Source organism: Engystomops pustulosus, chromosome 5, assembly GCF_040894005.1.
Source record: "Engystomops pustulosus chromosome 5, aEngPut4.maternal, whole genome shotgun sequence".
NCBI lineage: Eukaryota > Metazoa > Chordata > Amphibia > Anura > Leptodactylidae > Engystomops > Engystomops pustulosus.
This window is the reverse complement of record NC_092415.1, coordinates 57,669,239-57,778,817: the sequence shown is the minus strand read 5'-3', so window position 1 is coordinate 57,778,817 and position 109,579 is coordinate 57,669,239. Positions and strand designations below refer to the sequence as shown.

At 41.1% G+C, this 109,579-nt stretch overlaps 5 protein-coding genes across 5 annotated transcripts; all 5 read right to left on the bottom strand.

The window, feature by feature from the left end:
• Positions 1-21,733: 21,733 nt before the first annotated feature.
• Positions 21,734-32,938, bottom strand: LOC140134113 (histamine H3 receptor-like). Its single transcript, XM_072154745.1, has 3 exons — positions 32,695-32,938; positions 24,947-25,113; positions 21,734-22,465 (listed from the first exon to the last, which is right to left on the bottom strand). The coding sequence occupies exons 1-3, from the start codon at positions 32,936-32,938 to the stop codon at positions 21,734-21,736; spliced, it is 1,143 nt and encodes a 380-aa protein (XP_072010846.1).
• LOC140134112 (histamine H3 receptor-like) lies at positions 32,938-44,575 on the bottom strand. The gene is made up of 4 exons (XM_072154744.1): positions 44,338-44,575; positions 43,012-43,178; positions 40,391-40,834; positions 32,938-33,018 (listed from the first exon to the last, which is right to left on the bottom strand). The coding sequence occupies exons 1-4, from the start codon at positions 44,573-44,575 to the stop codon at positions 32,938-32,940; spliced, it is 930 nt and encodes a 309-aa protein (XP_072010845.1).
• A 6,115-nt stretch (positions 44,576-50,690) lies between these two features.
• Positions 50,691-58,243, bottom strand: LOC140134111 (histamine H3 receptor-like). Its single transcript, XM_072154743.1, has 4 exons — positions 58,000-58,243; positions 57,221-57,387; positions 54,505-55,065; positions 50,691-50,726 (listed from the first exon to the last, which is right to left on the bottom strand). The coding sequence occupies exons 1-4, from the start codon at positions 58,241-58,243 to the stop codon at positions 50,691-50,693; spliced, it is 1,008 nt and encodes a 335-aa protein (XP_072010844.1).
• A 9,774-nt stretch (positions 58,244-68,017) lies between these two features.
• On the bottom strand, positions 68,018-75,282 carry LOC140134110 (histamine H3 receptor-like). The gene is made up of 3 exons (XM_072154742.1): positions 72,462-75,282; positions 71,785-71,951; positions 68,018-68,659 (listed from the first exon to the last, which is right to left on the bottom strand). The coding sequence occupies exons 1-3, from the start codon at positions 72,721-72,723 to the stop codon at positions 68,018-68,020; spliced, it is 1,071 nt and encodes a 356-aa protein (XP_072010843.1). The 5' UTR covers positions 72,724-75,282.
• A 335-nt stretch (positions 75,283-75,617) lies between these two features.
• On the bottom strand, positions 75,618-105,040 carry IMPACT (impact RWD domain protein). The gene is given in 12 exon segments (XM_072152066.1): positions 75,618-79,724; positions 79,726-79,758; positions 81,070-81,204; positions 81,981-82,071; positions 85,402-85,475; positions 87,078-87,178; positions 90,173-90,292; positions 95,355-95,440; positions 97,958-98,020; positions 100,218-100,270; positions 102,710-102,838; positions 104,901-105,040. Coding segments are annotated over 12 exon segments (1,032 nt in total). The 5' UTR covers positions 105,012-105,040; the 3' UTR covers positions 75,618-79,688.
• Between the last annotated feature and the right edge of the window lie 4,539 nt (positions 105,041-109,579).

Sequence of the window (109,579 nt, the reverse complement as noted above, 5' to 3'; positions counted from 1 at the left end):
TCATATAAAGCTGTTTAGGTATTGTTACTTATATGAGTAGTAGTACTGTGCTGTGCTCATATATACAGGGTAAGAGTAAAAATACTAATCTGTGCCCATATATACCGGATAGGAGTAGTAGTACTGTGCCCATATATACAGGATAGGAGTAGTAGTACTATGCAGTGCCCATATATACAGGATAGGAGTATTAGTACTGAGCCCATATATACAGAATAGGAGTATTAGTACTGATCTGTGATCATATATACAGGATAGGAGTAGTAGTAGTACTGTGCCATAAATATCGGATAGGAGTAGGAGTACTGTGCTGTGCCCATATATTCAGGATAGGAGTAGTAGTACTTTTCTGTGCTCATATATACAGGACAGGAGTAATAGTACTTATCGGTGCTCATATATACAGGATAGGTGCAGTAGTACTGTGCTGTTCTCAAATATACATAATAGGAGTAGTAGTCCTGTGTTGTGTCCATATATACTGGAAAGGAGTAGTAGCACTGATCTGTGCTCAGATGTACAGGATAGGAGAAGTAGTATTGATCTGTGCCCATATATATCAGTATGGGAGAGATAGAGGGGGGGGGAGAGAAAGAGATCGTGCAATGCTGCGCCCAAGTATTAGTGCAGTGCCCATATATATAGAGGAAAAGAGTAATAGTACAGTACAGTGCTCATGTAAATGCAGGGTGCCAGTAGTAATGCGGTGCTGTGCCCATATATATACAGGATAGAAATAGTAGCACAGTGCTTTGCCCATATAAATGCAGGGTAGTAGTAATAATGTAATGCTGTGCCAGGATGGGATGGGAGTAGTAGTACAGTGCCGATATATATAGAGGATGGGAGTAGTACTGCAGTGTTGTGTCCATATATACAGGATAGGAGTAGTAGTTGCAAGTGGATTAGCCTATGCATATTGAAGTGGGAGTTATGTCACCTCAACAATGCAGGGATCTCCATAAGAGGAACCCCCTGTGCTTCCATTGTAGAAACAACAGTCATTTCATTCAGTCCTGTCCTATCAGACCTCCAGTGAAGAATCATCAGCACCTAGGTGGTGATCAAAGAGGTCGCTTAGGTGCCCAGGTTTTTCAAAAACCTCAGATGAGGTCACCTGTTGTTGGTTCCTTGACAGAGAATAAGATCTCTGATAAGGCCACTCTGGGCTCTGGGTCCAAGGATATTAAGTCCATCAGTCTTAATGTATGTGCTTTGCAAAGTTCTGAACCTATGTCTGTTTTGACTCCTAAGGTTGATGTGGAGGAATTTGTTGCAGCATGTAATCACCTGCTCCTCTGCCTGTTCCGTCTGAGCCATGGACAAATTTATGAAATTTGTCATGAATTTGTCTTCTTCCCAGGGAATGACAATAATTTGGGTGGTTGTCATCCTCATATATAAAATGTGTGATTTCTTTTTGCAAAGTTGCCCAATGAATTTGCCACTCTGTTCATTGACAATGTTCTTAAAGGGATATTCCCACAAAGATGAGATTATTAAATATACTCGGGAGAACAAAATAAAACATTCTCTACTTCACTGTAATTAACAAAAATACGGCATTTCAGATATAATTACAATCTGTCTCTACATAAATCATAAATCAGAAGTCTATGGTTTTGCAGGACATTTTATTCTCCTGTCTGAGGCTGCACTGGACTTCTCCCTGTCTCCAGCTACACCCTTGCATTCCAAGACGAGCTCACACAGAGACTTCCTGCCAGCAAGCAGCATGCAGTGATTGGACACTGCCCCAATAGTTGATTGGTGCAACACTCTATCACTCTGATCGGACCATATGCACACACATTAACAGGGAAAGGCTTCTTACTTGTCAATTAAGCATCCCTGGGTGTTGTAATTTAGCCAGGAAAACTCAAATTGCTAACCTAGGTTCTACAGGTGTTCTGATACACAGCTAAAAGTGAAAATTGATTTTTTTTTTCCCCCCAGGAATACACCATTTCAGTGCCCAATGTGTATTGCCAGGATTATTTCCATAAACTGTTGACTCTGAGCAGCAGTCTTATATCTGGTATTTGGATCTGATACATCCAGAGCTTCAACCTCTACCATTACATAGTCTCACATGACAGCAGCTCTGGATGTGACTGAAGTATCAATTTGCCTTTAAATCATCTATGATACTCCAGTGAAATACAGAGCTGCAGTCTTATATCTTCTTGAATTTTATCCCACAATCCCTTGCTCTATGAGATACGAAGAAGACATTTACTATTTAGTGGGGGAGGGGGAACAATCAGCACATATGGGTGTAAAACATATACATGGCACCCCTCTGCAATGGGAATGTGTACATTAATACCCTTCCACTGAGCAGGGGACACATTTCTGGAATAACTTGGTGTACACATGGTGGAATAAACATCACACAACTGCAGGGCCATCTTCTAATGACCCCAATCAGGACCGGAGAAGTTACAGATACAGGAGCAGAGCAAATTCCTGTCTTTGGTTTTGAATTTTTGTGTACTAAATATATTTTGTCAACTAATTCTATTTTGTTAGCTATTTAATATCCCAGGCAACTCTAGAAACACAACTATTTCCCGCAGCAACAAATATTTTTTGTTTTTTTTTGTTTATGTGGACAAATAAAGGGTTATTTTTTGGGAGATTAGATGCACTTTTCAGGTACATCATTTTGAGGTATCTACAGTTTATTGATTTGATCTTATTAACTTTTTCTGGGTAGAAGAAAAGGAAACATCAATTTGTGTTTTTGATTTTTTTTTGGGGTGTTCACATTACAATAAAAATATGTTATCTAGGATTATGGCAATACCTCATTAATTTATTTTTTTCTATTCACTGAATTTTGCTGCATAAAAACAACATTGGAGTAAATCTTATTAGTTCTTGAGATCTTTTTAGATATATAACTTTGTATTTTTCACTGACAGCGCTGAAAAAATAAGGTTTTTTTTTAGTGAGAATTGTACCATTTTGGTGCACATACCTCGTTCTTATAACTTTTAAGAATATTTCTTTTAAGAGATTGGTTAACTTCAATCTCATGTGTTTATGATTTTTACATTTGGTCACTGGTATTGGAGGAGGGTATCAGCTGTAATATACAGCTTACACCTGCAGTTTATGCCACTGGCTCTGCTTGTGAGCTGGTGCCATAAACTTTACTTAATAATAATGCAAGGTGCTGGAAGTCACCTCCTGCCATGCAGGAATATTACATAATGCAATGCTAAATGGTTAAAAATTAGGAAACAATCAAGGGGTAATAATAATTTTGCAAGTTGCTTTGGCTATTATCTAGACCACAGAGCATATGTAGACCTATATTCTTCTATGATAGTACATTACAAAGAAACCCTTTATGAAGTCTTACCATCGATACTTTAGATGCTGGTATGACATAGGGAATATTACCTACATTTTCATAATATGTACCAAAACACAGGTAAATAAAGCCAACAAACAGGAGACGCAAAATCTAGTCTAGTTAAATAGTTTCTCCGGGATTAGACAAACAGTGTATACTTACCTCACTCCGATGCCATCCGTCACCACAAGACACTGTTTGCATACAGTATCAGACATGGTCTGTCTGTCTATCTTTGCAACTTTAAGACACTTTTGAAAAACATGCCCAACGTCGCGCTGTTTTAGTAAATCAAAATATCCACAGCTGAAACTTCTAAACTAGAAATTGTGTCTTACTTTGACTTACTTTGTCTGTATATTATATCTATGTGAATAAACAAATAGTTTTTAATATTGTTTTTTTTAATAGAGGACTATAATAAATATACAACACAATATTCTACAGTGATAAATTTCTGTATTCAATATGAAATGTAAAGTAAAAATACATTGTTAGAAAGCATTGCCTGATGATTCCAAGAGACATAAGTTAATGTGTGTTCAATATATATGTTTATTAACATGTCCAAATCTGACGCCTTGTGGGTTGAGTTGGGGTATGAGTTCATCTAGATGGAAGTTTAAGGCGAGAAGGTTCAAAAATCACAAGATTTCAAGTGAATTCTTTGAAAAACAAGGTCATTTTGTCTCTGGCTTTAAGCTTCTAAGAAAAGGCATCCTATAAAAACAACAGGGCACATCTGCCATCTTTAGGGTTTGGGACAAGTTGCAGGGGTTGTAGGTCTTAAACAATCAGGATCAATTCATTATTTGCTTCAACTATGGTTTTCTCATACAGATTAACTGTAAAAAGGTTTTCTTAAATGCAGGGTGGCAAAAAGGATACAGAAAGGGATTAATTAAAGAGTTAAAGAATACCAGCCAACATGTGATGTCATACGCAACCGGTGGCACACATAAAACACAAAATGCCTCTGAGATGATAGTTAATATAGCATTCGGAGCCCAACAAATGCAAAAAGTACATACAAGAATAGCTAAAGATTTAGCAATTTTCTTATCTCTAGCCAAAGCTGAATGTTGGTTTAGATCAAGTGTTCCCGTAGCATTTGACACTTCATTTCTTAATTTTTTATGTTTTCCTGCTCCAGGCCCTTGGATACATTGTGCTGAAACTATCGAAGAGCTGGAGTGATCATCTGCACAGTCTACTACAAATATGTCATGTCTCCTGTTATACAAATCAATAGGGTTTAGTACTTTACTTTTCAAACGACCTCTTATATTGCAGTAAATGCTAACGTTAAAAAATGCTATTGCCGACATTGGTGTAAAAAAGTCAAAAATAGATGAATAGAGTAAGTAATGGCTACCATAGCGAAATTCTGCACTACAGGCACCTTCTTGCAACAAACTGTAACCGAGCACATACTCCCAAAGAATAATTGCTGGGCCAAACGTTAAAAATGCTAAAATCCAGACCGCTGCCATCTTCATAAAAGCTGGTTTCAGTTTATGTTGCTGATCCCTATATTTTACTTACAAAATAAAAAGCAACTATTAAATGGAAACTAAAAATTTTTCATCATCTACAAAATTGCCACTTAAAAGGAATCAGCAAAACTCCCAAATCTCCATACAAGTAAAATCAGTATTGCAAAGGTCACTTTCCAGACATAAATCTTCCTGTTTCATATTGATCTGTAGCTTTCGAGAAAATTTTTATATAATATTATATAGTATATATTTTTTTGTAACAGCTTCCAGGAGTGCTGGGGGCAAGGGCATGGGGCAAACATGAAGAAATGCAGTTGCAGTGTAAAGTGGCACTGCTGGGTAGTAATGAGCAGCACACAATGAAGAAAGCAGCGGGCAGAGATTTGCCACAGACATTCCTTTGCATAAAATTTTCGAAATAACAGATTGAAAGGTAAGTTAAGGACATGGGAACTTGGCCTTATTGTGCTGGGAGGATGCAAATTTCTTGATTAAAAAGAAGCTACAATAAATACAGATTCACACTTAAAAATCTGGATTCTCCATAAAGCACCCACAGCACATTAGAATAAATATTATATTCATAAGTAAGGAATTTATTAACTTAATTTTTAAACTATTTTATATTGTTCCCTTATAAAGAATGGCTGGACCATTATACAACCTCTTGTGTCAACACCCTCATCCTCATAGTCTGTAAGCTCTTGTGAGGTCCCTCACTCCTATTGTTCCATATGACTGTTTGGTCTGTGTAATGTAATATTATATTTATATATGTCCCCTATGATTTGTAAAGCGCAACAGAATTTGATGGCGCTATATAAATAAATATTTTCTGCTTATGGTAAATGCATTTACAGGCCACATTTTTAGGCTTACAAAATCTTTAAGGGAACCTGTCACCAGATTTTTACTAATAAACTGACAGGTTCACCAAGCACTTACTTGTACTCACACTGTTTTTAGATAAAAAATGCATAGTTCCTATCCCCAGAAAATTAACTTTGTTAGTGTATCTGGCACCCTTCCATAAGGAGCATTTAGTTCCAAAGGCATGTGTTATTCATGTGTGGGTGTCTCTCAGCCCATGTCTCTAACATTTTTATCAGGGAGAGGGAATGAGAGATATTTCGGGAGACATGAGCCGAGATACACAGTGGGTCTTATTTACTAAGGATCCCTCGGACGCATTTTCGTCGGGTTTCCCGACTTTTCGGGGATTGTGCCAGGGCTTGTGTCGCATGCAATCGGATTTTATGCAACAGAAATCGTGGGGCAGACCGTCGGATTATCCGAAGGATTCGGACTGAGCGCAGGATTTAACATTTAAATTTGTGTCACATCCAATGCACTTACATACACCAGGAGGAAGATGGTGAACTCCGGCGGACCTGATTGGGGAAGCGACACAGGCAGATAATCGAGTGCACAACCTTCTTGAATCGCGGCAGGGTGCATTCCGGCGGACATTCCGGAACGGGGATCGCGCAGGGACCGGGTAAGTAAATGTGCCCCAGTGATTATAGGTTTATTAGTGAAAATCTGATGACTGGTTCAATTTAAAGGCCATGTATGCACCAAGACAAATTTTTTGATAAGAGCACCTATGATCTAGACTAGGGTTTTTTTAACATGTAGGTTTTTACTTTTCTTCTATTAAATACATTGCAATAGTGAATTACAATAAACAACTAAAAAGTATAGACAAGTTCTCTGAATGTTATATCTTTTGTGATACATCCATCATAGCTTCCATTGATAAGGAGAATTGGAGGCCCACAAGTACATCTGAGTGGTCTGTATGAATATAAATCAATACATGGAGAGGAAATCCTTAAACAGAGAGACATTCTAATAAAAATGCTCTTATAGGTCTATGGTGTCTCTATAACAGTTCCCTCTCCACAAATGTATTTGACGAATACTTGTATAAATAAAATATCATTATTGACTGTTATAAATATACAGTTCAGTACATGAATGTAATATTTCATACTTACAGCTTTGGTGACAGCTAAGAAACGGTCTGAGCTGATGAGAACAATATTATATATTGTACACTGGCACAATGTACAATCAACAGTAAGCCAAAATTTACAGAAACTTTTTCCCATAACCCATTTGTTATTCATAATGAAATTTTTCAAGAAGAGTGGGAGACAGAAAGTACCTAAAAGAAAGGAATACATTATTTTTTATGTTGGACTATTCTGTTTCTATAAGTCTACAAGTGGCTGTTAGGGCAAGTGTCTCAAATCTGGTCCCCCCTTTTATGAGGTAATCAATTAGGTACTCAGCTGTCCTTTGGACATTGTCTATTGCAGTGATGGGTATTTCGGCTCTTTTCAGTGAGCTGTCTCATTAAACTCCGCTCACTGAAAAGAGCCGGCTCTTCTGGCTCCTGAACGGCTCTCTATTAAATATAATAGAGGGAATCTCTGTTCAGGGGCGGAGTCAGCCAGTAAGGGGCTCCCTGCCCAGAGCTGACTAGTGCAGGGTGATTTTATTAGAAATAGTCAGAGGGACAGGTCAGGTGGAGGAGGAGGAGAGACCCTGATAAACATCAGATGTCCTGTCCTCCTAGTTGGTCCGACCCTCTTTACTATAATCTGACAGATATGGCTCACTGGATCAGCTCTCAGGAGGGAGCCGGCTCACCTTGTTCAGTCAAAGAGTGCTGGCTCGATCACGAACAACCTATCACTAGTCTATTGTTACATTATAATTGGTTATACTTGTGGGGAACAATGAGCTTATGATAGAGCACTACCATAAGAAAAGTGATGGGGCCCGTGGAGTGTAGGTTTAAGATATTTTATTGATGAGGCTATGCGCTTCATGATTTCAATGGGCATCTTCTAAATAAGGATTGTTATTTTTATTAAACTGAGCAACCACTCTATAAGACTTATAATGCATATAAAGAATACAATATCATTAATCCATACTTTGGCACAACTCTACATTTATTGACACTTTTTATAAAGAAAGCTGTACAAGGTTCCTTATTGTTGAAAATAGATTTATATTACAGGCAGTCCCCGGATTACATAAGTTGAATTTGTATGTAAGTCAGAATTGTATATTTTATAATTGTCGCCCCAGACTAATTTTTTTGGTCTCTGTGACAATTGGATTTTAAAAATGGTGGATTGTCTCAAGGACCAGGATTAACCATAAAGCTTAATTGCAGAAACCTTTAATAACTGTTACAGCTGTTTATTGTAGCCTAAGGCTAAAGTAGAGTAAATTACCAAAATCCAGAGGTTGGTTTGTAACTAGGGGTCGTCTATAAGTCAGGTGTTCTTATGTAGGGGACCACCTGTACTGTTATCAAACTGTTTTTTTTTTAATTTTGACATATTTAACCTATATTATAACGATAGGCTACACAATTTATTAGCAGCAGCTAGATGCACCTAGGTATTGAAATTTGATGGTTACTCTTCCAATCTCAGAATTTGTTCCAGACGGTAAACATACATATCATATGGAAAAATGTAATGCACGTCAGACATGCCTTCAGAAGCTATTTTCCCTTTTTGGACCCATTCCTAACACAAATTATGTACTGCACTTAATCATAATTAAAAAAATGTGCCATAAAACACCAAAACACACTTCCTCAGGGGCCACTAGGAAGCAGCATATAATTTGTGTCAGGATTGAGGTTACTTTTATACCTGCCACTTTCTTATACCGTAGTCACTTGATATGCTAGAATACTATGAGGAACATTTACTAAAAACACTGCAGTTTGCCTGTGTAGTGTGCAGAGGGCACTAAATTCATGAATTGTGACACCCTTTCTTCATGAATCTGGTGCTCCCTGTACTGTCCCGGCAGAGTGCACCAACTTTTTTTGGTGCAAATATGGGGCGTGCAACACACTTCTGACTTTGCATGTTAAATGTGGTGCACGGTCTGACTGAGCACCGGAGCGCCCATTTTGAAAATGAAATTAAAGGATTAAAGCGAGATACAGAGCAGATTGGCAAAAACATTTTATACCCTTGAAACTAATTAGGTCTGTGGCATTAAGAGTAAGGAAAGTAAAATGATTAAAATTGTGTGACATACTCCAAGTAATGTAGTAATTTTATTAATTTACCTTCATGTATATAAAAAATAGATTTACCAGTTTAGTGAAACTTAAAAGCAATGGGAATAAAGTTAGTAACACTGGATCACTGCCTATGTAGCCTCAGGTACACAATCAACTTCTTTCCATAAAGTGATCATGCAAAAAAAAAGAATATATATATATATATGTAATCAGAGAATATTTTTTACCTGTTAAAAAATCGCTGATGGCTAAGTTTAAGAGAAAATAGTTGCTTGGAGTTCTGAGTTTTTTGTTGGTGATGAACCCAAGTATGACTAATGACTAATAAAATGGATTAATGCTTATTTTGACAAATACACATATTCAATGGACCTTACAATCCTCTTGCTCTAGGCAGCCAGAATTGGTGAATAATTTCTGGCAAGGGCTTTGCTTATCAGGTTTATATAAACTGAAGGTTCCAATAGGGAGATTTCCCTCTGAGACATATCCAACAATCAAAGGTAATGACCTGGCAGGATTTGCTTATTGCTCCCTGATTGATGTTAGTAGATTAAAATTACTTACAAAAAATTATAATCACTTACAATTTATTCTGCATCATATAAATGAACTTTTCATAACAGTTTACTACAGACCATTTATTAACACCAGTTATAACCCTTATTTGGATAACATAAGTATATATACTGATTTCATTTTCTACAGCTTGTTTATAAAAGTTTAAGATCCATTTTGATAATGCCACAAATTATTGCAGGATAACACTATTAAAATGGGTGAAGACCCTGAAAGAAACCATAATTGCAAAGAAATAGTTCTTCAACAAGAATTATTATATTTATTATTATTATACTTTAGTATACTTATGTATTCAATTTAAGTGAAGGGACAAAGGAAAGAGAGCATTAACAGTAGAGACCCCCACAGATAGCAAAAACGAAGGGTCAGTCGGACCCCTGGCAGCCACGTCAGACTAACGGAGCAGACAGCTGGCAATTTCCGTCAGCTCCATAGAGATTAATGGAGCAGAACGGTTATGCGCGGCTGTCTGCTCCATTAGTCTCCATTAGTCTGACGGAGCATCAAGGGGTCCAAGGTCCGAGATTGTTTTCTCGATCTGTGGGGGTCTCAGCACTGAGACTTGCTGATCAGCAAATAAGGCCCTCGTGGATAGGACCTAACTTTAGTTTGTGGGAAATCCCCTTTAAAATCAAGCATCATAAACCAGGGACACTTACTCATATATTTGTTATCCATGGCCCTCTTCCTTCTAAAATCAACTTTTACAATTATGCTAATGAGCCAGATGGCCTATGGCAGTGATGGCAAACCTTTTAGACACCGAGTCTACTGTATACTGTATGGCAGTATATGGTAGGATCAATCAGACAACCTAGGGTTAAAGTACCCTCTGGAGTCTGAAAAATAGGGGAAAAAAAAAAAAAAGTTAAAAATTAAATTTAAATATATAAATTTAAATTATAATAAAAAAACCAAAAAAATTAAATCACCCACCCTTTCCCTAGAACTGATATAAATCTAAATAAACAGTAAAAACCATAAACACATTAGGTATCGCCACGTCCGAAAATGCCCAATCTATCAAAATATAACAGTTTTTCACAGCGTTTAACCACGTAACTGAAAATTGCGCCCTAAGTAAAAAATAACACTTTTTTGTCATTTAAAAAAAAATTAAAAATTCTATAAAAAGTGATCAAAAGTTCATAGAAACTAAATAACGAAAATAATATAATTGAAAACAGTATCGAAAGTCTCAAAAAATTACAACCCACAGCTCCGTACCACGAAGTATGAAAAAGTTATTAGCGCAAGAAGACGGCAAAATAAAAAAAAAAATTGTTCAGGAGGTTTTAATTTTTGTAAATGTATGAAAACATTATAAAACCTATTCAAATTTGGTATCCCTGTAATCGTACTGACCCAAAGAATAAAGTAGACATGTCATTTGGGGCGTGAAGTGAAAGCCGTAAAATCCAAGCCCACAAGAAAACAGCGCAAATGCGGTTTTTCACCATTTTCACTGCATTTGGAATTTTTTTCCCATTTCCCAGTACACAGCAGGGAATATTATGAAGTGCAATTTGTTACGCAGAAAACAAGCCGTCACACATGTTACACTTGTGTAACAATAAAAAAGTTATATATTTTTGAAGGTGGGGAGTGAAAAATGGAAATGAAAAAACAGGAAAGGGCTCGGTTAATATATAGTAAGAAGATTTTGGCTTTTGCTCACAAGGACCTGCCTGTCACAATGTCTCTGTAGAGTTTTCTGCCCATTTCATAAGTTCCCCTACCATTCCCCACCATGTGGAATCAGGCAGAAATGGACAGTCTGGTAGGAGGAGGGTGCTGGCTATGGTGTCTTGCTGGTGAGGTCCTGGACACTGCTGTATCCATCTGGGATGGAGAAGAAATTGAAAGGAAGATTTGAAAAAAGTGTTATGGACAGACGAATCTAAGTTTCAGGTGTTTGGATCACATAGAAGAGCATTAGTAAAACGCAACAACTGAAAAGATTCTGTAAGATGCTTGACGCCATCTGCCAAGCATGGTGGAGGTAATGTGATGGTCTGGGGTTACTTTGGTGCTGGTAAAGTTGCAGATTTGTACAAGGTCAAAGGGATTTTAAATAAGGAAGGCTATCACTCCATTTTGCAATGCCTTTCCATACCCTGTAGACACCGCTTGATTGGAGACAATTTCATCCTACAAAGGGACAATGACCCAAAGCACACCTACCTCCAAATTATGCATGAACTATTTAGGGAAGAAGCAGGCAGATGATATCTATCTGTAATGGAGTGGCCAGCCCAGTCACCAGTGGCCACACCACTCAACCTTATTGAGCTGTTGTGGGAGCAGCATGACCGCAACAAGTGCTCATCAAGCCAATCCAACTTGTGGGAGGGGCTTCTGGAAGCATGGGGTAAAATTTCACCAGATTACCTCAGCAAATTAACTGCTAGAATGCCAAAGGTCTGGAATGCTGTAATTGCAGCATAGGGAGCATTCTTTCATGAAAGCAAAGTTTGAAGGAGAAAATTATTATTTCAAATGGCAACAAAATATTCAATCCTGACGTTTAGCTTAAAGGAAAATTGATGGGCCCTGCGCGGCTCAGAAGTGATTGCTTGATGTACATTACTAGATATGTCTCAGCTCCCTTCATATTGTAAATGTCTGTTTACATACTCTTTATTAAACAAAAAAAGTAAGTTGGAAAAAAAAAATAATATTCAATCCTTGTCAGTGTCGGGACTATATTTTCTTTCATTTTGAAACTTTTTTGAAAAATAAAAGTATGATTTTTCCTCGAAAACACTAAATTGTTTGGATGACCCCAAACTTTTGGGTGGTAGTGTATTTGTATGAATCTGTGTATATACACATGAAAAAAATTGTTGGTACCCCTCAAACCTACTATGGTCACAGCAATAACTTGAATCTGACAAAAGTAAAAATACATTTCTAAAAAAATGAACAAGGCTGACATTGATTTACAACCATGCTTCAACAGAATTTTAAAAAAAATTAAAACTCATGAAATGGGCCTGGTCTGAAATGTTGGTTCCCTTAACTTAATATTTTGCTGCACAATCTTTTGAGACGATCACTGCAATCAAACGATTTCTGTAACTGTCAATAACACTTCTGCACCTCTTAGCAGGTAGTTTGGTCCACTCCTTATGAGCAGACTATTCCAGCTGTTTAGGGTTTGAAGGGCCTTTTCCAGATGCATGTTTCAGCTCCTTTCAAATATGCTCAATAAGATTTACATCAGGGCTCATTCAAGGCCACTTCAGAATAGTCCAGTGTTTCCTCTTAGCCATTCTTGGGTGTTTTTATATCTGTGTTTTGAGTCATTATCCTGTTGGAAGACCCTTGAGCTGCAACTGTAACCAAGATTTCTGACACTGTGTGCCACTTTTTTCTCTAGAATCCCTTGATATTCTTGATGTTTTCTGTTGAAGTTTTTCTGGGCTCTTTTGTTACTATTTTTATTATTTGTCACTTTGATTTGTCATCAATTCTCCATTTTCCAGGGCTGGGCCGTGCACATGGACCTGTTGCTGACCTGGAGCTGGCGTCACGCACATGAAGTAAGAAGAGGAGCGGCCCAGGGTGTCGTAAAGGTGAGTACTCAGTATAAGCCGAGTGGGGAATTTTCAGAACAAAAATTACTGCTCACCTGATTAAGGCAGAAGGCACGTCCTACCATCCTTCAGTGGGGGCCATCTTAGAACTGTTTGCCTATGCATTAGCTATTTTAGCACCACATTAGGAATGTGATTTCTCAAATCTTTGAAGCTAATTGCTTATGACTTTACTCTATTGGCAGCTATAGAAGGTTGGTTGAGGATAATAAACAGTACGTTTTGGAAATTCAAGAGTAGGAAATGTCAGTGATGTTGATGAGGGTAAGAGTTATGTAGAAATGATGAAGAAGTCCAAAGATGACATGATGGTACATAAAGGCTGGCTGCGACAGGGGGAGAAGCGGGGCTAAAGAAGCTGCGTTCTGAGACAAGACAGGGATGTGCAACATCCCCCACCGGGGCCTAGCCTTAAAGGTGAGGCCTGGAGACAGCCGGGGCCCGTGGTACCGGAGTGGCTGGCGGTTGCGGCCTAAGCACGCTACTGTCACGGTGCTTGGTACGGGGGAACCGGAGGGCTGTCCTACAGCCTGGCAGGTCTCCAGCAGGGTGGTGTTGGCAAGAAATGATGAGGGAGAGGCTGCTATAGCGGATCTCCCTGGGGCAACCCCTTAATGTCCCGAGTGTGAGTCTCTGGGTGATGGACAGGGTGCCGGTGATGAGGGCAGTCGTAGTAGCAGGGACCAGACGGAGACAGAGGTTGAAGAAAACAACTTACAGTTTGTTTATTGCAACCGGCAGGAACTGCAGAAAACGTGTCTTTAACAGGTGGAGTACTGGAGAGGTATTTGGAGGGAGCCACAGGATGTAGTTCACCAGCCTGGATGTGGAGGGCAGGCTGGGAGGCAGCTGTGTCCTTAGAGGAGGCTTCAGCTTGGTCCTGGATCTCTTCAGGTATCACCCTTGAAGGTAGGATGATACCCCTTTCCTCACTACACTAACTCTAGTCTTATCTTCCACTTCAGGCAGGGGCTAGGCTCTTCCTGCACTGGTCTGGTATGCTAGAGTCTCTGAGCTGCTGCTCAGCTAACTACTCTCTGCTTGCGTCCTGCAGACCCAGAGGGCCTGACTAGGACCGGTCTCTTCTCCCTTCTGGGAGAGACTGCTCTCTTCTCTCTCTGGGGAGAGACTCCTCTAGAACATTCTGGGCCAGAGGTTTTATTACCTTCCCTTGGTCAGGTGGTGGCTGCTCCTCCAATTACCTCTCAGTGCACAGAGACAGGATGTAACACAGACATTGGTCAATAGCATCTTGCATTATATAAAATACTTAACCTCTGCCTTGCCAGGCAGGATTAACCACTGCAATTTCCCCTTGATCCTATAAGGACCATGTAGTGTAATGTGGTGTTACCTACAGGTGGGACGTATTCGCAAGCACTACCTCGCCATTGCATCGGCGAGGGTGTTGCATACCCCGGGGGCAATTGAAAGAGCCGCCCTCGGCTCGACTACAGTTGTTTTGGGGCACAGAGGGGGCTAAGGGCACTTCTGGGAAGTGCAGGCTGTGTGAGGTGTAGGGACAAACCGCCCATGGTCCTGGAAACAGGCACCTGGGTTGGTGTCGGACTAAGACAGAAACAACATGTAGCTGTATGACAGTTGGTCGCTGACGCCATTAAACCGAACTGTACAGTAGGAAAGGTGTGGTGTCATGTCCTGTAATCCACTCCTTGCACCAAGGCCTGTATATTTGTTTGATCAACGCTTCTTCCCTGGCGGCAATTAAATGGTGTCTATATGCATACATTGGCATATGTGACACAAGTACCTCCTGACTGGTATCCTTACCCATGTATGGGTGGCATCCAGGTGCTAGCTGTGTAACACCCCCGGTCCCCTAAAGACCCGCAGTTTACGGACTACCCCCATGTGCAAACCTCAGTTTGAGGGATCAGGTAGCGGTCAGTGTTTTACACAAAAAGACGGTCCGACACAGCCACACTACAACCTGAAAAGCCTATAAAAGGGTTAATGCAGACTACTGGCAGATATGACAGTGTGCAACAGGTTAGCAAAATCACATTGGCTTAGGAGCCCAATGGGTACACATCTTATAACATAACGTTACAGATAGATAGGCTACTCAGAGTAGCAGGGTAGCAAATGTCTCTTTTCCTGCAAAGAAAAGGCATAAAAAGTGCAAACAGAATGTCCATACCTAAAAAGGAAGGCATTAAGTGCAGAATAATAGTCAATAGCAATAGCAACTTTTCCCTGGAGTATCTGGCAAAAGTCTCACAGAAGGTCTCTACTGACAAAGTCCATCTTCTGGGTACAGCCCTTGAGGTGGGGAAAAGTGCACTGAGAAGCAAAGGGTCTCCTCTATGTGTAGAGGGACAGGGTCCTTTGAAGAGATCTCTGCTGTGGCAGAGGAAGGGTGCTATCATAGCACATGACAGTAATCAGTTCAAGGTATGTCTCTTGACTGAGATAAATAAGGGTGAGAGTCTCAGGAAAGTCTCTGGCTCTTTGGGGTAAATGGAGATAAATACACATATATTTACAATGGACAAAGTACCTGGAGAGGGCTACAGCCCTTCAGGGATTAGTCAGTATCGCTGGGTTCAGCAAAGACAGGATCCAGCTCCTGCAGGGAATCCTGTACATCCTCAGCGGGAGTAGGTGCCGGCTGGGGACACCCGGTGGCAGCAGTGGGTACTGCAGGTGCAGCAACATCCTCCGGACCTTCAGGGGGAGGAGCGCTGTCGCCCGGGGTGTCGGCTGTTCCAGCCGGAGGCTCAACTGAGCCAGGGACCACAGAGGGGTCCAGGAAAAAGTAAACGGAGTCCAGCGGCCGCGCCGCGGCTCCTTCCAGCTCCGGTTCTTCCGGGGCCGGGTCATCACCCCATTGGTAACCGGCAAGGGGAGATGTGGGCCTAGATGGGACCTCCGGACAGGGCTCACTAGACGGGATGTCCTCAGCCACAGAGGAGCCGCGGGACCTGACAATGCTCCCAGCAGGGGAGCCGGTGGGGGTGGCGCCCTGTATCATGCCCGGCCCATGGATGGCAATGGGACCCGTACTCACGATTACCGTGGATGGGGCATTCACATGGGTCACCGCCCGGGGACTCGCAGCCGAGGAAGAGGAGGTGTTCGGGGACTCCGGCCACTCGTCGTCCTCATACCAGTCATCATGCGGGTAGTAGCGGTCCTCATCGGAGTCGGGGATCCGGATCACACCAGCCGCCCAGGGTCCACGCGGTCCTTCCTGCAGGGAGAACTCTATGCACTCGCCTGGCTTGAGGTTGTGCTGGCTCTCCGGCAGATCAGGCCTCTTGACGGACCGGCGGGGTATAAATACTTCCCGTCCGGTATAGTCCTGGGTAGCGAAGCCATAGCCCTTCCGCTTGTCGAAGAACCGGACCATGCCGGTGGTGCGATTCTTCTCGACCCAAGCTCCAGCTGTAGATCGACCGGCCATGTACCGCTGGGCCTCCTTTTCTCGGCATCGCTGGTCCGAGACAGCGTCTCGGAGTCGCCGGCGGGCGGCCTCACCTCGGCCTTGAGGCTGCGGAGGTTTCGGTGCTGGGGCTCGTGGCTCCGGTTCGGGTTCGGATCTCCTCGGACGACAGGTAGGTGCCGGAACAGGAGCAGGAACCACCGGAGGGTCAGGAACCACTACAGCGGGGCTAGCAGGCCGCGCAGCAGGAGGAGCAGGCCTCGGAGCAGGTGGAGCGGCAACCCTAGGCCCAGGCGTTGGCTCCGCAGGAGTCGGGGCCTCCCCACGTGGCGCCTCCACGTGGACCCGCGGTACCGGGATGGTAGCCGGGATAGGGACGAGGAACCGCCCGGGTGGAATTTGATACTGCGTCACCGTTTGGTAGCATGTCCTGGTGACGAAGGCCCGAGTCAATCCTCGGTGCAGCCGATGTCCAGCGGAGGGTCTTCGGACAGGCTGCGCAGAGACCACCACCATAGTCTCCAATACCTCATAGAACTCTGGACGCTCCACAGGAGGGAAAGGCGGAGGACCCCACATGGCGTTGTCCTCGCTGCTCAACATCCACTTGAGATCTGGCGCTTCTCTGAGGCAGGGCCGGAAGTCCGCCTCGAACCAGTGGGAGGAGTCCGAGTCCTTCCCGCCAAGAGCTGTGGCGGGCTCTAATTTTTCCTGCGCCACAGGAGGCGGGGTTCGCGCGCTTCGCGCGTGGGTGGAGCTTGATGCGTCATCTGGGTTTCCCGCCAGTGAAGGTTTTGGCGGGCTGGAATTATTTGCTGCGCCACAGTTTCTGAGGTAAAAATCTTCGGGCGCGGCAGCGCCGGATGTAGCAGAGCTGGTACAGTTCTTGCCAGGATTAACCTCTGGAGTGCGGGAGCGGCGCTCGACCGCACGTGGCAGCAGTATAACACAGTTCATTCCAGAAACGTACAAGTCCTTAGGCCTAAACCCGGATGGCAGCAGGGTTAGGCAGCACAGTCTTTTAATAAAGGACAGTCTTTAATGCCGTAATAAGGCACAGAAGTCTATATCCTGTTCGTGACGCCACTTGCAACATCCCCCACCGGGGCCTAGCCTTAAAGGTGAGGCCTGGAGACAGCCGGGGCCCGCGGTACCGGAGTGGCTGGCGGTTGCGGCCTAAGCACGCTACTGTCACGGTGCTTGGTACGGGGGAACCGGAGGGCTGTCCTACAGCCTGGCAGGTCTCCAGCAGGGTGGTGTTGGCAAGAAATGATGAGGGAGAGGCTGCTATAGCGGATCTCCCTGGGGCAACCCCTTAATGTCCCGAGTGTGAGTCTCTGGGTGATGGACAGGGTGCCGGTGATGAGGGCAGTCGTAGTAGCAGGGACCAGACGGAGACAGAGGTTGAAGAAAACAACTTACAGTTCGTTTATTGCAACCGGCAGGAACTGCAGAAAACGTGTCTTTAACAGGTGGAGTACTGGAGAGGTATTTGGAGGGAGCCACAGGATGTAGTTCACCAGCCTGGATGTGGAGGGCAGGCTGGGAGGCAGCTGTGTCCTTAGAGGAGGCTTCAGCTCGGTCCTGGATCTCTTCAGGTATCACCCTTGAAGGTAGGATGATACCCCTTTCCTCACTACACTAACTCTAGTCTTATCTTCCACTTCAGGCAGGGGCTAGGCTCTTCCTGCACTGGTCTGGTATGCTAGAGTCTCTGAGCTGCTGCTCAGCTAACTACTCTCTGCTTGCGTCCTGCAGACCCAGAGGGCCTGACTAGGACCGGTCTCTTCTCCCTTCTGGGAGAGACTGCTCTCTTCTCTCTCTGGGGAGAGACTCCTCTAGAACATTCTGGGCCAGAGGTTTTATTACCTTCCCTTGGTCAGGTGGTGGCTGCTCCTCCAATTACCTCTCAGTGCACAGAGACAGGATGTAACACAGACATTGGTCAATAGCATCTTGCATTATATAAAATACTTAACCTCTGCCTTGCCAGGCAGGATTAACCACTGCAATTTCCCCTTGATCCTATAAGGACCATGTAGTGTAATGTGGTGTTACCTACAGGTGGGACGTATTCGCAAGCACTACCTCGCCATTGCATCGGCGAGGGTGTTGCAGATGGCAGCATCTAGCCCAAAGCCCATAGCACATTGTTACATTGTCTTGTCAGACAGAAGATTACAGGGGGAGGCTGTGGGATTCTCTCCCCACCCAAGCAGCAGAAAAGAGAAAAACTCTACATTTTAGATTTCTAAAGTTATAAGTCATTAACATTGGTAACCAGTGACATTACAAACTATTTTAGCTAACTTGTTGGAGATTCATTTGTTTTAATTTGTGGGCAAGTACTCAGTTCTAAGAAAGTGTATCTCTCGAGATTAAGTATTTTCTGTTTAGTAGTCTCCCATTATTTTTGAGCAAGCAGTTGCAGCTTGTGTCTAGAACACAAACTTGTTGTCTTAAATGCGGTGTTTTTGCATCCAGATTATTGGGCTTTTTATTTGTTTTATTAAGGGAAGTAATCTGGTGGCCAGATTTCTTGAAGTATACATGCTCTAAAAGGGTGGAACAGAGGTCCATATGTTCTGTTGTTATATATTCATGACCTTTCATCTTGTTCTAAACTTATATTGTCCCTTTTGTGTTTTCTAGCCCAGAAAGCTTGTGCGACTTCAAGATCACAGTTCTAATTTTGATGTATAACCAGTGATTTTCCCTAGGGTAATGTATGTCTACTTGATACTTAATTCTGGAGAAAGTTTAGAAATCAGAAGTCCCCTAAGAACTTCCCAGGATTAGTTTATGTTTTAAAAGTTATATCTTTTGAGATGATTGAAGAAACTGTTCTAAATTTCTATACACAGAAATAGATAATTCCAAACAGTGAGCCTAGGTCCCCAGCAATGAGAAGTACTGGCTCTAACCCAAGCAAAGGGAATAGATAAGGGCTCATGGCTCATTATTTAGTAAGATAAGACCCTCTAGTGTTTGAGCAAACAGGGGCAGCTCATTCAAGCTTTTCGGTTAGAGCCTCTAAAATTGTTCAAAGTTAGCAAATTAGAGTTCCCCACAAGTGCAGCCCAAACACTTATCAACAGCCAGGTACTAATGTTAACACTGCCTTTGGAACAAGGAAGATCCAGGTATTTAATTAAATGTCTTCCTTTCTTGGAAGACATGATCGTGTGACCCATATGGCGGTGGGATTTTCTTATGTCAAAGATTCAGTACCCTAACCTTGTACTCTTTGTGGAATGTTTCAGGTAATATTGTGAAGATAAATGTTATGTTATATGCTGTCATTGCACAACATAAATAGGTACCAAGTATTAGAAACAGAAGCACTGCCATTACACACTAGCACAAGGAGTGGAACAGATCTGAAAGTATTGGAAGAAGTATGTCACTTAGCTTAGGGTAAGACAGATATAATAGTAACACAGATTTAAGGTTTGCTTTGGAACAACTCGGATAACGGCCCTACGTGAAAAGCCAGAGCGTTCATCACACCAGCGGCAGGCGCCTAGTGAAACATGCAGACCTGATTAAGATACTTATGGAGAGGCTACTAGAGGTTACAGTAGTAGCTATTGTTAAGAGCAAGGCACACACCAAGGTAAACAGAAACAGAAGGGAATGACTTAGCAGATATAGCAACCAAGGACGTTGTCAGGACGTCTGTACCCTTAGTCAGAACCATGACTGTGTTACCAATTGAGGAAATCTCTACCTCAGTGGGCCAGTGATGTCTATATATAGACAGGTGCGTGCATTTCCTAATCAAGTCCAATCAGTTTCAATAAAAACTGCTGGACTCCAATGAAAGAGTAGAACCATCTCAAGGAGGATCAGAAGGAAATGGACAGCATGTGAGTTAAATATGAGTGTCACAGCAAAGGGTCGGAATGCTTATGACCATATGATATTTAAGTTTTTCTTATTTAATAAATGAGCAAAAATATCTATATTTCTGTATTTTACAGTATATATAGTTGTTTGTTGTTTTTCTATTTAGTTATTTTCTTGTTTATATAGTGCCAAGATATTCAGCAGTATTTTAAAGGAATTATCATTACACATTGAAACCAGTAGATCTCTCACTTACTGGGGGTTATTTACCATTAGGCAGTGGCTTTGGCCCTCTTAGCATGGTCTGTTTTTTTTTTAAACAATATTTTATTTAATTTTCCAACATAAAAAGTCAAAATACAGAACAAAAAACAATATGTATAGTTTACATACATGTTCATTGGTTTGGAACATTACATTTCCAGAAAAAGGGGAATTTTCATAACATGAAAGTACATCTTACAAGCAATTTGAGTGTCGCTAAGTGTTTTGTGAAAAGGTAGGAGGTAGGATTTGATAGCGGCTCTATCCCGTTGCTAGTGCTAGTGGAGGGGTGTTGGCGTGTATCCTTGAGTTCCCCAATGTCCCTTTTAGTTCTTCTTGGTTATACCATTGTGTGTATCAGAAGGGGGTCACCAGCTCCACAATTGCAGTTCTGGACATGTGTGTCATAACAAATTTCCTCCATTTTTGGGATTTTTTTTTTTAATGATAGCAAAGAATCAGAAGAAGAGTAAAATAATCGCAAATTAATTTACATGTTTCTGATTATCCTATTTTTGTCTAAAGAAACTCAATAAATCAATTAAAGGGAAAAAAAACTAAATATTTTTCACTTCCCAAAAAAACTGTTTATTTTTTTGAATGATGGCATAAATGAGGGCAAAAGCTTTCCTGAAATGCTTGTGAAACAGTGGATACAATACAGGCAGTTTCCGGGTAATGTACAAAATAGGTTCTTTAGGTTTGTTCTTCGGCTGAATTTGTATATAAGTCAGAACACATGAAACACATCACAAGAAGTCGTAATAAGAAGTACATATAAGGACAGCTGGAAAAACCCCATGCCCCTGCTGCAAAAACCCTGGGCATTAGGAGGTTAAACTCCCAGGGCTGTAATTTAGTTCTTATAGTCATGAAGCCAAAAACTGATAAAGTGCTGAGGTATTTAGATGTGTAGCAACAAATATCCCAGCCAATAAAGAAATACATGCAGTATTGTCAGATATAATTTTTTTCATTTGTTCAAAATTACATGTTTATGATTGTCCTATCGTTGTCTAAAAAACATGATTAATTCAAATAAAGGGAACAAGATTATAAACAATTGCATGAATCTAATTTTTTTAATGCTACCTAAAAAACTGTTTACTTTCTTAGATGAAAAATGATGGCGAAAGCTTTCCTGAAACGCCTGTGACACAGTGGATACAATACAGGGTTGATAGCTGAATTTAAATATAAAATCCAGACTGTGATATCGTACCAATAATACGGTATACAGTATCCACGGCAGGCAGTTCGGATACTAATAAGGAAAGTGTATGGAGCCCAACAAATAGCAAAAATGCAAACAAGTATTGCAAGAGATTTGGCCACTTTTTTATCCCTAGAGAGTTTAATGACTTGAATGTTGTAAGTATTGGAAACATTCTCCATTTTTGAACAGTCTTTTGTTTGAAAACATTTTTTCACTCTCTTCCTTAGCGCCAATGAAATATTCGTCATCTGATTGGCTGACAGATTCAGAGAGGTTGTTGGGCTGTGTGGTTTAACATGGATTTCTCCGATAGTAAATGGTGGAGGAGAAGACTGTTGTCTTTTCTTCCTGCTGCGTTTATTGATGTTCCAATAGATGCTCAGATTAAAGAATGAAATGCTTATTAATGGCAATATAAAATCAAAAGTAGATGTCCCCAAGTGAAAATACCAGGTGTCATAAAAGGCGGCCATGCATTCACTATCAGCCATTTCTTTATTGCCAAAAATTGCTTCCCAAAAAAGAATAGCTGGACCATAGAGTAAAAATGAAATTACCCAGATTGAAGTCATCTTGAGGGCGGTCTGACTGTGCCTTTTTTGTATAGAACGATATAGGACCTGCCAAATATAAAGATTATAGTTCACAAATATAAAAATAAGTACCGTAAGCTAAGTTATTTATTTTAACCAGTAAATCTAATTTTGCTGATATACGGCTTAGCCCTCTCCATAGCCGGTAAGTCTTTGTTGCATATTGCAGCAAACACTTACCAGTAACACCCGTGATCGGAGCTAGTACCTATCAGGGATGTTATCCCGTCGATCGCTGCAGGCAAAGCTACCGGCAGCTTCAAAAAGATGGAGGCGCCCATTGAAGATCGTCGCTCCCCGTGACGTCATTGGGGAGCGGCGATTGGATGTCATGACCAAAGACCCGGGGCTGTCTCGTTTTAACCCATTCCCCCAGCCCCCGATTTGCACATTGTAATGAATGAGGAGGAAAAGTATATGGTCGGATAAAGTAGTTAAAGCCCTAGGGGGGGTCTGAAAAATAGTAAAAAGTTTTTAAAAAATCATAATAAAAAACCTAAAAATTCAAATCACCCTCCTTTCTCTAGAAGTCATATAATTATAAATAAACAGTAAAAATCATAAACACATTAGGTTTTGAAAATGCCTGTAATATCTAAATATAATAACGGGTTTTCACTGCGTTTAACCCTGAAATGAAAAATAGCGCCAGAAGTCGAAAATGGCACTTTTTTGCCATTTTGAAAAATGTACAGTCCTAGAAATGGTAGCATTGAAAACATCATCAAAAGTCACAAAAAATTACACTACCCACAGCTCCATACACCAAAGCGCCAGAATTTGTCAAAATCAAAAAAAGTTTTGAATGTAAAAAAAAGTAAAAAGGAGGATTTAATTTATGTGAGATTTATGGGAAACAATTCTATATAACATAACCATCAATGTTATTTAGGTGTAAAAGGGCATCTAGTCCCTTCTTGAAGCTCGCTGCTGTCCGTGCTGTGACCAGCGCCTGAGGCAGGCTATTCCACAGATTGACAGCTCTCATAGTAAAAAAACCCTGTCACCTCTGGTGATTAAACCCTAAGAGGTCTGATGGAGCCATATACTGCAATATTAATGTATTGCAGTATAAGGGGATTTTCATGATGATCTATAACAGTGTGCCTGCCTCAGAAAAGGGCAGAAAACCCTACATGTTAAAAGACCAACCCAGAACACTTGCAGAGCTGCACAACTGGATCAAAAGATAACTTTTCACATGCTTGCTGGTACTGAATACTACTACCACCAGTTTTGCAGAATTAAAACTGCTGACAGATTCTGCAAATGTACAATTGCTTTTAACAACAGGAAAAATAAAAGCATTTCCAAAGTAATAAACTCATATACATGTGTACAACATTTCATATACATTTATACATATTTAATTTTAAACACATTAACCCTTTAACGCTCTGCGCCGTGGTTCGGAATGTATGAAGAGGGCTCACGGGCTGAGTCCTCTTCATACAAGGGTGGGAGTCATTGCATATTGCAGCAAACCCCCACTGCTAATAACCGCGGTCGGTGCTTACACCGATCGCGGCTATTAACCCGTCCTGCGGCATTTAAAAGACGGTGGCGCGTCTTTGATCGTCGATTGTCGCGGCAATCGGTTGCCATGGTAACCTTGGGTCTCCGTTTGACCCAAGGCTACATGGCTTCTGTAGATTCGTTACAATGAGCCAGTGGCTCATTGTAATGAATGACCTGCAAAAATGAAATATTATTGCAATACAGAAGTATTGCAGTATATGGTAGGACCGATCTGACTATCTAGGGTTAATGTACCCTAGATGGTCTAAGAAATAGTGAAAAAAAAGAAAAAGTTTAAAAAATAATAAAATATTAAAAATTCAAATCACCCCCCTTTCCCTAGAACTGATATAAAACATAATAAACAGTAAAAATCACAGACACATTAGGTATCGCCGCGTCCCAAAATGCCAGATCTATCAAAATGTAAAAACGGTTACGGCCGGCGTTGACCTCCGAGACGGGAAATGGCGCCCAAATGTCCGAAATGCGACTTTTACACCTTTTTACATCACATAAAAAATGGAATAAAAAGTGATCAAAATGTCGCACAGACCTCAAAATGATAGCAATGAAACACAGCTTTTTTTCTTTTTTGTACACATTCGATTAATTTTTGAAAATGTATTAAAACACAATAGAACCTGTATAAATTTGGTATCACCGCGTACCGAACCAAAGAATAAAGCTGAGGTGTTATTTGGAGCGCACAGTCAAAGTCGCAAAAACTGAGCCCACAAGAACGCGACCACGGTTTTTTTTTCAATTTTTCCACATTTGGAATTTTTTTCCAGCTTCGCAGTACACGGCATGTTAAAATAAATAACATCACAGGAAAGTAAAATTTGTTACGCACAAAATAAGCCCTCACACAGGTCTGTACACGGAAAACTGAAAAAGTTAGGGATTTTTGAAGGTGCAGAGCGAGAAATTAGCGAAAAAACCCTGCATCCTTAAGGGGTTAAACAAGATGTGTTGTCATTTACTTACTGCTTGTGTTACACACAGGAATCTATCATAACTGATTAGGACAATATTAAACGCAGAGGCTGTGCACATTGTATAATCCGCTATTAACCACAGTTTGCAGATGCTTTTTCCAAGCATCCATTTCCCAGAGAGTAAATACATTGTATACAGAGGAGTGACAAATGCACCTGAAGAAAAACATAAAATATATCACATTATACATAAAGGAAATATTATATCAAGGATAGAAAATTGTACTAAAGTGCAAATTTACAGGGAATGATAACAGAAAAGCCTAATCAGTGGTTGTTTATTACATTCATTATTAATTATTTTAATTAACAAAGACCATATTGTTATCTGTAAGACATGAGCATGGCTCCCCTCATTTGCTTAATGTGTTTTTTAATGACTAATGCTTCACAACTTGTGAGGCTGGCTAAAAGAATGGACACTTTTGTTTCCATTTATTGCAGTTACTGTCTTTTTTTTATTTGTTCATTCATTTTTCAGCTGCCTTTTTTATTCATATTATTGTTTATTTTCAGACCCTGCTCATTACCCATGCTAATAGTATGTTGTGCCTTCATTATGGAGGTATAGGAAAGGATCATCTAACCACAAGTTCAAAATGGTAAAGTGCAAACTTTGGAGAGGTTGGAAATGGAGACAAATTCTCAAATCTGTAGAATCCGTAGATTAACATACAAACAACTAAGCAGTGCACAATGTGGAGTCTCACATAAACAGGGTTTACACACAAATAAATTGTGAAGTTTCAAGGTAATAGTAAGGGTAGGATGTCAAAAATGTATAAGAAATTATAAGCTGAAGTTGCACTTAAACACAAGGAGGTGTTTACACAAAAATGGGAAAAATATAAAGGTTATAAATTAATAGTCTATTGGGACAAAATTATCAGTTAATATTAATTCATGGGCACAAAAAATATTAATTTAAGGGCACACAGAATGACAGGATATATAATTAACCCCATAAACTATGGAAGATGGATTTAAAAGAGTTAGCGACTTGTCAGAAATGTTCCCACAAGAAGGTGAGATTAGAACATGAATGGTGGGAGTATGTGATACTACAGGAATACAGAAAAAATATCTTTGATTTAATAGGGCAAATTTATAACATTTCATGGAATGTTAACTTCAAGTGTGCCATAGTAGGGGAGATATAGAAAGGAAAACAATGGGGAACATTTACTTAGGAAGTAGCACTAAAAGTCCTATTGCCGTGTATAATGCTGGCGACTCACTAAGATCGTGCGCCAGAAATCATGAATCTGTCACTTCCCCGCACTGGCCTGATAGAGTTCACCATCTTTTTTGTGGTGCTCCTTTAACATAGGACGTGCAACACAATTTTCAAGTTAAATACGTCACAGAGAAGACGGATTTTGTTGAGAATATTGGAACATATATTTGTCTGTGTTGTAAAAAGCACAAAGAGGTAGCGGTGCACCTTCTGATACATGTGTGCCACCTTCTTGGCCAAGATTGTCACCCCTCTGAGTCTCTGTGAGACTCCATAGCTCAGTGGTGGCGAACCTATGGCACGGGTGCCAGAGGTGGCACTCGGAGCCATTTCTGTGGGCACTCAGACCATCACCCCAGGACAGAGCTCACTAAATAGAACCAAATCCACCAAGTCCCAGGCAACTTAAGAGATGCTGCTCTCAGCATTATTTTAAAGCAGCGCTTCATTGGCTGTTAGGAACTGCGGGAAAAGTGAGAAGTGGTGACAGAACTGCAATATCTCTGGAGGTCATCCTGCTGGACCAACCATTTTTCCTCTACAGAGCGACCCTTGAGAGAAGCTACAACGAGAGTCTGAATTTGCTCTCCTTTCAACTGTATTGGTTGCCTCAGGGGACCAATACAATTGAAAGATTGGAAGAACAGGTAGCAATAAGTTACTGCTTAAAATGCCATGTTGGTACTTCACGGGAAAATAAGTGGATTTTGGTTGTAGTTTGGGCACTCTGTCTCCAAAAGGTTCGCCATCACTGCCATAGCTGCTCCATTAGGTGGATCTGTAATTATCTGCCAGTTACAGACCATTATACAGTAGATCTTCTGTAAAAAGCCAATATACTGCAATAAAGAAGTATTGCAGTATAAGTTGAGCATATTTTCAAAAATATAAAAAAAATAAAAATGTGTTCTTTCAAATCAGCCCCTAGAACTGATACAAAAAAAATAATCAGATAAACTCATTAACATGCTAGTTATTTCTGTAACGCAAAATACCCAATGCCCAATACTACAATTGCAAATTTTTTGCCATTTCGCAACATATAAAAATTTGAATAAAAAGTGATCAGAAGGTCATACAATCCTCAAAATGGTCAGCTCATTCTACAAAATATATTACAGCAATAAAATAAAATAAAATAAATCTGAAATAACTCCGGTATCCCTTTGATCATACCAACCCAAAGGATAAAGGAGAAATGTCATTAAGGCCTGTGTAGTGAAAGCTGTATAAACAGAGACCACAAGAAAATGGTTCAAATGAATTTTTTCTTCAATTTCATCCTATTCAGGTTTTATTTAAATACTGCCAGGAATTAAAATTTGTTACGCAGAAAACAATCCCTCAGGTAGTTCAGGGTAACAAAAGGATATGGCAAATACCATTAGATATACCTCTGCATTCACTTTAATGCTAAAAAGTATACCTGTCTTCTGTCATGCTTTTGCTATTTTAAATGTAAAAAAACGGTTGCATCCGCCTTCGTGTTGCCATGAAAGGGATTTTCTGAGAATTTTCCATTTCCAGCATTTCTCTGCCAATTGTTTTGCCAAAACTCTGAGCTAACAGAATCCACTACAACCAATCACTACCCCCAGTGGGTGCTGCAATGTTGCAGACGGACAACAGAGCAGGGTAAGTACCCATTCTCCTGGCCCCCATGAGAAACTGGGTCTTACACATAGCAGCTAACACACTTCAGCACAATTGCGGATCCCACTAAATCATGCGGCTGCTGATATCAGTCCTCATTCTGGAACTGAACACAGATTTGTTAATTGTTAATTCTTGGTCACAATCATTTTACATAACGATTTAAACGTTATCTTTATTTTCAGTTAAGTCAAAAACTTTACAGATCTCTGTTTCTCTCTATTTATTTTTTTTAAAAGTATTTATTTTTGCAGTTTTTTGAAATTTTATACAATTATAATAAACAAAACCGAAGAACAAGATTGTCTGTCACATATTTCCTTCCCCCCCATTACAGGATTATACAACAGCCATGGTAACAGTCAGGTTCTTGCTGCGTTCCAAAATTAACTGAGGGATATTACACAGTAAATGACAGCAGGATAATGCAGACAGACATCTTGATACAACACAAATAACTATTGACACATAGACAATCAGTCACACACACACACATACCAGCACGCTCAGTCTCCTTCATCATGGAGAGGAGTATATATCACACGTGATTATAAGGCTGTATGGGGAGTCGCGCACCATCTGGACCAGATGCGGTCAAACTTTTGGGGACACTTCCTGTTGGCATACAGGGACCGGTAGTGAGGAATGACACTGTTAATAAGTAATATCCATCTTTTTAATGGAGGGGGCTCCTGGTCCTTACAGGTCATCACCACCACTTTCCGGGCGTAGTATATGACAAACCTAAAGAAAATTTTATCATAGTGGCCATTGATAACTTCATTTATGATGCCGAGGAGACACACAGAGGGAGACAGTAAGCGTGGGAAGTCAAAGTGTAGATTTAGGAACTCCAGCACTTCGGACCAGAAGACATGAACCCTAGGGCAGGACCAGACACAATGCAGGAAGGATCCGACTTCAGCCTGACAGCGAAAGCATAGGTCATTGGGCATTGCTCCCATTCGGAATAATCTAGCAGGGGTGAAGTATACTCGATGGAGGAATTTAGATTGTATCAGGAAGTCCCTCGCACTCACTACAGATGTGAAGTAGGACAGTTCGACTTCCCTCCAGTCATCATCTGACAGGTCAGGGATATCCTGTCTCCAGCGTTCACAGGCTCTATCAAACGGTCTGGACTTTTGCTCTTGTAGGAGAGCATAGCACTGAGTGAGTGGCTTAGGGAGGTCCGGGGTACTCATCAGAGTCTCTAGTTTGGAGAATTTCACTGTCAGGCTAAAGGAGCCAAATTGGGCTTTGAATGCGTGTCGCAGTTGCGTGTAGTGGAAGCTGGCCGTGTTGGGAATAGTATGTCTCTCCCTTATCTCATTGAAGCTGAGTAATTCTGCTTCAGGAGATAATAGCTGGCCTACAAATTTCACCCCCGCCGCCCCCCACATTGTCCAGCCCGGGAGGGAGAGGAAGTGAGAGAGCCACGGATTGAGCCACAATGGAGTCCTGGGCGAGAGAGGGGGAGGGAAGCCTGTTTCTACCAGGGATTGCGCCCTACGCCAGCACACCGCTACCGTACGTAGGGGAAGTGGGGTATCAGATGGGGACTTATACCTGTACAGCAGGTTTGTAAGGGCCTCGTAGGAACCTACCAGGGCCCCAGCCAGTGCAGTAGCTGCATTACCCATGTCTATATCTATCCACCACTGAGCGTATACTAGCTGGGAAGCCAGGTAATAAAGATACAGATCCGCGGCAGCCAGTCCACCCCTAGACTTGGGAGCTTGAAGCAGCGCTAAACTGAATCGCGGGGCACTACTCTGCCAGTAGAAGGACCTGAGAATGCCGTCTATGCGTTTAAACAGGCTCTTAGGAAGTAGTATAGGACAAGCATGAAAAAGGTATAGAAATTTTGGGAGAAAAATCATTTTAAATATGTTAATATGCCCGTACAGAGACAAGGGGAGAGTGGACCAGGCTTTTAGACGCGATTCAGTTGCAGTTATCAGGGGTGTAATGTTTAACTCCGTAAATGCCTGGACCTTGCGTGACACCTGGACTCCCAGATATTTAAAGGTGGACACCACCCGGACTGGGACGGGGAGGGAGTGTACCCCTACATCAGATAAGGGAAAGAGGACCGATTTGTCCCAGTTAACCCGAAGGCCTGAGAACCCCCCATAACGTTCTATCAGGGACAGAAGGGATTCCAGAGAGGGGCCCACATCTCCAAGGTATACAAGTGTATCATCAGCATAGAGAGATACCTTTTCAATAATAGTTCCTCTAGTAATGCCCCTAATGCCCTCAGAGTGGCGGATCGCCACAGCAAGGGGTTCAATGGCGAGTGCAAAGAGAAGGGGAGATAGTGGGCAACCCTGCCTAGTGCCCCTGGCCATAGGGAGAGTAGGTGAGATATTAAGATTAGTCCGTACCCTAGCCTTAGGCTCGTTATACAGTAGCTTAACCAATGCTGTAAATCGAGGGCCAAAACCCATTCTAGGCAATAGGGTCCACAGATATGTCCATTCCACAGAGTCAAACGCCTTACAATTGTCTAAGGATAATATAAACCCAGGGTCTGGAGACCGCTCTGCCTCTGCTATGTTCAGGTGTAGTCTTTGTATATTTATGTCAGTTCCCCTCCCAGGCATAAAGCCTGTCTGGTCCGGGTGAACCAAGGATAATATTACTTTGTTAAGACTTGTTGCCAGAATTTTTGCTAGTATTTGAACATCTGAGTTTAGGAGGGAAATTGGACGGTATGAGTCGGGAAGCAGAGGGTCCTTGCCAGGCTTAGGAAGAACTACAATAAGGGCCTCTCGCATAGAATCAGGGAGGGAACCGCTGTCAAGCGCATCGGAGTACAGGCTAAGGAGATGGGGGACCAGAGTCTCACAGTTATCCCTATACCACTCACCTCCCAGCCCATCAAGTCCAGGTGTCTTACCGGGGGGCAACGATTGGATGGCCAGTTCCACCTCCTCCGCCGAGAGTGGGGCATCAAGCTCCGATGACTGTGCCGGTGTGAGCCTCCATAGTGGAAGACTGTCAAGGAATCCGGAGATCTCGACGGAAGAGGCGGACAATCTGGAGCTGTAAAGAGAAGAGTAGTATTCGTGAAATACCATGTTAATGGCCCGGGGTTCTGTGAGCAATGCTCCGTTACCATCGATAATAGAGGGAACGGAAGCACAGGGGCGTTCAGCCCGCGATAGATACGCAAGCAGCTTCCCGTTTTTATCTCCGAATTCAAAGATGGACGCTTCCCTGGCTAGCAGGCGCTTGCTGGTGCGCTCCTTCACTACAGCTAGATGGTTCCTCTGCGCCTGAGCCCAAGTCTTTTTATTCCCCGGAGTAGGTTTCTCTAGATAATCCTTTTCTGCAGTCACCAGTACAGCCGTCAGCCTTTCCTCCTGGGCATTTAAGGACTTCCTATGGCCATCTACCCCCGACATGAATGCCCCCCGCACCGAGGACTTATACGAGTCCCAGACTAGAAGAGGATCAGGATGGGTTAAGTGTACATCCCAGAACTCGCTGTGCGCTGCCCTAACAGTACTCTGGACCGCTGGGGATAGGAGCCAGGCCGGGTGCAGGCGCCATAAGCGGGAGTCGCTGGGGGGGCCTATAAGGAGACTGATGAGCAAGGCGGAGTGGTCTGATGCACTGCGCGGGCAATAGGATACTTGATCAACGTGCTGCAGCATGTCAGGGGAGACAAAGGCCAGGTCAATCCGAGGGAAGCTCTTATGAACAGAGGAATAGAATGAATATTCTCTCTCCTGAGGGTGCTTACAACGCCAAACATCGGCGAGGTCCAGAGAAGTGAGCCACTCATTCAGACGGACCGAGCCTGTGTCCAGGCCGCTTGTGCGATCTAGGGAGGGATTAGGGACTGCATTGAAGTCACCAATACAGAGTATCGGACTTGGAGGCATAGCAGCCAGCTTACTGGATATTAGGTACAATACAGCTGGATCAAAGAGAGGAGGGACATAAATAGACGCTATAGTAAAGGCAAAGCCCCACAAGGCGCAATGTACGATCACATACCGGCCAAAGTGATCCGGTGCTACCTGTATGACCTCTATGGGAAGCGCTTTGGATATGAGTATGGATACTCCCCTGGCGTAAACAGAGTAAGAGGAATGATAACCTCTAGCCACCCATGCCCGCTTCAGAGACAGGACTTTCTGACCCGTAAGGTGTGTCTCTTGGATACATACAATATGGGGGGCCTGACGCTTAATGACATCTAACATCAGGGCCCTCTTGAATTTGGAGTTAAGTCCCCTCACATTCCAGCTCATTACCTTAAGTGAAGACATCTTAGCGGAAGGGAAAGGGGTGTGGGGAAGGAGACGTGAGCAACCAAGCATTCATCCTTTCATACCACAAAGACATAGACAGACGGACAACAGTGAGCATAACAAATATAACCAGAACTGTACTAACAATCCCAAGAATACAAACCCCCTGTCTAACACCCTAACAGCAGTAGTGTAGACCTATACCCACTAACAGTCAAATAGTAGAACAGTGGTCCCTAACTCAAGACAAACCTACACCATTTGTCCCGGGACCTTCAACCCTTAGTTTCTCTCTATTTATATGCCTGTTAAAAATTTACTATGTCAATCCATCATTTTTTCCCATGTCTTTTTTCTACATTATGGATCACCCTAGAATACCTGCACTTACATATCTGCATAACCCTGATATACGCATCCTGTTCAAAAGCAAACAACCAAATATTCATTCTGCTATATACAAAGACATTCCCTTATATTCTGTATACTTCAAAATATCATGCTACCAGCTACTATGTACTTCCATATCAAATGCTAGAATAATATAAAGCGATTAGAATAATTTAATAAGATTCTTACCTATAATAAAATCACAAATGGCTAAGTTAAGAAGAAAGAAGTTGCTTTGAGTTCTAAGGCTCTTATCCATGATAAAAGCTATCATAACTAGAGTATTACCAAAAACTGTAACCATAATCAGTAAGCATATGAGCAGCTTTATCAGGCTCATAACATTTTCTGAAAACTGTGGCTCCATGTCAAAGGTCTCATTCACATATAGGACATCCAATTCACTCTTGTTATATAAGGCTATTCTTGTCATTATATTCTATGAGGGCTGTAGTATGTAAAAGCCATGTAGGATAAAGCCAAGTCTGGTTGACTAGCATCAGGAGAACTCCTCTGTATTAAGACAATGCAAAAAATACCAAGATATAGTTGAATTATGAGCTGCTTTTTATACCCGCTGCTAGTGAGCAGCCGCTGTATTCTATTGTTAGCTATAAATACACAAGAGAAAACAAAGGAATGCCAAGTGAATTAAGATTTAATTGTGAAAAGCACTTCAGATGTTCCCATTGCTGAAAGTGCCATTTCATGATAACAGCAATATATATATATATATATATATATATATATATATATATATATATATATATATATATATATATATGCTAGGTGTAGCTCTGGGGATAGTGAATAACTGCTCTTAGCTATAACAAAATAGAATGGGTTAGCAAAAAATATTTTATATGTATCAATCTCTCTCTCTGACTATCTCTAATTGTCTCTGATTGTCTCCGACTGTCTCTGTGACCATTTCTGTCTCTGACTTTCTCTGTATGTCTGTCTCTGACTGTCTCTGTCACTGACCATCTCTGTCTCCGACCGCCTCTGTCTCTGACTGACTCTGTCTGACTCTATCTCTGTCTGTTTTTGGCTGTCTCTCACAATCTCTGTCTCTGATTGTCTTTGACTGTATCTGTCTCTGACCGTTCTGTCTCCGGTGCAGATTCCTTTAGCAGACATACATATACACATAAACTCAGTTTTATATATTAGATATATAGTGAGGTTTTATGGTTGTGTTTTATGGATGTTTAAAGGACATTTACCACCAGGATGAAGGATTATAAAGCAAGCACACTGACATAGTGGTGTGTACCCCCTCTGGCAGGATCTGCTCTTCTTAAGCTTTTTATGCCCTGGTTTTTTAAAAAAAAAGGCTTTTAAAATTATGCAAATGAACCTTGGGGGATCCGGCTCCTTAGGTGTTAATGAAGCCTGGAGACCCTCAGGTTCATTTGCATAATTTACCCATCTGAGTAAAGGACCGCAAACGCACAGAAGCTGTGGGCTGGCATCCAGGAGCAGACAGATGAGTGGTTGCGGGCACTGAACCTTAAGCCTGATGAGGTGGCGAGCTACAAGTTCTCCATGAGTGAGAGAGATTTGTGCCATGCTGCAGTGATTCAAATATGTGACCAAAATGCTTAGTGCTGTTGAGGCCATCGTCAGTGCTACAATTCACATATTTTTCCTCCTAGAAATAACATTTCAGGCTATGGCAGAGGAGGAAGATGTCTCAGGCCAGGCCACACATGATTTGCTGGTCACACCGGCCAAGTACTCCATTGAACAGCCAGGGGACAGTTTTGGAGGCAGAAGAGGAGAAGGAGTTTTCCACACAATAGGATGGCACCCAGCATAGTCCACACTTCACAGGAGCATTGGCGGGAGAAGGCTTGTCCTTGCCTCTGGGGCAGCTTAACTCTCAATAGCCACTACATGTTCCAGTGCCTGCAAAATGATAGCAGAGTTGCCTGACTAGTCACCAGCAGGGTCAGTTTCCGTAGGCCCCTGGGCAACAGAGCCACAGTGGGCCCCTATGTAGTGAACTCACGTGTCGGCATTAAAAATTCAGAAACTAAAACTGTCTCCTGTATAAGGATGACATAGCATCTTTGATTCAACCACTAGAGTGTGATAGAAAAATGAGGGAGTACAAGTGCACTCTGGTAGAGGCATTACTGACAGAGTTTCCATCCTACATGGAAATCTTATAGGCAGCACAAGGCCAAGGAGAAGATGTAAGTCTCCAACACAGCAAGGGCTCCAGCAGCACCAGGGGAGGGAGAATTAGCATGGCCACAATGTGCACACCATGTTGAATGGTGAATGGATGTCGGTAACATTCACCACCATCGGATTTGGCCCACAGTACCAGGAGGCAGACTGTGATTCACATGTTGGTAAGTATCTTTCAACTTGTCTCCTGGTATTGGTGGGTTCTTTTCACTCAATCTCTGGGCTGGTAAATTGAACACATGGCCAGAGCTTGCCGTACATGCCTTGGAGTTGCTGGTCTGCCCTGCAGCAAGTGTTCTATCAGAGTGTGTATTCACTACCACCAGGAAGTGTCATCCCCGACAAGAAGAACCACCATTCACAGCGAATGTGAACATCCTTATGCTCATTAAAGATTTTGGCCACTTTTTTATATAAGTTGTCCATGTGCCTTTGCTGCCTTAATTCCTCTTGTGCTGTCTGCAGACTCTTTGTTTACATGTTTGAGCACTGATGAATAGGAGAAGCTGCAGCAGCAAAGTTATGGCTCATTCTACTCCACTATCCCTCTCCCTATTTCTGTCAGATAGGATGGACAGTGAAAATAGAGACACAGTGGGTTACAACATGAGGACAACAACCAAAAAAGAAAAGGGAGCCTCATTCGATATTATATGATAACAACTCTCAACCAAATATAATCAACAACCCAAGGAGAGTCGAAAAGACCATCAGAGATAAAATTAATGATATCTTTTATTATAAATACAATGCACAATATGCAGAAAATGATTCACATAGGGAAAGAAATAAGGGGAAGTACCACGAAAACCAAAAGCGTCCTGCAAACACCCCAGACCTATAGGTAAATGATAGTGTAAAGACCAAAGGGTCTAATATATAATAGATAATGCAGACGGGAACATAAATAAAAGGATAATTCCTTGGTAGGATCCTATGTGAAGTGGGGGACCGGAGGTACCATCCGGCTCCCGCAGTGCACAAAGTCAATTTTAGTCCTTACCCGTAAGCATGATGCTAGGTACAGTGGGGGTCCCCAGAAGACCAATAGGCTACACCCCTCTGCATTATCTATTATATATTAGACCCTTTGGTCTTTACACTATCATTTACCTATAGGTCTGGGGTGTTTGCAGGACGCTTATGGTTTTCGTGGTACTTCCCCTTATTTCTTTCCCTATGTGATTCATTTTCTGCATATTGTGCATTGTATTTATAATAAAAGATATCATTAATTTTTATCTCTGATGGTCTTTACAACATGAGGACAGCCTAGAGTAGTGAGAAAGAGAAAGTTGTGTATCTATACAGAGGGCAGCATGGTGAGAACAAGAAAAGGCCAACGATATGTATTCATGAGGGGGCGGTCAGAGGCACTGCTTCTCCCCCGGACCGCCCCTCCCACACCATATGCCGGCGGTGACTGCCGGGCTTCATGCGGCAGTCATCTCCTCTTGGGACCTCCTCCTTATGAATACGCTGGACCACTGTAAGCTTGGTCCGGCATTCTGAGGCTATGGCCCTGCAGTGTCTGGTAGCTTTATTGGAGGTTTTAACACTGCTAAAAATGGGGTATCATTTAATGCTTACTTTAGTAAGCAGTTCCTAGTGCATTTTTTAGGGTGACAGGTCCACTGTAATCCACCACTGGTGTCTGAATACCCATAGCATCATATACTACAGAGAGAATAACTGCGTCTAGATATAGTGTCTTATAGCACAGTGAGAATAACTGCAACTGGATACCCATAACACCTTCTACATCAGTGAAATAAATTTTATTTGGTTTATCTTTAATTTCTTTAGTTTATATTATTTTAATAATTTTCCCTACCAGATGTTTTTGGAGGGTATTTGCTTTGCCATTACCCCTATTGTGTAGCCCTCTACCCCTCGTTAGCCCCATTTCACTGCCAATTTTAGGAAAGTTCGGGTCCCTGTTGATTTCAATGGGGTTCAGATTAAGTTCAGATTACAGACTCGAATGTTCGGGTGATATTGTTACATTTCAACGGGTTCACTTAACACTGCTGAGGAGCAAAGAATTGTTGCAATTTTTGGAGAAGCAACCTGGGCATCTTGAACAGCAAAATCCCCATATACTGCAATATAGTAACAGTAGTATTGCAGTATATGGGGGGGGGGGGGGAGTGATTAGACACCCTAGGATTCAATTAAAAAAAGTTTTAAAAACCTTACAAAAATACTAAAAGTTCAATTCACCCCCCATTCCCTAGAACAGGCATCCCAAAATGCCTGTTCTTTCAAAATATAAAAACGTTTATTTCCGGTGGTGAACCCCATAACAGAAAACAGTGGCCAAATGTCAGTATCACCTCTTTTTCGCCATTTTGCATCATATAAAATTTTGAATAAAAAATTATCAAAAGTTTGTACAGCCCCAAGTTGGAAGTAATGAAAACATCATCTTGTCCCGCAAAAAAATGACACCTTACATAGCTCCATACACCAAAGTATGAAAAAGTTATAAGCAACAGAATTGGCCAAAATCAAGAGTAAAATCAGAATTGGGTAAAATCTATTAAAACATACAGTATACACTTGGGTATGAGCCAAGTTTACAGCACAATTTTTGTGCTGAATATTCCCCACTCGGCTCCGCTTCCACTTTCATGTTTGCGGCAGGTCTGCGACGGCTCCGTCTACGGGGCCTGGTGCTGGCGCCGGCCTAAAGAAAGAAGAGGTGCTGACCACGGATCTGCCGCGGACCTGCCGCGAACATGAAAGTGGAAGCGGAGCTGCCCGTCCCGTCGGAATGGTGAGTACTGAGTTTTTTATGGGCTAGCCGGCTATACACTCACCGGCCACTTTTGCCGACAAATCTGCGGCAACTGTGTGATGCCATCATGTCAATATGGGCCAAAATATCTGAGGAATGCTTCCAGCACCTTGTTGAATCTATGCCACGAAGAATTGAGGCAGTTCTGAAGGCAAAAGGGGGTTCAACCCGTTACTAGCATGGTGTACCTAATAAAGTGGCCGGTGAGTGTATATTATATACTGGGGGCTGCCTGTATACTAAAGGGGGCTGGCAGGCTGTATAAAACAGAGGGCTGGCAGGCTATATATTACAGGGGGCTGGTAGGCTGTATACTACTGGGGGCTGGCTGGCTGTACACTACAGGGTGCTGGCTGTATACTACAGGAAACTGGCTGTATACTACAGGGGGCTGGCAGGCTGTATACTACAGGGGGCTGGCTGGCTATATACTACAGTGGGCTGGCTGGCTATATACTACAGTGGGCTGGCAGGCTGTATACTACTGGGGGCTGGCAGGCTGTATACTACTGGGAGATGGCAGGCTGTATACTACTGGGAACTGGCAGACTGTATACTACTGGGGGATGGCAGGCTGTATACTACTGGGAGCTGGCAGGCTGTATACTACTGGGGGCTGGCTGGCTATATACTACAGGGGGCTTGCTGGTTATATACTGGGGAGGCGGTGACCAATGCATTTCCTACCCTCGGCTTATACTCAAGTCAATAGGTTTTTCCAGTTTTTTGTGTTAAAATTAGGGGTCTCGGCTAATAATCGGTCGGCTTTTTTTGAGTATATACGGTAATAAAAATATACATTTGGTATCACTGTCATTGTACCAAATCAAAGAATAAATCTTAGATGTAATTTGGAGTGCACTGTTAAAGCTGTAAAAACCGAGCCCACAAGAAAATGAAGCATGTGTTTTTTTGCCAATACACCACATTGGAATTTTTTTCCAGCATTGAAAATTAAATACCATCACTAGGAAGGACAATTTTTGAAAACAAGCTCTTAGACAGCTCTACATGGAGAAATAAAAAAAGTTATGGATTTTTGAGGATGGGGAGCAAAAAATGGAAACCGAATAACGAAAAAGGCCAGCGCCGTTAAGGGTGAGTTAAAGTTGGGTGACAGCTTCAGCAATGCAATAATATGTTGGAAGAGACATTTAAGTTGCACTCTGACTTTGCAGTCCTATATCATACCTACGTCCTATATCATATCTACTTATCTACACAAACCTTCCACCAGCTGATGAGAACTTCATCAGGGCTGGAGCTCACAGCATTGTCATTATCCTTTTCTACAGTAGCTGCAGGCTGACTTAAAATAACTCTAAATGACATTGGCCCACATTTTTTAAAAATAGTGCATAGTGCACTGTAGAGTGTGCAGTGTGCGACAGATTCATAAAATATGTCACACAGCCTTTATGAATCTGACGCCCCCTGCACTGCTCCGGCAGAATGCACCTTTTCTTTGGTTCACTTTGTTCATGCTGCAGAATTGTGGCACAAACAATTGTGGCTCACGCTGGACAGAATTTTGGTGCACGGTCCGAATAACCCCTCAGAGGCCCTTGTGGTGTACATTTTTTCTGTCTTGTTACACACAGTGCAGCCTCGACACAATATTGGCGCAGACACTTTATAATTACAGGTGCATGCAGTTTGCAGGTTCATACTACTGCAAAGTCAGACAGAAAACTGGCGCAAACACTTTAATTAATGCAGGCCATTATTTTTTATACCTGTGCCCCTTGCATTTCATATTATCGGCTGAAATGTCCTGGTGTGTACAAACCTTCATGTATACATTCCTTGTTCTCAAACACACTGCCTGGATATCATTAACTTGTATGACTCTCCTTGGAGAGGGAATTCAATAAAGATTTGTATATTTTTATATATTTTCTATTATTTATTTCCTCTCAAATCCTTTTCCTAGTTGTGGTATGAGCATTTACATGCACAATAGTTACTGGCAAAAAACTACTTCTTATCATCAATCCAAGAACACAAGCATCATAGCTTATAGTAAAAACGGATAAATATGCAAACACCTTTTCCATGATAGGATAAGGAAAATCCCCCAGAATACCAGTATCTACCAGTAGAGGATCAATGACTGTAGGTCTCCAAACACCTTAAAAGTGACCTTAATTGTCAAAGTCTCCGTAAGTAGAGCCCTTACTTCCTGACCCTAAGCCAAAGCCTCTCACTCAGTTCCTTACACTGTACTGAAGAGATTCAAACACATCGAACTAGTGCGGTCTACATCTGGGAAACCGTTCCTTTTGGAATAGATACACTGTTTTGGCTTTTTTCTGGCATCATGTAATTAGGCTTCCTGAAAGTGATGTTAAGGGGGGCTGCCTTTTATGGTGGCTAAGAGGCTTTTCCTTATGTTTTCCTTATCCCATGCCGGAAAATGTATCTGCATGCTTTCCACAATCTTCCAGCAGTCGGGGATAAGTTAATATCACTTAAAACGTTTAGTTGAGAAAAAGTTATTTCTGTTTATCTATGTTATGAATATATTAAGTATGAATATATTAAAAAAATATAAATTGTATTTTCTTATTATGCTACCCATTTCTTGAAACCCATTTGTAAAAGTAACTTGAAGGCTTTTCGAAAACTTTTATGACACAATGGATATAATATAGGGTTAATTGTTGAGTTCAAATATAATATCCAGACTGTGATATCATACCAGTAAAGGGCTACACAGTTGTTTTGACATGTCCTGTCAATTGTGACCAGGAACGTATATGGAGCCCAACAAGCAGTAAAAACAGAAACCAGAATTGCCAGTGATTTAGCTATTTTTTTGTCTCTGGAGAGCCTAATGACAAAAATTGTATTGGGAATATTTTCAACTTGGGTGGTAGAAGAGACCTTTGGGCCTGGCCTATGGGATTTTTCAAATTGCTTAGTTAAATGCAAAGTAATATTCTTTATCTCTGTTTCACGAGTAGATGGCAGCATCATATTACTCGATATGATGAATGGCTTCATGTCTTTCATCTTTCTTCCTGATCTTTCATGAGTAGAAGATTGTCTTTTCTTCCTGCTCCGTTTAGTGATACTCCAGTAGATGCTTAGATTAAAAAACGATATACTTATCAATGGAAGGAAAAAATCAAAAACAGATGTTGTCAAGTGAAAGTACCAGGTGTTAAAGAATCCAGATATACACACATCCTCTTCAATGTGGCTCTCACCAAAAGCAGTTTCCCAAAACAGAATTGATGGGCTGTAGAGAAGGAAAGACATTACCCAGACTGTAGCCATCTTTAGAACAGTCATGCTGTGCCTTTTCTGAAGAGAACGATAACGAACCTATTAAAAAAAAAAAACATTAATATTCTCACTCAAGTGAAAATCACATTGATATTATTAAGTGGATACTATGGCAATTCATTTGGTAAAACTATTTATTTGAGGAAAATATGGATAGTAATTCACTTACAGCTGTCAAATCAGAGACAATGCTTTCAAAATATGAACATTAGTCAATGTGCTCAATGCCGGCACAAACACTGGGTGTACCTGGGCAACTCCTGGGGCCCAGGGTTCCTGGGGGGGGGGCCACATGAGGCTGTACATAAGAAATAAATGGGGTGAGGGGGTCGGTATCTAATGAATCCATAGGGGGTGAGGGGGCTTTATATAAAATAACATTGAGGGGGATGTTTGGCATGATAAACTAGGGAATATTTTAGGAAACAGGAGATTGTTTTAGTTTCTGAATTTTTAATGCCACCACGTGAGTTCACTGTAAACAGGTCTACTAAGGCTCCGTCGCCCAGGGGCCTACTGGGGCTGATCACTCCAAATCCCACTCCAGGCAGCCAGTTATATCTCATGCAGGGACAGCAACAGTATAAAAATGTAGTATTATGGTCATTCAGATGACTGAATCAAAGAACAAGACTTTTTTTTTGTACATTCTCGCACTCATCATATGAACCACTCATGCAACCAGGTGGTAAAGAAAATGACCTTTACGGAGAGGGCACTTCAGTTGTCAGTGCATAAATGTGTTAATTCCTGCTCTTCCCTGCAGAGAGGTCTGGGACTAAACCATTTAACTGGACCGCTTGTCACTATAAGTGGTGATAACTTTGTTTTCAAATTACCGTAGTTGAAAATTTGGGGTTCTAAATTCTCTTCTTTTGAGGAAGGTTGTTACAGCAACAAACTAACATTTTCTGAATGTCTGCTTTACCTTGACATGGTTTTATATGTGTCCTCTCATTTTTCTGTTGGGAAATTTAGAATTTTGGGTGTAAAAGTTATCCCATTATAGAAACAAAACTCTTCAACATATAAAAAACAACTTTAAGAAGTTTGTTAACCCTTTAGGTATTTCACAGAGGTTAAAACAAAATGTACAAAAGTACAATGGAATGTACAAATTATAATTTTTTTAGACAGTACATTTTGGCCCAAAAATAAAACATTCACAATGGATTAAAGGATGAAAAGCTCCACAAGGTTTGATATCCAATTTCTCCCGAGTATGTGGATACCTTGATTTGGTGGTAAACTGCTGTATTGGCACACGGCCGGGAATAGAATGGAAGGAGTGGCTTTCAGAGCAGATTTACAGACGGACCATAGGGCTGCCCTGGAAATGATTTAGTGGTAAATAATTTTGTAAATTGTAAAACTAAGTTTGTAGTTCATGTCATAACCCAGCTCTCTCACTGTGTGTCTGGAATGCTCTTTAGTTTTGCGTGCAGCGAATAAAAGGTCTTTGGATCGTAGACAGTAAGTGCATGTCTTTATTTTTGTTTACATCGATATTTTGGGGCTATTGCCTGGTAATCATAACACCTACACCAGTGATGGCGAACCTATGGCACGGGTGCCAGAGGTGGCACTCAGAGCCCTTTCTGTGGGCACCCAGGCCATCACCAGAGAGGACTCTAGGTATCTTCCTGCAGTCCCAGAGCTATTTTAAAGTGACAGTTCTACCTGGGACTACTGGAGGTGTGGGAAGGTATCATTGTAGCTCCTGCTCCGGCCCTGACAGTTTTTCCTGTTTATGGGACCCTGGAGGGAAGCTACACTGATCATCCAAATTTCTCCTATTTTCTGCTTTATTAGTGTCCTCAGGTGCTGGTATGAATGTAAGCTGTGACAGAGAAGGGAGTATAAATCACAAGTAAAATTTCCGTGTTGGCACTTTGCGATAAAAAAGTGGGTCTTGGTTGTAGTGTGGGCACTCGGTCTCTAAAAGGTTCGCCATCACTGACCTACACCTTCATACCTAGACATCTAACTGGACTGTTTTGCTGGGAGGCAGATCAGGATAGTGATGACCCTACAACTCTTGTACCTTGTCATTTAAAGAACTATTCTGAATTTATACAAGCATACAAAAATATATTACGGTAAACCCTGTTCAGTTATAAACAGAATTAGAAGAATTACAAAATTATACTTAAAATTAAAAATTTTCTTAATTATATTATACATCGAACATGAGCAAAACAAAATACTGCACTTACAGCCTGGGTTACTGAAAAGAATCTGTCAAAGCTGATTAGGACAATATTAAATACTGAGGCTGTAGACATTGTATAGTCAGCGACTAACCACAATTTGCAGAGATATCTTCCAAGTTTCCATTTTCTAGTCAACATGTACTGTAAAAATATGGGTGTGTTAAAAGCACCTGAAACATAGTTAAATAAGTGTCACAAGGTTTCGTCCAAACAGGTCATTGTTTCTCAAAGTACTTTTTTTCTAGTTCACTTAAAAGTAATAAAACTTTTTGGGGATTAAAATAACAGAAAACTCCTCTTGCGTACACAAGTTCGTAGGGACAGTAATTGAAACTATCCAAATGATAATTTTCAATATAAATATGTTTCTAAAGGCCCTATTGACCTACATGGAAGAGAGGGCCCCCTTTGATGCCAAAGAGCTTTCATACAAGAATCCTGCTGCTTACATTTTTGACAATAAGGTTTTATTCCTACCAGCAATTTTACTGAAATTGACCAGTGTTCTTATTAACCCACACATTAGACACCCCAGATGAAAACATTTGTAATTGTTAATATGTTAAATATTTATGGATGCCATAGATAGGTTTCCTCATTCAAGATTCTACAAAGCAGAAGGAGTACGTACAATAATGCAATTTTGGGTATGTAAGGTTGGTTTCTTCTAGTTGAAGGGAGCTCATATGTTGTTCTAGCACAAGGGGCAAATGTTTTCTGTGTTTGCTCCTGTCTAGGTAACCTAGATCTTCATATGTATAAATGTGCACTGTATGTATTTTTGCATGTAAATATCTTTTTTTTTCCAAAAATTGACATCAAGAATTTTGATAAAGGTGAGGAATGATAATTCATTTTAGATTACAAATGTAAGCAAGATGAGTAAGACTATGAAGCACATTTACTTACTCGTCCGACAAAGTTCCCCAAAAGTGCATTGTCTGACGATAATGCACTCTGCGGCAATTCACTACGATCATGCGCCTGATATCCTGAATGTGTCGCTTCCCCGCTCAGGTCCGACGGAGTTCACTTTCTTCTTCCTGGTGCATGTAAGTGCATTGTCTTGGAACACAATATGAAAGTGAAATCCCATGCTCAGTCCTAATCCGTTGGATCAACCGATGGCACGCCACCCAATTTCTGTTGCATGAAAGCCAGCACAGCTGCGCCAAAAATCGATTGCGTGCAACACAATGCCAGCACAGACCCCTTTTAAATACCTGTCACAGCGGCGTAACACCTGAAAATGACGGAAAGTCCGACGAAAGTGCGCCTGTGGCCCCAAGTAAATAAGCCCCTACATGTAACAAAAGAGTAGACACTTACCAATAAAAAAGTCACAGATGGCTAAATTGAGGAGAAAGAAGTTGCTTTGTGTTCTAAGCCTCTTGTCTACAATAAATGCTACCATAACCAGAGTGTTACCAATGATGGTGAGAGAAATGCAAAGAGACAATATGATAACTACAAACACTTTCATAACTGGTGAATATTGTATCTCCAAGGGATCTGTCTCATTAAGAATCAATAGATGGGTATTGTTATATAGAGGGCCATATAGCATTGTTAAAAAATCCAGAATTAGTGAGTCACGTATAAAAGAGAAGAGTTCAGATTGTGTGGTACGGGGCACATCTAGAACGACACACATCTACACATTGGTCTCTCTTACATCTTTTATACATGCTTTAAACAATGGAATCCCTAGATACTTTGCTACTCCGTTTACTCATATTATGACAGAGATAAAATTGTTATTTCCCTGTTGTATTCTTATTTTTCTTTGTCACTGTCACCTCCTGGACTATAATAATTGACAATAAAATATTAAATAATACATTTTTATGCTTTTTTTTGTATGCTTTTGGTTTATATTCTTTAAGTTTTACAATAACAATGTTATGCTTGTGGTATATTAATTAATTTTACAATTAAGGGGTTTAACAGAGGTTTAACGCATCAGTTCTAAATCCTATTGACATCATTGTAAATTTTATTTCATCCATTATGTCAACGGATGACAGAACATTTACTTTTTAAGTGACACGTTAAACCTCTATTCTTTACTTTTTTTTAACTGTTTTAAGGAACGGAGGAAAGGAACGGTAGTGTGAAATGAGCCTAAGGAAATTACCACATTTCTAAAAAGCTACAGGGGGGTCTGTAACAAGGAATAAATAGCATTTTATGGGGGATAAATTATACAAATTTATAACGTATTATTGTTAAATTAATAATTGGTAGTAGATTACATATTATCATAGTAGTGAATTATGCATGAAATGGGGCAAGGCTATTTAGTCTGTACATACTCAACCTGGGAGGTGGGATCTATATATGTGGATATGTGGGGGGGGGGGGGGGTAACTACAGTAAAGTGCTACGGAATTGATGGCTATATAAATAAAGATTATTAATATTATTATAACTATACAACAAGCTGTATACAGTATAATTAAACTGCAAAGCGTCTGTCTATAGAGGCTGGACTTAAATTAAACTATGGGGCAGCTGTTTATGGGGCACAGACTATAACTAGGCTGGGAGGATGTATTTGCAATGCTGTATATGATTTAACTGCGGGTATCTGATTATAGGGGCAAAGCTTTATTTAAACTGGAGGATCTTTGCATGGGAGCTGTATATAATTTGATATTTAATTGGGGAGTCTGTATATGGGGTTGTGTATTGAGACAGGCAGCACAGTCACCTCACATGCTGTGCTGCCTGCGCCAGGACACTGACATCCCAAAAGACAACGTGGAAGGGGTGCATCCTGGGAGTAGGAGAAGGTGAGTATGGTTTTACTATTTTTCTGTGGATTGTATATATACGTAGTAGTATTTACCTGGGGGGCTGAATATAATAATCACTAGGGGGAATAATATAGTAATTACCTGGGGGGGCTGTATATATATATATATATATATATATATATATATATATGTATATATATATATATATGAGTATAGTATCACTGGAGGCAATATATAACAGTTACTGTGGGGCTTTATATAGTAATTACCTGGGGGGACTGTATACAGTAATCACTTTAGGTATTATATAATAATCACTGAGGGGGCTGTTTATAATAATTACTTGTGGGGGCTGTATATAATAATCACTGGGGGGCTTAATATAGTAAATACCTGGGGAGCTGTATCAAGTAATCACAGGAGGGGTTGTATATATTAATCACTGGGGGGGCTGTATATTGTAATCACTGGAGGGTCTGTATGTCTTAATCACTGGGGGGTTTATATAGTAATCACTGGAGGCTGTATATAGTAATTACTGGGGGGCTGTATATAAGAATTACTTGGGGGCTGCATATATTAATCTCTGGGGGCTGCATATAATAATCGCTGGGGAGGCTGTATATAATAATTAATGTGGGGCAGTATATAATAATCACTGGGTGGCTTTATATAGTAATTACCTGGGGGGCTTTATAAAGTAATCACTGGATGCTGTATATAATAATCACTGGAGGCTGTATATAATAATTACTGAGGGATTGTTGTACATAATAATCACTGGGGTTATATATAATAATTACTGTGGGGCTGTATATAATGATCACTGGGGGGCTGCTGTATATAATCACTGGGGGGCTTTATATAGTAATTACTTGGGTTACTGTATATAATAATCACTGGGGGTTGCTGTATACAATAATCACTGAGAGGCTTTATATATTAATTACCTGGGCGGGTGTAAATATTAATCACTGAAGGCTGTATATAATAATTACTGGGGGTATATAGTAATCACTGGGGGGCTGTATATAATAATCACTGAAGGCTTTATATATTAATTACTGGGGGGCTGCTCTATATAATAATCACTGGGGGGCTTTATATACTAATCCCCATGGGGGCTGTATACATTAATTACTGCATGGCTGTTTAAAGTAATCAATTGGGTGCTGTATATAGTAATCACTGGGGCTGTATACATTTATTACTGGGGGCTGTATTCTTATTAATTACCGGGAGGTTGTAAGTGAATTAATTATTGGGGAATTGTATTTTTATAAATTACTGGGGGGCTGGATTTACTGACTAAGGGGGAACCCTGCCTATTTAATGGATTACGAACTAAGTGGGTCAGCCCTTTTACATGGATTACTGACTAAGGGGATAACCGGCCTATTACATAGATTACTGACAAAGGGGGGTCCGACCTATTACATGGATTCCTGACTGAAGGGGACCTGCCTATTACATGAATTACTGACTAATTACAAAACCCAAATATTAACGCTTGTGTTAATTCATGCATAAACATTGCGTTAATAAAGTGTTAAAGCATTCATTAACGGTTACGTTTTGTAAACATGTGACTGAACCCTAAGGCCGCATGAGCGGAAGCTCGCCTATGTTTTTCTGTCCCCCCCTACATGTGCTCCATACACTGTGATTGGTTGTCATTGATGTCTATAGGGATCGTGATCCAGCCACAAATTGTGCAGCCAGATCACAGCCCCCACCCACATATGCATGTGATTGCCTATTACATGGATGATAAATGTATACCCTGCCTGGGCTACATTCAGTGGGAGCCTTCATCAGATATTGTGCCCAGGAGCCCCTACCAACCTTGATCCAATCCTGTGGACCAGAAAAAAACTAGTGCACTCAATTTAAGCTCTATCGCTGTGTGCAGGGTGTGCCCGATTATTGAAGACCATGCGCCGGTCTTCAGACGCATTCTGCACATCTGCAAACTGCAGTCTTCCTCACTAATGATAAATCTGGGCCAATCTATTATTGAGGCTATGTTGACATGATGATTTTGATCTGTGTTTTGAAATTCATTAGGCAAAAAACATGTAGTTACACAATGCAAACTCCTCATGTGAACCATACCTTAGGGGGGCACTATAATAATTAATTAATTGGGGTATGCTCTATGTAATCAGTACAGGGGGTAGCAATATATATAATAAACTGGTATGCTGTACATACTATAATATAGAGGACTATACATATACTGTATATATGAAGTGGATGTTTTATATTTGGGGAACAGTGTGGTCAGTTGAATTACGCTATAACCTATGCCAGAAACGGGTGCAGACTATAGCTAATGCACACAAGTGGAGTAGCAACACCCCACATGTGCTCCAGAAATTGCAAACTAACAAGGCTTGTATGCCAGCGCAAACCTTCATAAATGACCCCCAATGGCCTGTTTAGGAACAGGTGATAAATATATGCAAATGACATATAAAATATAAATAACTACTGTGTATATTATTTTTTAATATATAATAGTTTTTACAAATATCGAATAATAATATATTCTAAAAGTCCTCAAATCTAATAGCACTGCATAAAATAATAAATAGTACATTATAGTATATAATAGTTTTTACAAATGCTGAATAATAGTTCCTAAAAGTGCTTAAATCTATAGCACTACATATAATAATATATAATGCTATATTATATAATATTATTATATCATACTATATTTTAATGTATTAAATCTATGTGTTTTACACAAGACACTGTATAGTTAAATATTGTACATCAATACCACAGGAGGAAACAATATAATTACTAGTATATAAGTGGTCACATATGGGAATATATTTTGTTTTTTTCCATGTCCCATGTTACAGAAAATTGCATTATAAACAAATTAACAATAATGACAGATTTGTTAAGGGATCAGCCATCCAGGATAATGTCCCCAAAAGAGCAGCGTTATATCGTAAAACAGGTAAATGTTGTCCCAGAGGAGTCCATGTTTCCAGCATCTTAAGATATCATGAAAAAGTAGCAATTTTTACAAGATTTTCTTAAAAGAATCCTCCCACATAATTACAACCTGTGCACATATTGCCAAACAAATAGAAAATACAAGTTACCGGAGAATTTTCTCTACAGATAATTGTATAAAGGGATTGGCCACTTAAAAATGAGCTGAGCTGAGAATTTATTACTAAAAGACTTCTGTTAAACAAAGGGCCACATTTATCACTATTGTGCGCCTAAGTGTAGTAGTTGCGCCTAAATTCTGGTGCACTGTTTTGCCAGAATTATCACAAGCTACAACCAACTGTGATAAGGTAATTTAACACAGTTTAGGCACAATTTTGGCGCAGTTTTGGCGCAATGTTAGATTCGGGCACTTACATGGGATCCTGCTACAAGCTCCTCTCTGCTTCTCCCACAGCCCAGAATGAAGATAACACTTACAGCAGCACCCAGGTGTGTGACACCCAGCACCCAGTGACCTCCTCAGCAGGGGCTTCTCCTGGAGGGGATCCCCCAGTGCTGGTCTCCTGATGCACCCCTGTAATTCTGCACAGTATCCCCCTCAGATACTGGTGATACTGTGCAGAATTACATGGGGGGCACTTGTCTGTAGTTTCTGCAACGTTCTGCAAACTTCTCTTCTCCCTTGCTTTCAGCTCAGGATTTTGCAGAATGTTTTGTAAATAGAAGGTGATGAACTGTAAATAGAGTCTGCAGCTCCTGTCTGCAGTGTATATAGTGTGTCTATTATCTGTTCTAGTGTCTGACCTGAGCTTTGCTGCTAGAAATGAGCTGTTCTGCAAAGGGGCTCAGTGCTTTCTTCTCAGTTAACGCCACATTCGTGCTGGAGTGTTTTTGCGCCTAAATGAAAAAGTTGCAAGTGATGAATATCATTAGGCACAGCTAGGATAAATGGGGGAAAGCTGGTTATTTTAGCTGCGCAGCTAGTTTGGCGTTTAGTCGCAAAAATTCCGCAAAAACGGTGCGCCTCAATGAAAAGGCGCAAAAGCAACAGAAAAAACGAGTGATACATGTAGCCCAAAGTGTCATAATTTCTTTATAGCCACACAGTCCCCATTTCTTATGACCACTGAAGCCAGGACTGCCACAGCACAAGCAATGATCAAACCCAACCAATGGAACCCTAAACAGAATCATATGATTCAGTTTTCAAGCAAACAAGGGGAATGCAGTGTTCTTTGTCTGTGTTTCTGTGTGTCAGAGGGGGCAAAAATGGGGTATGCTTGACATGTCCCTCCTTTATTAGTGAGGTCTTAGGAAATCTGAAATGGTTCCATTAAAGATGATCATATATAAAAATATATCAAAACGTGTAACACATAACCGCCAATCAAGGGTCCGCGGATTTCCCGACTTTGTCCGCTTTGCATCGCATTTAACTGGGGTTTTTGGTGCTCGCAATCTTGGCGCCGACTTTCATGCGACACATATCGGGGGTGTAGCCGTCGGACAACCTGACTGATTCGGACTAAGCGCGGGAATTAACATTCAAAAATGTGTCGCAAGCCATGCACTCACATACACCTGGAAGAAGAAGGTGAACTCCGTCAGACCTCAGCGGGGAAGCAACACATGCAGGAAATTGGACGCACAATCTTAGTGAATCGCGGCAGCTCAGATTCCTCGTCGGACAATGCACCTCGGGGATTGCAACAGGACGGGTAAGTAAATGTGCCCCATGGGATGCACCAGAACCCAGACCTGAACTTAAAAAGCAATCCCATTCATCTCAAAACACTGCATATATCTTTTTATTTTGGCTTGGTTCCATATTGGAGAGACATCATATTTAAATCATGTTTACAGTGATACATGAAATACATGATTTTTAAAATGGAAAATATACATACATTTATTGAAAATGTAACTTTTTTTATTTTGCAACAACATTTACTTCAAGCCACTTTGTTGATTTCTGCATTGATTCTGCAATAAAAAGGTGAAATGGTCAACATCATGTTACATTTCCAAAACCATTTTTCAGAATTATTTCCTTCAAGAGTGTTGATATATGTTTGTTTTTTTTGGTAAACTAATTTTTAGTGGCACCATTGTTCACATTCATCTTTGAGTTTTTTTATATTACAAATGATTTTCATGTGCTTTTCCCACTTTTATTGTATTTCTGCAGTTTCTTTGTATATGATTTGGTGTATATATGTGCACCATATTACATGTGCACAAGTTTTTTGTTTACATTTATTTGTTGATTCCTTTCATCATAGTATCATAGTATGTAAGGCTGGAAGGAGACGCAAGTCCATCAAGTCCAACCTTTAAGAATTAAATAAATGTTTTATCCCCATAACCCGTGATATTTTTTCTCTCCAGAAAGTCATCCAGGCCTCTCTTAAACATGTACATAGAGTCCGCCATAACAACCTCCTGCGGCAGAGAGTTCCACAGTCTCACTGCTCGTACGGTAAAGAACCTTTGTCTATGGTGATGGTAAAATCGCCTCTCTTCTAGGCGTAGAGAACGCCCCCTTGTCCTGGTCACAGGCCTAGGTATAAAAAGATATTTGGAGAGATCCTTGTACTGTCCGTTCAGGTATTTGTACATTGTAATGAGGTCTCCCCTCAGTCGTCTTTTTTCTAAACTGAATAATCCCAAAATTTTTTAATCTGTCAGTGTATTCTAATCCCCCCAGTCCCCTAATAATCCTGGTTGCTCTCCTCTGCACCCGTTCCAGCTCTACTATATCCTTTTTATACACTGGTGCCCAAAACTGTACACAATATTCCATGTGTGGTCTGACCAGGAATTTGTATAAGGGCAAAACTATGTCTTTATCATGAGAATCTATTCCTCTCTTGATACATCCCATTATTTTATTTGCTTTAGCAGCAGCCGCCTGGCTCTGGTCACTAAAATTAAGTTTACCATCCACCAATACCCCCAAGTCCTTTTCAGCTTCAGTTTTACTAAGTAATTGACTGTTTAGAACATAATTATACTTTTTGTTTCCATGGCCCAAGTGCATAACTTTACATTTATCTACATTAAACCTCATCAACCATTTCTCTGCCCACTCCTCAAGCTTCCACAAATCCCTCTGTAATGCTAAACTATCGACCTCAGTATTTATTACTTTACACAGCTTAGTATCATCTGCAAATATTGAAACTTGACTGTGTAAACCCACTACAAGGTCATTAATAAAAATATTAAAAAGAAGTGACACCAATACTGATGTTACCTGTGGGACTCCACTGGTAACATCAACCCAATCTGAGAATGTGCCATTAATGTCAGCATGTTTCTACTATATACAGCATTACATTTGTATTAAAAAAAATGTGTTATACATTTTGATAATATTGGCTGAATTAAAAAAAGGCTAAATTCTTCAGATCAGAATTTATCAATATCATTTAATTCAAATGATATTAAAATAACACAGGCCACTCAATTTTGACCAATCCAAAAACGTATACATAGCATATAGCTGGCTAACTGAATCTAACAAAAGCCATCTAAGTTAAATTGATCTCAATGTTAGGCTCAGTTCACACTAGCTTTGAAACACATGTTCCTTACCTCCGTTAAAAAAAATATAGAACAAAGGTTTAACATACAATTAAAGAACAAACTGACAGCAATGTTAAATTTATATTGTATTGTGAGTCCGTTGTACATCTATTGTGTTTTGACTCTCTTCTGTTTACATTTTTGTGTCCATATTATGTCTGTAAATCTTCTTTTGTTGTTTTTTTTTTCAAAAAAGGAAGGCTTTAACTAACACCTGGTTTCCCAGCCTTCTGTGATCTGTATCAGTGAGATAAAACAGACAGGTTCAATGGTCTCTCTACCGCTGAAGCCACTTTTCACCATCCTGACACGGCCCATTTTTTTGTTTGTCAGCCGGTGACAAAAGTGCGATGCGAGCACCTATATAATTTAATGCTTCACTAAGCTTTCTGTGAAATTAATGGATGCAATGACGTGAAACAAAATGTCTGTGTGAAAAAAAAACTTTAGGCAGTCATCCGTTATGCATGTTTTTTTTACAGAAAAAATATGGTGGCTGTAGTACTATAGATCTGTTTAAAAAAAAATGCCTGTGTCCAACATTCACCCACCGAGGTCTGAGCTCAGTATGGGGGCAGCTGGATTCCCTGGTACCTGAGTGACTGGCTGGTAGTGGGGGCTAGTGCCAGGTATATGTCACAAGTGGCTTGGTCCAGTAGAAAACGCGTCATCGGGGAGATCCTCGTCTCCTGTACAATGATGCCAGCAGATGATGACATCATAACAACGCGCTTGCCGGTATCACAGCTACAGGGAAGCAGTGATGATACAGACAGCTCCTTGCAGTATCCCGTTGTTCAACTCTATCTGTGCCCACTCTAGACACAGATAGAGAAGAAGTGCTGACATGGCCACCGGGGGGGGGGAGTTGGCGACAACGGGGTGCAGTCTGACCTTGGACATTGCTGATTGTGCTGCTTAAGCGAGAGGAAGATTTAACCAGCACTGCAGACCATTTCTGCAGTAGTGAAGATCAATTCCAGTCCTAGCATTAAAGGGAAGGATCTTACACTTATAACCAGTCTACATTACAGCCTTGCTTGGCACCAGTGTGGAAAGTTGCTCCTGTGATTCTGCAAGTTCTACACTAAAGGAACTTTTCATCATCCCTATTCCACACGTGGCTTAAGCCGCTAACGTGCCTCCATTTTACCATCAACCGGGACCCATTACATATATTGGGAGTGCCCTAGGCAGAACCTTGTTATCACATGGCCCCTCTAATTGCTTCACTCTGCTGGACCTGACAGGTGTGTCAGAGGTCTTCACTGGCAGTGTGCTACGATGACTGATAGCACTTGGCTTGGCTAGGCCATAGAGATGAGTGGACGTGAACTTTCCCCCCCGAGACTTGGACATATTTCCGGATTGGCTGCCAAATCGCCAATCTGGCATTTTAACGCCGCTAGAAATGGCTATGATTGGCCAGGAGGGTCCCTTTGGCCAATCACAGCCATAGCTAGTAGATAGGGTCATACATTTGCCTGATTACTTGTTCGGCAGCCCATTCAGCAATATGTCCGTGTCACGCAGCAGCGCCTCAAACCGGAACCTGAACAGAAAGTTCAGGTCCACTTATCTCTCACTTATCTCAGCAACAACCAGCCAGCCTCTCATCTCCTGGTCTACCATTTGCCCCCATACAATGTTAGGCCCTGGAGGGATCTGTTGTACTCACACATATTACAGTCATGGTCATTGATAAGTTGTAGATTAGCTACATACTATCCAATTGCTGGCACCAAACTGTACCCCTTCCAGTTTTATAAAATAGAATATACAGTTATTTTTTTTTAATTTCTTTATTTATAAGTAAAAGAATGTGCCATGTTGAAAGAGATTCTGTCTTACATAGGCATATTGCCTTAATACAATGTCATACAGCATGTCATGCTATAGTAGGGGAACTGTCAGGGTATTATATGTATGCCTCTGCTGACTGTTTACTTTATTTTACAGTTCTCCACAAACATAAGTGTATAAAGACTTTAAGAAAAGCACTTCTGAATTGTTTGTGGCACAGCGGATAAAGCATAGGGTTTATAGCAGAGTTAATCCAAAGAAGCCAAAAAGTTATTTCATACCAATAGGAATCAATACAATAGCCATGACAGGCAGCACGGATACTCATAAGAAATGTGTAAGGGGCCCAACACATAGCAAAAACACACACCAATATAGCTAAAGATTGAGCAACCTTCTTATCTCTGGAGAGCTTTATTATATGAAGCTCCCCACTATGTACTCCTTCATTTTGGGGACTTGGAAAACAGATTTGATTTCCCAATTGTTGTTTTTTGAGAGGAAAAGGAAAATTAACCCTTCTCTTTAAGGGGGATTTAGAGTCTTGCTGAACATCTGACTGTCCATTAGATAGAACAAGATTAGTTGCTATGATATATGAATTGACATTGTTTTCTTTATCTCTTGCTGATGGAGAAGCCAAGGATTGTCTCCTCTTCCTGCTCCGTTTAGTAATGTTCCAATAGATGCTAAGATTAAAGAATGAAATACTGATGAATGGGAGTGCAAAACCAATGGATGATGCCACCAGAAGAAAATACCATGTATAATGAAATCCAGCAATGCAGAGGTCTTCGGGAATGTTAGTGTAACTAAAAATGCTTTCCCACAGTAAGATGGCTGGACTGTATAAAAGGAATGATAGTATCCAGACAAGGAGCAATTTTAGCACAGTTTGGCTGTGCTGCTTCTGTATGGAACGATAAAAAACCTGACAGAAACAACATACATGGTCATTCAGACTTTTCCAGCTGTGAAACATTTATTCTGAAATTAGGATTTTGTTGACCCCTGAAATTGAATATCTGGTAACAGCTTAGGTAACATCAGCACACTACATCTATGATACTCTACATATAGCAATATAATGTATACAATTTAATATGCTATGACATAAAGAAATCTAGAATTAAGATGTGTGTTCCTGAGATATTGAAAGAGTTTTAACCATTGGTGACACCTGAATACACCTATAAATGTTGGAAACACCTTATAGTGCCACTTTTTAAATGCTAATAAGACTAAATAATATATTATTATTCAGTGTATATCTATTGTGCAAACAGTAGGAAAACCTGCAAAGACTCGCAATTGATTGCTCTAAAGATGACCATTATGTCTGACAATCAGGGTGTTTTTGGGGTCCCGAAACAGTCAACCCTTCTCTCACACACATGGGTTGATGGTTGGAACATTAGAGAGAAGCAGGCCACCTGAAACCACCCTATATTGTATTGACATCTTTAGGTCACAAAATTAGTTTACAAACATTGCTGGACAGGTAGCAAAAGGCTCCTTGCTCTTCCACTCGGAGGGGAGCTGTGCATTAGGAGGGGTCCCCAAATATAACTTTACTAGGGGAAGACATATGCCAAGTCCACCACAGTATGCGTATTTGTTAACAAATGCCAAAATGACAAACTAAGGAATTCCAATGAAGTTAGCATGCTATGTATACATCGGGAAAAATAATATACGATATATATGAATTTGTGTGACTTTTCTGTATTCATTGTTTTCTGTTTGACATTGTTCATACAGAGCTTTTAAGGTATTTTGAGCACTTGAATTACTCTGTTTTTGATGTGCTGGTGTGCTTGAAAACATTCTCCTAGTGGCGTAACTTGAAGCTGATGGGCACCAGTGCAAAGTCTATAAAATATGGTTTATAGTCAAAGTCTTCTCATATGGGCTTTATGTGTCACCAAAGCCTCTTGGGCCCTTCTGCACTCCCTCAAGTCTGTTGCCACATCCTGACGTTCATGTACGTCTTAGAAATAGCCCAAGCTCAGAAGTTGAGCTGTGACAGCCCTAGACTCCTGCGCTAACAGCTGGGATTAGAATACTCGCTATCCTGGCTGTTTAACTCAATAGATGCTATGGTCATGTGCACCACAGTGTCTGTAGGGCATTGTCGAGTACTCACTCCGATGGTCGGTCCCTTTGGTATTAGATGTCCATGTTGTGTTTTTCTACAAACATGGCACTGTCCACTGTTATTCTGGATTTTTGACTTGTTTCAATTATCTTAAAGGTTAATATAAGGCAACTGTGCAGGTTTTGTGACTTTTTAATTAATAATTGGGCGACTGGAGTTTATTTGCAACTTTTTAATAATGATTTGCGGCAAAATTGCGACTTTCCTATATGTCCTCATCTGCATCAGGAGAAACACTCAAAAATTCTTTTTTACCTAAATGACCACCCCAGATGCCCCCTTTTAATGAAATGTCCACCCTAGATGGCCCCCTTTAATAAAATGTCCTACTCAGGTGCCCCTTTTAATGTATTGTCCACAGCAGGGCCCTCTTGAAAGAAAAAAATCTATACTCAGCGGCAGTGTCGCAGCTGCGTGACATCATAGAGTAAGGGCCTGAACAGCGCATAAACTAGGACGTCACGGGCCGTGACACCACAGTGTCATGGTGATGCACCTGGGCCGGAAGAGCAGAAGACGGAGCCGTGGGGCAGGGGAGAAGAAGTCGGAAGATGAGTATAGATTTTTGTTTTTCAGACTGGTGGCAGATCTTCATATAGGGCCCAGGTGCCCGCCCATACCCGAGCCCTATATGAAGATCCCCCATTGGCAGCAGGCGAATAGTAACAGAGGCACCTTGCTGGACCAGAGCTAGGTAAGTATAGGTGCTTAGTTATGTTTAGACTTCCTGGACCCTATATAAGCGGCACCATACCAGACTACCTTTGTCACACACTACTTCTGCATTTTGGTTTAGTATTTAATTTAATTATTGCAATATTACATTTTGGTTTTGGTGTTCATAAGGTTGTCTGTTCATATTTTGAAAACCTGACACATAATTTTATATGTACCCAATAAAACTATATTGTGACACATAAATACTTACAGCCATAGTGACACAAAGGAATCTGTCATAACTTATTAAAGCAACATTAAATGCTGATGCTGTGCACATGGTATAGTCAACAACCAACCATAATTTACATAAAAATCTTCCAAACATCCACTTTCCCGTTAACATATATGGGACATACAACGGGATGGCAACTGCCCCTGCCAAAAAAGAAGAAACTGATTTAATAACTGACAATAGTGTTGAGTAAGCATGAACAGTGTTCACACCTACTTGACAGAACATTGTCTGTCATACTGTAATATTTGTTTGTGTCATGATTTCCTTGTCTACAGGCTGCATTACTTTTACACATGTCTGAAAATTTAAATGAATTCCCCTTAAACTCATTGAATTAAAGGAAATCTACCACCAGGATGAAGGATGGTAAACCAAGCACACTTACATTCTTCTTTTAGCTTACAAAAAGGGCTTTAAAATTTATTCAAATGAGCCTGAGGGGCTCTGGGCTTCATTAACAGCTATGAAGCCAATAGCCCTTCAGGCTCATCTGCATAATTTTTAAAGCTTTCTTTTTAAAAAAAGAAAAAGCCTTAAGAAACTAAAAGGAGAGCAGTTCCTGCCAGAGGGGGCGCACACCAGTAAGTAAGTGTGCTTGTTTTACCATCCTTCCTCATTTATACTCCACTAGAAACTGCTGCAACATTTTTACAAAAAAAAGACTGTGTATGAAACCATCTTTTAGACTCAATTACATGAAACAAAATTTCTGTAGAAGAAAATTTAATCTATAAAAAAAAAATTACACTTACCTAATAAGAGATCACAGATTGCCAGATTCAGAAGAAAGAAGTTGCTCTGAGTTCTAAGTCTCCTGTCTAAAAGAAAAGCTAACATTACCAGAATATTACCAAGAACTGTAATGACAATAAGCAAAGATATAAGTACAATTATAGTCACTCGAATATTTTCTGGATACAACAGTTGAAAGCTGCCAGTGCTATTCGTGTTTGAGAAGTCTAATCCAGTGTCATTGTTTAGAGTAGTAGATGACATTGCGGGGATCACTGGTATATACTGTATATTGTTAGGAGGTGACCCTTAAAGCTCAGTTATTACAAGAGTTTTAATGAATGGAAAAGTACTTTACATTTCATATGCTGAGACTGAGGCAGTAACATGTATAAATCATACTTCAAGTAAAATACTAACATGCACATGTCTTCCTAATTTATTTATGGCCTCTACACGGCTGTGATAATGCCTATATTTCTCCTGGGTCCTAAGCAATTCTTAATGTCAATCCCAAAACAATTTGCTATAATTTCATTTACAGTATGAAGTGTAACATTTGGGAATAAATGGTTTTTAACACCTGTTGTCCTTTTGCTTTCAAGTAATACATGCTTATTTCCTGTGTATGCATAATTATTTTTCATGTTAAATAATAATAATAGTATGATATATATATAGTTCTATTGTAAAATATACAATTCCTTTTACTTTTAACGGAGAAGCTTATAATACATGAAAACAGAATTCAACAAAATACAAAAATTGTAACTGTGGGCAAGAATTTTTCAGATTAAACTGTAGTATGCAAGTCTTAATCAACTGTAGCACTGGTAAATGATGTACAAACTTAAAAAGAGCCGGCTCCAGAAATTGATATACCGTATATATTGAGTATAAGCCGACCCGAATACAACCCTAATTTTAACACAAAAAAATGGAAAAGCTATTGACTTGAGTATAAGTCGAGGGTGGGAAATGCATTGGTCACAGCCCCCCCAGTATATAGCCTGCCACCCCCTGTAGTATATAGCCTGCCAGCCCTCTCTAGTATATAGCCTGCCAATCCCTGTAGTATATAGCCTGCCAGCCCCCTCTAGTATATAGCCTGCCAGCCCCTGTAGTATATAGCCTGCCAGCCCTTGTAGTATATAGTCTGCAGCCCTTCCCCCCAGTATATAGTCTACAGCCCCTGTCCCCCAGTATATAGCCTGCAACCCCTGCCCCCAATATAATGCACATTTTGGGGGTTTTCTTGACTCGAGTATAAGCCGAGTTAGGGTTTTTCAGCACATGTTTTTGTGTTGAAAAACTTGGCTTATACTTGAGTTTATACGGTATACCCAGCTATGAACTAACATTTAATATTCCATGCCATGCGCTGGAAATCAGGGAAAAAAATACACATGCGGTAAAATTGACAAAAAAACTAAAACCCTAAAGGGGCCTGATCGTGCCTACCATATACTGCAATACTGTATACACAGGATCAAAGTAACATCTTTTTTCATGCTTTAACTAAAATTATGTGTAAAATAAAATAAATAATGGGATAGTGTTATGTTCTGGAAGATGGGTCATCACTAAAGTCAGAAAATAATGGGCTTGTGTAATGTTCTGGAAGATGGGTCATCACTAAATTCAGTACCTTTAAGTGTACATCACCTTTAAAGCTGTGATTTCCCTCAGAAAATTTTTTACTTATACTAAAGCTATCCAATAATAATCCTTTGCTGACCTCTACTGCCCAAAGGGAGTACATCTATATTACTTCATGCCTGCCACTAAGGAGTTAATGTGCTATCTATTTACTGTATATACTCGAGTATAAGCTGACCCGAGTATAAGCCAGTCATGCCCCCTAGTATATAGCCAGCAGCCTTTGTCCCTAGTATAGAGACAGCCCCCTGCCCCCTAGCCTATAGCCAGCAGCCCCCTGCCCCCTAGTATATAGCCAGCAACCCCCTAGTATATAGCCTGCAGCGCCCTGCCTCCTAGTATATAGCCAGTGCCTGCCCCTTTGTTTGCAGCCAGCAGCCCCCTAGTATATAGCCGGTGCCTGCCCCCTTAGTATATAATCAGTGCTGGCCCCCTTAGCATATAGTCAGTTCCTGCCCCCTTGTATATAGCCAGTGCCTGCCCCTTTGTATATAGCCAGCAGTCCCCTAGTATATAGCCAGTGCCTGCCCCCTTAGTATATAGCCAGTGCCTGCCACCATTGTATATATCCAGCAGCCCCCTAGTATATAGCCAGTGCCTGCCCCCTTTGTATATAGCCAGCAGCCCAGCCTTTTAAAAAAGAAAAAAACTTGTACTAGTGAACTAGTGAATATAAATGTTGCATGTTAGGTTCCACCTTCAGAAACTTACTCAGGTTTTTACTCCCTCCTTTTTCTGGTAAAAAAAAAACATGGAGACTTCCGTCTCATGATATTTAAAACAACCTGAGGTCAATCTTGGCTATCTTTGCAAAAGGTTCAGAAAGCATCTACATCAGATCGATCACAACAAATGGTCCTCGGAAAAAAAAAATCACTCTTTGGTCAACAAACTAGATCTTTTTGGGACCAAAGCAAATTCAAAAAATAGATTTTTTTTTTTAATTTCCTATAAGACAATTTTTTTAGATATAAGACAATCCTTTAGCATTGTATGCATTCAGTCAGATATGGGAGGAAGATCTCCTGTATGCCTTTCCTCCAGTTCGTCTGATTCCAAAGTTACTACAGAACATCCAACAGGATCAAGAACAGGTCATTATGATGATCCCCCTTTGGAAAAGAGAAGTTGGTTTTCAATTCTAAAAGATCTAGCAATAATGGAACCAATTATTCTTCCACAGAAAATAGATATCCTGTCCCAGTGGCCCTTATTTCACCAAAATTTAGCTAATGCTTATACAAAGCAGATGAACTGCATGTTATTGACATTTTTAAGCTAGTAGAAATCTGCAACAGGGCACCCCGACATCGGGGAGCTGCGCCGACATCGGGGAGCCGCGCCAACATTGGATTATATAAGTTTCTTTTTTTTAAGTGCTGGGGGGCAGGCTGTATACTACTTGGGGGCTGGCTGGCTGTATACTACATGGGGGCTGGTTGGCTGTATACTACATGGCGGCTGGCTGGCTGTTTACTAAATGGGGGCAGGCTGGCTGTATGCTACATGGGGGCTGGCTGGCTGTATACTACTAAGGGCTGGCTGACTGTATACTACTGGGGGCTGGCTGTATACTACTGGGGGCTGGCTGTACACTACTCGGGGCTGGCTGTATACTACTGGGGCAGGCTGGCTGTATACTACTAGGAGCCGGCTGGCTGTATACTACATGGGGGCAGGCTGGCTGTATACCACATGGGGGCAGGCTGGCTGTATACTACAGGGGGCAGGCTGGCTGTATACTACATGGGGGCTGGCTGGCTCTATACTACCAGGGGCTGGCTGGCTGTAAACTACTGGGGGCTGGCTGGCTGTATACTACTGGGGCAGGCTGGCTGTATACTACTAGGAGCTGGCTGGCTGTATACTACATGGGGGCTGGCTGGCTGTATACTACAAGGGGCAGGCTGGCTGTATACTACATGGGGGCTGGCTGGCTATATACTACCAGGGGCTGGCTGTATACTACTGGGGGCTGGCTGGTTGTGTACTACATGGGGGCTGGCTTGCTGTATACTACTGGGGGCTGGCTGTATACTACTAGGAGCTGGCTGGCTGTATACTACTAGGGGTGGCTGTATACTATTGGGGGCTGGCTGTATACTACTGGGGACTGGCTGGCTGTATACTACTGGGGGCTGGCTGCCTGTATACTACTAGGGGCTGGTTGTATACTACTAGGGGCTGGCTGTATACTACATGGGGGCTCGCTGGCTGTATACTACAGGGTGCTGGCTGTATACTACATGGGGCTGTCTGTCTGTATACTACAGGGGCTGTCTGTATACTATATGGGGCAGGCTGGCTATATACTACTGGGAGCTGGCTGACTATTTACTACTGGGGGCTTGCTGGCTATATACTGGTGGGGGGGCTGTGACCAATGCATTTCCCACCCTCGGCTTATACTTGAGTCAATAGTTTTTCCAAGTTTTTGGTGGTAAAATTAGGGGTCACGGCTTATACTCTGGTCGGCTTATACTTGGGTATATACGGTATGTTGTTCTTAAAATTGAGTTTTATATGTAACGCATGTAAAACGTTCATGTATAACTGATAGTAATCAAATAGTTAAAAGTGTTTTAAAACACAAACAGTTCAATTTCAAGGGGTGAACTACATATTGTCTTTTAATATTTGTAAGATGTTCTTTAATCCTCGTAGCTAGTTTTCTTTTTGTACATCCAATGTAGTTTTTATTACAAGGACAGTATATACAATATATTATTGGAAAAAATACACGTCACTCAATGTCTCGGAGTATATGGGTGCGCAAGTAGGTTACTACACCATATATATAGAGAAAAGATAACTTGGCACTCCTTATTGGTCAAAAATTGGGAATTTATTTGGTCCAGAATAAACAGTATAGCAATCCAACAAAAATATTATTTTGCAACGTTTCCGTCTTGTAAAATCAGACCTTCATCAGGCACGGATTGCAAAGTATAACTAGAAATGGATATGAGATGCGGTGCTATGACCGCTGGAGCGCAGGTGGAAAGGAGGAAAAGCAGGTGCTCCCGCTGGAGAAATGAGCGCTTTTCCTAGCTACGAGGATTAAAGAACATCTTAAAAATATTAAAAGACAATATGTAGTTCATCCCTTGAAATTGAACTGTTTGTGTTTTAAAACACTTTTAACTATTTGATTACTATCAGCTACACATGAACTGTTTATTCTGGACCAAATAAATTCTCAATTTTTGACCAATAAGGAGTGCCAAGTTATCTTTTCTCTATATACAATATATTACTCCTTTGATATTAATATGTTGTTTTATTGAAAAAAGATTGCCATTTTCCCCAAAAATGGATATTGTTTTCCGTGGACGAGTTTGTTTACACATTTTGGATTGTTTGCATGGGAAAAACCCTGGTTGTCTCAGAAAATTCCCGTCCTGTTTGGTTATTATTTTACTTCTATTTTGAATTGTTGGGGCTATCATATTGCTCATATTTTGTGCTCTCTTGAAAACAAACTGTGGTTTTATAGGGAGAAGTTCCCTATATTAACTGTTAGTTCTCACACAGCACAGGCTATAAACTTCATGTAGCAGGGTTACTTATGATATCTTTTATTTATTACATATTCCCTGCTACTCAATGTGATGGAAACTGCCAGGCTAGTCATATACATCCTGTATGAGCACTGTACAGTGGAAAATGGATTTAATGGTAAATTACTTTGAGAGAAAACACAAGGCTTCATGGGATCTGTGGGCAAGCTAACTGGCCTCAGCTTGAGGGCATACACAGACAGACATTTGTCTCTGCCCATTGAGATAAGCAAGACTCACCCCTGTTGAGTTCCATGTCATTATAGATCAGAATAGAAGCTACAAAATAATTTTAGCACCTCTCTACGGTCATCATGTATTGTCCATGTTGGGTTCTTTAATCTGGGCAGATGGGTAGAGGGCCTTTGACCCTTTTCCAAATTAGCTAAAATGCAATCTGATTTGATGCCATATGTAAAAAGCTGTTTTTAAAAAAAAAAAAATTTATGGCATTCAACAAGAGCCACCTTTCATTATTCAAGATTGCTGAAAGTAGAACTAGCAAAATAATTGGTGTACACCCATTTGAGGGCCTCAATGCTAGCACTAAACTCGACTCGACTCAACTCAACAGTTCTTTAATGGCTACAATGTAGCCCCTTACCACCATCTGACCTGCTTCTCAGTAGACCGCCAAACTGTCATGAGTGGCTGTATTATAAAACTCATATTCAACCAACTATCCCCTGAGAAGCTGTAAAGACTCATCCCTTGATAAATATGTTGGAAACCTCCAAAGATAATCAGTCCTCGGTTTATAAGAATAAGGTATAGTTATTGAAATCGGAGTGTGTGGTATCACTTGTCTGATATATACTGTTGTTAAAGAACTGCTTACTCTTTTACATAAGTTTCCCATGTACTGCCTTAACAAAAATCCTTGAATGTTCATCAGGTGATTAAGCGTTCCAGCTTTTTACATATGTACTGTCTGTGATTCTTTGTTTTCATGTGTGAGCATTGCTGAATAGGAAGGGCAGTGTGGGAGAGGAAGTTGTGTGTATATACAGAGTGCAGCATGTTGTGAACAGGGAAAGGATGAAGCTATCAAAAGAGGCAAAGGTACAGGTGCATATACATGCAGAGACATGTCTAACGAAACAGATTTCCTGAAAAGTTAAAATCCTGTTAACAAAAATGTGGTCTAAATGTGACCAAGATTGATGTATCTCAGAGAAATAGGAGTATTCTCTATCATCTGAATGGCTACATCTCCAATTATCCGTTAGCCAGTAGGGCCAGGTCTGAATTTGGTCTAAAAAGAGACCATGTATATGAAACCTCATTGCAACCTATCCTTGAAGAAGTATTACTTGGCTAAAGTTGTCTGTAACTATCAGTTGAACTATCCTACGTTATTTTGCTACATTAAAGAGACATAAAATAGGTGGTGTACACTATTAGGATAATACACATTCCTCTAAAATAGGGCTATTAAGGGCTAGTGGGCTGAAAAATGGTGAGAATAACAGGGCAGTTGCCTTGTCCAAAATGGGCTAGGCAAAGTACTTGAAATATTAACATAACATTAAAAAAACAAACAAATAATAAAAACATACAGTAAAAAGGTGCTCTGTGTGTTTAGTCATTCTTATAGTCGTAAAAGAAGCAATGTGTTCAGAACACAGTTATTGAAAAAATTACTATTGAATTGAAGTTTCATTAATTTGGAATTTTGGAATTGACATTAATTAAATTGAAAAATTTGAAGTTGACGTTCTGGGAATGCAGAACTTATTTAGACACGGACAAACCAATTTTAATGGGATCCATTCTTTTAACCCCTTAACGCTCTGCGCCATAGCTCTACAGCGCAGAGGTATAAGGAGTGTATGAAGAGGGCTCACGGGCTGAGTCCTCTTCATACAAAGGTGGGCTTTTTTTTTTTTTAAAAATAAAAAAATTAATAAAATATTAAAAATTCAAATCACCCCCTTTCCCTAGAACTGATATAAAACATAATAAACAGTAAAAATCACAAACATATTAGGTATCGCCGCATCCCAAAATGCCCGATCTATCAAAATATAAAAAAACGGTTATGGACAGCGGTGACCTCCGAGGCGGGAAATGGCGCCCAAATGTCCGAAATGCGACTTTTACACCTTTTTACATCACATATAAAATGGAATAAAAAATGATCAATATGTCGCACAGACCTCAAAATGGTAGCAATGAAAACGTTGGCTCATTTCGCAAAAAATGACACCTCACACAGCTCCGTGCGCCAAAGTATGAAAAAGTCATTAGCTTCAGAAGATGGCAAAAAATGTTTTTCTTTTTTGTACACATTCGTTTAATTTTTGAAAATGTAAATAAATATCATTAAGGGAAAAAAATTTGTTACGCACAAAATAAGCCCTTACACAGGTCTGTACATGTAAAAATTAAAAAGTTATGGATTTTTGAAGGTGGAGAGCGAGAAATTAGCGAAAAAACCCTGCTTCCTTAAGGGGTTAAATAAATGTTAGGATATCCACTTTGGTTGTAGAGATGCGGAACCTCCTATCAGTGATGACACCACCGGCAGTACTGAACATGTACTCTGACAGAATCAGCAAGGCATTGAGGGCAAGCTCTGGCCACATGTCAAATATACCCACCCAGAAATTAAATGGAGAGGGCCCATCCTTCAGTACCAGGAGACATGTGGACAGAAAGTCCTCCACCATGCGAGTCACATTCTCCTGCTACTAAGTGCCACATGCGATGGTGGTAGAAGTTGAGCATAGTATTCCACATTTTGGCCATGCTCACTTTGCTAGTGTTCGTGCCGCGTTGGCGGCTTCCTCCTTCTCCTCCTCTTCCAGTTACACCACCATGTCCACTTCCAACTACTCCTTTCCCCTGGACCTTGATGCTCCTCTAAAATTATTATTTTATTTTATTTGTTTTCAATTTTTCTTATCTATCTTTTTTTGCAGGGCAATTGGTTTTTGCTTGTCTTTTGCCAGTGAGAGGAACTCAGTGGGACTCATTTACTAAGGGTGCACGGACCGCACAAACCTTGGATATTCCGACGATTACCATTTTGCACCGCATTTAAAAAGGGGTTTGTGGCACACGCAATCGGATTTTTGCGCATCGGCACCGGCTTTCATGTGACAGAAATCGGGGGGCGGGCCGAACTGAGCACGGGATTTAACATTTAACATGTGTCACAAGACGATGCACTTACATGCACCAGGAAGAAGAAGGTGAACTCCGGCGGACCTCAGCGGGAAAGCGACACATGCAGGTGAATTGCGCCGTACTTCATCGTCGTCGGACCGTCCAGATCGGGGATCGCGACAGGACTCGGTAAGTAAATGTGCCCCAGTGTGTTAACTCTTCGTCTGATTTCTTTGATGGATTATATCATGTGTTGATAAGATCTCAATGAAGGATAGCCACTATTCAAGGGACAAATCTGATTTACTAATGGCGGTTAAACATGCAAGCTGCATCATTGATTTACTGATAAGCTCTAGCTTAGGGGTTGGTGCAGGCCTGGAAAAACAAGAAGCAGGATGAGGAGCTTTGTCACTTTCTTTAACCCCAAGGCCCTTTTTCATTTTTGCGTTTTCACTTTTTACTCCTCACATTAAAAAATCTATAACTTTTTTATTTTTCCATGTAAAGTGCTGTGTGAGGGCTTGTTTTCTGTGTAACACAATGCACTTCATAGTGATGGTATTTAGTATTCCATGCCTTGTACTGGGAAGCAGGAAAAAAAATGTAGTAAAAATGGTCAAAAAAATGCATTTTACCATTTTCCTGTGGGTTTGGATTTTACGGCTTTCACTGTGCATCCCAAAGACATGTCTACATTATTCTTTAGGTCGGTGCAATCATGGTTTTATAGGTTTTATAATGTTTTGATACATTTACAAAAATTAAAAAGATTTTGCCATCTTCTGGCGTTAATAACTTTTTCTTACTTTGGTGTACGGAGCTGTGGATGGTGTCATTTTTTGTAACTTTTAATGACATTTTCAATGCTACCATTTGGATCACTTTTAATTGAATTGTTTATATTTTTCAGAATGTCAAAAAAGTGGCATTTTTTACTTTGGGCACTATTTTCCGGGTTAAACGCCAGGAATAAATGTAATTATATTTTCATACATTGGACATTTTGGGATGCACGAATACCTAACATGTTTAAGATTTTTACTGTTTAATTATATTAGTTCTTTGGAAGGGGGCTGATGAATTTATATTTTTTTTTAAATTAATTTTTTTTAAACTTTTTTTTTACTATTTTTCAGGCCCCCTACAGTACTTTAACCCTGGGTTGTCTGATTTATCCATATATTGCCATTCACCTTACGCTGGGTATAGTCTGGGCTGGTGGTATACTCTGGCCTGTTACACCAGGTATGTTCAGGGGCTTCACAGGTGTCCTGACTGTTCGAGCCTTACCACGGGACAGCTGTGTACTGCAGCAAGCAAGTTTTTTTTTACCTCAATTATTTCAGATATTTCTACCTGTCTCTAATAATAGAAGCCTCTTCTGTATACCTGACAAGGCCAGTCCCTGCTTTTAGATACAAAAGGTTATTTATATGCTAATATTTCAAGTTTTAGATATTGTTACTGTTGAGTAGTTATCATATGTTTTGTGCAGTGCTACACAATGGACTTCTCATTACCAAAGTAGGGAGCCTGTTAAAAATCTGAATCCCACTACTGGTCAGATGTCATTTGGCATCAAACAAGAAATTGATTGCAACTGTTGCTACATAGGATGCTGTATATGTCTCAAAGTAACATGTTTTTTTTACCAGTTGGCCATAAGAAAAAATATTGTCAAAAAAATTATTATTCTTAAAAATAATCAAACTGTAACTTTACATTTCTGAGACATTTTTACTAAAGCATCCCTGAAGTTTTTATGGCACAAAGGATAGATCATAGGATTCACTGATGAATTAATCCACAACATCCAGCTTGTAACTTGGTTCCAGTAAGATTCAATACAGGTGTCATGGCAAGCTGCACGGATAGTCTGGAGCAGTGTGTATGGGGCCCAACATATCCCAAACACACAGACCAGAACCATCAGGGACTGAGCAACTTTCTTATCCCTAGAGAGCTTTATAGCTTGAATACTGCTTTCCGAGGCAGAGATCCCAATAATCAGGGAGGGCTGAGAAGACATGACATTTTGATCTGGCAGGTAAGTTATCGAAGGTTGATGCTTTTTCATACTCCTCTTTCTAATGTTCCAGTATATACTGAGATTAAAGAATGTAATGAATATTAATGGAAGAAAGAAATCAAAGGTTGATGCTCCGAGAAGAAAGTGCCAGCTATAATAATATCCAGCAACACATATGCCTTCAGGAATCAGAGGGTCACCATTTATGTGCTCCCATAAAATAATAGCTGGGCTGTATAATAGAAAGGCTAATAGCCAAACAATGGCCATCTTGATTGCAGTCTGACTATGATTCCTCTGTTGGGAACGATATGCCACCTACACAATAAAAAGGGCAATTACATTACCTGTATTTTCAAACTTTTATACTTTTTAAAGCAAATAATTAAATACAGTGTTAACTTTAAGGTTAATATACAAAAATCTGACATCCTTAACATCTCCCTACCTGAATCGATGATCCCTTCACTACGCTCTTCCCTTCCCTTCTCTTGGGCTAATGGTCATATAAAATACTTAGGAGACCGGATCCCATCGGATATTGGACGACTATTTGACCTCAACTACGCTCCTCTTCTTAGATCTCTAGAGACAGACCTCAAATCCTGGAGCTCCCTCTCGCTCTCTTGGTTTGGCAGAATAAACTCTCTTAAAATGGACTCGTTACCTAAAATCCTCTACTTCTTTCAGACGCTCCCACTAGACCTTCCGAGATCCTTTCTTCAAAGCTTACGTAAAATTGCCACTAAATTCATCTGGAAGGAATCTTCCCCCAGAATAAAATACAGTCTCCTGACTAGACATAAAGAGGACGGGGGGGCAGGATTACCGGACTTTAACCGCTACTACAGAGCATCCATTTGTAAAGTAGTCCTTGACATCGCTTCACAGAACAAAGACAAACTATGGGTTAGTATTGAGAGTGCTTTACCCAAACCTAGCAACCTACCTGGCTTATTCTGGCTACCCCCCAAAACCAACTGGGAGATCTTCAAAGTTTCTCCCCTAATGTCAGGGGTATTGAAAGCATGGAGCAAATTCGCACCCACTTCTAAAATAACCAGCATCCCTGGCCCACTCTCTACTGCCAGGGAATTCCCAGGCCTACCCCAGGTGCTCTTATCCTCCCCACTCCTGGAGCCTATTGACGGGAAACCCCGAAAAATTGTTGACCTTCTATCCGATACAGGAATACGTCCCCTCACTGACATTTTAGGTGAAAAGGGAAGCTACCCAGGGGCTTGGCTCCATTACCTCCAATTGAGGAGTTTTTTAGCTTCCCTGAACCCCACAGAGTGTTTTGTCAAGGACCTAACCACGTTCGAGAACCTATGCTCTAAACAAATCGTACCTCCCCATGGTGTGTCTTTTCTATATAGGCTTTTATCTGATACGGATACCGAGGACCATCTCCTGTCTTACATGTCGGCCTGGGAAAAGGAGCTGGAGGAGAATTTTGCCAAGGAATCATGGGAGAAATCCCTTATTCTCACCCACAAAATGTCTGTTTCTGGTAAAATTCAAGAAACGAACTACAAGATCCTTACCCGTTGGTATAGGACCCCAGTCCGCCTCCACAACATGTTCCCATCAGCCTCGCCAACCTGCTGGCGCTGCCTCTCCGCCCTGGGAACTATGCGCCACGTTTGGTGGGATTGCAAGGTTGTGGCCTCCATCTGGTCTGCCGTTTGGGATCTTTATAAGGATATGTGTGGAGCTTCTGGGGATCTCTCACCCGCAATGGCGCTACTCTCAATGCTACCAGGTCGCCTACGCGACATTAAGAAAGGTATCTTAAGGCATCTCTTGGTGCCTTCAGGTTAGTGATCCCCAGACTATGGAAATCTACAACCCCCCCTACCCGCTTGATGTGGGTCGAGGAAGTAGACCGTATCTGTCGCATGGAACAACTCCGCGCGTCGGACGGCAATCGAATGGAGACCTACTTCTCCACCTGGTCGAAATGGACACAGTGGAGGAACTCAGACTTATTTGCCACATGGCTTACGGGTAACCCTTGATAACTGAGGTATTTTCCATACCTTCACTCTCCCGATACACTTATATCTTTTTCAAAGACCCCGCAGAGCCAGGGGGGCTTCCTTACCCCCCTCCCCCAACTTCCCCTCCTTCCCCTTACATCCTCCCCTAAACTCCCTTTCCTCCAGTTGTTCTTATTACTTGTTTTTGTAAAAAGGTGCCTTGAGTGCCTACACCTGCGTTATTTGTCAATATTCACAACTGCACTATGAGGCTGCGTCCCGAATATTTAGACCGCTATGTAGGTCTCTGGGTACCTGTACTTTGTTTTTACCGTTCATACTACTGTCATTTTTTCCACAACTGTGTTTTTACTCAATAAACTCTTATTGAACCATAACTAAACGCAGTGTCTTCTTTCTTCGGTCTTCTGTAACAGCCGGCAGAGAAGCAGCCACGTTATATGCCGGCCGGCGCATACTATGACGTCAGCAGCGGCCACGCCATAGTATGTGCCTGCCGGCAGAGCGCATGGCCGAGGAAAGAAGAGGAGCCACGCCAACATCGGGGAGCCGTGCTGAGCTGGGCTGGCTGTATACTACAGGGGGCTAGCAGGCTGTATACTACAGGGGAAATGCTGGCTGTATACTACAGGGGGCAGGCTGACTGTATACTACAGGGGGCAGGCTGGCTGTTTTCTACAGGGGGCAGGCTGGCTGTATACTACAGGGGGCAGGCTGGCTGTATACTACAGGGGGCAGGCTGGCTGTATACTACATGGGGCAGGCTGGCTGTATACTACTAGGGGGAAGGCTGGCTGTATACTACAGGGGGCTGGCTGTATACTACATGGGGACAGGCTGACTGTATACTACTGGGGGCTGGCTATATACATTAGATGGTTCTCACAGTCATTAATCCATCCTGCATTCTATAGAGAGAGTCTCCTACCATATTACATACACAAGCAAATGATTTATATGTTAGCTTTATTAAATGGGGCCCCAAAATATTTTATGAACAGTCACATTCATTTAGATGTTCCCTTCAACTGAGTTTTTAAGCTGAAAATTATAAACATTAAAAACATACTAAGGCTACATTCTTACGAACGTATGGGGGACGTATATACGGCCTACGTATTTACAGCATATATACGCCCCCCATACACTTCTATAGCCTCGCGGCACCGTACGGGAGCGGTGCAGAACCATGTTCCTATCTTTCAACGGAATACAGCGCCGTGTGCTGTGTATTCCTATGGAGAGGGGCGGAGGTAAGCGGCGCTCTCCCCCTCTTCCACTCCCCGGCGCCAATGTATGCCCACCGTACTACGGTACGGCGGGCATACATCGTATGCATGTAGCCTAAACATTGGGATTGCACATATTGCAAAAGAAATGCTTCTATAAAAAGCTAGTGGAAATTGTAAAACAGTTTTTAATGAAATGTAAAGCACCTACAGGCAAAGTGATGGACAGGAAGCGGTCATAACTGATGAGAACAATATTAAAAACAGAAGCTGTACACATAAGATTGTCTGCTACCAACCAGACTTTACAGAGAATACCTCCGAGCATCCAGTTCCCAGTCATGATGTATGAAGCACTTACTGGTATACAGAATGCACCTTCAAAGCAACAAGACAATACAATCAGTATTATTGTGTATTGCAGATCTGTAGAATTATTTAATCATTTGTGACCTATGCTATCAATATCAGATCAGTGGATGTCTGGGAATCCCTCATATCTGCAGAATATATCTCCAGTTTTGCAGGTGACAGCTGCAATTGACTGCCAATATTTAATGCACAGGGCTGTGCCCGATCTAGGTCAGACCACATTCACTTACAGGAAAACCTCTAAATAAAGTGTTTTTATTTTAGTTTCACATTAATACTGAATAAATTAATTTTTGTGCAAATTCACTCAAGTGTAGAACATTTAACTATTGCAAAATATTGTTTCAAAATTAGTCTTAATAGTAGCAATGCATAAACCTAATGGAACATCCAAGGTTACAGAATAACCGAATATTTATAAACTAGTGAATAGGAATACAGAAAACAAAATGAAAACTATACATAGCTAATTCAAATGTAAAAAATGTTTTAAAAAAATTACAAAAGGAGACTTACCAATGAAAAAATCACAAATAGCTAAATTGAGAAGGAAGAAGTTACTCTGATTTCTAAGTCTTCTGTCAATGACAAAGGCGAAAATGACAAGCGCGTTACCAAGAACGGTGACTAAAGTAATGAGAGGAATGAAAATGTATAAGAAAATCAGTGTTTGTTCAGAGAAATCAGATTTCTTCACCTCCCTTGAAAAATTGTTAGCACTTATATTATTAGATATGCGGGACAAGTAGACGACCTCCATTCTAAAATAAATGGCCATGCTCACTTTAGTAGTAGTAGTAGAGTAGAAGTAGAGAAGTTTTATAAGTTATACCAGAATGTAGCATTATAAGCTGGCCATAGCTACATTGTCTCCCTATTGAGTAGATCAACGTAACATAATGATGGTGAGCGCCGACACTTATATCTTGTTATAATTGTGGGTGGAGGCTCCAGCTGTGACCCTTATCATATTCATAATGTCTTTATCTGAATGTATAATAATCACATGCCTTAAAACTGAAAAACTAACTAAACATAAATATTCATACACTTCACTATTTCTGATGTTGCTGTATTAAAGGCACATTAATGAACAAATTATTAAAAGAAATGATTATATGAAATACATATAAATATACATTAATAAGAGTCACTGTAGAAAATGACCATATATGTCCCTTGTGCCATCTACTGTCATATTCTCTTCATTATAATTATACATGTAATTGTCACATTATCTGCATTATAATTATACCAACAACAATTATTTTACAATGTCTTTGTGGGAAATTATTTATTGTCATGAGATTATTTTTCATTTCTTGCCTTCATGTCCAAATCCCAAGATACGGTAGATCTGATGTGAAAACCCATGAGATTTTTTTAACCCACCAGCGCTGTTTTTTTATTCCAAGATGCGAGAGCTATTAATCCATTATTCTATAGCTAAAGACAGTACTGTATTCATAAAACCGCATAATAATGCTATAAGTACTAAACCTCTGGCCACCTGTAATTCAACTGAAAATATAAACACGTTTATTAAGTAGACATTATATATATCTTTATTAAAAAGGTTGACCAGGAGTTACTTAAAGGGGATTTCCCATGAAACAAAATTCTCAGATCTCAACCTCCTTGTGATGATTACGCAATAAAGATAGTTTTTAACCCATTACTTTCCAATTTTACTCAGTTTTATTGCTGCTTTATCTCCTATCACTCAGTGATGGTCAGTGTAAGATTCCAGGGTGTGGGCGGGGACTCTCTAAGCAGATACTTCATGATCCCTCTCGTTCTGTGTGGTGACAGGATACAGTTTATATACACTTTCATTTACCCTCTGAACACTGTACTAGTGTCTGACACATAGAAAGAGAGATGAGACAGATCAGAGTTGATAAGATCCATGAGATGCCTATTACGCACAATGACAGTCAGCTGTACTACATCTCTGCTATTCTACAACACAATAGATCTACTGTGCCTTCCCAGAACTTATCTGCCTGTAGCTCGTAGTTTTTCTCACAATGCTGCTGGCAGGAACTCAATGTGTATCAGTGTGTGAGCTCCGTCCTGGACTGCAGGGGCAGGGTTAGAGGCAGGGAGCAGAGAGAGAGAAACTCAGCTCCACGGCATCACACAGAAATCCTAGATGGCGGTCCCCCCGACCCTTAGTCAAAAGTTACAGGGTCGTGTCTAGGGGCAACTGAAACTGTGTACATTTAAGAAATGCGTCTTCATGGGAATACTCCTATAAGGTTGCATATTGATAGTAAAGGGAATAGGAGCTGTGATTGCTACTGGCCACTACAGGGGCTGGGTGTCAGATCCCACTGATTATATAATGCCATTAAAACCCTACCGAAATGTGACATAAGTGTATGTCCCAATGCCTTTAAGGATTTATAGCATTATGGATGTCTTTATGCAGCAAACAACCAGAGCTAACACCCACAATCGGTTCTGGGACAAATCACAGATGTTAAGCATTTAAATACTGCCGGCTACCCAGCCTGTCTCTTAGCACGATCAGTAATGGTCTGACAGTAGATAAATATCTTCTATAAAATTGCCATATACTTCAATAGCTATATATCAGTTTATGTAGTAATTAAACACCCTGTTCTTTTGAATGGCGGTTCTAATATCTTTCTCATTGGGGCTAAAGTCAAAGGTAAATGTAAATCCATCCTTTTTTAATTTTATATTAATTTTTAATAAAAGAAGATGCATCTGTGTCTAGAGTATTATCCCTCTCATATGCCTTTGTATAACCCCTTCTGGTTAACTGCTTTCCCGTAGCCTATCTTTTAGTTCGAGAGCCTGCTTCTGACATGATGGCTCCGTTTTGTTGTTTCGTCTCAAACTAACAAACTGTCCTTTTTGCCATGTTCCAGATGGGCACTCTTATAATGGAATAAGGAATTTGTGGCTGTTGTCTTTCGGAAACCTTTTGTTTGGACACAATTATCAATAATGCATACTTGTAAATCTAAAAATTCAAGTGCCTTCCCTCAATTTTAAATGGTGGATTTCATGTTCATTTTATTGCCTTCATTGAGAGATAACACGATTTGTGAGAACTCTTCTTCTGATCCGGACCAGACCATGAACACATCGTCAATGTACCTCAGATAAGTGTGAATGTATTTAGAAATGGATTACAAATAATGAGACTATATCTCTCTTCAAATAGAGGTAAAACAATGTTAGCTAGGGTACATGCGACAGGTGTGCCCATTGCCGTGCCAGTCACTTGTCTGAACCATTGACCGTTGAATTGAAAAGCATTGTGCCAAAATCTATTCTAACGCCTCACAGATGAATTGTATAAAGGCTTGTCGTTTTCTTTCAATTTGTAAAGATTTTTATTAATTTTTCGCAACATAGGTACACTCTTTTACATATAACAAGTAATAAACACAGAGCTTGTCGTTTTGATATACAATATGTATAGACTCTGGCAAACAGAGCGACTATGGCAATGGTTTGGCAATGTAGTGGAACGAGGGATTTTTTTTTTTTATTATACAGTATGGGGAAATGTGGATGTATTTTTATGAATATTTATTCATAATTCTTGTGTATGTGTGTGTTTACTTTATATGTCCCCCATGAGGTCATAAAAGACCCCTGGGGGACATTTCCACAGATTTTTTTTTATTCTACATTTTATTTTACAAGTTTTGACCTGTAACTGGGGTGTCTATAAAAGCACCCATCAACCCCTATAGATCAGGCGGTCACAAGTTATCATGCAGCCTCCTGAAGCCAAACTGCACAGGCCAGAAGAGTATTTACACCCATAAAAAAAGTCGAAATTGAGAATTCATTCTTTACCAAATATTGAGGAGGAGATAGATCTAGAACCATAGCAAGAACATGGAGACAGCATCCAGCCTGCTGGATGTATGAAGTGGAATCAGCTGTCAGACCTGGGGCAAATTTGTGTGATCCTGCTGTTCATGAATATACACTCACCGGCCACTTTATTAGGTACACCTGTCCAACTGCTCGTTAACACTTAATTTCTAATCAGCCAATCAAATGGCGGCAACTCAGTGCATTTAGGCATGTAGACATGGTCAAGACAATCTCCTGCAGTTCAAACTGAGCATCAGTATGGGGAAGAAAGGTGATTTGAGGCCTTTGAACGTGGCAAGGTTGTTGGTGCCAGAAGGGCTGGTCTGAGTATTTCAGAAACTGCTGATCTACTGGGATTTTCACGCACAACCATCTCTAGGGTTTACAGAGAATGGTCCGAAAAAGAAAAAAACATCCAGTGAGCGGCAGTTCTGTGGGCGGAAATGCCTTGTTGATGCCAGAGGTCAGAGGAGAATGGGCAGACTGGTTCGAGCTGATAGAAAGGCAACAGTGACTCAAATCGCCACCCGTTACAACCAAGGTAGGCAGAAGAGCATCTTTGAACGAACACTACGTCGAACTTTGAGGCAGATGGGCTACAGCAGCAGAAGACCACACCGGGTGCCACTCCTTTCAGCTAAGAACAGGAAACTGAGGCTACAATTTGCACAAGCTCATCGAAATTGGACAGTAGAAGATTGGAAAAACATTGCCTGGTCTGATGAGTCTCGATTTCTGCTGCGACATTCGGATGGTAGGGTCAGAATTTGGCGTCAACAACATGAAAGCATGGATCCATCCTGCCTTGTATCAACGGTTCAGGCTGGTGGTGGTGGTGTCATGGTGTGGGGAATATTTTCTTGGCACTCTTTGGGCCCCTTGGTACCAATTGAGCATCGTTGCAACGCCACAGCCTACCTGACTATTGTTGCTGACCATGTCCATCCCTTTATGACCACAATGTACCCAACATCTGATGGCTACTTTCAGCAGGATAATGCGCCATGTCATAAAGCTGGAATCATCTCAGACTGGTTTCTTGAACATGACAATGAGGTCACTGTACTCAAATGGCCTCCACAGTCACCAGATCTCAATCCAATAGAGCATCTTTGGGATGTGGTGGAACGGGAGATTCGCATCATGGATGTGCAGCCGACAAATGCTTCCAGCACCTTGTTGAATCTATGCCACAAAGAATTGAGGCAGTTCTGAAGGCAAAAGGGGGTCCAACCCGTTACTAGCAAGGTGTACCTAATAAAGTGGCCGGTGAGTGTATTTAACACATTGGATTCTTATGTGTCCAGCCTCCCTGAGATCAGTGCTAGCTACTCCATATGTTTTAATGGTTACAGCATCAACATTTGGATTTATTCATCACAAATTGTGCATTAAAAGCAATTTTTAAGAATTGGGAGAGTATATGTGCGTTTCCATCACTGTATCACTGCAACATACACATCCTAGTACTTTCCCACAGTAGAAAAGCCCACAGTAGCCACCCTACCTCCAGTAGACAATAGTCTTGCAGCACCCCGTAGCCAAAATAGTCATGAAGCCTACAGTAGCCAGCAGTAAAGGGGTTGGCTACCTTCAGCTTTTTTCCTATCTATCCCTTGCTGTCCCAAGAGCAGTACTAAAACCAGTCACCCAACACCATTCACGCCACCCACCTGTGTCCTCCATCATGCTCGTTGCCAAGGGGGCAGAAAGACATGCTCATTGTCTAAGGGGGAGTGGGACATGCTCGTTGCCATGGCAGAGGGGCACATATATATACATATATACACTGCTCAAAAAAATTAAGGGAACACTCAAATGACACAGCATATATCTGAATGAATTAAATATTCTCATTGAATACTTTGTTCTGTACATAGATGAATGTGCTAACAACAAAATCACCCCAAAAAATTTTATCAATAGAAATCAAATTTATTAAAGGAAACCTACCACCATGGATCTACCTATTAAGGTAGATCCCGTGGTAGGTGCATCTAATGAATGCAAGGATAGCTCTTTTTAGGGCTAATCCTTTAGTCCTCTGTATATTTTGCAATCTTTAATAGTCGTAATATGCAAATTTTCCAAAGAGGCTACTGGGGCGGAGTAGCTGGAGCTAAAGCTACACGGTGGCAACTCCACACCCCAGTAGCCTCTTTGATTCTCCTACCCAGACATCTTCAGTGCCCAGCTACGAGGAGATGCGTGCATTCGTCCGCAAAGCCGGAGTTCTGCGCATGTGCAGTAGCTCCGGCTTCGGGGCCGAGACCACGCAGCTGGTTGCCTGCATTTTGCATGTATGCAGAACTGTGGCTTCACTCTCGGACACTTCTGATAAATTCCCCCCAAAGACAGTGGGTCAGAGACAAATCGAGAGGTGGTCAGAAACAGTCACAGTCAGAGAAAATTAGAGACAGAAACAGTCTGACAGTCGGAGACAATCAGAGATGATCAGACAGACAAAGACAGTTAGTGACAGAGACGGTCAGTGCCAGAGACGGTCAGAGACAGATAGACACTCTGTCTACCTATCTTTATTCAACTTCTAGAGCCCAAGTCATGTTGACATGTTTTCAATGGCAACTCCATGACTCAAGCTGCTGCCTGAAACACCCACATGGCTCAGCCCCAGAAGTTGAAAAGAGATATATACATTTTCTTAATATTTATTGTGATATTACACCAGTTGTACAATTTTCCTTTTTATTGACTGGGACCCACATGATCTCATTTATTACCCCCCACCAAATTGCATTTATAGACATGATCTGTGTGTGTGTATGGGGTCACCACATAGATGTGGCCTGCCTAAAAACACACAAAGGGAAATCATATTTGTCCAATAACTTAGACTTAACTCATTATGAGCCTGAGTTTCAAGAACCTATCTGGGTGGGAGCCCAGTCAAATCGCAGAACACAGCCCGATTTTAACTCTAGCCGCCCCAAGTTTGGCATGTTATTTTCATAACAGTTTGTATGTAACGTATGTATATTGTTTGTAACTTTTTTTATCTGACATAGCCTTCGAGAATCTAAGTTTCCCAAGAGATTTACATTACCAGGTTCTTTTAGCATAGCATATTACTGATTTCATGTTCTATATGAATTAGCTGTGTGCGTTGCCTATGTGGATGAAGTTCCTGCAACCTTCTTAGCTTATGGCAGTGTGCACTCTGGGTAAGTTGAGCGCTTGGGAGTAGATTTAGCCTAAATATGCCATCTTGTGTAGGTGGGCAGGCTAAATTGTGAGCCTCCCTAGCATAAGTGCACCCTGTGATTGAGCTTGAGAGTGGGGGTTCATCACAAGTACATGTTTGTGTTGAGTATAATGGGACCTCCATAAAATAAAAATGATATGGGAGTGGTTATGATGGAGGGGGCATGCAGACAGTAATGAACGCATTGCCCCTCCATCTGTTCAAAGCCAGCAAGACACAGAACGTCACAGGAAGTCCAGAGTCCTGCTGCAAGAGGGTCACATGACTTCTGGATCCTAGTCTTATAATTACCCTGTTATAGTTTGGGATGAGTGGCCAACCCCTTTAATTAACACCAGCAAAGAACGCAGGAGTGAAAGGGCTATAGTCCATAGGTTAAAAAGGTAGGCAATAAAGTCTCCCCCCCCCCCCATTCTCTGCCTTTGTCTAACTTTTATTTCAACCCCATTTGGCTTATAATACTACTGAAAAGATATACTCCAAAAAAGGAGAAAGTAGTAAAAAAATATCTGAGCCATCCAACAACAGCCGTAATTATGTGTGAAAATATTCTCAATGTAACATTTTTCAATGACTAACTTGAACATGATACTTCATGATAATTAAAAATCTCTTCATCAAGTAATAACAGACTTCATCAAACTTATAACAGATTAATGTTGAGTTTTCTCCTTATTTTCTTTTGCATGACTTGCTCTTTCCAGTCTGCTTTCCAGAATCTTCCTAAAAATAAAAATATTAATTAGCGCAAACTATTAATAATATAGAAACATTTTTACATAATGTTACATTGGAAAGTGGAACTAATACAGTATTTTACATGAAATGAGCGCTTAAAGAGGACCTGTCACCAGGGAGCGACCCACACACAGCAACTGATAGATGTCTTTTTACATGATCCACTGATGCCTCTATTCATGGTATTACAGCCATCATTCTTCTAAAAATAATCAATGTCCTCTGTTCTAGTCATGGAGGCAGGGAGCTAAAATATACAGTAAGGCTACCCCCACCCTAAGACGACTGACACTGCTACCCCAGCCACCATCACTGACGGGTGAGGATGAAAGTTGATCAATCTGTACACAGGCAGCAACCTCTCACCCCCACCTTCCTGAGGGAGTATATAATGATATAGCAGAGCTGAGTAACACACAACCACTGTCTCTATCACTTCCTCCTCACCCCATCCTCAGGAATTTCTTCAGCATGTCAATGAGGAGCAGGGTAGCTTGACTGTGTTTTGCAGCTCCCTGCCTCCATGACTGGAGCAGAGGACATCAATAAAAGTGGGGTTTTTTTTTTTAAAGAAAACTCTAAATCCCATTAGTGTAACATGTATAAAGACATCTAAAATGGTACTTTGTATGGTTTCCCAGGTGACAGGTTCTCTTGAAACTGTTTAAATCCAGAACATTCTTCTGTGCTGAAGGAACCTTCTTAAAAAAATACATTGATCCCCCCATTCAATTTGATTGTGATGCACAAAAGTAAAAAATGCATGCAGCATCAAATTGTTCTTACTTAAAAATATTCCTATAAAAATTATTTGTAAACTCATGTAGGTCATGTCAAGAATGTCTTCCACCAGGATTGAACATATAGAACATCTTGCACAACTGTGTTGGTAAAGGCATAGGTTTTTAAGGTGCTTCCATGCCTACTGGTACACTAATGTGTAGTTCTCTGCTTCCACATCTGGAGCCATTTGTACCACCCCGAACCAACCCTATATAGACTAGCCTAGTACTGTACCCTTTGTGTAGCACCCGGTCTTCAGATGCAGTACTGTATTCAAGGGCTGGTCACAGGGTTTTGTAATTTAACTTGTCTCAATACAAGTTAACATTTTTGATTTAATAGTGGAGTGTCATGTAATTCTTCAGTGACGGGTCTTTGATCTGGTGTGTAAATACACATGCATCAGGGGGAGCTAAAGTACTTTGCAGTTAACATAACAGTGACATAAGTAATAACTGGAAACCCCCTTAAATTATGATACATTATGACACACCTCTCAAAAGTTACACTTACCACATAGTTTGTGTAATGTTGCTCAACCAGTATGTTCCTTGCACAATTATTAATATGCTTAAAGCGGTCAGGACCCAGAAGGATACCCCCATACCATCGTGACACAACCACCAGTACATCTCTGGCATCCAAAATCTAGAAATGCAAAACAAAATCTAGAAATATAAGACACTAGTTGACAGATAAGGCTCAGATCAAAGTACTGTTCTTTTTTGCATGTTTCCCTAGATACTAAATCAAAATGAGGAAAAAACCTGAGGGCAAGACGTCACACCAAGGGGGACAGGATTCCGGTAGGATGTGACGCTAGTGGGCAGGATTTATGCTGTTACTTTGTATTTAAGTGCGTTTACTGAAGTTCTGTAACATGGGTGATAAAAGCTTGTGATAGCCGAAAACACGTTCCTTAGTGTCCCTGCTGTAAGTTCACCACAATAAACATTTGCATCTTATTGCATCCCTGCTTCCGGCCCCACCATGTCCATACGTAGCTCGGCAGGAGGAGTGACCTGGTGGTCACTTTTCAAACGATGTACACGCCTTCCCCCGCATGGGGGGGGGGGGGGGGGAGATTACCGGGTGACTTATCCCAGTTGGATACATCTGTGCCATACGTTGTGTCTTTACAATGTATGGCAAAAAACGAGATGTGAACCCAACCTAACTCATCTTTCCCTCAGACACTTCTAAAATACCTGTGCAGGCAGTTTGCACAAAAACGAACGCGAAAAGACCGACAGAAAACTGGCCCTATGGCCCTTAGTAAATGAGCCCCATTGTGTCCGTCTCTGAAGGTGCTTATTATCAGGGTCTAGCACTGGTTAAATTATATAAATATATTACCTAGAACCATAAATAATAACAATAATTCATTCTAGCAGATGTATGAAGCACAATCCAGTTCCATGTACCTGCATAAGGTGAAGAAGTCGTTTACCAGCTGCTGTTTCCCCATCATCCTCACAGTCCTGTATAAATGTATCTGTCTTTTTAGAATATATTCTGTTGGGAGAGAATGAATAGTTTAACACATTTCAGATATTCTACTGGACAGCGAGTATCATTGCTCTATAAAATAGAACTCATGATGGCTCAAAAACAAAGTTCAATATTCCATAATACATAGCAAATTTTCCTTAGAAATACAAGACTGCACTTTTCACATCAAAATAATAAATTCTGATTCACTATCAATCCTTAAGGGGGTTGTTAAATTGACTTTCATTTCCTATCCTCCCTACTGTACTGATAAGCTCATTTTCTGGTTGAAGTAGTGACATGACCCATATACAGTCAATCATTAGCATCAGTAATATACAGCAGAAACCGCCTGTATATGTGTGATACACTGTACCTAGACGAATATGTGCTCAGTGCACTGACATACCTTTATATTTGAACCATGCTTGTTTATGTCTTCATTTATATCTGATTTCATAATTTTATATACAGTATGCTCAATTTAACTTTCATAAATAAATTATGCCTGATGGCCACCTATATGGTATATGCATAGTTTTTACCTGTACATTTGCAGTTTGCCTGATACGTTTTACCTATATTTGCAGTTTATATTATGCTAAAGAGTCTGAGATAGAACGTAATATAGAAGCAATATATCTACAATATATTGCAATGCGATTGTATTGGAGTATATTGTATGGGTGATCAGACCCCTCTGGGTTTAATTACCCTAGGGGGATGGGGGAGAAATAATAGTAAAAAAAAAAAATGAAAAGAAAAAGAAAAGTTTTTTAAAAAATAACTGTAGTCGCCGCTGGCACCGATTGTTTTAGTGAATGTGTTAAGTGCCACGGTCAAACCTGACCAGGGCACCTAAGAGAGCTCCCAGTGGGCACCGGCATCTGGGATGGTCGATCAGTGCCCTCCGATGTGATGTCATCGGAGGGATCTTTTGCATAATTTTTAAAGCCTTTTATTCTTAAAAACAAGGGCATAATATGCTTAAAGAAAAGTGGATCCTCCCAGAGAGGACACACACCAGCATGTAAGTGTGGTTGATTCACAATACTTGATCCTGGTACCAGTTCCTCTTCAGCACGTTTCCTCTGGCGCCTGTGCACACTTATCAAAGCCAGAGCTTCTGCGTATGAGCAGAGCTTTGGCTTTGCAGACAAGTTTGCGCAGTACTCAGAGGAACCACGCTCAAGGGGAGCTGTGGGCGGCATCGACACAAGCTACTAAGGAGCAACTAATCCATGCCCCAGTAGCCTCAGACACTAAACTGCATAAAGATAAAGATAACAAAGGGGTTAAACTTTATTAAATGAACAATGGGAATGGATTTTATGGCAGAAACCTACTATGGGATCAACTTTATTGTATGTATCCTTTAAAAACCTAAAAATTCAAATCATCCCCCTGTAGAACACAAATAAAAATAAACAAGTAAAATAATAAACATATTAGTTATCGCCGTGCCCCAAAATGTCCAATCCATTAAAATATAAAAAGAATTATTCCCGGGGATGAACCCTGTAAAGAAAAATAGCGTCTAAATAAAAAAAGAATAAGGAGAGTGTTATATGTAGGGGCACTGTGTAAAAATAATTAGTTACAATATAGTTACAGTACATAGACCTCACAGTAGTCAATATAGTTAGATATGCCTCACAATAGCCAATACAGATACAGTGCCTCCACAGTAGCGGGGGTCCCACAGCAGCCAAAAGTCACAGTGCCCCCCACAATAGCTATTAGTCCTAGTGCTCCCGCCACAGTAGCCGCTTGGTGCAGAGCCCTGCGCAGAGTCCCCACGAGGCCCAGGGCCCACCACAGTAGTCATTAGCTAAATTGTCCCCCCCAAAGTAGCCATAGTGTTACTGCCTTCCACAGTAGCTATACGTCCTTTTCCCAACTCCGCAATAGTAACAGAGCCCCCATAAGTTTTAATATATATTTTCCACTCCTATTGGCACCTTTTTCTTTCCGGAGGCGAGGCACAGGTAATGTGTAATGACACATCTAACGGCGTTGGGTCAGGTCATAGGACCATCAGCACCTGCCGCAGGGAGACAAGTCATCACACGACACCTCCTCCATCACGCAGGCTGCCTGTGTGATAAATGGAGAGCAGTGGAACATGGAAGCTGAACGCTCACATGCTCTAATGCCACAGATGAAAAGTTGGATACGAACTGGTTTTTTCACAGTTAGAGCCCACCACTAATCTGATAATGAAGGAATGGGAGCCCTGATATAGAAAACTAACCAGATGCAGGATAGTGTAGTCCGACACTACTCCTGTCCTGCATTTAGTCCGTGCTCTGGAGCATGGGCGGAGCCTGAAGCTATCACACTTGTGTGGTTTAGAGCTATGACAGCAGTGGGCCCCCTCTCCCTGTGAGCCCAGTCACGGTCTCACACCCCCGTTTCTACATAAGTTGCCATCTATGCAGCGAGCACTTTCTACAGCAGTAGTGACCTAGTGTATAAGCATGTTCTACAGCAAAAGCCATCTAAGCAAGTGCTATTTAACCTGCTCGTTTCCTAGGTGGCTACTGCTATAGAACATTTCTATTCCCTATGTGATTACTGCTGTGGAACATGCTTGTTGCCTAGGGGGTAATGCTATGAAACATGTTCATTGCCTAGGTAGCTACTGCTAAATAACATGCTAGTTGTATAGGTGGCTCCTCAATGATTCCTGTGTATAATTTGCTTGTTGCATGGGGATTTCTATTGAAGGTCCTTAGTCCCTCATTGCTATCTTTTGCCCTTCTTCAGCTCATGCTCCCTGCTTTTATTAGCTATGTTCTTTGTCCCATGCAACACAGATAGGAAAAAGAGAATGCAGCAGTAGACAGTGTCATCCGGCTAGACGGGCATAGCGAGATCACACTGTGCACACATACAGAAGTTTCTATATGTATGCCGCTGATTAGACAGTGACAGGGAAGATTACCATAAGGCTGCTGTCACATTAATGTATGCACCCTCAGCGCTGCTCACCCCTTCCCTCATCATAGGGACAAATGTGGCACACCCAAACTGACGGGGAAGATACAGCCTGCTCTCTCTTTTCCCCTCAGTATGATGGGCAATACATCCATCAAAATGGATGGATGTATTGCCCATTGAACTGGAAAGGGGACGTATGCAACATGTACCGCAACAGTACCGTATAGGATGCATTCACAAGGTAGTGTGCAAGCAGCCTAGCACATGCCTCTTCTGAGCTCCAGCACCTCCTCACTAACAGTGGCCCTGAATCTACGTATCTTCCTTCAGTATCGTATGTTCATAAACACTTATGTGAGGTGGTGAAATGTCCTCATCTGTTATATCGACGTTGTATGAATTTCAACTCACCTGTATGCATAAATATTATGAGTTGCACTAGCAATTTTCTTGTTCTCATACAATTTGTTGAGTACTTCTTTCACCTGAAATATTACAGTATGTTAAAAAGCTGAAGCATGGTAATGTAATTGATGCATGTACATATGTCAATGCCTGAAAATACATGTATTGTGTTAAACAAATAAAACCTACATAAGGCAATCATACTAACCAACAAAGTCTTATCTTCTGAAAGCAACAGCCGACATAATTTTTTTCTCTTTATAGGGGTATTCCCACGAAGACAAGTTTCTTAAACATACTCAGGATAACAAAATAACAGAATTTAACAGATATAATTCCAACCAGTCTCTATCAGTCCTGCATACACAATTTTGGTTGCCCCTAGACCTAAATCTTCTGACTTTAGGGTCGGCATCCATCTTGCCTGACGCTTCACTGAGCTTCTCTCTCCCTCTGCTCCCTGCAGGAACCCTCCCCTTGCATTCCAGGACAAGCTCACATTGATACACAGACTGACTTCCTGCCGGCATGTACGCAGCGTGAGAATTGTAAAGCTACAAGCAGATAAGTTCTTTATCCTGGCGGAAGGAGGGAGGTATATAGCAGAGCTGACAGTATGTAATAGCTGTGAAAGCAGAGGGGAGAAAGTAATATGTAATATGCATCTCACGGATATCATCATCTCTCATCTCTGATCTGCATCATCTCTCTTTCAGATACTAGTGAGTGTCAGATACTAGTACAATATTCAGCAGCTTAATAATAGTGTATAGAAACCTGTACCCTGATGATCTAACCACATTGTCAGCACATAGAACTAGAGAGATCATGAAGTGTCTGGTTATCATTGAGTGATAGGAGCTAAAACGTCAATAAAACTGAGTAAGGCTGTATTCACACAACTGTTGGGGGGACATACATATGTTCCCCATAGACGGCAATGGCCGTACCGCTCCGTACATAAGAAAAAGATAGGAGCTGTCCTATCTCTTCCCCTGTTACGGCCCGTACCTAGTGCATTGCAATGGAGAGCGGAGGGGTCACCCTTCCTCCTGCCCATCACAGCTGAGCGCCCAGCCGTAGCCATGTGGGCATACGTCAGTGTAAATGCAGCCTAAAATTGTAAAGTAAGGGGTATAAAATGATCTATATTGTGTAAACATCATTAGCGGATTAAGAATTTTCTTTCAGAGGAAAACTTCTTTAAGGGTTAAGGACACATTAATGCCTCTATTGTGGGTATATACAGATAACAATCCCAACTGTATCTGCAGCTGGCTGCAGCTCTAGATGGTTTTCAACAAGCAACAAGATCCAAGTGTTGAGAGTTAGTTCTCGATCCTATACGACCCAACATAGAGCTGTTAGTACCACACATGCCTAATACATTATCTTTCACTGTCCACTGAGATCCTGCACTAGACTTACAACAGTGTCAAATACCCTTCCGTTTAACCAATTTGGAACCATTTATAGACAACCAGCAGTGAAGGATCTCAAAGGTGACTATATTTTTTTTTATGTTAATATTTCAATACACAATGGTGATTCCTTACTATATCCACCCTTTACTGTTACTTAATTTTTACTGTTTCCAATCAATTGCCACAGTCTAGCATCGATCTTGGTCCATTAAAACCCCAAAACAGGGGCTCCAAGTCAGCATTAGTCTCATTGATCACCTGGCTGGGACTGGTCACAGGCGCTAAATGTGCTTGAAATGTACTTCTTCGGTCACTAATTGGTTCTCCGTGGACAATGGAAGGTACTTCTTTAGCAGCATCTAAAAACAATAAGCAGAATTAAAAGTAATAATCAATTCCCTGGGATTTTATATTTAGAAAAGTTAGTTTCTGCGAGATTTAGAAATGGTTGGTAAATACCATAGCAGCTCCTGTCACCTTTTTTTTCTTCACATGTGTAAAGAGCTTGCATTATGTATCTGTTTCATTCCTTTTTTTGGCAATTAGACTTTGCATCTTGCTCAATGATCTACTGCATATTAATTTCTATCCATTTCTTGCCAATTACAGAGGTAAAATACAAATACTATATATGCTATTCACTTTCTTATACTCTATATACTAGCTATCTATTCCTTCATTAATCTCTTGCCAAAAAAAGAATTATTACAGTGGGTACAGAAAGTATTCAGACCCCTGTAAATTTTCTTTAAGTTTCAATGCAGCCTATTGGTAAGATCAAAGGGGCAGATTTACTTACCCGGTCCGTTCGCGATCCAGCGGCGCGTTCTCTGCGGTGGATTCGGGTCCGGCCGGGATTCACTTAGGCAGTTCCTCCGAAGTCCACCAGTTGTCGCTGCTGCGCTGAAGAGCATCGGAACGCACTGGAGTTCACCGAGCCATCCTGGATGAAGGTAAGTGCGTGTCGAGCGACACTTTTTTTTTAAAAATGCGGCGGTTTTTCCGATTCCGTCAGGTTTTTTCACGGCCACGCCCCCGATTTCCGTTGCGTGCATGCCAGCGCCGATGCGCCACAATCCCGAGGCAATACAGGCAAAATCAGCGCAAAACGGAAAAATTTGGTTAACCCGTCGCAAAACCGCGAATTGGGCCCTTAGTAAATGACCCCCAAAAAGTTATTTTCTTTGCTCATTAATTTACAGAAAAAAACAGAAATGTAGATATTTTTAACAATATATAATAAAAATCATGTGGTCTTAAATATTCAGACCATTTGCTGTGACATTTATATTTACCTCACATGCTGTTAATTTCCTTGTAATCCATCTTGAAATGGTTCTACTCCTTCATTGGAGTCCAGTTGTGTTTATTTAAACTGATTGGACTTGATTAGGAAAGGCAAACACCTGCCTATATAAGACCTCACAGAGAATGTCAGAGCGCATGAGAATCATGAGGTCTAAGGAACTGCCCAAGGAGCTCAGAGAGATAGAATTGTGGCAAGGCACAGATCTGGCAAAGGTTACAAAATAATCCACAATTGGAAAGCTACTATGTTTACTACTAGTGGACAGAAATCTGACCATGGTCACATAGGTGCAAGGCTCGTAATAACACATAGCCCTGATTACGGTCTGAGATATGACTAGCTGTGCACCTGTGTGACCATAGTCAGATTTCTGTCCACTGGTGGTAAACATAGAAGCTTTCCATAGAATGACAGCAAGCAGAGATCTAGAAATCAATGAGGAATTGATGCAGAAAGTATACAGCGGGTGGTCCCTTACTTAAGAACACCCGACTTACAGACAACCCCTTGTTACAAACAGACCTTTGGATGTTGCTAGTTTACTGTACTTACGCCTTGGGCTACAATAAACAGCTATAATAGTTATCAAAGATGAGAATCCAACATTTTTTAAATCCAATTGTCACAGAGACCAAAAAAAAATTGGCTGGGGTTCCAATGATAAAGTATACAGTTCCGACTTACATACAAATTCAACTTAAGAACAAATCTACAGAACCTATCTTGTATATAACCCGGGGACTGCCTGTATTGAAAAATTGTATAACGTTTTATCATAAAAACAATAACAATAATTCGCTTATATGGGAATACCCATTTAAATTGATCAGGTTGATTTGGGACACTAAACAATCCACAGGTCCTTGGTTTCATCCACATGGACTGCTGATTTATTGTCCCAAACCACATTGTACGAGTTCTCTCTGTGCATATATAAAAAAGTATACTCCCCTTGGTCCGGTACTCTCAGTGCCTGCACACTGCTCCCAGTGATGCCGGTGTAGTACAGCCCAACTTCAGTATACAAGTGTCGTAGGTACAGCAAATGTGCAATGAGACAGATTATTGTCCCAGCTTCACTGAGGTAACACAAGAGGAGCCGTAGGTCAATACAGGTCAATTTGGGACTTTAACCTCTTACCGACACACGCTGTAACAAGTACGTAATAGTGCAGAGCGCGGGTTGAACCCTCTCCCGGGCTGAACCCTCTCCATAGCCGGTAAGTCTTTGCTGCACATTGCAATTAAAAAAAGTTTTAAAAAAATAAAAATTATAGTAAAAAAAACATAAAAATTCTAATCACCCCCCCTTTCCCTAGAACTGATATAAATAAACAGTAAAAATCATAAACACATTAAATATCGCGGCGTCCGAAAATGCCCGATCTATCAAAGTATACTAACATTTTTCCACTGCATTTTTGGCCATTTCCAAAAAATATAAACAATTCAATAAAAAGTGAGCAAAAGATTGTACAGTCCTAAAAATAGAAGCACTGAAAACATCATGAAAATTTGCATAAAATGACATCACCCACACTGAAGTATGAAAAAGTTATTAGTGCCAGAAGATGGCAAAATCTTAAAAAAAATTTTTTGGACAGGAGGTTTTAATTTTTGTAAATGTATGAAAAAATTATAAAACCTATACAAATTTGGTATCCCCCTGATTGTACCGACCCAAAGAATAAAATAGACATGTTATTTGGGGTGCACAATGAATGCCCCGTAAAATCCAATCCTACATTTGGAATTTTTTTTCCCACTTCCCAGTACACAGCATTTTCAATACCATCACTATGAAGTGCAATTTGTTACGCAGAAAACAAGACGTCACACGGCTCTTTATGTGTAAAAATAAAAAGGTTATAGATTTTTAAGGTGGGGAGTGAAAAATGAAAATGAAAAAACAAAAAAGGGCCAGGTCGTTAAGGGGTTAAGGACCTGTAATTGGTTTAATGTCAGAAATTGACCTGAGACGATCTCTTTAATGTTCTTGTATTTGCATCTCCGGTTATTTTCTGTTTGTAAGCTGTGTTATTACCTTCTAAAGTATCAAAAGATGCATCAATCCCGGAACATAGTAACAAGTCATTTAATAATTCAGAGCTGGAATCGTCATCATCAGCCTCAGTTTCTTCTGTTGTTGATTTTAACTTTGGCACTGTAAGAACATCAAGAATATTTGTTATCGATTTCATCCAGATTTGCAGGCAGAAAGTGTGCAGGAAGGTGGAAGAGATGTTTTAAATCTCCTCCAACTTACATAGAGTAGGATTTCCAGAGAAGATTTCACCTGTGGTGATCCATAGGGTAAAATCTGTGACATCATCTAAACATAACGCATCAAAATCTCTCAAGAATTCTGCCAAAACCACAAATATGTCACCTTGTGTATCCCATAAAAATAAGTCTACCTATGGTGTAAAAGGAATTCCTAAATTTATAGCTACAATAGGTTGCAAGAGTACATACGCAATCCTTAAAGGGAACCTGTCACCAGGGGCCTCATTTTTCACTAAAGACAGGTTGCAGAAGCTTATTACACCTGCAGTGCAAATCTGCCTCTCTGCCTTTTCCATGCATTTGCATTACAATATAATTGTGTGTTATAACTTACCTTGCTCCATGACAAAGTCCTGGGGTAGTCACAGGGGCTGCACTTTGGTTTAGATGCATTTCAAAAAACAACATGTGCCTTGTCTGTGTTACTCACTCCTCAGAGCTTGGCCCCCACCTCTGTGCTCCTGTCTAGCTCCTCCCTCCTGCTTCTTCTCAGAGGTAACAGCCTGGTCAGCCTGACATCAGTGGGGGAGGGACAAGCTGTACAGGAGGCAGCCTGCGGCTCAGACAAGTCACATCTTGTTTTTTTGAAATGCATCCAAACCAAAGTCCAGCCCATGTGACTACTCCAGGATTTTGTCAGGATGCAAGAGTAAGTTATCAAAATTATAGTTTTCGATAGTCCTAGGACCACTTAATGGTCGGACCTGTAGATTTAATTCATATATTTACAATTGTTGCTTAGGGAGCAACACAAGAGGTCCTTGTGACCAGTTAAAATTTAACTTTTACTTCAATATTCCTTAAAAAAGGGGATCACAATATAAACATATATATATGAGCCTTGACATAGAGAGACGCATTAAAAGAATATGGCGAATGTGGGGGAAATTCTCAATTACTATTGTATGCTAGTACGATAGGCTGGTGGAGCAGTATGACTCGCTAACGGGTGCTACTGTACCGATGTACTATCGGGATAGTCAATTGTAAAGTGATTGCTGATAGCGGCTGTATACCTTACTGTGGTGGTGTGTACCAAATTGTCTCTATAGGATATACCTATTCACCTCTGGGGACTAGTATATTTTCACACCACAAACAATAGCATACTTGATTTTAAGCTAAATCACACCATCCACACAGCACATTCATACATTGATAGTCGTTGGCATGTATTACTGGGCTAACGGTCTCTGCAGTGCGACCCTCAGTCCTAAAGGAGTCTCCACATAGATCGCCATCAATTAAAAATAGGCTCAGGCAGCCCCCCCGACATGTTTCGCCATTGACATGGCGTCCTCAGGGGGTATCGGGGCTGAAATTTCAGCCCCGATACCCCCTGAGGACGCCATGTCAATGGCGAAACATGTCGGGGGGGCTGCCTGAGCCTATTTTTAATTGATGGCGATCTATGTGGAGACTCCTTTAGGACTGAGGGTCGCACTGCAGAGACCGTTAGCCCAGTAATACATGCCAACGACTATCAATGTATGAATGTGCTGTGTGGATGGTGTGATTTAGCTTAAAATCAAGTATGCTATTGTTTGTGGTGTGAAAATATACTAGTCCCCAGAGGTGAATAAGTATATCCTATAGCAGTGGTGGCGAACCTATGGCACTGGTGCCGGAGGTGGCACTCAGAGCCCTTTCTGTGGGCACTCAGGCCATCACCAGAGAGGACTCCAGGTATCTTTCTACAGTCCCAGACACCCCAGTACTTGCTGTGCATAGAGCTATTTAAAAGTGACAGCGCTACATGGGACTACTCGAGGAGTGGGAAGGTGTTGTGACTGAGCAGGGAGTATAAATCACAAATAAAATTTCTGTGTTGGCACTTTGCGATAAATAAGTGGGTCTTGGTTGTAGTTTGGGCACTCAGTCTCTAAAAGGTTCGCCATCACTGTCCTATAGAGACAATTTGGTACACACCACCACAGTAAGGTATACAGCCGCTATCAGCAATCACTTTACAATTGACTATCCCGATAGTACATCGGTACAGTAGCACCCGTTAGCGAGTCATACTGCTCCACCAGCCTATCGTACTAGCATACAATAGTAATTGAGAATTTCCCCCACATTCGCCATATTCTTTTAATGCGTCTCTCTATGTCAAGGCTCATATATATATGTTTATATTGTGATCCCCTTTTTTAAGGAATATTGAAGTAAAAGTTAAATTTTAACTGGTCACAAGGACCTCTTGTGTTGCTCCCTAAGCAACAATTGTAAATATAAGAGTAAGTTATAACACACAATTATATAGTAATGCAAATGCTTAGAAAAGGCAGAGAGGCATGTTTGCACTGCAGGTGTCATGGGCTTTTAGAATCTGTGTTTAGTGAAAAATGAGGTCCCTGGTGACAGGTTCCCTTTAAAAGTGAAGGTTTAAAAACGGTAATAAGTGTTGAAGTTCCTGATTACCTAGTAGGGTACCTATATTCTCAATATACTTTTCTCTCAATACATTTTAGGGAGAAAGTATGTTTAGGAGAGATAGGAAGGAAACCAATAATAGACATTATTAGATAAGGTACTTTAAAGTAAGGTTACATTCAGACAGCCATGTTCTCACCTGGACCAGATCCTGGGCGAGCACAGGGTCGGGAGAAGGAGGAGGGGAGTGCTATTCACCCCTTCTCCCTCCATAGGCAGAAGAGTGGCCAAGAATTGGTCACTGTGTGTGCTCACCGCACTGTCACCGGGAGCCATAGACTTCTATTTTGGCTGTGATCTGGAAAAAATTGGTGCTTTACCTAACTCTCAAGTGCCCAAAGGCACTTGAGATATATAAAACATGTATATCAGGAGAGGCATGAAGAACAAACCAGGTAGTATGTCCTAAAATTACTGAAAAAGTAATATAAACATACAGCCCATTAAAGTCCTACAATGACATAAGTAAATGATGTTTAATCCATACACACACACAAGTAGATTACAAGCTGTAACTTTACAAAAGTAGTGCAATAGACACGGTAAAAAGTGGTATAAAACTACTTGGCATTCTGCGCTAAGGCATTTCAACCAACGCTGGTCTTTTTCAAGGAGTGACGCCAAATAATACTTTCCTGGTACTTATAATACCAGTACTTATAACATACTCACTGTAACACCCACCTGTGTGCACAGCGCGTGGGCAGCTACATGAGTGTCAAACAAAGGAAATTAAAGTCATTTGACTCCAACAATGACCTAAGGCTATATTCACATGACCGTATGGGGGGCACATATACAGCTGACACATATACGCCGTATATATGTCGCCCATGGACGGAAATGGGCTCATGGTGCCGTAAGGGAATGGTACGGTGCAGCACACATGCGGCAACCGTACCGTTCGGTAGCCGGGATAAAGACAGGACGTGTGCCGTTGTGCTACGGTACGGCGGGCACAAATCGTGTGAATGTAGCCTAACCCTGATCTCTCCATTTCTGTCTGTGATGCCATCATTACCCTGAGGCAGCAGGCCGCTGTCTTGGGTTTGTCATGGGCTCCCACCGCTCCTTTGCACCATATATTCAATCTCTTGCTCGTTCTTATTGGATGCGGCTTAGAAACATCTCTGAAAGCTCTAAAACACTAATTGTTGCTCTGATTCTCCCTACTAATCTGTCTTCCAACTACTAAACTCTCTATTCTACAATCTATTCTCAATGCAGCAGCCAGGCTCATCTTTCAGGCCAAACGCTACACGGGTGCCTCCAGTCTGTGCCACTCACTGCACTGGCTTTCCGTCTCCTTCCAAATACAGTTTAAATTTAGCTCTGCATAACGCTGCACCTCCCTACCTCTCTCATCTCAGTCTATCGACCAACCCGTGCTCTTCGATCTGACAGCGATCTTAGATTATCCTCTTCTTTTTTAATCAAAACATCTTTATTGTGGTTTTTTAACATTTTTAAAGACAAAGACATACTCAAAAATGCAGGACATTAGTGGGGTGTATGTTTATACGACTTTTTCTGGTTTCTCTGGTTTGTTCTTCATGCCTCTCCGGATATACATGTTTTATATATCTCAAGTGCCTATGGTAAAGCACCAATTTCGGCAAGATCACAGCCACAATAAAAGTCTATGGCTCCCGGTCTCGGTGCGATAGCACAGTCTTGGCCACTCATTTGCCTATGGAGGGAGGAGGGGTGAATAGTGCTCCCCTCCTTCCGGCGCCTCCTATGACGTTAGGCAGACACTCCCTCACACCCTGTGGACAACTTTGCCGTACGCGGAACTTGTTCTGTCACCGCTGGAGTCAAGTGACGTCCCTCTCCTCCGTTTGAAACCCATATAGTTGCACATGCGCCATGAACACAGGTGTGTGTTATAATGAGTACATATAAAGGCCCCTTTGAGGATAAAGGTCCCTCATGGTATAGAGCAGTGATGGGAAACCTTTTGGAGACAGAGTGCCCAAACTACAAGCTAAATCCACTTATTTAACGTGAAGTGCCAACAAGGGTTTTTAAGAAGTAACTTATTGCTTCCTGTTCTTCCACATCAAAACCTTCTCACTTTTCCCGCAGTTCCAAACAGCCAATGAAGTGTCACTTTAAAATAGCATTGAGAGCAGCATCTCTTAAGCTGCCTGGAACTGCAGGAAGGTTTGTTGGATTTGGTGAACTCTGTCCCGGGCCAATGGTCTGAGTGCCCAGAGAAATGGTTCAGAGTGCCACTTCTGGCACCCGTGCCACAGGTCCACCACCACTGGTATAGAGTGTTCAAATCCTGTCTGGCCAAAAAGATATGTTATTGAATAAGATTCAATAATTTAGAGACCTTGTGTCCTGACACATCTATTCAAAGGATTCCCTGCCTGACCTCTCCTCTAAGGATTTCCAAGCAGACAGCCAATAGGAGTCTGTAGAACAGCATAAGTCATTCAGTACCGATAATAACAGAAACCCGTTATTAATATTTAATATTTTTGTGTGTTAACAACCTTGATGTGATGTTTTAGATTTCTCCTCCAGAAATTCTCTGATTTTTTCCACCCATTGGTAAAGGATATTCTCACCAAGATTCTGCCTAGGAGAGTTAAATATAAAAATGAAACATATGCTGTTATTGGTACAATATTCTGCATAGCATTTAGGATTATACATAAACAATCCCTGCTTAGCCGTCTTCTTCTAATCTAGTGACATTCCACATATTTAACAGAATGTTCTTAAATCTTGTGGAAGATTATCAGATTTGCTAGATTATTTATTCAGATATAAAGGAATGTCATTATCTAACAATACATTTAAAGGGGTTTGCCCATGAAAGATCATTTTTAACCCTTTCCTTTACAATTTTACTCAGTTTTATTGCTGTTTTATCTCCTATCAGTCAGTGAAGGTCAGTGTACGATAGCAGAGTGTGGGCGGGGCCTCTCTAAGCAGACACATTACTGTATTATCCATCTAATTCTGTGTATTGACAATGTGGTTAGATTATCAGGGTACAGGTTTACATACACTTTCATCTGGCTTCGGAACATTGTACTAGTATCTGACACATATAAAGAGAGATGAGACAGATCAGAGGGCTGAGATCCACGAGATGCCTAGTACACACAATTACAGTAAGCTCTCCTACATCTCTGCTATTCCACAACACACTACATCTGCTGTGCCTCCCCAGATAAATAACTTATTTGCCTGCAGCTTGTAATTCTCCTCATGCTGCTGCCAGCAGGAAGTCAGTCTATGTGTCAGTGTGAGCTCGTCCTGGACTGCAGTGGGGAAAGCAGGGAGAGAGTGCAGGGAACAGAGAGAGAGAGAATCTCAGCTCCATGGCTGTCACACTGAAATCCAAGATGGCTTTCCCGACCTTAAGTCAGAAGTTACAAGGTCAAGTCTAGGGGCAACTGAAATTGTGTACACCAGAGCAGGTTGGACTTATATCTGTGAAATGCTGTATTTTTGTTAATAACAGTGAATTAGAGAATGTGTTATATTGTTATCCTGTGTACATATAAGAAACTTGTCTTTGTGGGAATACCCCTTTAAGAAAATATTTGTGTTGTTTATTTAACCATATGAGAACGGACCCCAGCAATCCGGTGAATTGGTGGAGCATCAGGAAGAACATGAGTTCTCCTCCATTCAATAGTTCGGGAGTGATAGAAATTGACGAGCATAATGCTCAGCTATCTCCAACATCTCCAACCAAAATGGTCACAGATTCTGACCACACAGTCCTGTTTTCCTGGTCACTCTAGCAGAGCAGAGATAAATGCTGGCATTACTCCCCAGTGTCTTATTCCTCTAAACCATAGCATTAGAGCTTCACCACGGAGCTATAGAAAGTGCAGCCACATTCATCTCAACTAAAAGCCTGGAAGAGGGATGCACACAACCACATATACCACATGCAGCCTGTCAAGCCATGAGTTAAGATCCGCATTCTGCAGACAGTCATAGTCCAATGAGCACTTCCATAACTGATGTGACAACTGATGGAAGAGTTCATTGGTGCAGGAGACCGAGAAGTCCTCACTGCTCCCGGTTCCTCTCCGTACACTGGTTGTATGCACCAAGTTAGGGACCAAAAACGGCCCAAGGAGCAGGAGAGGACCCAGAAGTCACTCACTGTAATGCTCTCAGGTAAGCATTAATGCTTCTCCTGCTCCTGGCACAGCTCTGCACCGGGTCCTGATGCCGGCCCATACAACCAGGGGACACAGAACAGCACATGGAAAAGAGAAGAAGCTGCAGTGTGGTGCAGGGAACAGAAGAAAAGCCATGAAAGGAGAGGATTTATTATATTTTTTGTCTGCTCTAGGGGTCTCCAGTATTATTAGTAATAATGTTCTGTGGGTCACTAGTATTATTGTCTGCTCTGGGGGGTCTCCAGTATTATTAGTAACAATGTTCTGTGGGTCACTAGTATTATTGTCTGCTCTGGGGGTCTCCAGTGTTATTAGTATAAATGTTCTGGGGGTCTGCAGCAGTTTTATACTCTTTAGTATTTTTGTCTACTCTAGGGGTTTCCACTATTAGTATTAGTTTGCTCTGGAGGTCTCCATCGTTAGTCTGCAATGGGAGTATCCCAAGTTATTTGTCTGTTGTGGGGGTCTCACCTATTATTAGTCTGCTATGGGGGTCTTCCCTTTTATTATGTTCCTATGGGGGGAGGGGGGTCTTCCCTATTATTAGTCTACTATGAGGGTCTTCACTATTTATAGTCTGCTATGAGTTCTCCAGTGTTATTATCTGCTATGGGGTCTTATTATTATGGGGTCTTATATTATTTCTCTGTTGTAAGGGTCTCTAGCAGTAGTATTATGTGTGTTGGGGTCTGCATGATTACGCTCTGTATGTAATGTTTGGTTGCTGGGGTGGTATGTATTGCTGTACTGTGGTATTAATAATTTCTGGGGTGACATTTTGTGTTGTTCTGTTGTTGTTGTTGGTACATCTATGGGGCTTCCATCTAGACGTCTTCAAATATCTATCAATCCAGCATCACATGGATAATATTAGTACTTTATTTTAGTATTGCAAAATATAAAAGCAAACATTGTCTATTTCTATAACATAAACCAGCATAACTTACAGATACATTTCCTCCAAATTATTTGATATTGTCAAACGATCTTCTCCTCGAAGCCATGGCGCACTGTATGGGAACATTTACAAATTACTGATAATGTTTTCTATACAGAATATAGCTGCTACCTGGCAGAATACACAAGCAATAAAGTCTTCATTCTAAATACATGTTCTCAAGGAAAAACTAAAGCAAGAAGATTATGCCCTAAATGTGGAATCCATAATCATAAACACTATTTCAGGATTTTTCGTTAATGGCCTAGGCTCAATGTAGCTCTTCAATATTATATCAGTGGGGCCTAGAACCCTAAGCTTTCACTGATCAGCTGAATGAAGAAGGCACTACAAGTGAGTGCTTGAAATTCCACACTGTATACCAAGTACAGCGCCATACAAAGTGAAGTGGTCAGGCTCAGACTGGCTCAGTTGTACAATGGTGAATCCACCAATGCTACTGCGTGTAATAATGCAATGATACTGCCATGTGATCTGATACATACTAGGGGTAGATAAGCAAATGTAACGGGGTAAAGGACTTGGATGACACCAGCCTGGTCACAAGACAGAGGCATTGGACATGCGCAGGAGTAGATGGGCATTCTCCTTTGGATGCCGGGTAAGAAAAGATAAAGTTTATGGGGATTTGAGGGAAACAATTTTTAGCTAAAAGAAGGGTGTCCGTTAGGTTCTCATAGAGCCTATTAACTGTCACAAGCTGTATTTGTGAAAATGTGATGACAGGTTCCCTTTAATCTGCTGCAAAAAATATCTGTGTCAACTCACGACGGCAGGAGGGAAGAAGGACTGAGAGAGCTGTAAGGATAAAATAATAACACAGGGACTTAGACGCCCCCTATAACCCGTAAAATAGCAAATGGTGCTTGGTACTCCATTTAGCTCAGTGCTCATGAATCAGCAAGTGATGGAGATACACTGCAAGACAAATATTCCCGCCACCATCTATTTAAAGAATTTCTATTTCCAGCAGGACTCGAACGTCCCCATAACTCAATCCAGTTAACTGGCAAGGAGCCAGGTATACTTTTATCTAATATTTAAAGCTGGGTGTATGTGTGTATGTATGTATGTCTGTTAATGGAATCTGCATAGTCGTGTTTACAATCACAAAATTTTGCACAGCCCTGTGACCCAGGGAATGTCATAGACTAAGTTTTAGTTCCGCATTTTCCCCCGTGATACACTTATTAATTAACATATACAGGAGCCATTGTCTGCTGCTGTGGCAGTTAAAAGATAGACAGAGAAAGACAGCCAGAGAGGGACAGTCAGAGACAGCCAGAGAGGGACAGTCAAAGACAGCCAGAGAGGGACAGTCAAAGACAGCCAGAGAGGGACAGTCAAAGACAGCCAGAGAGGGACAGTCAAAGACAGCCAGAGAGGGACAGTCAAAGACAGCCAGAGAGGGACAGTCAAAGACAGCCAGAGAGGGACAGTCAAAGACAGCCAGAGAGGGACAGTCAAAGACAGCCAGAGAGGGACAGTCAAAGACAGCCAGAGAGGGACAGTCAAAGACAGCCAGAGAGGGACAGTCAAAGACAGCCAGAGAGGGACAGTCAAAAATAGCCAGAGAGGGACAGTCAAAGACAGACAGAGATCCATATATTTTTTTTTAACTCATTCTATTTTGTTATAGCTAAATGCAATTATTTACTATCCCGGGCAATGCTGGGAGCTACAGCCAGTTAATTATAAAAGGCAGATTGATAATTAGTATAAAAACAAAGCTATAGGAATCTATCATAAGGTGAAAATGAGAAATCCTGATGATGGGTTCCCTTTAATAACACAAAGAGGAGGTCAGCACAGTTAAGGAGTCACGCATCTAGCCAAAAAGCGGTCTATTCTCCTACCCCCTAGTCTGCACATGTCTCCCCCCTTTTTCACTGCTAACGTTGCTCACATTGGCATTGTATCAGTGATATTTATTTGGTTGGGCCAGTATGGTTGCTTTATATGTATTTACAAATAGCGATTTGTAGTTTATATGTGTATGTAGCTATTCAGATTTATTAGTGTTGCACTTTACTGGCAGGCGTCAGTGGGAGTTACTAGGCTGGTGCAGCGGCCATACTAGCCCAGGGGTTCATTGTACAACTAGTGTTTACTTTTTTGAGCAATTTTATGGCGTTTTTGTGTCCTGTCATATTGATATATGCATATTTAATAAAGTTATACACTTTATTTATTGTTTGGGCATGTTTCACGCAACCACTGTTGTTTTTTAGTTTTTGTAGGTAACTTACTTTAGCTGATAGAGGGGAGGTGCTATAGATGGGTATTCTGGTGGCAGTATCACCTAGGGGAAAAAAAGATAACATAATTGCAATAACAAAATAATTGTATGCCACAATTGTATGTATGTACATGTATACCCAGAACCTCTATGCATTTATCTTTTGTCTGGAAGTTTGGTGGCAGTCACCACCGGCCTACTGAGTGGGCGGGGCTGCCCAGGGACCACCCTCTCATTAATAGTTTCTAGTGTACAGTGCAGCAGTGTCTGTTAGAGTTATCAGAGATGTAACACTGCGGCATATGTTGTAGCACTAGGAGATGCTTACATAGTGCCGTTTTTACAGGTGATAGGTCCTCTTTAACCCCTTAAGGACGCAGCCATTTTGTAGCTTAAGGCTCAGTCCCATTTTTTGTATTCTGACTTGTGTCGCTTTATATGGTTATAACTTTTGAACACTGTTACTTATCTAAACGATTCTGAGATTGTTTTTTCCCGACATGTTGTGCTTCACTTTAGTGTAAATTTTGGCTGATAAGTTTTGCGTTTATTTAAAAAAAGAAAGAAAAAAATGATTAATTTTTAGAAAAATTTGCCATTTTCGAAATTCAAAATCATTGCGTTTTCAGGCAGATAGATTTACCACCTAAATAAGTTGCTGAATAACATTTCCCATTTGTCTACTTTACATTTTCATAATTTTTTAAATGTCTGGATAATTTATTTTGATGTCACGCGGCTTACAAATCGAATATCGATTTTCCGTATTTTCAGTATTGACTATTTTGGGGATAAATACTGTTTTAAATGAAATTTTACATATTTAGCATTAAAACCCCCCTATGTATCCCACCCATTTTCAGATCTGCACCCCTCAAACTATCAGAAACAGCTTTTAGGAAGATTGTTAACCCCTTGAGATCTTCATAGTAATTGAATCAAAATGAAGGTGAAATTTAGAATGGTCATATTTTGTCGGTTATATGTTCGTTTAGCCCTAAAATTTACACATTTCCAAAAGACAAAAAAAGGAAACCCACCATACAATTTGTTCTGCAATTTCCCCCGAGTACAGGGACCCCCCTCATGTGGTCGCTACTTATTTTATGGGCGCACAGCAAGGCGCAGAAGAGAAGGAGCGCCCTGCAGCTGCCAGGATTTTAGTTGGCCCCTTTTGAAGGCTATAAAATTTTTGCTTTTTTGTTATTGGGGCCATGTGACGGCATTTTTTTTGCGGGATGAGATGCTTTTTCCAGTGTTACCATTTTGGGGTTGGTATCCCCTATTGTTGAAAATTTAGGGACTTTTTTTGAGGCCAGAAGTAGAAAAGCATCAATTCTGTACTGGATTGTTTACTTTTTTTTTTTTTTCGGTGTTCACCGTATAGACTAATAATCATGTTATATTTATTCTATGGCTCAATACGATTACGAGGATACCATACATGAATATTTTTTCTTATGTTTTACTAGATTTGCCAAATAAAACCCTAATGTGGTGGAAAATTATCATTTTTGCATCACTGTCTTCCAAGTGGCATAACATTTTTTCTTTTTGGCTACAGAGCTGGTTGATGGCTTATTTTTTGCGGGACATGTTGTACTTTGCAACAGTATCATTCTGGAGTACTTATGTTTTGTTGATCACTTCTTATTGCATTTTTTGTGGGATTCAATAGCTAAAAATCATAATTTTTGGCGGGTTTTTAAAGCTTTTTTTTAACGGCGTTCATTGTGCGGATTCAATAATTATTTAATTTTATTCTATATATATTTATATATGGATTGTTACGGACGCGGTGATACTATATATGCAGGGTTTGTGTTATGATTTAGACTTTTTTGAGTGTTATATGTCTCTATATGTTTTGGGGCTTATGAGCATTTTTAGTGATTTATAAACTTATTTTTTATTGAAAAACTTTTTTTTTTGCTTTTTGACCATTTCCACCGTGGTACATGAACAAGCAATCATCTAATTGCTTGTTCATGATAATACTCTGCAATACTGATGTATTGCAGGGTATTAGCAGTGTCAGCCTTTGGACATGCATAGGCTGACACTGTGCCTTTAAGATGATGTCACAGACGCCATGTTAAAGGCACTGCCTTCAGGCATCTCTGGGGTCCCGATCAGATCCCAGAGATGCCATAGCAATGATTGCCGCCCCCGAAAACGGTGGGGGGGTGCCGATCGTGGAGGAAAGACCCCTGGAAGGCACATTAAATGCCGCGGTAGCGGTGTCCGCAGCATTTGACGGCTAAAACACCCACGATTGGAGCCCACTCCGACCACGGGTGTTACCCAGGGATGACAGTGGTAGATTACCGCTGACATCCCGCGACCCCAGATGCTGGCTCGGTTCCTGTGCAGAGATGAACCAGCATAGTCTCTGCGCAGTAGCTGTACTGAGCGCTATTCGCAGGACTCAGCGCAGTACAGCTACGGCGCGGAGCGCTAAGGGGTTAAGGAAGCAGAAAACCCAAGTCCTTATATTTCTACCTGTAAGCAAAGTGTCCACTCAGGATGATCCAATGAGTTGGAGATTTTAATACAAAATATTCTAGCAGCTTCATCTATTACACACCAGTCATCACCATAGATAGAAGAGAGAGCTTCAATTTCATCAATCTAAAAAAAATGAAAATATATGCAATTAATATGTTTACACGTACAACCTAAGACAATTATGACAATAATGAAGCTTTCCCCGTTGTGGGCCAGACTGGGTGGTGGATCAGGTGCATGTTTGCAGTGGTTATGGAAAGTATTCAGACCTCTTTTTTTCACTCTTTGTTTCATTGCAGCTTATTGGTAAGATAAAAAAAGTTCTTTATTTGCTCATTAATGTACAAGCTGCAGCTCATCTTGATAGAATGCTAATTTAAAAAAAATGAAATATCACATGGTCATAAGTATTTAGACCCTTTTTAGACTCATATTTAAATCACATGTTGTCCATTTCCTTCTGATCCTCCTTGAGATTGTTATAATTGCTCACTGGAGTCCAGCTGTATTTAATTAAACTGCTTGGACTTCATTAGGAAAGACACAAACCTGTCTATATAAGACCTCACAGCTCACAGTGCATGTCAGGATCATCATGTTTTAGGAACTGCCCAAGTAGCTCTGAGTCAGAATTGTGGCATGGCACAGAAGTGGCCAAGCGTCCCAAAGAATTTCTGCAGTACTTAAGGTTCCTAAGATCACAGCAGCCTCCATAATCCTAAAATAGAAGAAGTTTAGAACTACCACAACTCTTCTTCTGACGGTCCAGCCAAACTAAGCAACCGTGGGAGAAGAACCCTGGTGAGCGACATAAAGAAGAACCCCATGATCACTGTGGCTGAGCTCCAGAGATGCAGTAGGGATATGGGAGAAAGTTCACCTATCACTGCAGCCCTCCAACAGTCGGGGCTTTATGGCAGAGTGTGCCGACAGAGGCATCTATGGGGGAGGTTTAGCTATGGGTGTGTTTTTCGGCTGCAGGAACAGGACGACTGGTTGCAATTGAAGGTAAAATTAATATGGCCAAGTAAAGAGATATCCAGGATGAGAACCACTTCCAGAGTGCTCTGGACCTCAGACTGGACCTAAGGTTCACCTTCCAACAAGACAATGACAACTCTGTGACCTAAACCCCATTGAGCATCTCGATTCCAAAATGGCTTCTACCAACGTACACCAACCAACCTGAGGGAACTGGAGAGGATCTGTAAGGAAGAATGCCAGATTATCCCCAAATCCAGGTGTGAAAAACTTGTTGCATTATTCCCAAGAAGACCCATGGTTGTACTAGCTCAAAAGCTGCTTCTACCCAATACTGAGCAAAGAGGCCGAATACTTATGACCATATGATATTTGCAATATAGATTGTACATTAATGAGCAAAAAGAAAACCTTTCTTGATCTCACCAATTGGCTGCAATGAAACAAAGAGTGAAACATTTAAAGGGGTCTGAATACTTACTTACTACATGTTCATCAGAGGCTCAGCTAGGAGCATCCACCCCACACCACATCTACACACAACAAAATTTTGGGGGACCACTTCACAGTGAATGAGGGTCCCTCGGTCTCTGATTAGATGGCTCAGTCTATATATTTCCTTCTGTTCTTCCGTGTCTCTGCCAAACTGTACAACACTTAATGGATTGGCTTAATCTATTTCCTCCTAACAAAGATTTGAACCAGGGACCAGTTGAGGGGGTTATGAAAGCCAAAATACTTGCTATGATGTAAGGAGTCCAGTCTTTGGCAGGGTGGGCGATCAAGGAAACTACAGAAAGTGGGAAACTGCCCTAATCTGCTCTAAACATGCACAGAACATTAAATTGTTGTAGATGCATGTGAAATTTTGAGACTGTCCCACTCGGCTAAGTGAGAGACTGCACAACAATTCAGATGAATATAAACGGCCTGAGTGTACAGGTGTGAATATGACCTGACACCGCAGCACGTGGCCAGCACCCAGTGGGTGCACCCGGTGATTAGGCTTCATGTGTTTGGCAGGTCACATGTAGTCAGGTGGGTGTAGCTTCCATTACTTATCAATTACACATTGTCGCAACAAACCACGAGCTAATCCTGATCACATGTCTGTATGTTCATGCAGGACATACACATAGCGCATCATCGTGTCACTGGTACTACAAGCCGCTATGTACACGTTGCATCTGCCGGTCACACTCACTTGATTTTGTAAGTTTTCTTCTTCCGTGTCAGCCATGCATCCTGCATGTGTTTCCTGTGATAGTAAGGCAGCGCTGCGGGGCTTCGACACTAGGGGGCGCTGCGCATACATTTTCGGTAGTGAAGCAAGTTCTGGGAGCCACGATGTCACATGTCCGGCAGATCACATACATGGAGTCATCTGCTACCGTAGTATTCCGTCACATCAGCTAATATTCTGCAATCATATTGCTTAGTATAAAATTGTAAGGGAATTTATATTAACCCCTAACTCCACAGACTGTTTCTATGTGGGAAAAGTTTTGCAATGCAATGGGAAGTTGTAAAAAATATATGGTGAAACTGATTATTAAAATAAAACACACTTTCTTACAGGTTTTCTTTTTATGTTTTCAGTATGTGATCCAATTTACTCATCCCCTTTATTATTTGTGCCCCGGGGCGTAACATGAGGGTCGCAACCAGGCCCTAGAGGCTTAGAGGGACATTACTAATAAGGTTTAAATATTTTTACAGCGTTTTAATACCTTTAAAAAAAATGTTTATCTTTTCAGAAAAATTACAGTGTCTGTATCGCCATATTTCGACACCCCTGACAATGTACAGTGCAGCGCAAGGTCTCATTCTTCGTAGGAGAAACTGACATTTTAATTGATCCATTTTGGGGACTGCTCCATAGGAGCCTCTAAATCAGTGGTGGCGAACCTATGGCACTGGTGCCAGAGATGGCACTCGGAGGCCTCTCTGTGGGCACGCGGGCTGTCTCCCAGACACAGAGTTTGCCTGACATGGCACCTTCCTGCAGTCTCAGGCAGTCCAAGTAGTGCCCTGCTATTTTAAAGTGACCCATCCTGTGCTGATTGGTCCTGTCCGAAGAGAGAAAAGGTGAGGACAGGGTCGGATTGGAGGTCAAAGATTCTGGTAGCAATAAGTTTGTTACTGCCTAAATTGCCATGTTGGCACTTTGGGAAAAGCAAGTGTTTTTTGAGTCTCAGTTTAGGCACTCAATCTCTAAAAGGTTTGCCATCACTGCTCTAAATGAATCCCAGCTGTCATAGAAATGGACCACTGCTTCCAGACTGTTGGGAATGGATCTACGATGACAGCACCTTTTATATGGAACTGGACCTTACTGTTCAGCCTGTTAGTCCACCTCAGAAACAAAGCATGGAGCCAAAAGAAATTAGCTTGATCCCCTTTGTAGTGGACAGGAAGAGGAACCGCAGACTGTGCTCCCATTCATTTCAGAACTGAACCAACTGGTGTTAATACAAGTAACATCCACCCCTACCGATTGGTTATGATGGTCTATAAAAATTAGAAAGATATATGGTCATAGAACGTGAAATAGAAATACATACTATAGTATACTATAGGTTGCTCGGTAAGGTTACAGAGAAATACTCCATGTCGAAGAAGTAGAAGATGTCAGTGCCCAGAAAAATGACTCTTTATAGGTGATGTCCACTGGCAGCAATTAATATTAATATTAATACAGACTTCCAATATACCTTCTATGTCAATTCTTCATGGTTTTCTAGATCTCTTCTTACTGCCATTCTATATGAAGCTTCAGGGGCGTAACTACAGTGGTAGCAGCCATAGAATAGGGAGACCGCAGTGCCCGAATAGCCCGTCATCTGACCTGACACAATAAATGGAGAATGTGCACAATTATATACAAATTATGTTGCACATTGTACAGCATAGTATGTATATAACATATATGTGATGTATATGTGCTCTATCTGTGATGTGTATGTGCATATGGTCTATAGTGTCTGGATATCCTGTATATAGTGTGTATAAATGTGTGATTGTTACATGTGTGAGTATACATATATGTATATGTCTTAGGGGTGAAGGGAGCTATGCCACTCGGAAGCTTCCTTTTTTACCTCCTGTGGATAAATACCGGTCCCTCGTCATGTTATGTCACTTACTGTAGGTCCAGGAACAAATGAGTGCTTTATGTTAGGCTACCTGCACACGACAAATAATTTAGAACAACGCTTTTTCAGCAGCTATGACAAGCCCTCATTTACTGCTACAATCCCATGCACTAGTCGATTCTACCGCTCAGTGCATTATCTGATTACTCGAGACGCAAAAGCTAGAGCAGGTATTTTTGTTGAAACTGTTTATGTCCCGTGTAGAGATGAGCAGACCACTAATTTCAGTTTGGGTGTGGCAGCCAGCAGCCGAACACCCAATCCAGCAAAATGATGCCCATTTCTACTAGCCATGAAGAAAGGCATGTGTAATTACCAGTGTACTGTGCAAGCTGGGGCTACTGTGACCTAGGCAGTAGCCATAGTGTCTCACTAGCATATTTTTAACCCCTTCCCACCACAGCCCTTATTAGTTTTTTCGTTATTTTTCCCCACCACCTTCAAAAATCTATAACTTTTTTATGTTTCCATGTACAGAGCTGTGTGACGGCTTATTTTCTGTGTAACAAATTGCACTTCAAAATGGTTGTATTTAATATTCCTTTCCATGTACTGGGAAGCAGGAAAAAATCCAAATGCAGTGAAATTGGTAAAAAAAACGCATTTGCACAGATTTCTTGTGGGTTGGATTTTACGGATTTGAGTGTACACCCCAAATTACATGTCTACTTTATTCCTTGGGTCGATACGATTACGGGGATACCAAATTTTGATAGGTTTTATAATGTTTTCATACATTTACAAAAATGAAAACCTCCTCTACAAAAAAAAAAAAAATTGCCATATTCTGGTGTACAGAGCTGTGGGTGGTGTCATGTTTTACTAATTTTGATGACATTTCAATGCTACCATTTTTAGGACTGTACAACCTTTTGATCAATTTTTATCGAATTTTTTAAATATTTCTTAAAGGGTTAAAACGAGACAGCCTCGGGTCTTCGGAAGACGTCACGCGGAGCAGCGATTCTCACCAAGAGTTTTTACAGCTGCTGGTAATGCAGCTAAGACTTACCAGCTATGGAGAGAGCCCGTGAGCCCTCTCCATGAACCCGCACCCGGCGTGTAACGTACTATTACGTCACATGTTGGTAAGGGGTTAAAAACCTTAGGGTGTGTCCCACGGTGCTTTCTTGGTGCATTTTTAAACGCACTGAAAATGCATGTGCTTACCATGCCTTTGGCTGCTTTTAATCTGTTTTTCTTCATTCGTGGAAGTGTAAGCAGCTGTGAAAATATTAATACAGGATTCAAACCATCCATATGCATGGTAAAAATGCACCAAAAAATGGATCAACAACTAACCAAGAACACACTGTGTGACAGCAACCTGAAAGGGGTTATCCAAGACCTAAAACAAAATAACATGTGGCCAGGATGTGGCTACTTTAAAAACGAAATATCTACAGTATTTATGTCTGTAGTCCCTCCCGTTGTTCCGCAGTGCCATCTCTCCTGGCCATACCCCTGTTTGTTTACAGAGGCACGGAAGCTGGAATGAGTACAGCCTCCGGCTGGCCGAGATAGGAGGCCACCCCCACCCGTCGCCATTCCCAACACTGTATGACAGAAGCTTGCGTGACCCTGTAAACAAATGGAGAGACAGAGCCAAGGGACAACAGAATGGACCACAGAGGTAAGTAAATGTTTATGTTTTTTAAGCACCCCCATCCAGGCCACATATCATTTTTTTCAGGTCTTGGACAACCCCTTTAATTTTTCAAACTGCGGCAATTTCAAATGTTCCTAGAAATTAATCAGTTTCTGGAGGCACACATGGACAAGAAAGCGTGCTTAGCTCAAAAAAGCTATTTAATGGTGGAACATTTAAATAATTACCAAAAAAAATTAAAAGATCCCAGCTACACTATAAAAACATCAGCCCTGACAATTAGTTCACTGCAGTGAACGAATGTGCTGAATATCATCTTTCATCAATTTGTGGAAATTACGGCATGCCCTATTGTCTGGATTCGGGATGTGTGGATCCACTGGACCACCGTGGGAGATGGTACTATCCGACAACTGAGACCAAGTCTAAGTGGCACCTGGTCTTCACCAGAGCCCGCCGCAAAGTGGGATGGACTTGCTGCGGCAGGGTACCACCAGGTGGTTCCACAGGTGCGACTAGCCCGCAGTGGCAGCTGAGGTCAAGGTACCTTAACGGCAGACAGACTCCTGGTCGGGTCCAGGCACAGGGTCAGGGAAGGCGGCAGAGATGCAGGGTCAAGTCCAATCCAGGGTCAGCAACCTATACAATGAGGGGGTGCAGTGTTCTGGCTACCTATTTGCGAGGGGTGGGGTGCAGAGTTGAGTGAGCCGATTCTGATTTTAAATTTAATGTCATTAGTCACAAAATGGAAATAGTTTGATTTTATGATTTAAAAAATTATGTGGGCTGTCTAAATTAGGCAGTGTTATCACCAAGATGGCCACCACTGGAAACTACAATTCCCATGATCTCCACGGCTCCTCTTCTATCTTCAGTAGCAGCGTCGGCAGCCAGCTCCTTGTGACCCTGTAAACAAATGGAGAGACAGAGCCAAGGGACAACAGAATGGACCACAGAGGTAAGTAAATGTTTATGTTTTTTAAGCACCCCCATCCAGGCCACATATCATTTTTTTCAGGTCTTGGACAACCCCTTTAATTTTTCAAACTGCGGCAATTTCAAATGTTCCTAGAAATTAATCAGTTTCTGGAGGCACACATGGACAAGAAAGCGTGCTTA

Bases quoted from the DNA above. Each gene is read 5' to 3' on its own strand.
- LOC140134112 (XM_072154744.1), bottom strand. From the start codon at position 44,575: ATGCTATATGGCCCTCTATATAACAATACCCATCTATTGATTCTTAAT. The intron at 43,179-44,337 runs GTAAGTGTCTAC...ACTATGTTTCAG, and splicing joins CATCTGTGACTTTTTTATTG to GTGCTTTTAACACACCCATA. The intron at 40,835-43,011 runs GTAAGTGCAGTA...TTTTTTTAATAG, and splicing joins TCTTTTCAGTAACCCAGGCT to GTTCGTTATCGTTCTCTTCA.
- LOC140134113 (XM_072154745.1), bottom strand. From the start codon at position 32,938: ATGACAAGAATAGCCTTATATAACAAGAGTGAATTGGATGTCCTATAT. The intron at 25,114-32,694 runs GTAAGAATCTTA...GTTTTTCTTCAG, and splicing joins CATTTGTGATTTTATTATAG to GTGCATTTGTCACTCCTCTG. The intron at 22,466-24,946 runs GTAAGTAAATGA...TATATTTGGCAG, and splicing joins TCCTGTGTGTAACACAAGCA to GTCCTATATCGTTCTATACA.
- LOC140134110 (XM_072154742.1), bottom strand. From the start codon at position 72,723: ATGGCCATTTATTTTAGAATGGAGGTCGTCTACTTGTCCCGCATATCT. The intron at 71,952-72,461 runs GTAAGTCTCCTT...GTTGCTTTGAAG, and splicing joins TATTTGTGATTTTTTCATTG to GTGCATTCTGTATACCAGTA. The intron at 68,660-71,784 runs GTAGGTGCTTTA...TTTATTGTGTAG, and splicing joins TCCTGTCCATCACTTTGCCT to GTGGCATATCGTTCCCAACA.
- LOC140134111 (XM_072154743.1), bottom strand. From the start codon at position 58,243: ATGTCATCTACTACTCTAAACAATGACACTGGATTAGACTTCTCAAAC. The intron at 57,388-57,999 runs GTAAGTGTAATT...CTTTTTTGGCAG, and splicing joins AATCTGTGATCTCTTATTAG to GGGCAGTTGCCATCCCGTTG. The intron at 55,066-57,220 runs GTAAGTATTTAT...TGTTTCTGTCAG, and splicing joins TCCTTTGTGTCACTATGGCT to GTTTTTTATCGTTCCATACA.